At 37.8% G+C, this 144,179-nt stretch overlaps 1 protein-coding gene and 1 long non-coding RNA gene across 4 annotated transcripts; both read right to left on the reverse strand.

The window, feature by feature from the left end:
* Nucleotides 1-1,828: 1,828 nt before the first annotated feature.
* On the reverse strand, nt 1,829-110,926 carry LOC18428679 (ketose-bisphosphate aldolase class-II family protein). Of its 2 annotated transcripts, XM_020663864.2 has the most exons (42): nt 110,273-110,926; nt 108,757-108,832; nt 106,796-106,876; nt 106,621-106,701; nt 104,089-104,162; nt 103,867-103,921; nt 103,695-103,743; nt 101,261-101,398; nt 96,710-96,791; nt 96,275-96,353; nt 96,093-96,139; nt 95,808-95,996; nt 88,249-88,324; nt 71,226-71,306; nt 71,062-71,142; nt 68,648-68,724; nt 68,401-68,455; nt 68,247-68,295; nt 67,922-68,059; nt 61,481-61,562; nt 61,287-61,365; nt 49,468-49,514; nt 47,595-47,809; nt 40,146-40,233; nt 39,801-39,920; nt 38,963-39,081; nt 38,807-38,879; nt 38,595-38,714; nt 37,695-37,763; nt 37,411-37,581; nt 37,250-37,297; nt 36,995-37,136; nt 27,892-27,989; nt 23,554-23,698; nt 23,378-23,466; nt 23,178-23,288; nt 9,995-10,069; nt 9,097-9,162; nt 6,878-7,066; nt 6,676-6,786; nt 3,234-3,314; nt 1,829-2,207 (listed from the first exon to the last, which is right to left on the reverse strand). In XM_020663864.2, exons 1-42 carry the CDS (start codon nt 110,375-110,377, stop codon nt 2,028-2,030), a joined length of 4,131 nt encoding a protein of 1,376 aa, XP_020519523.1. In that variant the 5' UTR covers nt 110,378-110,926; the 3' UTR covers nt 1,829-2,027. The 2 variants fall into 2 exon arrangements, with proteins under 2 accessions (XP_020519523.1, XP_088721250.1); XM_088865124.1 differs by lacking the exon at nt 103,695-103,743 and having other exon boundaries at nt 110,273-110,763.
* On the reverse strand, nt 105,687-106,156 carry LOC148782423 (uncharacterized). 2 transcript variants are annotated; one of them, XR_016054417.1, is made up of 2 exons: nt 106,025-106,156; nt 105,687-105,858 (listed from the first exon to the last, which is right to left on the reverse strand). It is a non-coding gene; the product is annotated as an uncharacterized LOC148782423 (long non-coding RNA). The 2 variants fall into 2 exon arrangements; XR_016054416.1 differs by having other exon boundaries at nt 105,970-106,105.
* Nucleotides 110,927-144,179: the final 33,253 nt, after the last annotated feature.

Genomic DNA, 144,179 nt, shown 5'->3' on the forward strand with positions numbered 1-144,179 from the left:
CTTCGTAAGGAAATTTATGGTATTAAACAAACTCCATGTGCCTGGTTTGAATATTTTCGGGCTGTCATTCTTGCAATTTCTTTCATTCAAAATAAACATGATCACTCTATGGTTATTCGTACCACAATGCGTGTCATTTGTATTATTTTACTATATGTTAATATTTTCATCTCTGGAGATGATTCCCCCCTCCTCCCCCCTTTTTGTTTTTGACAAGAGCACATTTACTTCATTAATAACTCAAAAGTATTACAATTGCGAATAGAAATCAAATAAAAAGTTCTTTACTAATCAATAATGCATCCATCTCAACTCCTTTGTTTGAAAGACCATCTGCCATCGCATTTGCCTCTTTGTACACATGCTAGAAAGTTATAATCAATTGGTTACTAATATCCATAACTTCCATCCATTTACTCCTTAACTTCCATGGTGAACTCGTTTCCATTTTGCACCAATTAATAATATTCAAAGACTCACCTTCAACAATACACGGATAGTTCCTAAATCGTTGTAGTAGTATGCACATGCCTTAAAGTGCAACCTCCATCCCAACAACATTTGTAGTTGCTATCCCACATGGTCCACCATAGCACGATAAAACTTAACTACTAGAATTCCTAATCACCCCACCATAACTTGCTGCCCCTAGGTGTCCATGTGAGCTTCCATCGAAGTTAAGTTTGCTTGTCCCATGAATTGGCAAGTACCATACACTTCTTTGTCGAGCTTTAAGCATCTCTGGAGATGGTTTCACTTCCATCAAATATGTGATGCTACAATTGCAAGAAGACTATCAAATGAAGGACCTTGAATAAGTATCTTACTTCCTTGGCCTTGTGATCACTCGTTCTAAGCATAGTATTTATATCTATCAACAAAAGTATGCACTTGCTTTTATTTCTAGTGCCCGATTAAATGATGTGAAGGTTGTTGATACACCCATGAAACTCAATGTTAAACTTTCTACACATGTTGGAGACCATCTTCCTAAGCCTACAATGTATCACAAACTCATAGGCTCCTTCATCTATCTCATATGACACTCCTATATATTGCATATGTTGTCTACGTTGTGAGCTAATTTGTTTCATGTCCTCAACAACCACATCCATCAGCAATTCACCAAATTTTGTGTTATATTCGAGGTACTTCCAATCATGGATTATTCTTTGTCTCCACATCCTCTTTAGATCTCAATGCACATGTAGATACCAATTGGACAGGTGATCTAGACACTTAACGTCCTACTACAATATATTATGTTTTAATATCATGGAAGAGCAAAAAACAAGACGCACACTCCAAGTCAAGCACAAAAACTGAGTATCGTGCTATGGCCTTTGTTGTAAGTGAAATTATATAGGTTCGTGCTCTTCTTAATCTTTAATATCTCTATTTCAAATCCCACACATTTATATACATATAACCAAAGTGCGATTAAAATTACTTTTAATCCCGTCTTTCATGAGAGAACACAACATATTACTATGGATTGCATTATATTCACGATCGCTAACTTATCTCACCATTATGTTGATATTTTCACCAAATCAATTTCTCAAAAACTCCATGATTTTCTCGTGGACAAGCTAATGCTTTACTTACGTCCGCATCAGCTTAAAGGGTAGGGTGGTAATAATGTGTATATAAATATATATTGTACATGGATAGTTTGGTCTAAAATAAATATGTATTGTATATAAACCCTTTTAGGGTTTCATTATTGTTAATGCAAATGGGTCACAGATTTCATTCCTCTGTTTCTCTCTACCATCTATAATTCCTCAAAATCTATCAAAAACTTAGAACAATATGTAAAATTCAATAGCAGTAAAAAATCATACATTTAAAAAAGTAATAATCAGAATTTGTAGGGCATATCTATCAACTTTATAGCCAATGGTTTGGAAACCGCATAAACTATTTCGGTGATGTCCAATGAATGTTGTGAGATCGTATGAACAAAGATTGCAGAAAAAAAAAAAAATCGATGCCCACTTAATAGAGTTCAAGAGGGGTGCTCATTAAGCTTTTCCTGCAGAACCAAATAACCGCATTTTCTCTGCAACTACTGCTTTCATGGCTTCCTTGGCTGATAACATGACATGAATGAGATCCTTTTGTGGATTTCTTAGGGATTCCATATATGCATTCCGTACTTCAGTGTTAACATTGAACTTTCGCACGCCATTTTCTATGCATGCCTGTCAAACATCAAATAATTGCTGATATAAAATGAGAACTTTTCCCCAGAAGAGAATGCCACCGGGTAATAGACAACAAAAGTGTCCAAAAATTCTATGCTAAACTAAATTTCCTAGAGCTTAATTGTTCTATGGGTAGTTTGGCATTTGGATTCAAAACTTCTTAGATCTTTATTTCCAGTGAATTGAGATACAATGCTATGTTGGATGTAAAGGAACTTCATTAAAGTGAAGATCTAGATAGCGCAAGCAGTAAAAGTTACTATAATTTTGGAGAACAGTGCAAGGCTTGAGCAACAAGTATGGGCAAATATTTTATGGCTGCGGAAAAGTTTATATCAGTGTCATAATCAATGCCTCTGGAATTTCATCAAAGTAAAGCACAGCCAGCCACTGTGACTTGTAAATGCAAGCTGCAGCTTATATCTGGTCCTGTGCATGCCTTATCGGAAATGGAAATATTCATCACCCAACCATTATCGGGTGTTCTTAACCAAACTATTAATTACCTAAACACTATGGAGAACAGTGCAAGGCGAGAATAACAAGTATGGGAAGATATTTTATGGCTGACGAATAATTCATATCAGTATCATAATCAATGCCTCTGGAATTTCATAAAAGTAAAGCACAGCCAGCCACTGTAACTTGTAAATGCAAGGTTCAGATTATATCTGTTCCTGTGCATGCCTTTTCGAAAATGGAAATTATGCATTACCTAAGCATTATCAAGTGTTTCTTCTTGTGGCTATCATAATTTTATGAAGGCCTGGACTTTGTTACGGACCTCAGCCTAGTTTTAAGCAGGCATTGATGAAATACAGTTTTCAATTTACCTCCTTCAGGTGACAGGTAATCATATCCTGTATGCTCTACATGTCCAGTCAGTTCTTTTAGGCTATCCAACTCTCTCATTCATCTAAGAATAACAATTAGATTTCTTTGACATGTCTTCTTGAACTTAGAAAGAATGTGATAAGGATTTTGTTTTGTTGATTCTGCAGCAAATGAAAGAATTTGGGTTACCTTTATAACTTCTGAAGGCAAACCTGATGCACCGTGCAAAACCAGAAAAACCCCTTCCATTGATGTGACAGCATGCAAATCCTGGATGGTATATAGTAGGTCAGCAACACAAAGGAACATAGAATTACATAATATTACATGTTAGAATCGACCGCCCTAACCTATTGGTTTGAATACTTTTTCTTATAACTGTTACAAGCCACATTGCCAATAATACATAGAAAGCAATTTTTGCATAGATATACACCAAAATTTTGGCTCTTTTTTTCCTTAAAATTTACTTGAAAGTTATGACATCTAGCCAAGAAATAATTTACTACTTACCAAATCATTTAGAGGTTTTAAGAAGTAAGAAATGTCAAATAACAGTGAAGGCAGCTTGCACTCGATCATTCAACATTACTGCTTATGGATTTTATTGAGGCTAGGGTTGCTCCACGTGGCCAATTTTATATTTCTGGCAGAACTTAGTGGTCTAGAAAGGCAGCTCCAGACCGATCTCCAATAGCATACTAGGTCAGCTTAAAAAAGTTGATTACAAAATTTGAGAGGTTATCAGTTCTGCATAAGGGAACCCATATGATGGAAATACTTATTTGCCAGATTTGAGAGGATATCTGCTTTGAGTCTTTGGCATGATCGTTTTGAGAGGTACTACTGTATGATAATATTAATTGGATACCAGACAGAAAGTTATGGACTTTGACAGTGGAGATACCCAAAACACCACCAGGAGTGCAGCCCGACAAAATATTTCGTTTTACTCTGTTAGTATATTCTCAATGTCCAAAGATTGATTGGCTGTTTTTTCTTAAGAATAAAATATCACAAGTTGCTGATTCAAATTCTTTAGAGGACATGCAGCAAAAGTAGCCCAAAAGATTACTTGTATGATGGTCTTGTCCAAGAAGAGAGGGATTTTGCAATGGAAATAGCTTTCTTGGTGTCCTTCCACAAAAAATTGTGGGCCCAGGATAACAAGCAGTAGAACTAGGGTAGTAATAGGGTAGAGAAAGGTAGAGAAAGAACACAATCTGATCTCACAAATAATTTCTTTGATTGCACATGAACTTGAACAGAAACACTAGCATGATGAGGCACGCTAACCAATTGCCAAACATGGACTTTCATGGACCTGAATTAAAGAAAGGGATAAAAAGCTATGATTCAAACCCAACAATATATATAGCAAATTTCTACTCTACAAGCCCCATTGGGGCTGAAACTTGGATGGCAATTCAAGCACATTAGAAGCACCTACAGGTCTCATTTGTGATGTGTGGATTCCCCACACATGGGGGGAGGATTGACTGTGCAGCTGAATCAGCCCTACTTTTTTCCTTTTCTCGTCTTCAGAGGATGTCCAACTGCTTCATTCTTTCATGCAGCCTCATTAAACTAAAGAGTATCGTTGCGTTAGTTGGACAGGGGTAGAACTTGTATGATCTAGGAAAGGAACTTGAAGATGTTTGAATGGACTCCAAATTTCACATGAGGCGCTTTATCAATCATAAGCTCTAGATTTTTAGTTTCATGATGGTTGACACCATTTATCAAAAACATGGATGAGAGTTAATGGTTCTTGTGAATGAATACTGAAGCCTAGGGGTGGGAACGGGTTAGGTAGAGTCTGGGTCCGTCTGGACCAAGACCTGGACCCAGACCTAAAATCCATACATGGGACCCGGACTTGGACCCAGACCCGACTGGGTCCAAAATATCTAGGCCAATGTTGTCAGATTCGCTTCGGCGCCTTCTTCGGTTTGGTCAGAAAAATGAAGCAATTCGGTGCTTTGGCCAATTTAGCGGAGGACTAATATAAATAAAATATACATTTATATATACAGATAACATTAAAATAATAAACAAAATAAAATACTAAAAATAAAGAAAAGAAATACATTCATTTTATTTTATGCTTGTGAGGATGTAACCGTTTTCATATGACAAAGAGGTAGCTTGGTAAAAAATTATTTTCTTTTAATAAAAGTAAAAGAGGACAGTACAGTAGTGGAATTTTATAAAGACGAAAGATGAGGTAAGGTGCTACTTGGAATGACGAATTGAGAGGGATGGGGCTACGTGGGACAAGGTCGTACTTGGTGAGTTGGTGTACGTTGTAACATGCGCCTCATGTAGTTGGATTAGAGGAGACAGACGCTGCAATTTCATTTTGAATATGGCGAAATATCATATGAAACATTGAAAACGGAGTTGCTATTCGCTTCACTTCGGTGGTTGGGGGAAATCTGAAGACTTTGGGTGCTTCGCCCGAAGTGAGGTGAATATAACAATACTGATCTAGACCCAAACCCAGACTCGAATATTATTTGGAGGACCCTTACACGGACCCAGACCCGACGAATTATATATAAAACAATAAAAAATTAGCTAAAAATTTACAAATAACCTAAAAATGATTAGCCAAAAATTATTAAAAATTACCAAAAACATGCAAGTATCTAATAAGAAGATTTGGGCAATAATTCATAAATTTTCTCATTTTAAGACTAATAAGAAGATCTGCAAAGAAAAATGAAAAAAATATAAAATAATATATACTAATATATATAACCTTTATACATAACAAAAGAGTGCCGAAAGAAGATAAAAGAGTATGTAATAATTACTATGTTGGGTCTGGGGCGGGTCCACCTAGACCTGGACCCGACACGATTTACCATTCGGGTCAAAAATATGGACCCGGATCCAACCCAGCGAGTCAAAATCTTGCACCCATACCTGGACCCAGATCGGGTCGGGTAGTCGGGTCTCGGGTTGGGTCTGGGTAAATTTCCAGCCCTAATGAAGCCCTTAGGACTTGGATGCACTTAAAAGTTCAAAATACTATGATGATAAATAATGTTTGATGAGACAAAATCTCCATACTATACAATAAGAGAATGACAACTCTACAATGCACATGGTTGAGAATGTACGTGCATCCTTGTAGTTTAAATTTTTAATGTTAAGAGGGATCTAGATCTATGTTTCAAGGAGTCATCCTCACATATGTGGAGGAGGCCAGTTGAAGCATCTTTCCAGAATTTTATCTTAAGTATGAGAGAGCTCACAAATCCCTCCCAATCAGTAGACTGACTACGACAGTAGGACTCATCCAGCACAAACGGTAGCCTTTTAAGGTGTATTCAACATTCCCAAAGGAGCAAATGTAAATTGAAAGAATTTCAAATAGTCCTTGAAATGATTGGGCAATGCAAGCTGATATAGCAAATACTAACTTTAAATCAAAACAGGCGGAGATGAAGACAGCAACGTGCTACAGATTTTAGTTTAGTTACGTTTTCATAAGTAAGAACATCTCATGCAATATACCAATTTAAATAGATGCCCAACAGTTGCGATGAAAAGAACACTTCCATTACTTAATATCTATTTGAAATCGGATAAACAACTATTAAAAGCTAATCAAATACCTAACCTTTAGCAAATCAAGTTTGAGCTTTGGGCCACCAGCAGGGTATTTTCCATGAACATTTCCAATGCAAATAGCCAAAGCGTCAACACCAGTTTTGTGTATGAAGTCTTGAGACTGGAATAGGCTGACAACCATTCATATGCTGAAAAAAATATAAAAAAGAACTCATATGGTTTAAGAAGTTTGAATTGTAGTTCGCAGTGACCTGAGCAACATCAGTCAACATTGCTTCGTAATCTTCAATTGTCAAGTCATCCTCAGTTCCTGATAATCGTCCAAGTTCAGCTTCCACTGTCATGTCTTTTGAGTGTGCAATGGCCGATATGTACTTTGTGAATGAGACATTTTCCTCGAAAGCAAAATGTGAACCATCAACCATAATAGAGTGGAATCCCTAGTAAAATTTAAAATAGAACTCCCAATTCAGTGGAACATAAGAAAGGCGCTAGACGGAAAGACAAAAATTTGAATGATCCAAAAGAAGCAACTATAAGTAACAACTATTAGAAATGATTCTTATCTGGAAAAATGCTGATTCATTAGACTAAAGACACTTGCACAGAACAAGAAAAATGTTCAAGTATATGCAATAGGTCAAAATCGATAACATTATAACAAGCATGCTATAGTTCCATTGAAAAGAGCCTCGTGGCGTTCCATGAGACCAAATTAACTATTTTGCATTAATTTACTCACTTAGTGCAAAAAAGAAAATAAGATTTATTTAATGATGCAGTTAGGGCTTTGAGATTTTATTTTATTATGCTTTGGGGAGAGTGAGAAGAAGGAAAATTTGATAAAACAATAAAATCAAGAAGAAACAAAGCCAAACACAAGCACAATTCAAAGAAACTTAGGGCTTCTTCTCTCCACCCAAGCTAGGGTTGCAAAAGCCTGAGCTTTTCTTTTTTTCTCAATTCTGGAAAATCACGACTGCCTTCTCCTAAGCCCCTATGCACCTCTTTATCTTATTATTTAATGTTTTAAGTACAAAAAGTGTCCAAATAAATAATACAATGGCCCATATATCGTAACTTAAACTTAAAATTCGCAATGTCAATTTTACCCCTATGAACAGTACCCATGAATAGTACTCATGAACAATAGCATGAAAGTAACTATGAATTGTAACTAGTGAATAATAAATAAAAAGTATAAGAAAACCCTAGAACACCTAAAAAACTTAAAACCTTAAAAATCAACCCCCAAAACAAAAATCAAATATACATTCTTTGAAATTGAATAAAAACAAAAAATAAGTATAATTTTGCACTCCAACAGAGTGAAACTAGGTTGTTTGGTCTTTTAATTTTTCTATACCTTAAGGCATTCATCTTTTGTTGTTATAGAGAATAGAGGGGTAGTTTCATCCTTTCCTATTTCCTTTTAGTGAAGGGTATTTGGGTTTTCTTTATGTCACAAACATAAAAAGGGAGACTGGGACACATCCAGCCCCCCGGTTACTATTTTTTAAGATACTTTTTTAGTACAAAAAAAAAATCATAGAAAGGGTTCCTTGATTCCTTTGATTGAAGACTGCCAAGAAGGCTTTGGTAGCACTTCCCAAGGTCCCTCTAATCTAAGGTATCCTTCATTTTAACTCCTCTTTTTAGCCATTCATCTCTTTTTTGTCCTTTTTCTTTATTTTTCCTTCCCTTTTCTTCTCCTCTTTTCCTCTCCTTATTTTCTTCATCATTCCTTTTTCCCTTCTTAGTTTTTTCTCTCTTTTCCCATTATTTACTATTATTATTATTATTTTTTTCATTCTTTATATTTTTGCCTTACCATAACCCTCGAAAAAGCAAACAGCCCCATTCATAACCCCATGTAAAACCCTGAAAAGTAACTCATAGGTCCCCTTTAGAATCAACCAAACTAAAAACCCTTGAAATCCTAAACCTTAATTCTGACTCTAAAGTCAAACACCTAATTTTACACACCATTGACCTCAAAACCATAGAAATAGTTGCAAGATACCTGCTGGAATTAGTTTTAAGTTATTCTCTACCCATTCTTTTCTCCAGGCCGAAGGCTAACCTTAAATTTTGATTAAAATCAATTTTATTTTAGTTGATTTTCTTGAGGACAGATTTCATTCCATTCTAGATTCGAAATCTCATCTCCAGAGCATTAAAGCCAATTCCTTAGTTTTGTGGATAATTACATGCTGAAATTGTAGATATTTAACCTTATTCAAACTTAAATTGTTCTCTTCATTTGTTTGAGGGTCTTGTAATCAGAGTAATTAAGTTGGTGATCTTAGCCAACAACTTCCCAATCTTTTGAAAGATAAATATCAGTTACGTCTTTGCATATCTAATCAAGTGCACCATCAAGCAGTTTAATGGACCTATCAAGCTAGAAATAGATCCATTGATTCAATGATTGAAGAAATGCACACATCATGAGGATTTTGAAACATACCATTTCAAGAGCTTCCAACAACTCATGCTTAGAATTTCCGTGATCAAAGTGAACTGTGATTGGAACCTGTATAGGCATTGATTCCGTTAAGTAATCCAAGTTAGTATGAAGGCAGATGCAAATTCTATTTTTTTGATATTGGTAAGACAGTTCACATGCCATATCATGAAAAAGGTTATGACAAACTGGAATTCCAACCAAAAATATATATCGGAACAATCCTTTGGAAAACAATGACAATAGTAAACAATTTCACATACCACAAGGTGTATGGATCTAATACAGTAATAACAAATATTTTTTGTTGACTGTTTTTATAATGCTATCATACAATAAAAAGGTAGATTCATAATACTCACAATTGTTGCAATCAAACCAATTTCTAAAAATAAATTGATAGAAACCAATTTGTAAATATAAATTGATAGTTGTATAGTCATTATACTTCGAATGTATGGAAAGGGCAATCTTGTGGAACCAAGCCATAGTTCACATCCATCATAGTGAACCAAAGAAAATATAATGAAATCAGCACAATGACAACAGAAACTAGGATATCTTGACAGAAGATCCTACCATCTGCATCTGTATATAGCCAATTCAAACTAAAATCACTATTATGGAATAGTTACTACTTTTTTGATGGACAAAAATAAGTGAAGATCACATATATCGTTTTAGCAGGATACAAATTTCTCAAAAAACAGTTACTTCTTTCGTTAGCTTTAAATTCCTGATTGTTTACCAACAAAAAGGATATTTCAAAATTCTAACAATAATCTATTAAATTCATTGGTTAGAATGTCCTAGTAACTAATTTTCAAAAGAAGTCAAAAATATATCATATGAAGGCCTCATGTAATGCAACATACACACTGTAAATATAATTGCTACTCACATTTGCCTGCTCTGCGGCTGAGATACAAGCGGCAACCAGAGCTGGTCCTCCATGTTTCAGTGCACTTGGATGAATCTGAATAGTATGCGACATTGAGAGCCATATCAGGAAAAAGCATACAAATAAATAAAGCACAACAGAGGGACCTTTTAAGAAACTGAAAACATACAGTCAACTTTCATGACTAATTTTAGTTATCTATTTCACTAAATAAATTTGTGCCTGAGACCCGAATGTGTTATAAATTTATTGTTTTATAGAGAAATAACTCTGTGTATATTTTCAGGCTTACACTTTAAAGATCTTAATTGATATGCATGTTTGGATGCCCTTTTGGCCTAAGACATGCAGGTGTTAAAAGTAGGGTGAAGCTATGATGTAGGGAACAGAGAGAGAGAGCATTCAGAACCAGGTAGAAATGAAAGGAACTTAACTGTGATTCAAAGACAATGGCTTGAAGCAAACAAAGCCTAGCTTCATTGACTTGCATAAGGGTCCAAAGACAATCCAAATGGGAATTGAGTTCCTGATTTTCTAAGATTTATAGCAAAAACATAAATTTCCAGAAGGATAAGGTCACCCTTTTTAATAGAGCTGGCTTGGCTTCAAAGTCAAAGCTCTCTTAACTTTCCTAGGAACATTAAATGGACTCTACCCCTCCCCAAGTCATGCAAAATACACTTTCCCAAGCCATGCACAATATCACTTCCCAAGCAAAATTTCAATTTCAAATTCAAATTTCCCTCATAATTTCTCCCAACCCAAAATTTAAAAGAACAAACCTGATTTTTTTGTAAATTCCAGAAAAATCCATTAAAGAGAAAAATCCCCAAAATACCCCTGCAAAACAAAAATGGAAAATGCAGTCTAAAAGAAATCAAAACTTATCTTTTATTTTCTTCATCAATCTCCCTGGATTAAAGAGAACTAGTCTTCAAGTTCGAACCAGCAATGAACTCCTTAAGGGCTTTTGGATCAACCTTCATCAATTTTTCTTTAGAAATCCACGAAGTCTCCGCATCAGGCTGGCCCTTCCACTGTATTAAATACTGACTGTAATTTCCTTGGTGGGTAGAGATGATGCGGCTGTCCAAGATCCTTTTTACCTTGTACTAGCGCTGCCTTCCAGATCAACCTTCCCATGATACTCATAGAGATTAAAAATATTGAAAACAGGAGAAATTTCATATCCATTGGGAAGCTCGATCTTGTAGGCATTCTTCCCCACCTTTTAAAGCACTCGACAAGGCCAACCTTCTTATATTTAAGCTTATGGTAAGTGCTCCTTGGGAAGCTCACGCCTAAGGTACACCATTACCAAGTCTCCTATTTCAAAGGTCTTTCCATGTCAATGCAAGTCGACATCAGCTTTGTACTTGTCATAGCACTTTGTAGTCTTTTCCGAATTTGTTGATGGAGGTCTTGAATGTGCTCAGCCAAAGCTTACGCATCCTTCGGGCAAAGGGACTAGGTCAAGCACCTTGCTTGGTGGATGACCATACACCATCTCAAATGGAGATTTCCCTGTGGACCAATTAAGTGAACTGTTGTAGGCCATTGAGAAGGCTTGTCCTTGGCAAGGCTTCTCAACAAATCTCCAAGGCTCCGGTTCACGACCTCGGTTTGGCCATCAGTTTGAGGGTGATAGGCACTATTATATTGCAGTTTAGTGCCTAACTTTTTCCTCGAGGTTTTCCAAAAATGGCTCACAAACCTTGTGTCTTGGTCTGAAGTGCTTGTCTTTGGTACACCATGAAGGCGGATCACCCAACTGGTGTGGCTATGTGGAAGTCAAGGTATTAAATTAAAAAAAAATTTCTTTTACTTTTATTCCAAATGCTTGAATTCCACCTAAATGTGCCACAATATATTGCTGGAAAATTAGAACAACGCCCTAAATACAACCTAGGATCTTTATTTTCACTACCAAAAGAAATAAAAATTATCCAGAACCTTTATTCTATCATTTGTTACAATTCTTCGCACAAAATAAGTTCCTGAAAATTTACAAAAAATAGAAAATAATACAAAAAATAAACAAAAACTAATGGGAAGATGCCTAGAGTTACCCTACTAGGACTTAGTACACCCCACACTTGATTTCCTGACCAATGACACACTTTTACTCTTTAATATGTTGCAGGAAATACTAAGATAGCGAAGCTTTATAAGCAAAACTTCTTTCTCTAGGGTTTTAGAGAGCTGAAAAAATAAACTAGTGTTTATAGAAACCCTATGGAAACAATCTTAGGAGTTGATCTCCCTAGGCTAGGCTTCTATCTTCATTCTACAAGGAAAATACAGCAAACCTACTTTTAATTCCTCCTCTTCTTCTTCTTCAAAAATAAATTACTTCAAATACAACAAGAGAGAGAGAGAGTACGTGACTCTCTAGGCTGGAGAGAAGGTGGCTTGACGGTCAAAAATAGGAGAGAGAGATGTGAGAGAGAAGGTGGAAAGACAAGTGGCGTGATGGAGAAAGATTTTGGGCATGAGAGGGAGAGAGACTTTTTGGGGTGTGAGAGAGAGAGAGGATCTCTAATCATATTTAAAAGATGTTCATAACAGATCCTTTTATAAAAGAAAATCTAGCAGAAATTCATCTTCTAATTTGAATAAGATTTTTTCACCTAGTTTGAATAGGATTCCTTCTCACTAAATGCTTTATCTAATTTGCAGCTAAACCTTTTAGGATTATTAAGAAATCTGTGGGGTGGGAGATTAATTAGAACCATCCACCCTAAACATCAACCATCATGATTTTGGGTGGAAAAATTAAGGACCTTATCCCCTTACACTTTGAATCAATCCAACTTCTATTTAAAATATAAATCCAACTTCTATTTAAAATATAAATCCAATTAAATTTAAACTTTATTAGATCTCTCATTTCAGTTTGAAATAAAAAATTTAAATATTGTCTAGATCTCCCACAAGAGATAGGAAACTGAATCTCGTTAAATTTCCCATCTTAATTTAAAATTTAAACCATATAATCAAAATAATGGGGAGTGCACCTTTCTCCTAATTTCAAAAATATTTTTTAAAAAAAAAATGATATAATACCAAAATAAAATATACTAAGAGTGGATTGATACCAATGAGTCAAAATAAGTGACAATAAGGGCACTCCACTCGCTCTAGAAACTATGATCCACAACTGTCCTCTTATCCAACCCAACAAATTTCTATGACCCACAATCTTTTTGCATAGGCTCATGATTGGCTTGTCAAAGTTGGATAATAAACTGTGGGACAGTGATCCTGAAATGTGGATTTCAGCTCCCCCTTTAAGAGCAAGTCTTACACTTGTTACTATAGTGCAAAGGGGATTCTCTCAATGCACATGTACACGTGGTCCTCTAAATGGTTGTTTTTCATGCGGTTGTTATGTGTACATGCCGTGTGAAAGTTTGTTGAGGATTTGGCCATTGCTTTTACAGACCTATAACCGCACACAGGAGACCACACAGTTCTCTTGACCTACAAACATGATCCCTCGGTATCTCTCCGACCTCAACAAAGATGGCCCACTTCAAACTCTTCTCAGTTGTGCCTGCCAAGGGTTTTGGACATGATTAGAGCCATAAACTGCCCAACCTTTGGTCAGCCAGCACACGCACTCCCATTAAAGTGCATATTCTAATAGACACCATTTTTTACAAGTTCTTTAGGCTTTTAAAGGCCACAAAAAACCTACATCTCCCACTTGGCCTTTGAAGACCATACAATCACTCCCTCTCAATTTCTCTCAAGCCCATTCCATGTACACGTTTGGCAAAAAAATTTTCCACCAATACTTTTTCAAAAGATCCGCTAACATGGTCTTAATCGGGAGATATACAATCTGAATCTCTCCTGCTCGGATCTCATTGCGAATGAGATAGTAGCACAACTTTAAATGCCTCGATTTCTAAATCTCAGCTTTTTTGATACGCTTATAGCTCTTTGGTTGTCGCAGAGGATTCTAACACATGGGCACTTCACTGGATCAAATCTGAGTTGATTCAGGAACTTATTCAACAAGACTGCTTCTTTAGTCGTGAAACAACATGTCACATGCTTTGACTCCATAGTCGAGAGTGCAACTATATCCTGTTTCTTTGAGCACAAAAAACCTGTTCCACTTACAAGCGTGAAGATATATCTGGATGTGGACTTACTTTCATCTGGATCTTTCTGATAGTTCGCATCTGAATATCCATATCTATTTTCCTCTATAAGTGAGTGCGTAATTAACGATTCCCAATTGTCGCAGTACAATTTTGATGGCCTTCCAGTATTCTATGCCTGGATTACTCTAGAACCTGCTAATCAAAACTCATGGCAAAAGATAAACCTAGTCTTACCCCTGACATAGCATACATTAGTGACCTAACTGCACTTCTGTATGAAATTCTCTGCATGCCTTCCTTTTCTTCTAAAGTAGTTGGACACATGGGTGGGCTAAAATTGGTTTTCTTTTTAATAGGGGTTAATACGGGTCAGCAATTTTTCATTTGAAATCCTTCAAGAATTTTCTTAATCAGCTTTCCTTAAACACTTTATTCACAAACTTTGGTTAAGTCTTCATTTAGATTACTCAATAATTCCTCTCTCTTTAATCTCTCCATACTTTTTTTTATTTATATGTGCCCTAGTCTCATGTGCCATATATATATATATATATATATATATATATATATATGAGTAAACCTTACAATAGCTAGGCAGCTATAATGCATAGTAATATAGGTTGAATGGGAGCGATCAAATCTTCATCATGTAGTTTAGAATGCATATCACTATATTTTAATATTTTTTCTAGAAATCGGATCATATTGAAATTTTAGACGTGTCTACTAAAAAATAGGGCGCACAATTAAAAAATATATAAAAAATATTTTCCAAAATATAAAATGACCTAAATACCTCTGAAAAATGATTAGGGTAATTTGGTCATTTTAAATTATTGAAAATAAGTTTTTTATATTTTTATATGGTGTGCAATAATGTTAGGTATTTACACCCAAAATTTCATATTAATCAGATTTATAGAAAAAAATTAAAATTAAAATAGTTATATATATTTTGAACCACTTGCTGAAAATCTGATAGCTGAGATTCCACCTAAATTACTATTCATTATATCTGCCCAGCTATTGTTAGCTTTTTCCTATATATATATATATATATATATATATTATTGTTATGAATATAACACGAGACTTGAGAAATGGAATTCTTTATTACAACTGAAAAGAAGCCTTCTACAAGATGACCATTCATGACTAATTCATCTTCATATTTTACGTCCGCCTTACCAATAAATATGGTGGAGTAGCTTTTCTTAGCCAATTTAGCGACCGAAACCAAACTCTTCCTCATCTTGGGAGCATAAAGAGTTTGGCTTTAAGACCATGCTTTTGCCATTCTCAAGTTGAAGGATGAAATCTCCAATACCCAAGATTTCAGTCTTTTGATTCCCACACATATAAATATACTGATCCCCATGGGCAACAGGCTGCAAATTTCTATGTTTGTCCTAGGTGTTTGACACATGGGCAGTGGACCCTGAGTCAAAACATCATGACCCTACTTTAGGGTCTGCTAGCATAGTGTTTAGGGCAACACAAGCATGCTTCCTATCACCATAGGGATTCACATTCTTGAGTGCTTGCAATACTTAGCAATGTGCCCAAATTTCTTGCAATTATAGCACTGGGTATTCTTAAAATCCTTCTTTATCTTGGGCCCATTATTCCCTTCTTGATTCTCATTTGTTTTGTTCTTATTCTTTCCCTTGCCTTTCTTGTTCTTGGATGAACCAGAGTTGGGTCTAAGGTTTCCCATATTTACGGAGTCATTCAAAGCTGAAGTATCGCAAGAAAATCTCCATTCTTCTTCGGCTTTAAGTTTAGTGAAGATCTCGTCCAACTTCGTAAGGCTCTCCCTTGTCGTAAGGCCTGGAATAAAGTTTTCCCATGAGCTCGGCATAGAATTAAGCAACTGCTAGATTTGCATATTTTCATCTGGCTTAACTTGTGCAGCCTTGAGTTCACAAACTAAGGCTCTGAACTGTTGTATATGCTCCGTTAACTTGCCTCCTTCCTTCATCTTCAAATTTGAATATTTCTATATAGCCATTGTATTTCTTGTGAGGGAAGATGAGGCATAAACAATCTCGAGGCGTTCATGAATTTCATTGGCAGTCTTTAGGTGCGCATACTCGAGAGCGTGAGAGTCATCCATGGCCATAAGTAGCACATGTTTTGTTAAAGTGTTTTTGTGCTCCCACTGAGCATGAGTTTCTCTTACGGCTTGCCTCTCATGAGCACTACCTCTGGGGAAAGGTGGGGGTTCATCAACAGGTATTTGGCTAAGTCCTTCTTCAAAGAGGACATAACTTACTTTTCTCTTCCAACAATGATAGTTTTTCCCATTAAATTTTTCAGTTTTAATGAATTCAGCTAAGAAACCTTTTAAAGTCATGTTTCTTAGACCAAATAAAAATAAAAAATCCTAAACTATTGCAGTAAAAAATAGAAGCGCTAACAACAATGATCGATGTGGTTATGTGGAACTCAAGGTATTAAATTCAATTTTTTTTCTTTTGCTTTTATTTAAAATACTTGAATTCCGCTTACATGTGCCACAATAACCTAGATACAACCTAGGATATTTATTTTCATTGCCGAGAGAAATAAAAATTATCTAGGAACTTTATTCTAACTTTTATTACAATTCTTAGAAAAAATTAAGTTCCTGAAAATTTACAGAAAACAAAAAATAATATTAAAAATAAATAAAAACTAAGGGAAGACTCACTGGAAGATGTCTGAAGTTACCCTACTAGGACTTGGTACACCCCATACTTGAGTCCCTGACTAATGACACACTTTTACTCCTTAAGTTGTTGCCGAAAATTCTAAAATAGGGAAGCTTTATAGGGCAATACTTCTTTCTCAAGGGTTTTAGAGAGTTCAAAAATAAACTAGGGTTTATAGAAACCCTATGGGCATAAAATAGGCCGATCTTGGAGTTGATCTCTCTAGGCTAGGCTTCTTTCTTCATTCTTCAAAAAAACTTCAGCAAACCTATTTTTAATTCCTCTTCTTCTAGTTCAAAAATAAACTACTCAAAATAAAACGAGAGGAGAGAGGGAGTACGTGACTCTTAAGGCTAGAGAGAGGGTGGTGTGATGGCCAAAAATAGTAGAGAGAGGCGTGAGAGAGAAGGTGGAGAGAAAAGTGGCATGATGGAGAAAGATCTTGGGCGTGAGAGGGACATAGACTTTTTGGGGCATGAGAGAGGAGAATCATGCTTGAAAGAGGTTCAAACTAGATCCTTTTAGAGAAGGAATCTAGCAAAAATCTATCTTATAGTTTTAATATGAATCTTTCTCCTAGTTTGAATAGGATTGCCTTATCTAATTTCCAGCTAAACCTTATAGGATAATTAGCAAATCTGAGGGGTAAAAGATTAATTAGAGCCATCCATCCCAATAATCAACCATCATAATTTTGGGTAAAAAGATTAGGAACCTTATGCCTTTACACTTTGCTCCAATCCAACTCTTATTTAAAATATAGATCCAATCAAATTTAAACTTTATTAGATCTCTCATTTAAGTTTGAAATCAAACTTAAATATTATCTAGATCTCTAGATCTCCCATAAGATATAGGAAACCAAATTTCATTAGATTTTCCATCTTAGTTTAAATTTAAACCATATAGTCCAAAAAATGGGACGTGCCCCTTTCTCCATAAAAAGTGGCACGTCCCCCTTGTAAAATTTTAAAAAATATTTTATAATGTCAAAAAAAATGGGGTGTGACCCCTTCCCCCCTCCCCCCGCCCCTCCTCTTTTGATTAAAAGGTGGCGTGGCCACTAGGGTGTAGTCCGTAAGGTGCACGAGGTCCCACATGTGGAGCTGAATCCTTCATCCTATATGTGTTATTTAAAATTATGACATTTTAAAAAAATAACTTTTTATGAAAATATATACCAGAAATAATATTTTAATATTAAAAAATATTTAAAAATCAAATAACACATATAAAATATCAAAATAAAATATACTAAGAGTGGATTGGTACCAATGGGTCAAAAATAAGTGACAATAAAGGCACTCCACTCGCTCTAGAAATCATGATCTACAACTTTTCTCTTATCCAACCCAACAAATTCCTATGACCTACAGTTTTTTTGCATGGGCTCATTATTGGCTTGTCAAATTTGGATAATAAATAGTGGGAGCATGATCCTGGAATGTGGATTTCAGTTCCCCCCTTTAAGAGCAAGTCTAGTACTTTTCACTACAGTGCAAAGGGGATTGTCTCAATGCATATGTACACGCGTCCTTCTAAAGGGCTGCTTCCAATGCGGCTGTCATGTGTACATGCTCTGTGGAAGTTTGTTGGAGATTTGGCCCTTGCTCGTACAAGCTTACAACCGCACACAGGAGACCATACAATTTTCCTGGCCTACAAACATGATCCCTAGGCATTTCTCCGACCTCAACAAGGGATGACCCACTTCAAACCCTTCTCGGTTGTGCCACATGCCCATGGCCAAGGGTTTTGACTAGGGCCATAAACCGCCCAACCCTTGGTCAGTCAACACACACACTCCAACTGAAGTGCATATTCTACTATATATCATTTTTACAAGCTCTCTAGGCCTTTAACGGCCACAAAAAACCCTACACCACCTCTTTAAAGAAGAGATCTACCGCTTGAGTCGCATCTAAAGAATTTTGGCATGGGATGAAGTGGGCCATGTTAGAGAAACTATCTACCACCACAAAGATAGAGTCACATCCCTCTTGACGTGCAGGGTAGTCCTATCGCAAAGTCCATACTTACATTTGTCCATGGTCGATCGGGGATAGGTAAGGGAATATAAAAAGTGGTGTTTTGGGATCGACCTTCAGTAATTGGCACACTCGACAACACTCAATGAATTGATTGGCACCTCTCTTGAGTTTGGTCTAAAAGTACTTTGCTTCTACAAGGTTCATGGTCTTATCCCACTCATAGTGACTATTAAGGTTGTCATCATGCATCTCACCCATGATTTTGATGAAAAGTGGCCCCTCAGGAATGCAAAGCCCACTCCCTTTGAAGAGAAAGCCATCCTGCAAAACAAAAACAACACATGTTTCCCTTTTTCCTTGTGCAAGTTGCTCAAGGATCTTAGAGAAGGGTCAATAGTATAAGCTTGAGGTAGGGACTCAAAACGCACAACTAAGGCGGCAAAAATACAAAGGAGGTGACAGCTCTAGCTAAGGGCATCAGCAACTTTGTTTTGGCTGTTTGATTTGTGGCGGATGACGAAAGTAAACTCTTGTAAGTAACAGGTCCACTTAGCATGCCTACGAATTAGTTCCTTTTGAGCACTCAGATACTTCAAAGCTTCATTTTCTGAAAATAAGATAAATTCTCTTTGAATGAGGTAGTGCCTCCAATGTCTCAAGGCTTGACCAACCACATAAAACTCCACATCATAAGTAGAACAATTAATCTTTACCCCACTTTGCTTCTCGATAATGAAGGTGACAAGTCTGCCCTCTTGACTTTGGACACCTCCAATTCCCACCTTTGAGGCATCACACTCTACTTGGAAGACCTTTTCAAAGTCTGAAAGTGCAAGGACCTGAGGACTTGCAATCCTTTTTTTTCACCAATTTCAAGATAATTTCAGCAGCTATAGTCCACTCCACTCAAACACCCCTTTCTTTGTAAAATCAGTTATGGATGCTATTACACTGCTGAACTTCCTAATAGACCTCCTGTAAAATGTTGCTAAACCATGGAAACTTCTCATCTCAGTCACTGCTTTGGATGTCTAGTCTACAATGTTGTACTTTGGTAGTATCCATCTTGACCCCTCAACATGACACCACAAAACCCCAAAATACCAATTTATTAGCAAAAAAGGAACACTTTTTGAGGTTTACAAATAATTTTTCTTGAGAGAGAGAGAAAGAGAGAGGCATGGTCTAAGCATTTGTTGAGAGAGCCGACTGGGTTTTCAATTCAATTCAAATTGAATTGAGTTGCCTTCTATTTACAGTGTGAGGTAAGGGGAACTCCAAGACTCTAGAACATTCTTGTTCACATGCTTGCAGGAAGCAAGCAGGAAGCAATTTGGGACATTATTAGTATGATCCCTGGTGTAAAGAGATGGGCCAAATCTTGGCCATCCAATCTCTAGTCATCCAACCATGAGAACAGATTGATATACATCCTAACCCCTTATTTTCTTTAAATTTGACTTATTACATCATCCACCACTATGACATCATGAAATGACATAATACTTGACAGCTCACCTTATCCCATCTAATCTTGAAACCTTTTCGATGCCTCAAGATGAGCCAACACACTTCAACCTGCCTTATATAAGAGAGAGAGAGAGAGAGAGAGAGAGAGAGAGATCATCATGACATCACTCCTTAGAAGAGGTTGGAGGCAGTGGACCCCAATCATTTGGGCCCACATGGAGGCCCATGACTAGCGGCGTCCTGTACATTTTGGTCCAATTGGGCTCAACAACTGAAGGTCATTTCCGGAATTGTTCTGCATAAGCAATTCACACCAATTCTTCCACAGAAAAATAGTTTTCTAAAAATTGCAATATTTTCCAAATTCATTTCTAAATGTTTCTTCATATTTCAATTAAGATCTGCCAAGGAAAAGTTACAAATAAAGAAAATATAGTGCCTAAGGTTAAAATCTTATTGTAAGTACGACACTCTATTCATTTAGTATGCGAAGCAATCACACCATATTCAAACCAACCAACAGAACCCATGACCGACAATCTGTACCGCAAGGTCTATCAAAGTTGGCCAATAGATGGTGGGACTCAACACCTAACCATGGATTTCAGGTATCGCCCTAGAGGACAAGTCTTGCCCAATTAAGGATGACTATCACACTCACAAGGGCAAGGTATTATGTCTTCAAGGAACAAGTACATGTTTCATCAATTGGGAAGCTTCCCATATGTGACTATCATTTGCACGACATGGGATCGATTGTCGAGTTTTTGGCCCTCGTCCTCACAAGCCTCATCGATCCTCACACAGTAGTAAAACCCCAGCATCCTGGCCAAAACCAATGGGCATATTACTGAGGTTGTTTATAGCGCTCTTTGGTAATAACTCAAGCCAAATGCCTCATGCCATGGCTACCTAAGGGTTTTATGACTCTATGTATTAGCACACTTTCGTGGAGCATCCCGAGCCTCAGCTGCAAAGCCTCAAGGTGACTCGTATAAGTGCTACAAAGCACTAGAGGTCAAAAGAAGGAATGACCATATCCTAGTTTAATCCCTCCGGACTATTGCACTACTTTTGGGCACTAAGCCTGATGAACATTCCGAGCTACATCCTTTTCCCCATCATGTGCTCCCACTTAAATCAAGATAAAAAAGAAGTTAAATATGATGGGCATATCACTGAGCGTGTTTATAACCCTTTTTGGAATAACTCAGGACAAATGCCTCATGCCACGACAACCTAAGGGTTTTATGACTCCATGTATTAACACACTTACGTGGAGCATCCTGAGCCTCGGCTGCAAATCCTGAAGGTGACTCACGTAAGTGCTACAAAGCACTAGAGGTCACAAGAAAGAATGGCCATATCCCAGTCTAATCCCTCCGGACTATTGCTCCACTTTTGGGCACTAAGCCTGATGAGCATCCCGAGCTATATCCTTTTCCCCATCATGTGCTCCCACTTAAATCAAGATACAAAAGAAGTGGAATATGATGGTCTTATCACAGAGAAGGTATATGAATAGCAATCCGAACATATCTACAATCACCCAGGTAAAGCACTCATCCATTCTGCATGCTTATCTCTCCAAAATACTTACTTTTTCCCCCCACATTAAGTGTAACCTTTTGTCAGTTTCTCAGTTAATTGATAGTTGTAATTCTTACGTCTTTCTCTCCCTCCTGTGTATATGGTGAATTTATACATGAAGGGATGTTTGTTGGTGAATTTATATATGGTGAATTTCTCTCCCTCCTGTGTATATGGTGAATTTATACATGGGGACCTCTACCATCTAAAAGAAGTTTAAACTTTAAAGTCCACCCCAGATGTAGTTTCTGCAGTTGGCTTGTCTAAGTCAAATAAAAGCATCGACTGGCACCATTGTCTTGGCATTGTAATCATAGTTTTATTGAGAGGCTTGCTGTAGGGGCCCTGAAGCCCAGGTCCAACAACGTTTTATGTTCCAATTGTCTTCTATGCAAGAGATAAGCGCTTCCATTTATTTTTCATAATAAACAAGCTATTTATCCTTTCGAGTTGTTTCATTCTGAAGTATGGGGACCTTCTAACGATTCAAAAATTCCATTGCTCATACCAAATACTATGTTAAATTTTTATGATTACGGATGACACATTTGGATCTTCTTTCTTGATAAAAAGAAGTTTCACTGTTTTTCATCAATTTAAATCTTTTTTTTGGAACAAATTTTCCCGTGACATCATTGATTTCCGAAGTGCTGATTGGGGTGAATTCACTTCCAAAGAGTTCACTAAGAAGAAGAAGATCCAGTCATGCGGAAAAGAAGATGTAATAAAAAAGGGATGCCGCTGGTTTGTTTCCAATATCATGAGATCACATGAATGTACTCCAAGGGAGATTGGATATCATACTTTTATTTTTAAGACAAAATAAAAATTTAGGAAGGAAAAAACCTATATATTTCTTGAGAGATAACAGTGAAGAGCTTTCCTCTTTATGAGATTCATGTGGAAAGGGATACGATTTGATCTCTCCTGTCTTTTAGGTAGGTGGATGGATGAATGGAAGGGAAGAATGGAAAGGAGAGAAAAAGGATGGAGAAATGGGATTTGCGAGATGCTTATTAAGAGTAGGATTGGGTAGACCATGACATTTGGATGCACTGCTCTGATCCTATGTGAAATGTTATCAAAGCGAAGAAAAGGAAGATGCTAAAGTAGTGTTGGGAATTAAGAAGCTTCTTAAGTGTGACAATAGGTACACCTAGCTATTAGTATGAAGGCTTCACTATTATCAGCATATTATATATAAGTAAATAAAAAATCAAACTCGCGCAACATGTGAACTTTTGTTAGAAATTTCAAAGTTCACTTCAATCTAAAGAAAATAATAATAGCACAGTTAATATTCATGAAAGGCAGAGCATATCACCTGGAGAATAGCAGGGCTTCTTTCTGCCTCAGCAGCAGCCACAACAGCTTCAATTCCTTCCAGATTATAAACATTAAATGCGCCAACAGCATATCCAGCACTTTCAGCAGCCTTCATAAAGATAGTATCGTTAATGCAAGAATTGACAAATTACAAATATCTTTGGGTAAATACTGCTGAAAATAATATACAGCCCTTACAAGGAGGATTTCCTTTGTTGAGAAAGATTGGAAAGGACTTGCCCAATTCTTCACAACTTCTGCCAATGCATTACAATCACCAACATTACCTAGGAAATGATGACATCTTAGAGTTAATGGATATTCATCTGTTACTGGGCATTTTGGAGATAGTCAGTTCTTAACAGTGCGTTCACCTGGAAATACAATATATGGAACACCAGGGTGCCTGCACCCAGAACCTAGCTGCCACAAGGGAACACCAGCCATTGCTTGTCCAACCACAACAGCAAGTCGTGCTTCTAAAGCTTTTGTAGCTATATCTGATGAGGTGATGCCTCCCTGGAGAACATAAGGATTCAAAACAATATGGGTGCATCATTGTTTTCTTTTTTATGCTCGTTAATAATGTAGCATTCTAAGATACATGAATATTTCTCATCATTGTTATCTCTCTCTCTCTCTCTCCCCTCAAAAGAGCCTCAAGCCACTCTCTCTCTCCCTCTGATCTCTCTCATCTCTCTGGCCTCTCTGTAACACTAAGAAAAATTTTGATAAAGAAAAGAGGGCCATGCCCCAACCATTGAGGCCAAAGGGGCACACCCCATAGACACAATTTATAGCTTGATCTTGTTCCACATTGCTCTCACCATTGACGGGTTTCTAGCCTAGGCTTCCCATAATTGTAAAATTTGAGAAAGGCCTTGATCCCGTGCCCCATCAGAGGAGACCCCAGTGGGGTGCATCGAGTCCAATTGTGTGTTTCGCCCCATACAACACAATTTGTGGCCTGATCTTTTGGCACTTTAATCTTTGTTTATGCAGTTTGTGTTTCTTGTTCCCAAGTCAATCTTATGTTTTTTTTCTCTTGAAATAAAAGAGTTGTATTAAGTGGTAGCAAGTGAGAATCCATTTTGTGTTTCTATTTTATTTTGTATTATTTCAACATCTGTAAGTGTTCTAGTCAGATGAAAAAAGAAAAATTTTAAACTACATATACCGTGCTAGTTCACCATGTCCAACTTTCATGTGGGACCGCCCCATAAGCTGTCCTTGAAATTACCACCAAGCAATTTTAAAAACTACATTTTTTGCTCTGAAAAATTCCAAAAATTTCTCAAAAATTCCCAAAAATACTGCAATTGATTCTCCACCATATGTACACATTTTCTCGTCATAATAAAATGGGACAATTAGTAAATGAGACCTCTAGGCTTAGATCTAGGTATCAGAGTACTCTATTGGGCTAGTTCGGAATAATGGCCACTTATCTCGGAATGACCCAACAAGCCCATGCTCCACAGTGTATGGTAGGGATGCATAATCCAGCTTCATCAAAGTCATCCCAATCAAGCTTTCCATCACCTGTTTCACAATGGATTACAGGTGCACCTTTGAAGATATAAAAGTACTCACACACAGGGGCCCTCTCAAGGCACATGAGCACTAACTCTTCTTAATCGTATCATACACCAGAAGAGTGGCTTCAGACTGTGAGTGCACATGCCATAGGGTGGTCTCATGTCAGGGGTATGGACTCATGTCCTGTGAGCCATTACCATCCTACACAAGGTTGTTACTTTGAAGATACTTGGGTTCTATATTCTCCTTTTTGTTCTCCTAGTCTTAGCCAAACACACCAACCATGAGGCACACTCACAAATATAGCCTTGCCTTGGAGGTGACCCTCACACCTCCACAAGTAATCTCTCTCTCCCATTGAAGTCACTCATTGCCTCATGTACTTGGGGTATATAATTTTGTGCCCCAGTGCGCCAAGCACCCACAATCATCTTTTCACGCTCAGTCCTACTGAGGGAGAGATTCTTAGCTCTAAGGCCTTGAAAGACCATAAATCCAACAATGGAGATAAAAGATCAAATAACAGAGGTATTTATAAAAGGATTATAACATAAACAACATCAATATTTGACGGGCAAGTTGTACATGTCAAAAACATGATGTACAAATTGCGGGGGGAGTGTTAGTCATTAGCATCACTAGAAGAGGCCTCCTATATTTTGGACACCTTGCATGGGAGATTGCATAGACCTCGTGCTTGAGGCTATTAGGGAGATTCCAAGTGTAAAAGGGACAATTTCTAAGGCTAAGGATGTCATAGTTTTCATATATAACCACTCATCACTTTTAGCATGATCACAAGTTCACAAAAAGGAGGGATCTAGTGAGGCCCAAGGTCACTAGTTTTGCAACCACTTCCTTGAGTCAAAAGCATATATGACAAAAGGACCCCATTGAGATCAATGTTCACTTTAGAGGATTGGGGTAAATGCAAGTCGTCTAAAGATCCCATTGGAAAGAGGGCCTGTGATATTATTTTCACTAAGGTTTTTTGAGGTAGGGTAAGGTACTACTGTGAGTATTTTTGCCTATAGTCAAGGTCTTGCACTTGGCTGATAGTCACAAGTCCTCAATGAGCTTTACATGTGATGCATTAGATGGAGCTAAGAAGGAATAGCACAGGCTTTCAGCAATTATGAGGACAAGTGGCTCAATTTGGGAGATAAAAGATGGAAAGTGGGATAGGCAGGTTCATAGACCATTACATGCAGTAGGGTACTATTGAACCTTAAGTTTTTTAATGCTGACCTCGAAGATGAGAGCACGGATAAAATCATGGATGGATATAACGAGTGCCTTGAGACTTGTTCCTGAGCCAAAGATCCCAAATAAGATATCTCCCAAGGAATTGATCTAGTACAAAAGTGCATTTAAATCGAAATGGCAGTGAGGCAAAAGACCAAATTTGATCTAGGTACTGTATTTTATTTGAAATTTTCTTTGAAGGTACAAGTTAATGTAACCTTAAAAGTTTTTAGCTTTCATAAATTTATATCTAATTTCTCTAATGCATAATTTCAAATATTCTAATAAGTACAGAAATAAGTATGGAAATGACTTATGATAAAACTAAATTAATTATAGAGATTGTACGCAATTTGTAGCCCAATAGTGGACCCAGCATCAGCATGAGAGTGGTACTCCATACTTCCAAAGGATAGGTATTCGGATCTTGAGTTTAACAACTAGCTCTTCTAATTGTGAGCGAAATTGGACTTAATTTTAAATGGTATATTTAGTTGTCTTCTTGTTTACAAGTTACATTATTATTCTATTATAGAAGATACAATATTAATTGTACTTTTATGTTGTTATTTCTCTCTAGGTCTAAATTTAAAATTTTAGATGGCTCATTTAGTATTGATGCATTTTTTTTTCTTTTAGGTGCATATAAATATAAGGAATAGGCTTGAGCAAAGAAGGCTCAATGATTTAACATTTATCAAATATAATTAAAGGCTTCAAGGAAATTTAATTAGAATGAGAAGAGGGATCTCATCACTATAAGGATATGGAGAATGCTAGTGAGTGGTAGGTGTTGACCTTGAGACAGAAGAGGTTTTCCTTGAGGAGGGTTTGAAAGAGGATGTGGTTAAGGAGGCATTATGTCCAGCTTCTAACGTCAGGAGGGCCACTAGATCAACCAACTACTGCAAGTACTTCACAGAGGGGGGCAACATGGAGGCAAACTTAGAAGAAACTGAAGATGAACGACTATAAATTCAAGTACAAGAGATAGAATGCTCAAAAGGCTTCGTGCACACTTTGCTGCTGAAAATGATACCCATTGGCCTACTCTTCCAGCTTTGAGAATTGTTATTCCCCCGATTAGTTCAAATCAAGCTAATAATGTGGGGTAACTACCTCAAGATTCATGCAACAAACGTTCCTAGCTGCTTGAGGGGCGATGAGAGGACAGGATAGATTTAGTCAAGACATGTAGCTGATCCCATGCTCACCCCATGCTCACTCTTTCCATCTCTCCATCTCTCCATCTCAGTGTCTTTCACACCTATGGTAAAAGCTACTTTCTCTCTTGTGTTTTTGGAGGGTTCTAAACGTAAAGTGAAAATTTATTTAGTTAATGAAAAAGAAGTTTCTTGCAATGTTTTGTTATTCTAAGTCCTTTGACTTGTAAATATGTTGAATGTTTTTAAATTCTTTTTTGCCTTTTTTTGTTACATAAAGTTGGTTCAATATGTAAATAATAATATAACGTCCAACAAGGTTTTCTCAAACCTTTTTTTAAAGACTTCATAAAATTAAACAAAATTTTTTTAATTATTAATAATGTAATCTCCCCTTGGTACTCTGACCCAAGGAGCTTCTAGCATGTGGCAAACCTACCCCTGCTCCCGTGCCCAACAATTATGGTACCAACAATGGCCTATCTGTTTATATGAAAATCAAGGGATTCTTGAAGCCCAATTAATTTGATCAAAGTAAGCTCTATCAATAGGTCGTCCTTTATGGATTTTTTTAACATTAAAGAGTACTTGTGTTGCATTTCCACAAAAAAAGCTACATATGAAAAAATAATTCTAATGAATGGGTGTGTGAAACATAAACAATCATTCTTTGATTATGATAATGACAAATAAGAAACATGTTCACTCTTTACTATAAGTGATTTGAAAGTCAATAATGATGATAATTACAAAATAACTTCATACCTTTGCGAGGATATAACGTGGCCTTGTTTGGATATGCCGAACAATTTCCACTAAAGCAGAACTGACTTTGAAGTTTATATCTAAACTCTCAAAAGGAGCTGAAAAATTCGAAAACTTTACAATGGTGAATTTCCTAATATAAAAGCATTTATAAACTACAGTTACAAGTACTATTATGAATTGTCAATTGTGATATGATATTGGTAGTAAAATTTGCAAGGATAATATTTGAGAATTGTCATGAATTTCCTAATAAATGCAAGACCAACAAAAAGACTGCTCATGACCTTCAAGGATTACGATATTTAATGGGACAAGAAAGTCCTTGGCTAACACCGAGATTTGTATTCACAAAAATATCAAAACAACCACAAATCTCCCTTTTAATGTGGGATCAATATTTTTGACATCAAGAATCTTTTAATAATAACAATTATTAAAAAAAAAAAAAAACTCAAAACCACTAATACAGCATGCAACTCATCACAAAGGAAACATGAGGAAACTTGTAAGAAGTATAAGATAGAAAAAATGATACGTAAGCACTTGGGCGGATTGACCTCTTTATATGCAAGCACTTAGAAAACTAAAGAACATATAGTAAAAAAATTATGAGATGAACCAAAAATTCATTATGAAATGGTGATGGCCTATAACTAAAATTACATGACACAAAGTGTCTAAAATATCATTCAAGGAAGGGATTAAAGACAATCATATAATGCACAACAGAAGATTTCAGTATAGTAGAATAGAATAGAGTAATTTAGTGCAGAAAAAGCAAGAATAAACCACAGTCCAGTGTTATTAAGACTGAAGCAGCTGGCAGGACACTGGGAATTGGTGCCCAAACCCTTTAGAACCGGTGCTCTGTACGGATCAAGATTAAAATTTTAAAAAAAAACTAAAATGAAAATATCATCATCATCACCATCATCATAGCTTTTTTTCAATTAATTGGGGTCGGCTAAAATCAAAATATATATCTTTTAAAATTGAATAGAAATTAAATATAAGTATAACTTTGCCCTCTATCAAATAGTCATCAACTCTTCTTGAGGTTCAAAGGAAATGGTATCTTGCTGCACTTGAGTAACTGAGGCAGTACTTTTACTGATTGTTACTGAATTTGCCCGTGGAAGGGTTCACCTTGGGTGTCCAACTAGATCCCAACATGTTTCTCTTGTGTGTCAAGTCTTCCCACAATGGGTGCACTGTAATTAGTCCTCCTCATCAGATGTGGGGATGTCCACCACCTCAACCTCCACCACAACTTCGAAAACATCCTCCGCCTCGATTACTAGTAAAACTTGTGAATAGGGCGAATATTTCAATTTCACCCATAGACACTGCCATTATCTTTCTTCACACTAAAGAAGGGAAAAAACAATACCAAGTGATGGCAAAATCCTGCCACCGAGAACCTTAGCCCTAATTATTTCATACTCGCCATTAACTCCCCCCAAAAGATAAAAAATCTTCCTTTGTTACAATCCCTTTGTTCCTTTGCACAAGAACATCATATGGGCTGATACCGGCCTAATTCATTCCAAAGACCACATAGATGAGCATAATAGTCTCCCAATGACAAGCCTCCCTATTTAAAATCATTGATTTTTTGCTCCAATTTATAAACCCTAGCAATATTTTTCATTTGGAAATAGGACTTAGACTGCCTTCCATAATTCCTTAGAGGCAATGTCGTTCATAAAGGATTGACGCATATTAGGCTGCCTAGAAAAAGGTATCCAAATTCATAATAGGCATATCCTCAGCTCCTAGTCTGCATATTTAACATCATTCAGGTCAGGTTTTTCCACATGGCTGTTAATGTATCCCAGTTTTTTCTTTCCACGAAAAAATATTCTAACCGACATTCTAAATTGTTGGTTCCATCAAATCTGGCTTTCTTGATTTGGGGTCCAGATTAACTCCATATTTGATGTCTGCATAGGCATTCTCTACTGTAATTAATATTCGGTTACATTCTCAGATCTTAATCAACAATTGAGATCAAATTACACCCTTTCATCTCTTCAAATAAAAGGTTTTACAGATCTGGTTACACCCTCAGATCTAATCATACTTCCTTTCTAGAAAAAATAAAAAAACAGCACTAAAAGCACTTTTTTGATTAGGGCATACAAACCCTAATCCATTCAGCAACTAGATTTTCAAATAAATACTTGATCGCCATCCAGAATCATAAAAAAAAAAAAAACAAAACTCACCTCCATTGCCCTAAAAATGTTTTTGGAACTGAAAAATAATAATAATAATAATAATAATAATAATAATAATAATAAAAATAATAATAATAATAATAATAATAATAATAATAATAAACAACAAAACAATAAATAAAAGTAATATAAAACACTTAAATAGTGATAGTTCATTGTAATATGAATGCACCTTGGGACCACCCTAAAATTTCCTTTTCACTTTTATTTTAATTAAATTAAGATAATTAAATACAAAGTGATTTGTCATTATGAGGTGATAATGTGTCATTATAAAGTGATAATTGTCATGAGGTGGCATATATATGAGGAAAAAGGCGACATGTTTGACATGTGTCAAATGAAGATTGACCTTCTCACTTATAAATACCCCTCATTGACCCATAATTAATCTATCATAAATGGGTCTTCTCTCTCCTCTCAAATGTAAGCTTCTTCTCTTCTCTCTATCTTAAATGATTTTCTTACAATTAAGTTTCTCTCTCTTGCATGATTATTCTCATAATATCTTTATAATGATAGCCTCATTAGGCTTTCATTATTTTTATCTTTCTCTCTCATAATAATAGTATGATCGTAAAATAATTGGTCATTATTAGTATGATAGTACCATAATATTAATATAATAGTAAAATATATATTAATTTCTCTCTCTTTCCAATGAATTTTATTCTCTCGCTCTCATAATATTAGTATTATAATAATAAGTAAAATAATAAGTTCATTATTAGTATGATAATAAAATAATATTAGTATGAAAGTAAAATATGTTCATTATTTTCTCTCTCTTCAACAAATTTCATTCTCTCTCACTCTCTCTTATAATATTAGTATTATAATGATAAGTAAAATTATATGTTCATTATTAGTATGATAGTAAAATATGTTCATTATTTTCTCTCTCTTCAACGAATTCCATCCTCTCTATCATAAGCATAGAATATTTCTCTCTTATAATATGAACATTTTTTTTATAGTCCCTTTCTCTATATAAACTCATTTGGTCTCTCTTCCCATACCTCTAGCTGAACATCATTAATCCCAGTCTTAATCTGACAGCAGTAACAACATATCCATCCCAGAGTGACGTATAGGTAAGTGATCGTCTATCATTATGAATTTTAGACATTATAAGTTTTATGTGTAAGTGACCTCATTTTCCTGTGAAATAGTTATTTGAAAATTGGCATTTCTGCTTTTAATAAAATTGTGATATTTCCATCGATTGTTATGAATTTTAGACACTATAAGTTTTATGTGTAAGTGATCTCATTTTCCTATAAAATAGTTATTTGAAAACTGATATTTCCACTTTTAATAAATTTGTGACATTTCCGTCAATTGTTATGAATTTTAGACACTGTAAGTTTTATGTGTAAGTGATCTCATTTTCCTATAAAATAGTTATTTGAAAACTGGTATTTCTGCTTTTAATAAAATTGTGATATTTCTATCTATTATTAAGGATTTTAGACAGTTGAAAATTTAGTATTCAACTCTGGATTTCCATAAGATTCTTCTACTGTCTACAAACTGTTTATTGTATAAGATATCAATTTTTAAAAAACGACTCTCATAATTGTTACCTTTCTGAAACTGTACTTAAGAAATTGAGCTCAAAATGTTTTAAGAAACATTAGTGAAAGTGTTTTCATGTGAATTCGTGCTATGATTTCAAGGATATATTGAGTATATGATATTATTGTTTCCTGATATTTAAGAGTTTTCAAAGATACTTTAAGTATACAAGTGGACTCATCCGGTATGCCGGTGAGGTAACAGTGGACCTATCCAGGATGCCAGTAAGAATTAAATGGACCTATCCGAGCCGTCGGTAGGGATTAAGTGGACCTATCCGGGATACTGGTAGGAATTAAGTGAACCTATTCGGTACACAGGTAGGGATTGAGTGGACTTATCCGGTATGCCGGTGAGGTATAAGTGGACCTATCCGGTACGCTGGTAGGGATTAAGTGAACCCATCCAGGATGCTGGTGGGGTATATAAGTGACCTACTTGAGATGCTGGTAGGGTATTTGTAAAATCTTTTGAATTATGATAAACTATGTATTTCTTTTTTTCCTCATATTGTTAAATATCTTTTGAATTATGTTAAAACTGTGTATTTCTGTCTAAAAATTTGAACAGTTCTCCATTTTTCTCAATATGCACTCATTTAGAAAATAACTACATTTTCCAACCATGATTCTTAATGATTATGATGACTGAATAGCCAAACTCATCAAACTATTGTGGATTCATTTCAAAATAATTGCAGCCTTATTGTTCGTATGTACAGCAGGAGTAACTTGGAAGAAGTTTGTAGTCATGGTTAAATTCACCTTTGTAACTTTTGTTCAAGTTCACCTCTGTAACTTTTGTCCTATCAAAAGATGTACATATCTAAGACCTTCATGTCAATATAAGTTGTGAGTAGACTTTGTATAATTTTGAAAATTTTAACAAATGGAAAAATCAATTTTGATAAAATATATAGTAGAAATTCTGAATTTGTTCTATAGTTTAAGAATAGACTGTCACATCTCAAGAATATTAGTGTTATAAAACTTGGGATGTGACATATACTGCTGGAAAAGAGTTGGGGGGCATGATGATATTATCTAACCCAAACGATGATGTCGGCCCCAAACACCGTTCTTGCGTACCTTTTTGAAGATCGACCCCCTACCACAGTAATGTGCTATAGGAAGTGCTACAGGAAGTGCTACATCAACATGCTACAACAATCTGCTACAGTACCATGCTACAATACCATCTATACCGATCGTATGGCTCTGATACCAAGTTGAAACTAAAGTATAGAGGAAAACAGTTTGGTAGGATTTAGAGAGAGAAAGGGAGAATAGAAAATAAGGACGAAAAAGAAGAAGGGAGAGAGAGAGAGAGAGAGAGAGAGAGAGAGAAAGATAGAAAGGGTAATTGAGTGGCTTACCCCTCTTATAATAGTAAGTAATAACCCTAATTATAACTTATAGACAATACTTCCTTTATTTCGAGACATAAAACAAATAAAGGCTAAACAATATAAAGGGTGAGGTTTGTATAGAGCCGAGGCTCCAAACAATCAAAGTAAAGCGCACCTTCAAATAGTGTCAAGAAATGTGGTTTCAGTACTGGAAATCTTTGTGATAACCTTAAATATATTTTTATCTCTAATTATAAAATTTCAAGCTTAAAAAATTGGGTAGATCGATCAGATCTATGAAACTTCAAAATCTTGAAAATTGACGGTCAAAAAATGCATTACAAGATACACTATTTCCAAAACTTGAAATCCATATTTTTCTCATGTCCATGCATCTTGATGTCGAGATGATCAATTTGAGGATATTTGGGCATCATATTGATCAATAGTCCTGCTCATCATATTGACAAATATTGACCTTTGGGTCCACTGTTATCCTCAAATCTACCCAAACATGTTATACCGCAGCAAACCCCTATTGACCTATCCCAACACCAAATCTAATATTGGAATTGAAATCTCAGTGAGCACTAATTATCAATGATTTGTAAAGCAAACTCAAACAAGGCACTAATTGTAGAGCCTGAGTTGACTCAAACGTGCCTAATCATGACCGAGCCAAGGAAAGGGCCAAAAAAGACCCCCCAAAAAATTGAATCAAAATAATATCGAAAAATCTATAAAAATAGAAAATTAGTTGAAATGAAAAAAATGGTTAAAAACTGACTTATTTGCCCAAAAACTGATGAAACAACAAATGCTATTGTGGCTAACATCATTTTACTATTCTAGTGCTAATTCAGATGAGGCCTATCAGTTTTTAAGTCAAGGATTCAAATTGAGGACAATGAAGAGTGAAGCATAACATAATATAATGCGCTGCACTCTACAATGCCTTATAGACACATACCATAGTCTCACAAAGAGGACTCCACAACAAAAATATATCACTTTATATTCTAGCACAAAAGCGAGCGTTGACGATATACATGGGATCCTAGGTGTCAGGGTGGGGTTCCTGTTTGATCAAGAGAGGTCTTTATCCTAGCAAAGGGTTTGAGCAGCACCCCACCCTTGTATTATTATTTTTTTTATTTCAAGGTGCAATTACAAAATAAAGGGGAAAACAAAGAGCTCTCAAGATCCTCACTATCTATAAAGGTCCACCCTACAAACACTCCAAATATTATACTCCTTAGGAGCTCAATTTTTCATCTTCTATAAATGGTTCTTTCCCTTCCATCCTTAGGTGAGACGGACATACTTTCAGGAACGTATTATTGATTTTTCAAATTACTTCCCTTAGAACCCTATGGAATGACAACTTGCGGTCTTCTTTTGCTCTTCGGTTTCTTTCTTGCCAATTCACCCATATGGTGGTGGGGAGTGAGACTTCCAAAATCTTGGCAAGGTATTTTTTTGTCAGTTACTTTTTGAACCAATTCGTTAGGAGAGTAAGGATACTTGAACCGGCAATAGTGGCCCTATGGAACCTCCACAAGATTGCTTTGTATGTGTCGCTTACAAATTTGTATGAAATAAAAAGGCGGTTATGACTTTCATTATCATCCGTACATATGTGGTAGATATTAGCTAATCAGAGTCCACATCTATGCACACTATTGGTTGTGATTATCCTCTTTACCACGAGGACCTAGGGTGAATTGGTTTTCTCCATATGGCCATTCAGGTATTGTTAGCATTTCATGAGCACTTTGAGATGCGAAGTTTCCATTATTATTCAGAACAAAAGTAGGTATTTCATTACCTAACGTCCGGTGGATGTCTTATTATAAGTGGGGAGGGTTTCATGTATGCCTTTCCAGGCCCAAGAACCTTTTCTAGTGACTTTTGGGGGCCTATTGGATATCTGCCAAGGAACATTTTCCTTATCAGATCTGACCACAGGGAGTGTTTTCTAGTTGTCAATTCTCGTCCAAGTTAGCTGGTAAAGACGTGTTTATGTATTTAATTCTTTTGATGCCAAGCCCACATTCGTTTTTAGGTTTACAAATATTACTCCATTTAACAACATTTGGATGTCTTTGGTTTTTTTGGTTTCCCCAATGGAGGTTCCTTTGTAGCTTCTTTAGGATATTTATGGTGATTGAGGGTAGTTTTAAAGTAGAACACCAATGATTCGGGATTGAAGTGAGACATGAGTTGATGAGGTAAGTCTTTCAAGGAGGTATAGATTATTTTGGTTCAAACCTCTAAGTTTGGACATGGTTTTAAGGACAGGAAAAGATTAGGGGTGAGATTCCCTTGGAATAATGGAAGTTCCGTTATGTTGCAGTTTAGGAATTGGCTAATTTGGGTTTTGTGAAAATTGGAGTTAATGAAGAATATGCTTCTTTAAATGAGTTTTTTTTCAGCCCGGTAATGGACTGGAAGATGTATGGAGTGTGTTCAAGGGCATGGTAGGATTGATTATTAGTGTTCCCAAAAACGAGGTGGTCATCGGCGTACAATAGATCACCATTTAATAGATGGGAAAAACCCTATAATTGGTATCAAAACAAGTTTTAAAAAGTCAGTCAGTGTAAAAGAAAATCAAATAAAAATATAATCTTTACTCATTTGTTATTGATAAAATGCAATAATAACAAAAATATTACTAGATTGAGTGATACTAGTAAAAATAGATCAAATACATGAATTTAAATTGAAAAATTGAAATTTACTGTAATATTTGGGGTCGATCCCCCAGTCTTCGCATTAGGTGCGAATTGATGCCTCTAATCCTTGTCAAAGCTTTCCTTAGACAACCCTAATCAGAACCACTTAACCAGTTCTGGGTTTCGAGTTTGGACTTAGGATATTCAGGCTCTTTAAAATTTTGGATGAATATTACATACAAATTGCAAAAATCTCAAGTACTTTCTTTTTGGTAATATAACTGCATAAAGAACCCAAAAATAGGCATTGGGATAAAATATCATCAAAGATTGAGTAAAGCTAGTGAATAAATCGCATTTTTTGAAATCAAGCAAACCCTTACCCAAAATCTTTGATCTCAAAATTCTATCCAATCGGATTGTTTTGCCGCGAATCTAATGGTACTAGCAGATAGAACATGCTAAAATATTTTTAAGGACTCAAGTTGGGCTCAAATCTCTAACCCTAGGGGTCAAAATAGAAAACAATTGAAAAACGGAGACCCTTGAAACTGTGCTATGAACAGTACGCAGACAAGTACTTAAAGACTCACCTGAATATTGTACAAGGTACACTTGGGTATTCCAGGCTGCTAAGGCTGAGCGACTCGCTGGAGTCTGAGCTAACCATAAAAATCTTTCTCTAAGCCGCTAAGACTCTAGCTGAAGGTGTGACAATAATGGCACCACGCCTCAGAGTACAGAATTTCCCCTTGATCATTGCAGCCAGCAATCTGCCCTCTTTTTCACCCATCCTCCACAATTTGTTCAGTAGTGCTTTATTCATGGCATTGACATTCCTAATCCCTTGACCCCCTTCATGCTCTGGTTTGAACAGCTATTCCCATCACATCAAAGGGAAACTCTGTCCTTTATGATAGAAAATCTCCATTGCCTTTCCACTCCCCCAGCCAATTGATATACCGATAGAACCCTTCTCATGCTAAGAGTGGGATTCCACAACTTCTCAAAATGTTTCCATGTGATCTCCAGATAATGACAGTTCAAATTCATCCTTACCCAATAAATGGAAATCATCAACAATAGAAGTCGCAAACATCTTAATGTCCAAATCATTAGCAAGAAGCAACAAATTTTCATATGGTTAACTAGTTATAAATTGCAAATAAAATAAAACAAATTATTTCGCTTCAATGGTTATTGAAATAGACCATGCCACTAATCAGAAATACAATAAATGAAACGAAGGGACTCACAGTTGCCCGTAATGAGATCCCGGCTGGTCACCAATAGAGTGTCTTTTTTGGCTTTAAGGCAAACTTCTGCCAATTCAGCCACACGATTAATCTCATCTTCTCTATCTTTTGATGATTTCATTGCCAGTTTATCAACAGAAATCTGTCTCAAAGCAACATCTAGATTTCAGATTGTAAAGATAACAAGGAGATGTGAATTATAAAAAGAAACTGACAAATGGTCATATTTCATAAGAAGGTAGGTTACGATATCACCTCTAAGCATTTCAGTAAATGGCTGCATTGTGTTTTCAGTTCTTCTACCTGCAAAAGGGACATTATCACAAGTGAAACTACATAGCGTACAGCTATCACAAGTCACAATAAAATAATGTAGCAAGAACAGAAACACTGAATTTTGAAAAATGGATGCAAACCTGTTTTGTGGTTTTTGGGACATAAGAACCTACAACTATGAGGCCTCCATTTCTTTCAGATTGGATCCCAAGATCTTTTGGACCAATGGGAGCCCTGGGCCTTATCCCAATACGAGCAGATACAAAGCTAGCAGCAGAACGGCATAAGAAGCGCAATCCCTTTGTTTCCGCCTATCAAGGATTGGATGGGAGAGTTTTATTTCATATAAGGTAATTGAAATCCATGATTAAGTCTACAGCACAAAAAGCAGAAATATACAAAGAGAAATAGAGCAGTGCTTTGCCTGGATCATTCCTGCTGCAAATACAGCAATGTCACGGTCACTAGCTGCATTGACAATGCATACTGATCCCTGTCAACAACAAGATAAGATTGACAGTGTAAGTGCGAATATTTAATACTGTGATTATGCCTCCATTTGTCATTAGAGTTACTGAACAAAAAGGTTTCTGAAAAGTTGGATTGGAAAAGAAGATAAATCTATCTGAAGAAAGAGGCATATCTGAGAAGATAACTTTATGTACCCCCATTTAAACAAGAAGGATGACTTTCAACCCTTGCCAAAAGAGGTATCACATCAGAAAGAGTTAATGCCTAAAGGCATATAAGATCGCTCTTTAAGGAAGTGGAGTTAGAGCGTAAACAGAATATCTTCAGAGAGCAGAATTATATAAAAGAGTTGTAGACTGATTCTAAGGGGTTCAGCCTCATGTCATATTGATGAGGTCATAATGACTGCAGCACATACAATACAGAGCACTAGGACCACCATAGAGCAGTAAAGCAATTAAACCATGCCAAAGAAAACTCACAAAGAAGGAAAACCAATAAGATGAAATCCAATTGATTTACAGACTAAAAAATCCTAGCAAAACTCATGGAATACTCTCTTATCATCAAGAAGGTAAAGCCTCGGAAACCTAAACCACCAGATTATCTTGAATATGCAGGCTTTGATGGACATATTAGGATTTAGAACCTTCAAGGTACGAGACATATCTCATTTTCCAAATGATAAGAGTGGTGACACTGTTATATGCACTCTACACTAAGGTGTCTAAATGAATGGAACTGGCTATGCTTGGATGTGGTTATGAGCATGTGTGTACATGTATCTTTACATAAATTATACAAGCATTCATTCAAATCAAGAAAAGGATAAAGCATAAGTTTATAGCAATACCTTGTGCAAGTTGCAAAGAAACTTGCAAACTGCAGCTGGACCTTCTCTGCGTAAAAGATCAATGGATATAGATGCAACAGTATTGGCAGGTATGCGTCCCTTCGTTTTCTCCTCAATCCACTAAACATTGATATTAAACAGAATTAAAAAGAATGATTTATCATCCTAAGATGTAGAAAACCCACCATCCAAGGAGTGCAGTCAAAATATACCACACGAAGATTTGATGCTTTATATCCAAAAGCAGCATCTTTTGAAAACTCTGTCTCTCCAGCAGGAACAAGCCTGGCACATAGAACAGTCCGAATGAAAAAAATAGTCAGCTAATATTTGACCAAAAATCTACTAGCGTAGACGACATATGATACCTATCTCCATCTGATACATAATGTATGTCTCCAATAGTGTAACGGCCTCCTTGGAGAAAGAAAGGACAAATGATCCATGAATCTACCTCTCCTATTACAGAAGCAGCAGCATCCACCTCCTAGAAAGATAGTAATAGCCATGTGTTCTTATAAATATGCAGTCTTTAATGCAAATGCAAATGAGATGTGCATCCAAAGTATGAGGAAGATGTTGCACATAGAGGCGAAGTGGAGATGTGCATGTGCATCCGGAGTTTTATGTGATCCGTCGCATACCATTGGGATTGGAGGAAAAGTTTTATAGGACGGTTGTAAGACCAGCCATGCTTTATGGGATGGAATGTTGAACGGTTAATAAACATCATATCTATAGGAAGAGCATGACTGAAATGAGGATATTGAGATAGATCAGTGGCAAGATAAAAAAAAATAGAATTCAAAATGAATATATACGAGGGAACTTAGGTGTGTCTTCAATAGCGATAAGAGAGCGAAATGAGACTTAGGTGGTTGGCCATGTGCAATATAGACTTAATACAACACCCCGTTAGAAGGTGCTATTTAGTTCAAGTAGAAGGCTCTAAAAGGACAAAAGGGAGGCCTAAAAGCACATGGATAGAAGTACTGAGAAAAGATATGGTGATTTTTGGTCTTAGTGAAGGTATGACTTTTGATAGAGAAGAATAGAGGAACATTATTCATGTAGCTAACCCCAATTAATTGGGATAAGATTTGGATGATGATGATGATGATGATGATAATGCAAATGCAAAGTTAATCATTAACCTAATGGAAGTAACTCAAATGGAATACAAAGTGACAAAGAGAAAAATCATACCTCTGGGAAATGGCCACGAAGTGTTGAATCACCTCTCAGAACTATAGTGTAATCAATGTTTCCTACTGATCTAGCTGAAATGTCGATGTTTTTACATATTTCTTTTGTCAACAGTGCAGCCTATAAAAGATAAAAACAATTGAAACTCAAACAATAAATTTCCATGAGAGGCCATCAACAAAGGAATTTACTTTCTTTAACTTCTTGAATTCACAAGGGGATCAGTACTAAGTGAGAAAATAGCATCATTACACAATATTATGTAACTTTAATAATGGCTTGAAAAATGTTCATAAAAATGTGTTAGCAGCATATGGTATAGGCAACATCTCATGGCCCACTTACCTTCTCAGAAGCCAGTGACCGGGAATTAGTTAAAATAAAAAAGCAAGAAGGCCTTCTGTGGAACTGTTCAGAAATTGATGCTGTGCTCCTGCATAAAAATCAGAAAGTCAAACAATATCAGCACAAATGGAATCAAACTGTTGGAGAATGCAAGGAAATCCAAAAAGGTATTCCTCTTGAAAGATGAACATACATATTCATTTCCAATATACAAAATTTAACACCTCATTTTTTCTCAGCCATAGTGATAATCATTTTGTCAACCTATTGCTTTTAAGGTCAAGGTTAATGCCACAGTCACCTTTCCACTGGAGGGAAGGACAAAATCTTGCAGCCATCGTATAAAGATCCCTTGAATGCCGGTAGGTTTCTATGTGGGACACATATTCATAATACATTTGTGTGTTTGTGTCTTGAATCAAGCTTAACACGCATAATGAGATCCAGACCTTTCCAAATATTGGAATCTTCTAGCTTTGAAAGGCCTATAGTCAATTGGAATCACTCATAATTTAAAAGTAAATGCAACTAAGGGCATGGCCAATAAGTTCAAATACCATGAAAGAAGAAGTATGTTATACACCTCATATATTTAATACTCCAAATGTATTCCACAAGCAATCTTGAGTATTATATGCTAAGAAAAAAGTCACGTAATGTGTTACTTCGCATTTGCGAAAGTACAAATTCTAAGTCATTTGTTCCTATTTATCTTTCTTATTCAACCATGCACATCCAAAGATTAAACTCTCATTAAAAATTGAGACTCAGTTCTTTGATGTTAATAACAAATTAGAACTAGGTACGTGAGTTTAAAAGCCTAAACCTCAAATTCGGAAAATTTCAGGGCACTTTAAGGTCATTTTATGGAAAATTTCTAAACTTAGAATATGCAATACAGTTCTTATTGTCTATCGCAATAAATTCCCAAATTTACAGGGTTGCATGCGACCATAAGTCACAATGGTGCATATGTATAGCTACTTTGCAATTGCTTAACAAGTAAGGATGTATCCTTTAGAGACGATCTTGCTCTTTTCTAAGTAGCTGCAATGAAAATATCTCACATTTTAATTTTCAGATAAATTCAAATTTCTATAAATTTTCAAGCGTGGTGCCTAAAGGAAGAATAAACGGCAAAAAAAAAGGTAGATCTGGCGGTGCATTGCAACAACTTAGAAAGAACTTGACAGAATGAACTAGAAGAGCTTCGTGGTCTCCTGTATGCGAATGTAGGCCTATAAGAGCAAGGGCTCGATCCTCAACAAAACTTCCGCATAGCATGTACGTATGGATAGCTGCATTTTTGGGAAGCAACCCCTTAGAGAGTTATGTATACATGTGCATAGAGAGAGTCCCAATTGCAATAAAGTAATATGAGTCCTAGACCAAGTAGGAATAAAGTTTATGCTCAAAATGAATTATTAATTTTATTCCTACTTGGTCTAGGACTTGTATCACTATATTGCAAAAGAGACTGTCTCCATGCACATATACAGATAACTCTCTAAAGGGTTGCTTTTCTAAAAATGTTGTGCGTAAGTTTTGTTGAGGATTTGACCCTTCATCTCATAGGCCTACATCCACGCACAGGAGACCATGAAGCTCTCCTAGCCTACAAACCATCATTAGGCATCTCTCTGACCTCAATAAGGGATGACCCTCCAAAAACCCTCAACAGTAGTGCCTATGCCGAGAAAGGGTTTTGGACATGACCCAAGCCATAGGCCGCCTAACCCTTCAACTAATCATACACTCCCAATGAAGTGTACAATTTACCATCGTTTATTATATATGTACATGTTCTCACGGGCTCTAAAGGCTATGAAGCCTACAAAATTTTCCCATGCCACGCTTCTTAATTTCTTGCCAAATTGACGTGATTTTCATGTCAATTTCTTCTCCCACGATTTTCCCATTTTTGGATCCAAGTTATATTGGGGCTCTCTTTATTAAAGTGCTACACAAATTGTAGATTATAAGATGCTAATTGCTTCCCATTGAGATGATGATGTGAAATTAGCTTAGTTGTGATTTACAATCTGGATAGTCACTCTATGTATGTCATAAAGACCTTGGCTGTAAACCAGGCATATTGAGCTCCAATTGGCTTCCCATGATCATGATCCATTGAGCACTTGAACATGTTTGAACATGTAATTTGGAGATTGACTCTTGTGGTGTTTATATTTGGAAATCATGTATAATTTTGCGTTGTATACTGCTGAATTTTAGGGCACTTAACTTTAAGGGGTGTATGTTCGATTTCCATGCACATTTTGGTTGGACTTTTATTAAGTGACCCTAACTGAGTTGTAATCCTTGGTTTAAAGAGTGTACGGATGTACTAAATGTTGCAATTGAAGTTTAAGTAGCTGTAATTGAGGCATAGTAGCCTTATGTAATTCTAGTTGATTTTAAAGTTATGTATGTTGGGTTTTTGTGGTCATTTAAAGGACTTACAAGAGCATATAAAACTATGACTATAGTGATATGATCCAGTAGGAGTATGGTCCATAAGGACTAAAGGATTATGGTCAAGAGGGACCAAAGGATTACTGTCCAGAGGGACTGAAGTTGGCAATTATGATGCCGAGACTCAAACAAGGCTTGACGAGCTACGCCAATTGAGTTATAAGCCCCTAAGATACCTGGGCATAGAGAAAAACAAAGAAGGGTTGGCATGGTTACCCCTTGATAAGGTCGGAGATGCCCAGTGTAGTTTGCCAAGAGACTGTATGACCCTTGTATGTGATTTGGTAGGCCTGAAGGGACAAGAGTCAAATCCTCATCATAAACCATCACATCGCATCTACACATAATAGCCGTATTGGAAAGCCCACACGGTCTGAACCAGACCATGGATCTTACAATGGTGGCTATAGTGAATGACCTCATGGGCAAGAAATATGCTGCTTAGAATCTGACAATTGAAATTGAGCCATTCTAGTTAGGAGTGACAATGTTGTTTAAGACGGACTTGAGTCTAGTGTCCACGCCATAGAAAGGATTTTGTATGAAGAATTTAGAAGGCTAATTCGACAAAAGTCTTTAATTTAGCACCCATTTTCCACCTTGGGGATATGCGCGATGAAGGTCGAGTTCACCTCTTTGCAAATGATACCTTTTTAAAAGAATTCGTGATAGAAGGCCCTGAAATCCAGGGTGATCTTTCCTAGAAATGAGCAAAGATAATGACTGTGAAACCATCAAACCCAGGAGTTATGACCTTCCCAGGGACAAAGATAGCCGATGACAACCCTTCAACTCGGAAGGACCTTCCAAGTCAACAGGCTTGCTCAGGAGAAATCAAGGGTAAGGAAAGTTGTGACATGTAGGGGCATGGACTAGAGGCACTGGAGAAGAGGTTTTGGAAGAAGGAGATGAAAGCTGAGACTATGTCTGAGACATTGGAGAGAGATCACCTAGAGAGATTTGGCTAATGAAGTTGCCCCTACACTGTGAGCTAAACATTTTACAGAAGAAAGTTTGACACTATCACCAAAGGAGAGCCATCTAATTCTAAACAGCAGATACAAATATATCACCTCGTTCTTGAGGAGGTCCAAAAGTTTTAAGTGAAGGTCCCTACGCAAGGAACCCTTTGGGATGGACAGAGACCTGGATTCTCTCATTCTTTGAGAGAATCTAGGTCTTGAATGTTAGAGAGGATAGGGTTCTTTACTGAAATAAAATTATATGGGAAACTACGAATGATATTTGAGAAGCCGCAACTTCTTATGCAATTTGAAACCAGCCTCGCCATCTAGTCGAAACCCTAAGTGACTGTCAGGAAGAGGTAAAAGGCCTTTGCGATTTAGCTCCTATAAACAAGCGAGTCCAAGTCTAAAAGGTCGAGGCTAGAGAGAGGAGTGTCAGTTTTTAGGAAAATTGGTTTATGGTCCATGGTAGGGTTGGGAAGACTTCAGGAGTCGTTCTAGAGACAAAATGTAAACAAAGTAGCTATGTAGAATTTCAGGCTATAAATTCAAAATATTTTTTTTTGTATTAATAACAGAAAATTCTACTTACGGATGCCACAAATATAATAAAATAAGCCTATTCAGTAATCCAAAAATCACCGGGCAACCGGGGAGGAGGGGGGGCAGTCTAAGCCACCCAACGCCTAAGCAGCCTCCCAAGTTCAAAGGGGGTCAAAGGGTGTCAAATAATCAAGTTTTAGGTCTAGATCTTGCATTAAAAATGCATATTCATGTATTCTTATAATTCAAAAAAAAAACACCAAAAGTACCCCACTTGATAGGTACTTTTGCACCTAGGCGGATGCAGTCCTTTGGGTGCCTACCTAGGTACCATGGGCGGCCCTCCTAGGTGGGGTATTAGGCAGGCGCACAGGAACAGTACCATGGGCACCTGCCTAGGTGGGGTACTAGGCGCCCAGGAACAGTACCATGGGCACCTGCCTAGGTGGGGTACTAGGTGCTCGCCTAGAGTTTTTAAGTGGGCGCCTAAGCCTGGGCGTTGCGCCTAGGCCCCCTAGCCCACCTAGGTGCTAGGCGGACTGCTTTTTTAATCAATAAGCCTACTACAATCTAGGATCTAGGATCATAATAACTTACTGCCAAAAATAAACTTTATTCAAATTGAATATCAACTAAACTTTACTCAAGGTTTTTTAATCCGATCTGACTGTATCATGGGAGTGAGACCGCTAGTACCGAATTACATCTTAGAATTTTTCCAAGTTGGGGGGCGTCTATCACTTTAAAGAAAGTGAGTTTCTCTCGTCCCTCCAGATCTCAGTTCTAGATTGGATTCCATGATTGAAGTGGATTGCAGTTGCACCCTCATGAGCTGTTCAAGGGCTTTCCTTTTGCGATATAGGGCTTTGAGACGTTGTGCTCCAAACCTGCAGCTAACATGGCCTTTAAGAATCACTTAGACATCTCTGCTTGTGAGGTTTAAGACGTATGGCTATGCCTTTGAGACAATTTGCTCCAAACCTGCAGTTGACATGACCTTTAAGAATCACTTAGACATCTCTGCTTGTGAGGTTTAAGATGTATGGCTATGATGAGGGCCTTGTGGACCTGAGCAGGGATAGCAAGGCCCTATTTCGTTATCATCACAGGGAGGTGGACTCAAGTAGAGATTTGCCTATCTTGGATAAGAGGTTAGTTCCCAGCAAGTTCTTTTAATAGTAAGATTATGGCTTGAGATCACACGAGAAGCATCAGTATCTCCACGGGCACTACTCATGGTTAGCCGATGATTTGGGGTGAATTAAAGATACATTAAGGAAGACCTTCTTGATCGTAGCATGCCAATGCTTCACGTGGTTCTATGGTCGTTGCTCCAACATGATCACAGCTTTCTTGGAGACTTGGAGTCGAACAACTTCCAAATGGATCATGGCAAGGCCTATATCTCTCTATTGGATATGCACTTCATTAGGGGACTCTTCATTTTTAGGGAAAATATATGATGAATTTATCCCCTCGAATACCACCATCTATGATAATGAGCCTGTTGATGGCTGGCGCCACCTGAAAGTCATAGGAACTCTTTCAAGGGTATTGAGAGATGACTGAGATAATTGCGAAGTATATACTGCATGCAGCCTACTAGGGTATTCTTTGGCTCGGAGATTCACTCAGACGAGCCAGTGTAACCCCGGTTAGGGGGCCTCATTCCATGCAAAGGGGACGCTCATAGTTCTTTAGTGCAAATAAGCAGTTTCTGCCCATAGGTCACCCAAGGCTACCCAACTTTCTATGAGGGCTGCAAGTTTACCTTATCGGCTAAATGATTAAGCGGGCTTTTGAAGATAGGTTAGGGGTGGTACCAGATGGTGCTCTAGCCAGGGATGCAGGAATGATGTATCTTTTGAGCATCAAGGGAGACATTCTCTCTTTGCAAATTGGGAGCGACAAGAACCTTGATGGTTATTGGGTGTAGAGGCTCGACAAAAGCTGCTCAAATCGCTTACTCTTCAAGAGACACCCATCATGGGACGACAACTATATCTGCATAATTTACTATTATAGAAGGGATGAGAGGGGCATGTGGGCTAATAATAAACCACCATGACTGCCTCGCCCTCTATCTCATTTCAACGTAACAATCTCTCATTCTCGCCATCTCTCTCTTCTATCTCTTCTTTCTCAAAGCCTCACCCTTTCTCTAAACCTTCAACTTTTTTCTTCTTTTTTCATCCTTTATTTTCTGTCTCTGTATTTTTAACTCACAATGGGTAAACTCCAAATAGATATTAGGCAAATGGATCTATCCCCCACTGCCAAAAACTGGAGCTATTATATGGGGATTTACAATGATTGCAATTTTATGGTCACGGTACCAGTTGGTATGCTGGATAAATAACAGAATAATATCAAACAATATCTTGTTGGCAAGAACGATGAAGAATTCTTAACACATTCAATAGCTGATTATTACAACCATTGGATTTCTTTAGTTATGGAGAAACTACTGAAGTTAACAAGATGTAGTGAAATTAAATTTTAATGGGAGTGCTCGGGGTAGCCAAGGTCTGACTGGTGATGGAGGGATCATTAAGGATCAAAGATGGCACGTTTTGTTAAACTTATCAGGTCCTATACCCAATTGTGAATCATACTAGGATGAGGTTTTAGCATAGTTGACTGTTTTGAAAAGCTTGGATGCTAAACGGAGGAAAATGGCAATCAAAGGAGATTCAAAGAATGTGAAGGAGCAAGAAAAGTGAATGCCAAAAACCATGGCATTTGTACAAATTTTTTAAGGAAATTTTACAGGATCATAAACAACCTTACTGCTAGAATGGAAAATGGAGAGGATGATGATTTAGGAAAAGAGAGAATTTCTCGCTGTCACAAATTTGTAGTGTTTGTCAGGCCAATTGTGTATATCTAATGGAAGATTTAGGTTAAGTGGGTGCATTTTATATGCCAGACCTGATGCTACAGACCTGTTTAGCATGCTCACATTGCAAATCTATCCAAGCTAAATTACTCTGGTGAATCCGTCCCAATTCTGCTGGAAAAAACATGATGAACATCAAATGAAGCTCCTTGATGAATTTTCTGAGTTGAGTTCTAAGCGAGCATGCCTAGTATTCAGTGCCTTGATTGTAAGGAAAGAATTGGGAAAAATAAAAAACATAGACTATGGTGGTATGAGGAACCCATGCACAATGCACCCTTGATAAAGTCAAGAGGCAAGGCTTTCTAAATAAGGTAGGATGTCCCCATTGTGGGAAAATCAACAGATTGCTTGCAATACTGAGCTGTTTTCTCCTAAAGTCAGGATAATGAGCAAGTCAAATGCATAATGATTTCCAATAAAAAATTAATTTAGAACCAAATCAGCTCGATTACTCATTTGTAGATCAATGCTAAAACCTTACAAATTTATAGATATCGAAGTCATAACAGAAAGATCTATACATGAAATGCATGAATCTTAACAAGCACAGATTGCAGCGTGTACCACTCAGTTAAAACTGTAATGTCATGAACCGTTTGAGTGCCAGTTGGGTCATCATCCAGCACTACGAGGACTTTCGAAGAAGTTTGACGTTTCAAATTCTGAATTTCTTCAATGGGATCATCTGGCCACTTTGTAGGAAGATATCTAAGGACCTCATCTTTCTTAAGAATAGGAGGTCTTCCTTCGACACTAACTCCAGTGAATTTCTCATAGACCTATATAGGCACCAAAATTGTGAAAGCAACAAAATATTTACTTCTTTACATGCCAGATCACCATTTAGATGCATTTAAATAGTATAATTAAAACAATAAATAGTAACGTGGTACGAAATTTATATACATAATCCTCATAACGAAAAAAAAGGCTTGTACTGCATTTGTACAACTGGAAAAAAAAAATGACAAATAACTAACTTTGTCTTTAATTTATGGCTACAAAATCTCTTCAGTGAAAATAAAAGTGTGTGATTGCATCTTCTTGCTAGGCCACAAGGGATGGCAATTATTCCATAGAAATGATTCCTTCATAGATCATTACATCAGGGAGTTTATATAAATCACTCACCTGGTTTCCAAATAAGCATCACTCAAACAAAGTTTTGGGATAAGACAGTAATCCTAATGTAGCATAGTGAATCTCGAACAAAATTAGATAAATGAGACAAATTTTCAAATAGTGAGTCACAGGACTAATTGGGGATGCATAAGGATTGCATAATGTATTGGTCAGAAAAGGGCAGAAAGGCCATGTTTGTAGAACCCTGAACATGAGGGCTAAGAATGAATCCAACACTATTCCCAGCATTTTAGAAGTTGGCAATTCAAGTTTCTCAAACCATCCAATATAAGAAAGTAATGTAATTACTATTTTGGCTGATAAGTATATGGAAAACAAGTGAAAGTATGGCATGACAAAGGAATATTGAAAAACTTGCAACCGAAAATTATGTTTAATGAAATCACTTAAACCTTTGAATGAAATGGGAAGCTCTTATTAGATATCAAATATTTACAAGTGTTTCCCTAAAGACTAGTAGCATGGATTATTTTTTTCTTTCCCAGATTGAGGGGTCATGCTTGTTCAGTGAAAAAGAAAGGAATACAAATATAAAATTTTTTGTTTTCCAGTCTAATATTTTGATGTCCATTACATTGTCAATCTCTCACTAAGTTGAAGAAAAAAACCGTTCAAGATAACACAATGATGGAGGTATACGGCATCACATTTCTCTTCTCATAATTCAAAGAGAGCCAGAGACCAGCAGAAATGTTGTAAAACTTCCAGAAATATTGAATACTTTTATCCACACAAAGGCATTTCCATGCACATTGGCAAAGCAGAGGGTGCATCTAGCCAAGTACCATTTAAGGGCACAACTCACTCAATGCATAGCTGTACGGCAGTTTAATTACCTGTCCTGAAGTTAACATTGGGAGAAAGGTAAAGTAAGTGCTTCAAAATCCATCACTCATTGATCATTTAAGTGGCATTGGATATTAGAAAGTTTTATCCAGATGAAAGAGCCCCAGTTTAAATTCAACCACGAATGTATACAATTTGCAAGTCTAGTCCCTCGAAATGATAGGCATGTCCTGTTTTTCTTGAAAAGGGAAGATCTGATATCTAAACATATTTCATTATATGAACAAATCAATAAGATTTAGCTGAAGAACTAGGCATTTCATAATTCACGTCTTATCAGAAACTGGAGGTCTTGAGCTATTATGACAAACATCTATATAATTTCAATGCATAGGACTCCCAAAGAAGTAAAATGAAGTTTGTGAAACACCAAATAAGGTCCACATAGCTTGCTGCAATAAGATCATGCTATTACAATTGAAATGTATACTCGAATAAACCGTCATACCTTAACTACAGCTGCATCATCATATCGACCCCATCCAGCAGCAGATCCTGTTTACCAACATGAACGAATATATATCATACACCAACAGCTATAGGTAGCAGGCCTCAGTTTATGCTGTTACTCTGTAAAGCCGTAATGAGCGACAACCTATGTTACAAAGACACGGATGTGTATGTTAGAGCTGGATACGAGTATCTTAAACACCGACACCAAACGTTGCCTTCCATATATGACACATTTGATCATATTTAGATAAAGGGGAAGGAGGCATTTCATTTCATATTTAAGTACTTCTATAATGACAGTTAAAACCAAAAGAGCTTTACCAAGAAGAGTGTAAGTTTCTAAAATGTTAGATATGGGTACCTGGTCTGTTGGCACACACCAAAAACCATAGACGTGTGTGTATCCATGTCAATAGTCTGCCTAAGACCTCCTAGAGCCTAAGGAACATTAAGCAAATACATCGTAACTTTCAGAATCTACATAGACAAAAATCATTGAGACGATAATGCCAAAGTTACAATGATGACCAACCTTCTTATCAAGTTTGAAGCAAGATTTAAAACTGCCATAATATAAAGAAATGAGGCAGATCGGTTCGACTTTACACCATTAACAGGTTATATAAAGGAAATGATAGTGTTCAACCAAAAATTGATGAAAACAGAAAATATAAGTACCTAGAGAAAAAATTTTAAACTTGAAAAACTAAAGTACTCCTTTAATTTTTGTGATATTTAAAAATGTCCCGCATTTTTTCAAATTTTAAGCACATGTTCCTTTGTTTTTTTCTTTATCTAATTTCTCCCAATACCCCCATTTCAGAACTCCAAGGTCTAAATCGGTGTCTTTTCTTTCTTGAGTGACATATTGGTTCAGAAATTGAAGTCCCAAACCAATATTTTAGAAAATTAAACGGTTAAAAACGTCAAATTCCGAACTGATGTCATTCAAAATAAAAAGACATTAGTTCAGAACTCCAACTTCCGAACCAGATTGTTTTGGAAAGAAATAAGAAAAGATAAACAAGGAACATGAGTGTAAAATATGAAAAATAGGGGATATTTTTTAAAGGGGGCGGTTTGAATAAAGCCAAGGCTCTAAACAATCAAAGTTAAGTGCACCTTCAAATACTGTCGAGAAATGTAGTTACCGTACTGGAAATCTTTGTGATAGCCATAAAATATATTTTCATCTCTAACTATAAATTTTAAAGCTTAAAAAATAGTGTAGATCGATGAAAACTTGAAGAAAATTGACGATCCAAACATGCATTACCAAATGCAGTATTTCCAAAACTTGAAATCTATTTTTTTCTCCTGTCCATGCATCTTGAGGTCGAGATAATCAATCTGAGAATATTTGAGCATCAAAACAACCTCTTCAAATGAAATTTTTGAGGTGCACCCTAATTTTATTGTTTAGAGCCTTGCACTTATATGAACTTTTTCCTTTTTTAAATGCCACAAAAATTAAAGGATATTTACCTCAATTTCCCTTAAAAATATATCACTACAGTGAAAAAAATGTCAAGAACCACCAGCTGACAAAGTAGATGTAATAGGGGTCACTCTTGACTTTAGGTGTCCATGTGTCCCACCTTGAGGGAACGTCATATTTACTAAATCGCCTTTTCCAATAATGCATATACTGGACATTTTACCAAATTGCCAATTTAGTGTTAATAAAATAATTAAAACGTATTCAAATTTATAAAACTATTTTAAAAATAATACCTGCTTCAGATAACAATAAAAAATATTTTTGAATTCATTACTAGGAGTTTTAATTTTAAGAAATATCTTATAATCTCAGTAAAATAATTTTAAGCAATAATTTTTATTTTCTAAAAGGTTCATTGTGGTTTATAATCCCATATTTGAAATCTATACTTCTAGAATTGGAAAATAGTGTCATAGTTGTCATAGCTGGAGCTAAAAGAAGTTAAAGGGGACTTATAAAGTTTTTTTCAAAAGATTTCTCGATTATATTTTTGTCAAAGAAGGGTCTATGTTTTAAAAATAAGAGGCATTTTTTTGTTAATTTGCAAAATAGTGTGATGCAAGACAAGATGCCTCTCTTTCTTTTTGAATTTGACTTGTTAAACTTTACGGATGTATTTTCGAATTTTCTAGCGTTATTCTTTTAGGGTTTTAAGTTTTTTTGGGACTACATAGTTTTATACACTTGTTAGGATTTTAGGAGATGATTAGAAAATGGTTAGGCTTGTGCCTGGGTGGAGAGAAAACCTTAGGGTTCCTCAAAAGTGCATGCGTTTCGCTGAGATTTCTAGCTGGTTTCTTGCTGATTTTACTGTTTCTCAAGTTCTCTACATCAAAAGCCCTAGGAGGGCTTCAAAGAACAAGAAGAGCAAGAATAGCTTGAATGTTCTATTTTTGGTAGTCTTCCAAGAAATATCTTGGAAGAGCAAGATATCACAGTTTTGATATCTTGAGTCGATAATCCAAGAAAATAGAGAGATTGAGGAAGATGTCCCACATAGAATTAGAGTTGGGTAGGCGATGTGGAGATGTGCAACTGGAGTTTTATGCAACCGCCGCATACCAATGAAGTTGAAGTGAAAAAATTTATAAGACAACTGCAAGACCAACTTTGCATTGTGGGGTGGAATATTGGGCAGTCAAGAACCAACATACTCATATAATGAGTGTAGCTGAGATGAGGATGATGAGATGGATGAGTGACAAAACAAGAAGAGATAGAATTTGAAATGAATACATTGAAGAGAATTAGTTGTGGCACCAATACGGGATAAGAGGAGTGAAAGTAAATTTAGTTGGGTCGGTGGTGTATGGCATAGACCAAGTACAACACTTGTCATGAGGTACGAGTTAGATCAAGTGGAAGGCTAAAGAAAGGCAAGGGGCAGGCCCAAAAGGACATGGTTGGAAGTAGTGAGAAAGATATGAAAACTTATGGCTTCACAGAGGGTATGGTCCTTAAAAGAGCAGAATGACGGACCGGGATTCATGTAGCTGACCTCAGATAGTTGGAAAAAAGCTCTGATGATGATAATGGCAGCTTTTGAGGCTATTTCAAATTTTTGTTTTTTTTTATTTCATTGCTGGACCACTTAGGGACTTTTTTCCACGTTTTAATTAAAGAGAGGAGTTTAATTTCAAGTTATACTTAAGTTACGACTTTCTGATCAAAAGTTAATTATATGGATAAATATTATCCAAAACAATAAATTTTTATTATAAAATAGGGGCGTGGATGGGCTAGAGAGGCACTCACATATTCCTCTTTTCAAAAAAAAAGACTGTCTAGGAAAGCCTAAGGCTTGAGCCTAAGTGGGGAGAAACCCTTAGAGTATCCTCAAAATTTCAAAAAATTGCATGCGTTTGGCTGAGATTTCTAGCTGATTTTATTGTTTCTCAAGTTTTCTACATCAATGAGTTACGGAGGAGACGGGAGGTTTTTTCAGCATTACATGGAGGAATACTCGACAAAGTCGAGTTCTTCCCCACCCAAAGGGAACTGATGAGGGCATCATGACCTTCTTTGGACAATTTACTTTATTAAGGGTTTTAGCTTATTTTATTTTATTTTTTAAGAGTGAAAAGCCAATGATATTTGCACTTATAGTTACTTTAGTTATATCTTTTGGTTGTGTAGAGAATTTAGGAGCAATTTGGTCATTTAGTTACTTTATTTTGATAAGCATATTTCAAGTCATTTAAAAAATATATATATGTATATAAGGTGAGAGTGGCACATCCAGCCCGTAAATGCATTATTTTGGAGAACTTATTTTGTGAAGAAAGAAAACCCTAGCAAGGGCTTCTTGGAAACTTGATTGAAAGCTATAGAGAAGGCTTGGTAGCACCTCCTACGGTCCATCCTTTCCAATGTACCCTTCAATTTCCTCCTCTCCATTCTTAATTCTTTCTCTCGTTTATAATTTCCTTGTACTTTTTTTTTTCCTTCCCTTTCCCCCTTCTTCTTCGTTCTTTTCTTTTTTTCACGTTTCGCTTCTTTCTTTCCTTCGATCATCTTTTCTTTCCCTTCTTTCTTTTTTTTGCTTTCCACTAATTGTGCATATAAAAACAAAACCCTAATTTTATATAAATATCTGAAACTGTCGAAATAGTTGCAAATGCATTCCAGCTTAAATTTAAAATTACCCGTTACTTATCTCTGAGTTGTGGATTAGTTCTAAATTTTGATTACGATCAATTTTTACTTAGCTGATTTTAATGATAGTCCTTTACGGATGCAAAATCTCATATGACACTACCAAGCTGTAAATAAATTCCAAAATTGCATGTTGATTTTTTTTTTCAAGTTTGTTTACTCAACTTTGTGGATGACACTCAGCTGAATTTGTAGATGATTAATATTAGTTTAATTTAAAGTGTTCTTCAAAACATGTCCTAATTGTAATCGAAGATTAGCTAGTCGTTGATCTTAGGTTGCAAAAAAATGACTCAAGAATCTAGTATCTTGATCAGAGGTCATCAACTTAGGCACAACAAGAAGACAAACAACTTGTCTAAAGAAAAGATTTGTGACATGAGTCGCATCATAGGTGTTTCGACAAGGAATAAAATGGGCCATTTCCAAAAATGGTCCACCACTACAAACATGGAATCATACCTCCTAGCCATTCAAGGCAAACCTAACACAAAGTCCATGTTGACTTCTTAAGGAGCATCTGGGATGGGCAATGGAGTATAGGGACCAGTATTTTGAGACTGAACTTTGAAAACTTGATGAATGCGACAACGTTCCACATATCGCTTCACATCACACCTCAACGTAGGCCAAAAATACCTCTCCTCTACCAACACCATAGTCTTAGCTTGACCAAATATCCATCATGAAGAACAGGCCTAGAAGTACTTGGAAATAGAATCTATGCCATTAGAGTGACAAGACCCCATATATGACCAAAGTATGGATCATTAGCATATTGTTCCTTAAGGGACTCAAAACCCACTACTGCATGTGTCAATGTTCCGAGAAGGAACGACCGACGACTCAAGGCATTTACTACTTTATTGTGAACTCTAGATTTGTGCTTAAGGGTAAATGAATATTTATGTAAGAATGTGATCCATTTGAAATGTCAATTATTTAAGGTATGCTAAGTGTTAAGATATCTCAATGCCTCATGATTTGTATACAACACGAACACCCTCTTAACAAAGTTTGAACAGTTGCATAAAATTCGACATCGTACGTCGAAAAATGAAAACGAGAATCATTCAATAACTAAAAAGGGCCAAAGGGTGCCCCTCCTGGCTCAAAACAGCCCCTATCCCAACATGGGATGTATCACAATCTACCTTAAAGACCTTCTCAAAATCAAGAAGCACTAACACCGGTGCACTTGTCATCTCAGCTTTACTAGTTCGAACTCTCTTCTGCCACTTTCTTCATGCAATTAATAATTGGGGCAATCACAATGCTAAAATTTTTGATAAATCTCCAATAAAATGAAGAAAGACCATGAAAACTGAGCACATCATCAATGGAATTCAAGGTCCGCCAACTCTTGATGGCTTCCACCTTAGCCGGATCAACCTTGATACCTTCAGCAAAAAGCAGTGTTTTAAAATACGACCGCATCGCTGCATATGCAACTGCATCAGGTGCCATGCGACACCTAGCGCATCGCACCTTACTGCGTATGCAGTTTGGAGAGATGCGTCAGTATCAGAGCCGCATCCCGCATTGATCGCATCAGTCCGCATAATCAGTCTGCAATTCTTTTCAAAATTGTGCCCCTCGTGCAAGGGCAATAAGGTCATTTTGACCTTTGAGAATGGGGGAGAAAGGATTTGGGACGGGTATTAAACCACCCAAACAACTTTTTTCAGCGATATCTGTGGCTTTTATTGGATTGATTGAATAAAAAAAAACATTGTGTGGAAATTTTATTTGTTAAAGTTCTTCGATTTGTAATATAAGATACTACAAACTAAAAGTCCAAGAAGATGAAAAGTTACAAATCGAAGAACTTTTCCCAATACTTTTCAAATAAAATTTGTAACTTTAAAGAGTTTCATGGACTAATACAATAAAGTTACAAATTAATGAGTTTATAAAATTTATTGATCTTCAACATGCTCTGATATCGTAAAGTTACAACATTTTGATAAATTTATAAAGTTTATAAAAAGTATACAAATCGAGTCGAAGAACTTCATGAACTTCATGGACTCTTTTCAAAATTAAAGAGTTTATAAAATTTGTAACTTTAAAGTTTTTGATTGCAAATTTATGCTTATGGTTATCGATTGTTGAATGTTTTACGAAGCTAGTTTCAAGTTTCTATCAGGGGATAGTGGATACAGAATCTCCGACAGCTAATACTTTTGGAGTTAATGAATAATCTAAATACCTACTATTACATATATCACCTCCATATTTTTTTCTATGCATTAACCTATTTTTTTAGATTTTTTAGAATTTTTTTATATTTATTGACTGCAACACCGCGATGCACCCACATCTGAACCGCATCAAGCCGCATCGCCACATCGACGCCCCAACGCTTTTGGCTGCATCCTACATTTTAAAACACTGGCCGAAACAACATAAATCCAGAAAAATCTCACTCCCGATCAAGACTTTGTACTTCTTGAGGTTGAAATACAGCTTGTTCTCCCTCAGTATCTCTAGTACTCACGACAAGTGTACTAAATGACCATCTCGGCTAATAATATATCTCAAAATATCATCAAAGTATACTACCACAAATCTTCCAATGAATGGTTGCAAAACTTGGTTCATCGTATGCATAAATGCACTCGGTGCTTTGGAAAAATCAAAGGGCATGACTAGCCACTCGTAAAAACCCTCATGAGTCATGAAGGTTATCTTCCAATCCATCTTCAGGTCAAATACGAATCTGATGGTATCCACTCTTGAGGTCAATCTTGGAGAAAATTTGGGCGCCATTCAACTTATACAGCATGTCATCAAGCCTCGGTATGGGAAACCTATACTTGATGGTAATTTTGTTGATTGCGTGACTATTAACACAAATTCTCCAGGTACCATCCTTTTTCAAAGTTAAAAGTATGGGGACTGTGCATGGGCTCAAACTTTCTCATATATGTCCTTTTCTTAACAGCTTGGTGACCTGCCTATGCAACTCTTTATGCTCTGTTGGACTCGTCCAATAATGGGCTAAATGTGGGAGGCTGCCTTCAGGAATGAGATCTATACGCTGTATTTCCCTCATAAGAGGAAGACCATCCGGAAGCTCTTTTGGAGTGAGCTCACTAAATTCTGCCAAGAGGGCGTGAACCTCTTGTGGATTTGGTGCACTCTCGACCACTTCCTTCACCACAAGAGCGTATACTATCTGCATCTCCTTACTTTTGTCCTCAAACTGCACTCTATTCGAAACGATTGGTGCTTTCCTCTCTTCCTCCTGAGGAATTTAAGATTTCACTACCCTATCCTAGGTTGTAACACATCATTTTGGTGAAGGAGTGTTATCTTTTTATTATCCTTAGTGAAGGAGTAGGTATTCTTCTCACCATCATGGTGTGTTTCCCTATCAAATTACCATGGGTGGCCGAGCAAAATGTGACACTTCGAGAGGAGCTAAATCGCAACAGACAACATCCCTATAGGTTGTCCCAATCGAGAAACCCACAAGACATCGCGAAATTTCATTTTCTATTTTAAACATTGCGATGTTATATGGCCGTTCTAACTTCACAGTCTTCAAGCGAAGCTTTTCGACCATCTCTTGAGAAACTAGGTTCTCAGTACTTCCACTAGCAATGACAATTATGCACAACTTCCTCCTGATGTACAAGTAGTATGGAAAATACTATGCCATAACCACCCGTCAACTTCGAGGACTTTGGAGTTATCACAACCTATGGATAACAAGTGTCTACCCTCGGGTATCTATGGAAATTATCAACTCAGGATCATCCTCATGTATGTCACTAACTACACCCTCACCTTGATCAACTCCATCCTCCAAGCCACCTTCATCTTCTACTTGTTCTTCCAAATTACTCTGTTTGTATGATCTATGAGGGCATTCAGCTATCCATGGCCCACCTCTCCACACTTAAAGCATTTAAGAGTGTTATCTGGTGGCTTGGGGCCAAGAATACCTTGTCTTGTCCCAGCACCAACCGTAGGGGTCTTGGTTGTGGGTGCTATAGAGGTTGTGCTAGCTTTAGCATATCCAACTGTTTGAGCTTTTCTAGAGGAACTCGATGACCCTCGTTCAGGATTCTCCTTTCTATCCATAGGTCATTCACGATGTGTATCAACTTCCAAAGCAAGTCGATAGGCATCATCAACACTTGATAAGGTAAGAAGCTAAACCTGATCATGGATCTACTAACACAGCGTGATAGCGTATTGAGCCATGGCTCATACTCCTGGAGACTATTGCGCACGACCAACAAGTGAAACTCTTTTGTGTATTCTCTCATAGCTTTCGTGCTCTGCTTCAAAGCGAATAGCTTGTTAACCTTCTCCTTGGCCAGCCTCACTCTACTCTCTTAAAGTCACTTCCACCATTTAAGTGCAGAGCCGTTCAGCTTCAAGGTAGCAAACTTCACATTCCAATCCTCATGAAGAGCATTCCATTCAAAGAAGTGATAGAAACTCTCTAATCACTCGAGGAACTCATCGAGATCCAAGTGTCCACGATAGTTCTCCACATCAACTTTAATCTCATACTCTCGGGATCCTTCTAACGCCCTAGCATCTATCTTCTATCCTCCATGGTACCGCCTAGGTGCCTCATAAGAGTCATCCTCATATTTTTCATCTTTCTCCTCATCTAGTGCTTGGCTCCTCTTAGAACCACGTATACTAGCATCTTCATGAGGTCCTTGAGGAGGTTAGGGCGATATGCAACCTTAACACCTACAGCCTATGCAATCTAGGCCAACTGCTCCCTAATCTGCAGTAGGGCGTCATAATGTTGATCAATCCATTGTTGGGTAGTTTGTTTCTATACACCCCATACTTCAACACGTCCTAAGCCTTGGTCGCGACCACTGTCTCGATCATGACCGTTGTTCACATGTCTCAGTCAGCCATAGAATATGAATTAGCCTAAACCCGATGTAAAGTTCCAAGACCTATAGAATGACACTCCCTACACCCTGGATAGCCACTTGAACAAATTTCCTAACTTGGAAGCTCTAGGATAGCAACACAGAGCCCTTACAAACTCTATTAACCCTAGGACAACACCTAAAACTAAGTACTTTGCAATGAAGGACAGCAACTAAGGGACAAAGCAACGAAGGGACAGCACATTAAAGCCTAACGGACCCCTAAAAACTGTGGGACAGACCCTAACCATTTAAAAATAGACCTCAAACCCTAGCACAACTTGCTCTGAGATAAAACTAATGTAAAATAAGATCACCCCCTAGCTAATCTTCGATTACAATACTCTAGAACACATTTTGGAGAACATTTCAAATTAAACTAATATTAATTATCTATAAATTTACAAGAGTGTCATCCACAAAGTTGAGTAAACAAACTTGAAAAAAATATCAACATGCAATTTTGGAATATATTTTAATGCCTATCTGATAAGATTTCACATCCGTAAAAGATTGAAATCCATCCTTAAACAAAATAAGCAAAATAAAAATTGATCCCGATCAAAATTTAAAACTAATCCACAACCAGAGAAGCAAGGGGTAAGAATTATTTTAAATTGAATACAGAAAGTTTCTGCAACTATTTCGACAGTTTCGAAAATTCATGGGCATAGAAAATCAGGGTTTTGTTTTTATTAGCGAAATTAGGGAAAGACAAAAAAGAAGGGAAAGAAAATATGGCCAAGGAAAGAAAGAAGTGGTAAGGGAATGCAAGGAAAGAATGAAGAAGGCGAGGGAGGGGGGGGATGGAAGAAAAAAAAAAAGTGGAAGGACACTGGAAAGGGAAGAAAGAATTAAGAATGGAGAGAAGAGAACAGGAAATTGAAGGATAACTTGGAAGGAAGGGACCGTTGGAGGTGCTATGAAACCTTCTCTATGGCTTTCAATCAAGTTTTTAGGAAACTTTTGAAAGGGTTTTCTTTATTCACAAAATAAGTTTTCAAAAATAATGTCTATGGGTTAGACGTCCCACTCTCCCCTTATGTATATAATTGTTTTTATTTTTTAAAAAACTTAAAATACCCAACTAAATTAAAGTAACTAAATGACCAAATTGCCGCTAAATTCTCTACAACCCTCCATATAACTAAAGTAACTAGAAGTCCAAATAACCATGGCTTTTCACTCTAAAACAATAAATAAACCAAAACCCTAAATAAATTAAAGTAAATTTTCCAAAGAAGGCCATGATACTCATCATAATTAAATTGAACTGAGTTTACATACCACAGTTATTGCCTTGAAATATAATAACCCTTTATTCGAAAGGTTCTCAAAATTATTTATGGAAATGTCAACTGATTGCAAAGGCTTAGTTCCAATGCGTAATCGTTGTGCTTTGATTGATCCAATAACCCATAAGTCCCAAGATCGTGTTCTGAATATTCAGGTTGAAGAAGGTTGCGAAACTAACACAATATTCATCATAGCCTAATTTCAAAACTAAAAGACGAGTTTTTTTCAACAAAGGGAGAATGATGCACAACAAGAGGCCTCTAATTTTTAAATTTCTCTTATTAATTTTTAATGATGTGGAACTTTCTAGCGTTATTTTTTTTAGGGTTTTAAGTTTTTTTAGGGATTCTAGGGGTTTTTTATGTTTTTTAAGGATTTTAAGATAAGTGGTTAGAATACTTATGGAATTACTTGTTTTATTAAGGGAAAAGTGTCATTACAAATTTTCTTTTAAGTTATGACTTTTGGGGTCATTTTAATTAGGGAAAAGTTTATATAGAGCCTAGGCTCTGAACAATCAAATTAGACCCTACCTCAAAAATTTCACTAGATGAGGTTGTTTTGATACCCAAATAACATCAAATTGATCATCTCGACATCAAGATGCATGGACATGAGAACAAAATGGATGTCAAGTTTTGAAGCTTAGGCTCACGCATTTTTTGACCGTCAATTTTCAAGATTTTCAACTTTTCATAGATCTACTCAATCTACACTATTTTTGAAGGTTTAAATTTTATAATTAAAGATCAAAATATATTTTAAGGCTATTACAAAAATTTCTAATATCTTGATACTATTTGAAGGTGGGCTCAAATTTGATTGTTTAGAGCCTTGGCTCTATACAAACTGCACCCTTTTAATTATTACATGAACAATGTCCTTAAACATTAAATATTATTATTTAAGAGGTGCATGGGGCCTCGAGGCGTCATTCCACATGACTTTGTTTTCCGAAAAGAGAGGAAAAGCTCCAGACCTTTGAACCCTAGCTTGGGTGTGAGAAAGAAACCATAGGGTTTCTCCAAATTTTGCATGTGTTTGGCAGAAAAGTCTTGCTATTTTATGTTGTTCTTCAAATTTTCCTACATCACAGTGCCATTATTTTCTTTTCCAAGAGTTACCTTATTATTTGGATTGGAAATCGCTTAACCATATAACAGTGTCATTAAAGTAAAATAATGGGCACTCTTTACAGTGCAAACCATTTCTGACCTCCCACCATCTAACCTTATACAACATAACTCAAAAGGAACCTTCAGCATTATAAAAGCTGCTATCCCCTATATAATGGCCATCTTTTAAACCTTGTCTAAAGAGAGTAAAATCACATCTGACAAAAGAAAATAAAACAGTAATTGGTGCCATAGCAAACATCAGAAAATAGTTTTGGTATGCTTTTGGAAACATCCAAATACCAAATAAGATACCCATCCTCATCAATCTAACCTGACAGAAATTGTTGATGAGCAGCACTTGAAACATTAAGAGGGATATTGAGGGTTCTGCTTTCATGCAGCACAATGCCCTGAAAACAATATGCACCAATCACAATTCAATTATGTATCAATCATGCATTCATACTTCAATTATTGGAGTAACTCAAGCAGAATAATTTGCATATAAACAGATACTATGTGTACCAGATCCTTCACAAAGATGTCGAGTGCAGAGCAAGGTGTGTAATTATTATCAAGCATGTGGGGAACGCGATTTCCAAACATCCTGTCATATGCCATTGAATTAGCAGAATGTCATTCACCTTTCACATTAATCTATGAGAATCTCCAACATTCCTCAATGTATCTCTTTCTAGAGACGCACTACAGTTTTTACACAATTGACATTAATCTATGAGAATCTCCAACATTCCTCGATGTATCTCTTTCTAGAGATGTACTACAGTTTTTACACAATTTTCTATCTGGAGGTGCACTCATTGGTAGAACAAGGTTAGTCCATAAGTTAAATGGCAAGAGAAACACGTAAAGGCCTTGTTGTGCCCTTAAATTTAACTCATTGAAAACAAAATCACAGCATTCATTTGAAACAACAATGCATATGAGAATACATCTGAGAGACAAATAAAATATCGTCAATGAAAATAACCTTTCAGAAACACAACAGAGACAAAAAGTTTAAGATGATACGTAAGAGAATCAAATACATAGAGTGTATACGGCAAAACAATCTGAATATCATGCGGAGTAACTTGTCCTACATGATAGTACGAAGAATCAAGAAGCATTTTGATGCACCAGACAATCCTTCAACTAGTCAAGATAGTTCTCATGGGTTTTTTCACCCAATCAATCCATCATTTGACAACCGACTTTATGATTATCCGCATCCAAGGTCACAAGGCAATCCGGGAGGGGAAGGCTGACTTTTTGAAGGAGTTTATTTTGAGTTTGTTATTATTTTTACAGTCTCTTAATGATTTAGTATTTTAATTGAAGCTAGGGGCAATTTAGGGACTTTTTTTATCTCAATTTAACGGATTTATAGGGTATTTTTATCATTTTTTAATTGGCGGTAGTTTTGGTATTTTTTTCATTATAATTTAATTAGAAGGGCCTGGAGTGTAAGGATTTTGGGGACTTTTCGGGCGTGAACAGTAAAAACTGAGTATGAATAGTAAAACTAGGCCTTATCTGGGGTTTTGAGGTCTCTTCTTTGTATAAGGAAAGCTAGGTCTCCTCTTCTTGATATCTTGAATTATGGATTTTATAAGAAGAGACTATGCCAAATTTTTGTGTGCCGGATTGTGAACTCAATTTAACAGGTTTTGTGTTTTAAGAGCATGGTTTTCTCCCACTCTTTCCCCACTTGATTTGTTCTTTAGAGCTTTACAAATCCTTCCATGATTAAGTGTGAATCAGTAAATGATTGGCTTCTCACTTGATTAGACGATGAATAGGCCCGATTTTGTGTCATGCCACCGCATGCCATACAATGGCACATAGCTAAGGCCCAAGGCCGTATATCGGACACCGGAGAGCTCTGATTGGCTTCCCATAGTTGCACACTTGAGCATATGTATATTGATATAATGGAGATCATGTTGTGATGAACTTCTATGAATTCATTGATGTATAATTTTGCTTTGCAACTTTGAATGGTGCTGAATTTTCAAATGGACATTATACATGTGTAGCTTGATGATCTCCTTTTGTAAATTGTTTTGTTCATACGCAAGGGACCCCAATTTGAGTTGTATCCTCTCAGTGAGTTGAAAGTCAATAGATCACTATAACTACAATGATCTTGCTAAAATTTGTTTTTATTAGTTGTAATTTCAAAGTGTATTGAAAAATTCAAGGCGTATTGGCTTGTTTTTGTTTACTTTGTAGTTCAAGTCAAGAGAATTGGTCAGTGTACGAAAAATCAAACCGGAACGGTTAACCAGGCATAGGCGTGGAAGCGGTTCAACGGGCCTAACCAATAAACCGGTCAGTTCAACCGTTCTAACCAAGCAAGTCCTGGGCAGTCAAAAAGTGTAAAAAAAATAAAACAAAATACAAAAAAAAAATCTAATAAAATATGAAAATTATATTTAAAGGACGATTAAACAAAGCACATCCAAATGAAGCTGAAAATTAATATAATATATAAATATGTAATAGATATTTACAATATTAAAATAAATATCAAATATACAATTTTTTGTTTATATTTTGATTATAAATATACATTTGTATTATATATAATATATTTATGTAATATAATATTATATAATATATTTTATTTATGTAGTACATATTTACAATATTAAAGAATCGATTTGTGCCCAAGGGTATTTTTGAATGTTTTCAAAAAAGATGGGAAAATTAAAAAATAAGTATTAATGGCCAAAACAATTTCCAATCTTTTCCATAATGATGAAAACATTAAAAAGTGCATTACAAGTAAAATCTCTTATTTTTTAGGATTTTAGAAAAAAACTTATTTTTTTTGTTAAAATACTTGGCCAGTGACCAACACCGGAACCGGCCAGTGGCTGGTTACGATCTAACCAGGTGGTTACCGATTAGACCGCCCAATTTTTCCTTCAATGGAATTGGTTTCTATACACTCACATATTTCATACCCTCTTGCACATGGGAAAGTGTGGGATCTAATTATTGATAGAGGGAATTGCGAAAACATGGTTCCTCCGGAGATGGTTGATAAGCTTAAGCTCAAGACAGAAAACCATCCAAAGACTTATAAAATTGAGTGGTTCAAGAAGGCGTTGAGGTAACTATTTCTAAACGATGTCTTGGTCCTTTATCTATTGGAGAAACATAAAAAGACAAAATATGGGGAGATGGAGTGCTGATGGATGCCTGTCATTTGTTGTTAGGTAGACCATGGTAGTATGATAGGCATAGCACTCATGATGGTTTCAGAAAAACATACTCCTTTATCAAGGATGGAATTAAAGATTTTGGGACCCTGTAAGATGGAAAGTGCTTCAAAATAAGAAAAGTGCAGCACTAATCTCTTATCTTTGACGGATTTCATGAGGGATTTGGGTGAGTTGGATGTGTTGTATTGTGCGATGCCGCTTGAAGAAAAGGATTCCTTCCTCCTAAGCTAAAGCCATTGAAAAGGGAGTTCAATGATGTCATACCAGATGATCATCCAATGGGTTTACCGCCAAAGTGAACATCACATCAACCTCCTCCCAGGTTCTAGCCTCCCAAATAAGTCGGCCGATAGAATTAGTCCTAAGGAGCATAAGGAGTTACAGAGGCCAGTTTCAGAGTTGCTGCATAAGGGGTTTATCAGGGAGAGTATGAGCCCATGTGCAGTGTCAACATGGTTGCCACCCAAGAATGATGGTTCCTAATGCAAGTATGTCGACAACAGAACAGTTAATAAAATTACTGTAAAATACCGCTTTCTGATCCTACTCCTTGATGGTATGTTAGATAAGTTGGAGGGGGCTACGATTTTCTCTAAAATAGTCTTCATAAGTAGTTACATCAAATCAGAATCAGGTCTGGTGATAAATGGAAGATAGTGTTTTAATAAACTAGAGAGATTGTTTGAGCGGCTGGTTATGCCATTGGGTTATCAAATGTACCTAGCACATTTATGAGGGCCATGAGCAAAATCTTTAAGCCATCTATAAGGAAAGTTTGTGGTGGTACACTTTGATGATAGCCTTAGGGAAGAGCAGCATGTGGACCATCTAAGGCTCGTGTTGGAGCTGTTACAAGAGGAGCAACTACATACAAATTTGAAGAAGTGTGTATTCATGTGCAATAGTTTGATTTCCTGGGATTTTGTCATTTTTGCTGATGTAATCAAGGTGGCTGAAGGAGATGGCAGCAATGAGAAATGGGGCAACCACTTTTTATCGACGAATCATTAGAGGATTTAGCACATCATAGCACCACTCACTGATTGTTTGAAGAAGGGTTTCTTCAAATGGACCACTGAAGTACGAAAGAGCCTTGAGAGGATTAATTAGGCTATGACTGAGCTGCTGGTGTTAGCATTTTTAGACTTTAATAAAATATTAGAGCTAGGGATGATGCCTCGCATATACGTATTGGGGCTGGTTTGAGCTAGAAGGGTAGACTAATAACATACTTTACAGAGAAGCTGAATGACACGTGCCAAAGGTACTCCACATACGACGTGGAATTTTATGTGATCCTTCAGCCTTTATGACATCATCATCATTATCTTATTCATCAGGAGTTTATTTTATTTTCAAATCATGAGGCGTTAAAGTATATTAATGGGCAGCAAAAGGTTAATAGCCAAAACGCTAGGTGGGTAGCTTCTTTTTTTTTTATTAATGTAGGTGGGTAGCTTCTTTTTTTTTTATTAATGTAGGTGGGTGGCATATTTCCAAGAGTTTACGTTTGTATTTCTCATAAGGTTGTGAGTCAGAATAAAGTCGTTGATGCCTTGAGTTGGAGAGCGTCTTGCGTGACTTTTATATTGATGATGATAATTTTGGAGAGATTTGGGTGCATTGCCAAGGTAGCAGTGTAGGAGTTATGTGGTACAAGATGGGTTTCTCTTCAAAGGGAATCAACTATGCACTTCGCTCGGTTCTCTTAGAGAGGTCCTTATTTCATAGCTAAAATTTGTATTTGGGGGGGGGGACACTTTGGGCGAGACAAAACCATTGCATTGGTTGAGTCCAAGTATTATTGGCCCAAATTTAGATGAGATGTGGCTAGGCATGTGGAGAGGTGCAAAGTAGGTCAAGTTGCAAAGGCGCAGTGTCATAACACATGTTTATATTCTCCACTTCCCATTCCCAGTGCACCTCGTGTTGGGTCTTTATCGGACTCAACAAGGTTCGGACTCTATATTTGTTGTGGTTGACAAGTTTTCAAGATGGCCACTTCATTGCTTGCAAGAAGGCTCTAGATGCAACTCATGTGGTGAACTTATATTTCCGTGAGGTGGTGAGACTTCATCGGATTCCCAAAACGATTACATCGATTAGGGATACCAAGTTTCTCAGCCACATTTGGGAACTTTATGGCACAAGAAGGGTACCAAGCTCCAGTTCAACAGAGCTTATCACTCACAGACTAATGGTTAAACGAGGTGGTTAACCAAATCCTTGGTAATCTTCTTCAGAGCATAGTGCGTGACAAGGTGATACAACAGGACTTGGCTTTGCCACAAATACAACAGTTCCTGCAATAGGTCAATTGGTGAGAGCCCATTTGAGGCTGTGTACGAGCAGAATCCTACCCACACGCTAAACTTAACTCCTCTACTAGTTGATGGGGAAGGACACTTAGATGCTGACAATATGTGATACATCACATGAAGGATGTCCATAACCAAGATCGAGCTAATTTGGAGACTACCATTAGCAAGTACAAGGAAGCTGCCGATAAATATAAGTGATTCAAAGAGTTTCAGGTGGGCGATTTGGTGGTGATTTATCTACGCAAAAATAGACATCCTATGGGAAAATACAATAGGTTGAATAACAGGAAGTTTGGACTGTTTCAAGTGCTCAAGAAGATGGGATACAATGTAGATAAGATCGACCTTCCAGTAGAGATTGAGACCTCGAATGTGTTCAATATTGGTGATCTTTTGAGTACCACATACCCAATGCAGCAATACAAGAAGAGCCGAACTCAAGGTTGAGTTATTCCCAACAGGGGGAGAATGATGCACAAGACAATCCTTCGACTGGTCAAGACAATTCACATAGTCAAGACAGTTCACATGGAGTATATCATCAATGATGTTTGACCAACCATATAGTATTTATTTTTTTGTTTACAAGTACGCATCTAACATATAGGAAGAGGAAAAATCATGAAACGAATAAAAAAACACTTTGACCAGCCCGAAGAGCAGTAAAATATAAAAAACAACAGTTGACACATTATAACCATCCCTATATACATCACATATAAATAAAAATAAGGGAAAATATCAATGAAATGACCAACCATCTAAAAACATCAAATCAACTAATTCACAGATACATTGGCTACTCTAAAGAAATCATTTCACATACGTACCTGCACAGCTATTTCATTAAAAAATGCCCAAAATGGCCCCCTGTTTGGGTTTGCAACCAGAAACAATTGAGGGCATTTCAGTAACTTGGCAACATAAGTTACTCGAGCCAAATGATATTAACACCCCTGCTTGTCTTAGATTCCCAATCTAGAACATGTTTTCCCATTGTCTTGTTCCTAGTTTGAGACCCAGAACAATCAAGTAAATTAGCATCTTTTGGCTCAAGTGACTTAAGTAGGAAAAAATTAACAAAATGCTTCCTGGGTTTCATTTAATGAAAAAAATACATTATGTGTTTGGAATCCAGAACAAAAAAAGGTATTTCAGTCATTTGACTTGAGAGAATTACCAAATTCCCCTACTTGTTTAGGATTACAAACCTAGAACAAGGGCAGTTGAGTACTTATAACAAAATTCTTGAGGAGGTACCTAAATAAAAAGCTTTTTAAAAGGTAATCACTTTGTTCAGAATATTTTGTTCATTTAACCATCCCATTGATTTTTCTAGGTAGTTTGAGTCTTAATATTATTTTTCCTAGAAAACCATGCCAAAGTCTTTCAAACTTCTCAACAGATTTTACCAGGAATTTCCTTCACTGCTCATTATGACCTCAAATAAAACTCTAGTGCTTAGTGCCAGCCGCGCACCAAATGCCATGGCCTCAGCTGCTGCTGCAATATGAACTCCAGCAAGGAGTTGATTTGCCATCTTCACCGAACTGCAAACCACATGAAAGTATATTAAGTTTAAGGAACAAGAACGTTCAGTGTACGCACACAAAAGTTCCATGAGATTGAGCATCATTGTTATTATTTATGGGCAAATATCCAATGCTCACTAATTCTTCACCAATATGAACTTCAGTCTCCTCTACGTTAACCGTATAAAACATGTGGTTTCTGTACCTTGCTGCTCCAACACCACCCCTGATAATGTAAAGCTTCTCACTCATTGCTGTTCAATAATAAAAATTAATATTAGAAAGAAATACATAGGAGAATTTGAATATCCATGAGAAACAACATTTTTTGATAAGCCATGTATATCATATGTGTCTACCTGAAAGGACAGAACCCGTACACTTCAGAGCTTCATCAGTACCAGCAGCCATTACCTTTTAATAACATAATATCAGTATTCAAATCTAGGGTTAACTCCACTATCACTATGTACTGAAGAAACAAAAAAATTTGTTTCTTACTCACTATGCCGAGTAAGAATCCTTCTATTAATAAATTTGTTGCAGAAACAAAAAATGTACTGAAGAAAGAAAGGAATGGAAGAAAAACCAAATTAAAGTTCATACTGTGAGTGTTCCATTTGACGCCCTCAAAACACCACCAGAGACAGGTGCATCAACCAACTTTAGATCCTGCCGTTCCTCTGAGATATATCAGAAAGCCAACTTTGAGTAAAGTTTTCGACATGGAAGGATATGTATGTAGGGAGAATCATACAAAGAAATATACTCCATGAAAAAGATTTTCAATGACTATTGATCTCAACTATCCAAAGCCACAGTTTTGTACTGACAAGTTATTATATTGACCAATTTATAGAAAGAACAAAGATCAAATGAATCCAAACAATTTACAGCTGTTATCTTGAATTTTCGCTGCATATTGTTGATCCAAAAATGACAATAAAAGAGATATAAAGCAGCATAGGTCATAAAATTGTTGGCCAACTAATAAAAATGCACATCATGTAAGTTGTAGGTATAGTTTACAACATGTAGTCAACCTATCCTCATCCTGAGATTAAGGTAGTGGGCTCAATAGTTAAGGAGTTAATGGAAGACATCACAACATCCATTTTCCAAATTCCACTACTTAAGTATCCAAAAAAAAAGACGAAATAAACAAATAATAAAATAAAAAACCTCCTTTCTATAATTGTATCTAGCATAAAAAATTGAAATGGAATCACAAAATAGAGTTAGAAGCTGTTAAAAATTTTGAAGATATGTCCCTGATGAGACCTGTTCCCTTTCGTAGACTGCCTCCATCTAGTTGATAGATACGTATGACATCATCCCTACGTACATAACAACTTACTGTGCTCCAGATTCTTTTCTGTTGTTTAAATGAAAACCCATTACTCACATTTTTCTCCATCGACTTTAGGAACCATAACATTTATGTACCACAGTGAATTTCAGAGATTATGAAGCAATTCCTTGGTTGTACCATTGACATAACACAATTTATATTTGGCTTTCACAAAAATGGCTATGTCATGCAACCAAGTTAAGTAATTATTATTTTGTATTTAATCCGCTGGTGTAAAATGTACTCATCCATTTAACTAGCAATTATAATCCAACTATACATGAAGGACTTAGCAATTGATTTTATCACCATCTATATGAGGCACCTACAAATGATTTGCAGGATGCTCATCAAATCATCAGTTATTTACCAATGAAAAAAGTAAACTCACCATTTTTGGGAGTTTTTCACCCACTAACCTTAATTCTAAAACATGCATCAATCATATCATGAGGCTTTTTCTCCTACTATCTGCAAACATGCTATGTACCAGAAGGAACCAAGACAATCTCAATTAGATCCATTTAACAACTATTCTGGTAGGATACCAAAAATGCAACAGCCCTCAAATTCAAGATATTTCCAAGTTACCTCTCCTATACCACAAGAAGAATAATTTACTAAAACAAACCTTTGGGTTCCTTAAAGAACTCCCCGGGCTAATGTACGAATTTTTCCCAAAGAACTTATCACAAAATTTTGGATGATTCACGTCAGTATTTCTTTCCATAATCCAATGGCAACCATACTCATTTATAAGCTTAGAATTTACATATACAATAATATAACCATAAACATAACCACGAAAGCAAGCCCTCAAATCATAACTAGGACACAATCCAATAACCCACACCATGAAGCACTACTTTGCCTTCAGATGCATTAAAAACAAAACCTTTGGAAAATAAATGAACTTGGGGATTGATTTCTGGTAGTATAATCTCAGATCTACAAAACAAAACTAATTGAATAATTATCCAATGAAGACAAAAATTAAAATAAAAATTTTAATAAACTATATGCATAAGTGGATCAAGTTCAAAATGAAGACAGGAAAATCCTTTGTGTTCTTGGTAAAGAATATCACATCATAAACATCAGAATACAAATGAAAGAATAAGGAAGCACCACTTTGCCTTCAGAAGCATTAAAAAAAAATTGAAAAATAAATGAACATGGGGCATTGATTTCTCGCAGTATAATATTGGAGCATTGATTTCTCGCAGTATAATCTTAATTCTACAAAACAAAACTAATTGATTAATTATCTGGTCAAATTGGCTCGATGTGGGTTTGGTGTGGTTCAGGGTTCGGGAGAAGTTGGCTCGACATGGGTTCGGTGTATAATCTCAATGATACAAAACAAAAGTAATTGAATAATTATCCAATGAAGAGAAAAATAATAAATAATAAATAATAAACTATATGACAAAGTGTATCAAATTCAAAATGAAGACGGGAAAAACCTATGTTCTTAATACAAAACATCACAATACAAATGAAAGAATAAGGGTGTTGAATGCATATTACAAGAACATAAAGAAATGTGAAAAAACATTGACGGCAATAAGAATAAAAAGTTTTAAAGAATGGCTCAACAGAGGCCACTATTCAATAAATATATCCATCTTGAACTGACAAACAGAATTTTCAGGGACAAAAGACTAACCACATAAGCGTGCTTCCAGTTTCTTCAAAAATCCAGGGGAAACAGTGGATGACACAATAATAGATGCTCCCACGGGTAGAGCTGCAAGAACAAGAAATAAAAGAACAATAAGAACATAAGCAACAGAAAAGGATAGTATACTCTAAGGAAGGCGATTGACATGCCTGATATTGATCCATTTTCCCCAAATAAAACGCTCTCCACCTGAACCTCATTTGTGACCATGACAATGAGAACCTCAGCATCTAAAAGAAATCACATATTAGAACAATAAGTTAAAATTCAAATATCTCCAGTATTAATCCTTACAATGAAAACAGAATTTGACAATATCAGGCCTCATGCAACCAAAGGTAAATTGGAAAGATTGTTCTCAAAGTGCTGGAATTCTGATAAGAATACATTCATTCCAATACATGGTTAGATGTGACATCAAAAGCAAAGAAATGTTGGAATTTATAATCATAGAAAAATTGTCTCAACATATTCCATAATATGGTGTATCAAACACTATATCAACTAACAAAAAATATGAAAGCAGGACTACGTAACCAGGGCAAATGTATACCAATTAAAATTTTTCTTCTTTTCTTTTATTTTCAACACTCGGATTATTTACAAGAGTCCAAATACATTATAAGAAACAATAAAAACTCAAAAGAAACCCAAGGACTCTCTCTTGCTGCCATTTTAACAATTTTTTAATACACAAACGAAATTGCATAAACTTGATTTTGGGATCATGAAATACATAATATTCATGGGAACAAGAAAAGATAAGATTGCAACCCATAAATAAGACTGCCAGAAGATTACCTAAACTGCACTTTGTACACCCCAATCCAGATCTTCTCCTTCAATGGCGCATGGGATCAATGGTCTATCTCAAATCTTTGAAGCATGGGAAATCATAGGCTACAACCTTAATCAATATGAGAACAAAGGTGGAACATGCAACATGAATTAGGCTTCGGAATGCCGCTCTTTTGGACTAGGTGGGGCATGCCGCTCTCTTGGACTAGGTGGGGCATGCCCCCTATTTTCTACTCAATATTTTTTATGAGAGAGAGAGATGGGCTAGAGACATCAAGAGGGAGAGATGAGAGGTGTAAAGATTTTGAAGAGAAAGAGTCCCTATTTATAGACTTTCTCTGAGGTTAGGGTTTCTTACGATTAGCCATCCTTACGGGGATTAGATCCAAATCATTGATCAAAGAAGACCTGTGGGATGAGAGATCTTAGCCATACAATCCTTAGATCAGCCATCATAATTAAAGGAATGTGCTAGAACCTTATCCTTCAACTTTCTTAACCTACTCCTCACAAATCAAAGTAATATAAAAAATATATTATACATGCCTTTCTTTTCCATAATCTTCTTACACATACTTTAACTTGAAAATCCTTTAATTTTCAAAACTTTCCTTTCTTGTTTCAATCAAAATCTCTGCACTTCCATAAATTTCAATCAAAAGTGCATGGCTTCTTTCACAAGCCACTAGAATATGAAAGTTCTCTCTTTTATGGGACAAGCTCCTTATATTGCCGAAAAATAAAAACAATGCCCTCAATATAATCTAAGATCTTTATTTTGCTGCCAAAAGAAGTAGAAACCATCCAGGAACTTTAAACTAGCTTTTATAATAATTTTTTAACAAACTATAAGTTCCTGAAAACTTATAGAAAAATAAAAAATAAAACTGAAAAATAAAAAAAAATTAATGGGAAGACTTACTGAAAGATGCCTGGAGTTACTCAACCAGGACATGATACAGCCCATACCCCATTCCCAGACCAATGGCATACTTTTCCTCCTTAAGGTGTTGCTGGAAACTCTTAGACAGGGAAGCTTTGTCTGCTATCCTTCTTTCCCTAGGGTTTAAGAGAGCTCAAAAATAACCTAGGATTTATAAAAACCCTATGGGAACAAAATAGGGCTGATCTCGGAGATGATATCTCTCTAAGTTATGCTTCTCTCTTCGTCCTTTGAAAAATACAGAAAACCCTAGTTTAGGGTTTCACTTCAAATAGGCCACCTCTAATTTTTCGTAAAATAGGCCACCTTTAATTTTCTTTCAAGACAAAAATATAGAGGACAGAGAAAGAGAGGTGGTATGTCTTAGAGAGAGGGCGTGCCTCTCTTTAGGTGAAGAGAGAGAGATGGTATGCCTTTCTTTAGGTCAAGAGAGAGATGGCGTGGTAAAACAAAAGAGAGACAGATGAACTTCTTATTGACATGGAGAGGAGAGAGAGATCCCCAAATTTGAGGAAGAGAGAGAGGTCTCCCCCAAATTTGGTGCGTGAGGAGAAGAGAGATCCCAATAATTGCTACGTGAGGGAGAAAAATCTCTAAGAAGCAATACAAAATCCTGTTATTGGATCTCAAATAGGCTCGTCTTTAAATAGAAAGCGATCTAGAGAAAACTTATCTTCTAGTTTGAATAGGATTTGTCTTATCCAATTTCCAGCTACACCATATAAGATAAATAGAAAATCTGTGGGGTGAGAGATTTAATCAAAGCCATCCATCCCAAAAATCAGCCATTATGATTTTGGGAGGAAAAATTAGAAACCTTATCCCCTTACACTTTGACCCAATCCATTGCTATTTAAAATCAAACCAATCAAAGTTAAACTTTATCCTTTTAAATTTGAAATCAAACTTAAAATATTTTCTAGATAAATCTAATTTAGATTTTCCACAATATTTGAGAAACCATATCTCATTAGATCTCAAATCTTTGGATTTATCAAATTTAAATTTGATTTTAAAATAAGGGGGGTGTGCCCCTCTCTTCCTAACAAAAAAAGCATGGGGGGATTGTACCACAAAAAGTGGCTTAACCCCCCTTTTCTCTCAATAAAAAAAATGTGGCCCCCTGTTTGTTAAAAAAAGTGGCGTGACACCCCTTCGGTAATAAAATAGGGTGCATCAAATATTGCTGAACAAAATAGGTGTGATCCCTAGGGTGCACAAAGTGCCACATGGGTTGGATCCTTGGTCCCAGATGTGTTATTTTTAAGTTCTCAAAATTTTCAAAAATGACCTTTTATGAAAATTTACTGCAGAAATAATATTTTAAGATTCTGAAGAAATATTAAAAAATCAAAAAAACATTTATAATACCAAAATAAAATATACTAGGAGTGGACTAATACCATTGGATCAAAATATGCGACACTAAAGGTACTCCACTGGCCCCAGAAACCATGATCCACAAATGTTCTCTTATCCAACCCAACAAAAGTCTCATGACTTGGAATGTGGATTACAATTCCAGTCTCTTTGCAGGGGCTCATGATTGGCTTGTCAAAGTTAGATAATAAAACAGTGGGACTATGATCCTGGAATGTAGATTACAATTCTCCTTTTAGGAGTAAGTCTAGCACATGTCACTATAGTGCAAAGCGGACTCTCTCAATGCATATGTACACGTGTCCCTATAAAAAAGGTTGCATCCCATGCAACTATCATATATACACGATGTGCTGAAGTCAGTTCAGGATTTGACCCTTGCTCTCACAGGCCTACAACCACACACATGAGACCACACAGTTCTCCCGGCCTACAAACATGATCCCTGGGCATCTCTTCGACCTCAACAAGGGATGACCCACTTCAAACCCTTTTTGGATGTGTCACATACCCCGCGCCAAGGGTTTTAGATAAGATCAAGGCCATAAACCGCCTAACCCTTGGTCAGTCAACACACGCCCCTACTGAAGTGCATATTCCACTATATATCATTTTTTTACAAGCTCTTTAGGCCTTTAAAGGCCACAAAAACCCAACAAGTGGGCCCCACATGCTCTATTTTAGTGGGGCCCAAGGAATAAAATGGACGAGCCCCCAACATGAATTTTCAAATAAAGAAAATGATTTTTCGAAAAAGTTTACTATTTAATTTTCTCTTTGAATATTTAAAATACTGAAAATTCAGTTTTTCTCTATTTATAAATCCATTTTGAGAAACTAAAATATCTAGAGACTTCTAAAAATTCAAACTATCAATCTAAAAATCACGTAAGATCAAAATAATTAACTCTAAATAATTTTGATGGGATTCGGATCCAACTAGGTCAAGGAATTATTAATTTGCTGAAGCACTCCATCTTCTACTAAGGACTAGAGTCCACACTCACTTTCTCAAATGGACTCAACATTTCTCATGACTCACAGACCATCGCAGGGGTTCATGATTGGGCTACCAAAGCCAGCCAATAGGTGAGGAGACACAATCCTAATCTATGAATTATAGGTTCTCCCCTAGAGACAAGTCCAAGGTTGCTCAGTCCTGGTGTGATAATAGCTCTATGATGTATAGGAATAATCTCTCGCACATATACATGCATAACCCTCAATGGTGATTCGCTTTCCAATACGGCTATCATATGCTCATGCTGTGTGAAGGTTTAATGATGAGGCTTTGGCCCTCGTCTCTACAGGCTTACGAGCACAAATAAAGGTCACACAGTCCCTTGGCTTTCTACCCTGGGCAACTCCGACCACATCAAGGGATGACCCTGCTAACTCTTATCGGTTGTGCTCTATGCCCAGCAAATTAAGAGTTTTCCAACTCAACTGGCCTAGAACGTTAAGTCAAGTCTGAGTATTGACAAATAACATTTGCATATCTCCATCACTCTATACCATAATCTCTTCGTCTCTCTAATCTCTTGGTCCCTCTGGACCACATTCCCACTGGAGTGCATTATTCCACTATATCAAGTATTGATTACATGCTCTCATAAGATCTTCAATGGCCGCAGAAACCCAACAAAATAAGCATATTACTGAAGCAATGTGAAAACACTAACTAGCCAAAAAAGAAGAACAAGATGAAGAAATGCAATCATCAAGTAGCATACACTGACTAGGAAAAGTCCAGATTTAGATTTAAGAAGGCATAAAAAATTCTAGTACTAGTACAATGATGTTGTTATCCAAATGCCCTTCTTCTTCTTTTTCTTCGTTTTTTTGGTAGTTCAATGATAAAGACGTTGCATTGCCCAACTTCAACTGCTAACCAATCAAGTCCGAGCGAAATTGCTAAATTCACGTTTTGTCAAATAATGAAGTACAAAAAATGTAAGAAAATAAACAGTTTTTAAGAGAAAAGTTCAGTAAACAAAATGACATAAAGCATTCAGGTGCATATGTAACACATCGTAATGTAAGATATATATATATATATATATATATATATATATGCAAGGGTAAAGGCAAGAGGGTGAAATTGTCTACTCCTTGTACAAAACCCCTAAAAAGGTGATTTCAACAAATGAATCTCCACCACGTCAATAAGACAGTAAGAGCTTTAGATATTACACCCAAAACTTAAAAGACAAGACAGAGATTGAAAACTTAGGGATCTGACTACTGCGAGAAATCACATAATTGCTAATACCATTTCATGGAGAACTGGTCAAGATTTATTGCCAATTACTTGAAATTATGTAAGGAAATTCCTCATTTAATTGTTAAAGCATCCATCTTCTTTGCAGTCATCTATTATGAGGCGTAGAGTCCATCTAATGTCTTCTCTAGATTTTGAGATACCATGCCTTCAAAGTTATAGTGTGCTTCATGTTTCAAGGAATTTCATGCCACATTAACATCAAGACCTAATTCAAAACATGGAAATTTAAGCTTTGAACCAAGGGAAACTAAGATGGCCATATATATGTACAGTACAGAGATATAGAGAAAAGCAATATGACTAGGCATTCATTGAAATCCATGATAAGAATACAGATAAAACTACCCTATCAAATACATTTATAACTACATATTATTGCCTGTATAGTACATAATTATATACATCCCAGACATTGATACGTATAATACATATTATAATGCAGAATATAATATTTTGGTTCCTAGAATGTTTTTGGGAAATTCACATCAATATCCCTACATTTTAGTGGTATTTAAAAAATGTCCTCAAATTGTCCAATTTCACGTGCATGTCCCTTTTCTTCCCATTTTTTATTTTCCCCCAAAAATGCCCTTAGTTCATAACTTGCCTACTTTTTTCATATTTTACCATTATTTCCAGTTCAGAACTCTTAACTTCTAAACCATTTTCAATGTTAAAAAACTGATGTTTGCAACTTTGAGTTCGAAAATTTCAACAATAATAGATGGATCATGTGTTGCAATGCTTGATATCATAAGGTCCTCTTGGTAAACGCTTCATGTGAAAATACTCTTAATACTTAAATTAATGGAATGAATAATTACGTAAATAAAGAAAGTGTATGTATACGTAAATAAAGAAAGTGTATGTATAATTTAAAATCTTTCAGAGACTGTGAGCTCATTCATGAACTTGGGCATGCATGTCCACACATGCATATGAAGTTTCTAATGCTCCCTACATGAAATGAACAATCAAAACACTTTTGCGTCGTTTTTTTAATTGAATCAGTTTGGAACTTCAAGTCGAAGCATATTTTTTCTTGTGAAAGGACAGTCTGGGACTTGGAGTTTCGAAATGCATTCTAATTTAATTTTTTAGTTAATAAGAACAAGGAGTTAAAAACGGCCTTTATTTTTCGTTAAAATTTTGGTTTGGAACTCCAAGTTCCAAACATCAGCTTTTAGCAAAAAATTGATTTGGAAGTTGGAGTTCTGAACCAACAAGAAAGGCAAATTGAAAAAGTAGGTTTGGAACTTGGACTTCCAAACCTAAGGAATTTAAGTGAAAAAAAAAAGGAAAAAAAAGGCAGATGATCATAAAATTGGAAAATTTGGGGACATTTTCTAAGTGATGCTAAGATAATGGATATATCTGATAATTTCCCTTTATTGTTTATAGTTATGCCCTTTTATACTCACAAGTATTCCCAGCAGCATTCAGTATCAGTATCAATGTCAACATGGCATGATACCACAAACTGAGTGTACACAAGTCTCCATGCATCATCGAGAAGGAAGACTATATGTCTAGTGCCTTTCAAGAAAACTTTCAAGATACCCTCAGAAATGGCATTATTCTTCACCAAAGGGCGCGAACATACTCAACAAAATGGATTAGATGAGCATGAAGTAATCATAAGGTAGACAACACTTCCACTTCTCCTTTCTAAGAAAAAGACATAGTTTGAAATCAAATAAATAAATCCAGAAGTTTAAGAGGAAGAAATATTGGGACTCACAAATTCCACTCTATACGAGCTAGGTTCTTATAGAGCCCAGAACTTTCCTTTACTAGCTTCTACTATTTAACAATGTGTTGAAGAGTCAAATTAGCTTCACCATTAGATTTCATTAAATTGAGACAAGCAACTCATGAATAATCACTGACCACTGAAACAAAGTAATATTATCAATCGTAAGAGAATAATATCAACAGTAAGGGACAATTGGAATGTGCTACAACGTCTTTTCAAAGTGTTAACAGTTTTCATTAATCCAGAACTGATTTACAAGTCTACTAGCACGAATAAAACTGAGTCTACTCACATCAGACTCTCCAAGCATCCCTAACTAATAGTAAACCTCGTAACTACCAAAACTGGTTTGGAAATTCCTTCGTTTGTGAGAGCATTCACAACTCAATAAAAATGGTGCTACACAAATAGTATCACCTCTTCTATACAATTTATGACTGACATGCATTCTTAAGAAACTGAATGAACACACTCAGGAAAAAAAGAAGACAGTGGACATATTCCCCAGTTGTGTACGTCATAGAGACTTTTCTCATTCTCCCTTGAATCCACTGAATAATATACTGTTCTAAACCCTATGCCAAGACAAGAAGGTCAAAATTCTCATGAATCGCATTGAAAAAAAAATATCATTGTACTATTTAGGCTTTTGTTATTGTCGCTTATTGACTAGAGAAGAGTTGGGAAGTATCAAGTCAGCAACGATGAAAAATTAGATAGATAAAGGTCCATATGCCCAAAAAAAGAACAAATCAAGAAATGTTCTGCCAAATATACGAGTAAACGGTGTTTATGTTGTCATTTTGGATAAGCTCATAATCCATATTTTGGGCATTGACATCAGACCTATATATATTGAATTAGAGCATACTTGTCTTTTCTCCTCTAATCCTCACTTGTATATAAAACCCATATTAGGATTACATTACTTTTAGTGAAAGATTTTTATATGATGTGACATGAACATTTATCATGATATCAGTGGGAGTTTGCTAAAAACCTGAAGTTGTATCTTTTGAAATGATAGTAGAACCAGGATCCAGGACAACAAATTCTCAACTCCAAAATGAATGCCAAGATGCCTAAAAACTTTAGAAAGGAATGTAAATTTTTCCTTATCTGGTAAATCTTGATTACCTAGTCTGTGTTAGAATATCTTTAATAGCAAACATTTACATGGTCTTTGATGTTGTTGTGCATCTCAGTTTAAGGAGCAAAATAGTGACACGATAGATTAAGATTGGCCCAGGCAAACCAAATGTCCCTTAAGTTTAGACTGCCTTCGGATGTAAGGAAATCAGGAAAGAACAGAAAAATACCAGTAATTCAGGCCAAATACAATCAATAATTAGAACAAAGCTTGGGTTTCTTCCCTAACCCAGCGAGGGTTTCAAAAGCATGAGGCTTTTCCTTCCTTTCTTTGAAATAGTCACATGAATGAGCCTCCAGCCCCCATGAACCACTTTTATATCCTTTTTAATGTTTAAAAGATAATAATTGTCGATACAAATAATAAATTGACCCATATGTCCTAACATAAGTGACCTTTAGAATAAATGGTGCTAACTATAAATAAAATGACTAAAAAAGTCCTAACTAGACCAACAAATATAAATGATTGAAAATAATCTTAAAATAACTAGAAAATCATCCCAAACAATGCTAGCTCTTCTTGTTCTTCTTGGCAGCCCTCCTAGAACATATCCTCTAAATATGCATGAGAATTAAGAAGATTTTACTGCTCCCAAAGAAGATACTCATCGCCCTGACCACTTAAGGCACTTTGTGCAACATCAGTTTCTCGGGTTGAAGAGAACTCGCCCTCGACCTAGAACATCCATCTTCATCCATCTCTGGCCCACGATACTTGGAAAACAACAATGCTGAAGATATCTAAAGTCTCCATATACGAAGGCAAAGCGACCTTGTAAGTGTTGCTACCCATCTTCTTCAAAATCTTAAAAGGTCCTGCCTTGCAATCATTCAACTTGTTGTATTTACTTGCTATGTGCCATTCCCTTCTGAGATAGACCATCACCGAATCTCTCACATCAAACTCCTTGAAACAATGATGCTTGTCTTCTGCTTCTTCATATTTTATGGTATTGGCTTCTAAATTAGCATGCTCTTTCTCATGCACTCCTTTCATCTGCTCAACCAACTCCTCAACAGTAGCATGACCCTCCCCATTAGCCTAGACAGAAACCAAGTCAAGCCAATAGGTAGGCTCTTCCCATATGCCACCTTGATTGGACACTTACCAATAGACCTACCGCGAACATTGTTATTGGAAAAATCGGCTTGAGGCAGTGATAGAACCCACTATTTCTTCTTTTCCCTTACAATACTCCTGAGAAGAGTACGAATTCCCATTTCATTGTGCCCAACTGTTCGTAGATGATAGGCACTACTAAACTAAATCAAGTACTCAATTTCTTCCACAAAGTTCGTTAAATATGGCTGAGAAATTTAGTATCCCAATCTAAAGTTATTGCCTTTGGAACACCTTGCTACCTTGAAGTGCAGATTAGCAACATATTTGGCACCCAAAGACTTCTTACATGCCATAAAATGAGTCATCTTCTAGAACCTATCCACCATCACAAATATAGAATCCATACCTCTTTGAGTCCACGAAGACCCAACATGAAGTCCGTGCTAACATCCTCCTTGGGGCATATTAGGAATAGGAAGTGGAGAATAATGTCGAATACTTTATCGCTACCCCTTAGCCAACTGACACTTAAGATATCTCTTAAAAACCCATATAACATCCCTCTTCAATTTTGGCTAATAGTACTTAGACTCCATCATTACTATGGTTTTGTCGCGACCAAATTGTCTATCGAGACCTCCCCCTGAAGCTTTGCTATAAGGGTCTTTCTATGAGAACTTACAGGTATACAAAGACAGTTTTCTTTAAAGAGAAATCCATTTTAAATAAGAGAATCCCCATTGATTCCATTGCAATATTGATCCGTTATCTCCTTGAAGGAGACATATCCACATAAATATCAATAGTAGCTGCTATGGTATTCAACAAAGCCAATCTACTACTTAGAGCATCTACCACTCTATTTTGATTGTCTGCCTTATTGATGTAAATCGCACCAAGGGGCTGGCTGAAACAAGTTTAATTTTTAGATTTGGGTTCAAGACGTGTTTGCCATTTTCGGCATCTTTTGGCCCTGGGACGTGCTTGTCATTTCTGAGAGCTTTGTGGTCCCGAGATGTGTTCGTCATTTTCAGGAACTTTTAGCCCCATGATGTGTTTGTTATTTTGGGATTTGTTAAAGAGTATTTTGTAATTTGTTATTAAGGGACTTTCTGAGGTTTAGTTTAAGTAGAATAGAGTGTTGTAGTTGGGTAACCCACCTTTGACAAAAAGAAAGAAATTCCTATCTTCAATGAAGAACATTGTATTTGGTGATTACGCTGGGCTATTGCTTTGTTTTGAGTCAAGACTCGAGAGGCCCAACAACTCACCATGCTCTAATTAAAAGATCTCATGGTGGCAATGCACGTTTCATCTTAACCCATTTCACAGTTTGTAAGTGAGTTATCTCAGGTATGCTCATGAACAATAAGATTATGCAAATGTGCTACAAATGTAACAATTTGTTATGTGGACAAAACATGATGGATGAAGTTTTTATAAGAGATGCAGTAATTTGGAACACATTTCTCTCCTGTTTTCTTGAATTGAGTCTTGTCAAAATTAGGGAAAAGCACATATTCCTCATCATGACAGACATATGAATCTAGTACTATTGTTGATGGCAGTTAAGTACTGCCCATATTGTTGGCATGCAAATCAGAATGCTTATACATTCCTGTCATACATGCCCTTGTACCTTAGGGATTAGGACCAGTGGCAATCTGTGGACATGAGTAATGGGTTTAATTATTCAATGTTCTATGAGTTTCAAAGTAGAATTTGGTCTTCCAATTCATGGGGACCAGGTAAGGGGTCATTAGAAGCATTTAAAGTTGGGTTTGAGTCTTTAAAAGGTCTGCTATGTGTAACGAGAATAGGATAACGAATTTTGAATGGGAAAAGAAATATTTGCAAGGATTTCTTGCTGCCTTTTGGAGTTGAGTGATTCCTCCTTCCCAGCGTGAGTGATTCTGCCATACCTAGCTGATTGAGTAATTCCTGACAATATCTCGCACGCCCTGCCCTTCGTCACTTATGCCAAATAACAAATGCAAACTCCTCCAAACAGGCTACCCACCAAGCATGTCGTTGGCTTAGTTTATGTTGCCCATTAATATACTTCAGTGCCTCATGATCTAAGAACAAAATAAACTCCCTCTGGATTAACAAATGTTGTCAATGTCTTAAGGCTTAAATAATAGCATAAGGCTCCACATCATATGTACAATATCGCTACCGGATATTATTTTAACTTCTCATTGAAGAAGGCAATAGGATGCCGCTGTTAGGTCAACACTGCACCAATCCCAACATGTCTAAGGACACAAGTGCATATCATCTTTTGCTTCACCAACTGGGAACTCTTCTTGGCCTCATTAGTCTATACAAACACCCCCCTCTTTAAGGAATCTGTGACAGGCGCTATGACAAAACTGAAGCCCCTAATAAATCTCCTATAGAAAGTAACCAACCCATGAAAACTGCAAACATTATGCCTTGGAATAAGAGTGGGACAATACTTGATAGTTGCTACCATCTTGTGTCAACTTTAATGCCCTCAGTCGAGACATCATAACAAAGAAAGATTAAGTTGCTTGTCATTACCACACATCTTAATATTCACAGACAACTGATGTTCCCATAACAAGTCAAACACCAACTGCAAATGCTCCATATGCGTCTGGTCACGAATGCGGCATACTAGTATACCATTGAAGTAGATCACCGCAAACTACCAATAAAGGTTTAAACACCTGATTGATCACCCTCATAAAAGCACTAGGCAAATATGACAGGCTAAATGGCATCACCAACCACTCATAGAAGCCCTCTCGTACTTTGAATGCAGTCTTCCAGACATCTCCCAGCTGAATAAGGATAAAATGGTGCCCACTTTTCAAATGTCTCTCCGAAAATGCACTAGAAATACAATAGCAGCAGCCAGCATATCCAACATGTCATCAAGGTGCAAATTGGGAAGCAGCACTAGATAATGATCTTGTTAATAGCCCTATTGTCCCCACACATGCACCAAGTGCCATCTTTTTTAGGCATTAATAAGGCCGAGACAGCACATGGACTCATATTCTCTCGAATGGATACCTTTTGTAGAAGCTTTGTGACTTGTTCATTCTCCATGCTCCTTCAGACTGATTCCATATGCAGCATTGTTCGGTAGGAAAGACCTAGGAAAAAGGTCTATGATGTTAGATGTCCCACATGGGCGGTAACCCTTCGAGTAACTCATCTGGAATGACATCATTATAATCCTTCACTAAGGGCTCCAACTGTGGTGGAACTAAACTAATAGGCTGCTCCTCCACTCAAACCACTTGCAAACAACATCCAAGACTCCTCTAACCTCTCCATAAACTCTGCCGAAGAAAGAAAACTAGCACATTCCTCATTGGATTTGGATGCACTTCCCTTCTTAGATGGACTTAAAACCACTTTTACTCCATCTTCGACAAAGACGTGTTTTAAAACCCTCAATGAATGGTATGCCTAGTATAATACCATGGTCTACCTAATAGTAAATGACACACATCCATGGGCACAACATCGCCCCATACCTTATCCTTGTAGTTCTTTCCAATAGAAAAAGAAACTAGACAATGTTTAGAAACTGTTACCTCATTTCCTTTCTCCAACCAAGCTATCTTGTAGGGCTTTGGATGGTTATATGTCTTCAACTTCAGCTGTCTACCATCTCTTGAGAAACAATCTTTTCACAGCAGCCACTGTCTGTGATAATATTGTAAACCTTCCCTGTTGGGGTTTTGTCGCCATCTAAAGGCCCTATGTGAGAATGTAAAAATCTTTTATATAGTGATGTGTTAACTACAATGGAAGTAGGGTCCGGTAGGACCAAAGGTGCCATTTTAGATGCTATGACTCATTCGGGTTTGACAGGCTAGCCTAGGAATGAAGTCTAATATCATTTAGCTCTTTGGGCATAGTGCATTAGCATGGAGGGTTCGTAAGCTTATCCCTAAATGAGGTCGAAGTGATGCCCATGGTGGTTTGTTGGCCACGGGCTTCGTAACCCTTGTGTCTGGTAGGCAGGCCTGAGGGGACAAGGGCCAAATCCTTATCACTCTCATTGCACAACATGTACACATGATAGCCATGTTGGTAAGTGACCCATGGGGGTATAATGTGTACAAGTAACAAAAGATTTGACCCTTGCACCATTGCAATCATGTGCATAGGTCCTATGAGATGTGGGGTGTCTTCAAGGGGGGACCACTGATTGTATGATCCCACCAAGGTGAGGAGCTATACTATTACTTGAACTACTACTCTCCTTGGTATTATAGCTTTATTACTTCAGAATATGTTAAACTTTGGAGCATATCACAGCATGGTATTCTAGAATTATGGTATTAAAAATACTACATTTTATAGTACACCAATTTATGATTATTAAATTGTATTATACTAGTAAATTGTAGTACCATAATTATGTCCTTGATATAAGCTAAGGTGTATGATAATGGATCCAATGGCCATTGGCTCTATCCTAATTTATCATATATTATTAATTGATCTCCTTTTATACATAGTGGAGTTTTGGTCCTCCACATCAAAACCTCGATCCCAGTGAAATGGGATCTTGCTTCCAAGTATTCTAGGATCTAGCTCCTTAACTTGTTGAATGTATGTTGATCTTAAACACAAGGAGCTTCAACCCTATGGCGGTGTAGCATTCCCCAACCCGATCCCGCTTCTGAATCCACTCCCGCCTTCAACAACTATGATTGAGATTTTATGACACATTCCTTATTTTCAAAAAATCTAATATTTTATGGGAATGGGTCAAGGAAATTGAGGGATAATAGGCCCATAACATTTCATTTAATCATGATGGCTGATTTAGGGAATGGGCGGCTAAGATCTTTTCATCCCACATATCTTCTTAAATTGACAGTCAAGATTAAATCTCAATAAGATGGCAAACAAATACCCTCCTTGGGTGTTGCCTCAAATAATATTTAGACCTCTCTCTCTCTCTCTCTCTCTCTCTCTCTCTCTCTCTCTCTCTCTCTCTCTCTCTCTCTCGTAGGGTTCCTCTCTCTTCTCCCTCTTTCACTCCCTTCCCATCTCTCTCTGGCCTAGGGTTAAGGGGTGTCACGCCTAAGGTAAGACATAAGAGTATGCCCAAGGTAGTAAGGCCTAGGTAGAGGGTGCCCTATCACATAGACCTAAAAGGTGCTCATGCTCTCATATTGTACTTAGGGGCCTCCGCATGGTCACAAAATGTCACTTCATGGTCCTCTTCCTCAGGTTCCTCTTTATATACTGGGATCCATAAAAAGATGGCTTGTTGTCCTCTTCAAGAAACTCCTCAACAAGGTTAAATAGTTTTCTCACTGAGCATTGACAAGAGACGTGTCCGATTCCCAAACACTTAAATCACTTAAGATGTAATTTGGACAAATTTGCGCAAGTACAATTGGCCCCAACACCCATTATGTCTTGCTGTTTGGACCGGCCAGCAGGTCGTGAGGACTGTCGAGCTAACCAAATACCAGCTTATTCTCCTTGAATTCGCTTCCATGGCCACTTGTACTATCTTGGGCTATGCCACACTTTGATGATGGACGCCTCATATTGAGCCTTGACCTTAAATGCTAGGTTGTAAGTTTCATCTAAGGTCCAATAACGTTGTAAAAGCACCACATCTTGAATAGATTTCCACGTCACTACGAGTCATCAATAGACAAAGTTCATTGGTATAATCCTCTACACTACTTTTACCCTGTCAAAGATCATTAATCTTAAGATAAAGGGATTACAGATAATCTTCATGTTGGTATTTTTTCCTTCATTTCTTTTCATCTTCTCCAAGATTAATTTTGGTTTTTCCATTTTCGGGAACCTCCTTATAATTGAAAACCCTTTCTACAACATTTTAACCAATCTATAAACTCCTCTAGTGGAGGCTTATCATCAAAATCAGATATATCCACCTTTAAATCAACATCCCTAGGGTGATGCACCCCATGTCTAGGCCTTCTATCACTATCCGCATCACCCAACTTCACACGTGGAACACTCAGGTTAAAAGGGTTGTACTCGAGATCATCTTACGAAAAGAAGATCACTATCTTGCCCATGATTGACACTCAAGAAATGTTGCGTCAACTGCTGAATGTTCCAATGACAATAAATGTCCATATGAATTATTAATTCACCCATATATGTCCTCAATTAAGTAAATCCTAAAATAAATGACACTAGCTACAAATAAAATGCCTAAAAACTTCTAATTACTCAAACAATTAAAAATGAATGAAAATAACCTTAAAATAACAAGAAAATCATCCCAAACAATGCATGTTCTTCTTGGTAGCCCACCTAGGATTTACATCCTCCAAATATGAGCGAGAATTAGGAGGAATATGTTGCTTCCAGAGAAGATGCCCATAGCCCCACTTGAGGCACTTTGTGCATCACCTTTTATGTGTTACAGATCTTTTTTTTTTTTTGGTTTGAAGCTGGTTAACTTGTTAAATAGAGAGAAAATGTACAAATCCACAAAGTGTGGTAAAAATGGCAGCCCACAAAATTGGTGCTCAGAGTACAAGGGTGAGAGGGTGAGAGAATAAACTCAAAAAGAACAAAAGAAATTGAGATTAAAAGAGAGCCAAAATGGGTTTGAGAAACGTAAACATAGGTGCAGAGCTTAAAACTAAAAGAGGTGGGGAGAGTCCTGAAAAAAGGTTGTGCCCGAGGCAAAAAGAGGGTGATGTGATCCTATCTTGTTATTTGAAATCCATAGTCGAGGTAGCGACCATGAAGCTCCAGGATAAGGTTGAGCATGAAATCTTGTTTGACCTTCTGAGCAAGAAAAATCCCTTGGAGACTAGCTACTAGTTGTAGGAAGACTAATGGAGGAGGGAAAAAGAGCGAAGAATTAGCGAAGGTCGGTATCTAGGAGATGGGGCAAAAAGAGAAGGGAAATTTAAGGAGAGGTAGAGGAGGGGAAGGGGTAGAGTGGGGGTTTCAAGGGGGATTGAGAAAAGATCTGTGACAGGATAAGGAAAGGTGCAAAAAGAAAAGATGTGACAGTGAAGCATGGGGCTGGGAGAATAGTGAAAGAGAAGAGAAAGAGAACAAAATAAGTGGTGGAGAAGAGAAAAATATAAACAAGAAACCCGAGATAAGGGAGAGTGAGGGAGAGATAGAGTAATGTGCGGGGAGATGAAGAAATGCTTAGGGCCCTTTTTTTCTCTTTTTCCTTCTCTCTTTTTTTTTCTCTTTTTCTTTCTCTGTTTTTTTCCTTCCTTTTATTGCAATTATTCTTCATCTTTTTTTTTGTCTTTTTTCTCCTTTTTTTTCCTTTTCTTTTACAAACTAGGGGGGAAAGCAGAGAGTTAAGAGGCAAAGAGAGAGAGAGGATGGGAAGAGGAAAGGTGTCGTAGAAGACGGGGGGGAATGTGTTACATAACTTTCAAATAAAAAAATGACTAGAGTATTGTTTTTTATGCACAATTAGCCCAAAGAACTCATATAACAATGTTAATTACATGGTACTACCAAGAAATTATTGTATAAATAAATAAGACAGGAAAAAAGAGGAAAGCTTCAATTTAATAGCAAATAATAAAATTGCGTCACCACATCACGTGGATTTTTGTAAAACATAATTTACTACTTTACATATCACCACATATTCTTCAAGAAAACAAAAAGTAGTAATGAAGTTACATTAGCGTTAAGCAATCTAAAAATTGATGTAATACCAAATTACCAATACAAGTCACTATTAGTATTTTAATTAAAAATAAAATTATCAGCTATTTAGTTATAGAAAGAGAACTAATTATGCATGCAAAGAGATGAAGAACCTTTTGAAGCATCTTGAGGAGTATTTCGTGCTAAACCACCAGCATCAACAAACCTTGCCAAACTTGGCCCATATACCTGCGAAACATAAAGCAAAGAAAAAACTCACTTCCTCCCAAAAAAATGGTTTCTGAATCATAAATTGAAGCCTGTATCTACAATAGTCATGAAGATTCTATGCTTCTTCAATACCAAATGTGTCTATACTTAACCATTTTCTTCTTCTATGATAATGCAAACTATAAGTTAGGCAGTTAAGGTGACAAGAAAAATTAGGATTTATGAAAATTATACATGTATCAAACACTAATATTATTAGCACATGTTACAATTTAATGGCACAGATGGTTCGATGAGTAGATGATTGCATAGAGGCACCCAATACAACTATGAGGTTCTATGAGTAGTTGAACCACTAATTCTTTGGGTCTTAATGTTGTTCTATTGGAAATTGTGGCCTTCAAATGCATTTGATTTACTTTATCCATCTACTTTATACTCATTTTTATTGTTTTTTGGCATTGATATGTTTGGGTGGTGTTTTAATCAATATAAAGTTCAAAAAAAAAAAAGGGGCTCAAAAGAGCCTTACCACATTAAAAATGTGGAAATGGACCTAAAACAACAATTGCACATCCAAAACCCTTAAACAAGCCTATATTTGATCTAAATAGATCAAAATTATAGTTTCTATAACAAATTTTATAAGTCCAATAGGACATAGAGTCACTAACCAAGGCCAAAACTAGGCTGCAAAACCCCTAATCACGGTCAAAATGAGAAAAGGACTTCAATCCAATATTTCTCAAATCCAAATGCTTGCAAAACAATCCAAAAAGGATCAAACTGACAAAAATGGTCAAGACAAACTAAATTGAACAATTTAGATATCATTCAAACACCAAATCCCGTTTGAAACACATAAGGGGTCTAATTCTGACATATCATTCAGCAATAAGCTCTAAAACGGATCCAATATGGCTCTAAAATTGATTCAATATGTATCAAATAGATCAAAAAGATTAAATTATACAAAATCGAATGTCCTATATATGTTGAAAGTACAGTAATAAATACGGGCATAAATGAAACGATTGATTCTATAGGTTATGTGTGAATTATAAACTTACACAAGGTTATTTTATTATAATTTTCCATAGAAGTAGTAATATAAACATATGACTAATCCCAAGAACAGGTCTCTTCATTCACTTCTCTTCTCTTCATACTATGTGTATCTATCTCTTTTTTTTGGGTAAATAACTATATCCCTCTCATGCACCTCTCTTTCTTTCTTCCCTTCACTCCCTTTCCTCCATTAATACTATCTAATTAACGTAGATCTAGATTGTATTTTTCAACTTGGTATTAGAACAAGTTCTAGATTAGAAGAAGTGAGAGTCAAGTGCTGAAACATCGGCCATGTAACTGCTGGTTTCAACAGTATGGCTAGACAATGAAAGAATGTTTGGCAATAAACCCTAACAGAGCTTTTTTTTAAGATCATGGTGAGAAGAAACATTGGCCATGTGTATCGAATAGCTCTACAACCATGTCACATCTGAAATTTGCAACCACAACTTATAATCAACTAGTCAATGCATTGTATGGTGCTTTTGGTGTTTATAAATAGTGTTCAAATAGAAATCTGGGGGTATTTCCGATTCATCAGCATTGTGATTTGTTTTTTGCCTTGAAAAAGTAACAATGCCACAGCAAACATCAAGTACAGATGCTCTGATCTCCGAATCGCTACGGTCAAATGTTGAAGGTACTAACAATCTGGAATCGGCTAGATCTGTTAAGTTATCCCCTGGAGGGTTAAAAATGCTGGGTTATATTAATGCTTGTATAGTGAAACGAAATGTAAAGGAGCTTTCTTATGCCTACTAGGCAGATGAAATGATTATCATGAACTGAATTTTAAGCTTTCTACAACTAAACTTGAGTTGCACAGTTATGAATTGTAATACTTCAAAGGTGTTATGAGATGTAGTGGTTGAAGCCTACATAGCAAAATCTATGAGATGGAGCAATAAATAGACAAATTTAAACAAAGAGATTTATCATTTGGTGAAAATTATATTGCTTTATGGGGTTTTTGAGATGAGCTGAATCACTATAACCCATAAACTGCTCCCATTGTGCAAAGGAGCCTAGAGAAAGGTTGGAACAAAATAAGATATTTGAACTTTTTTAAAGGGTCTTATTCCCGAATATCAATATATTAGATTGAATAGTTTGGGTGGTGAAACTTTCCCATCACTTGGTACAGTTTTTTCCCTCCTCGAACGTAATAAAAGTTTCCAAAAAATTATGGCTGTTTATATAGGTGAACTTAAAAGATCTGCCTAGAGGCTTCATCTTAAGGTGAAGCAATGTCAGCAATTAATCTTGAAAATCTATAGGGTGAGAGAGGTTTCATCCAAGCTACCCATCCCTTGATGAGCTATCATCAATCAAGGTTGGGATTAACATCTTATCCCCCAGATTTCCAAACCCTAATTGCCTTTGATTCCAAACTATGCATTAAACTATGTTTAATATCACATGAGCCCATAAAATACCAACATATTTCCATTAATTATATAATGTAATTTGGAAAAAGGCAGAGAGAAAAATAAGAGGGCATGCCACCCATAGGGATTATCTCTCTCCTTTCTCATGAAAGGAGAGAATAGATATTCCAAGACATCTCTCTTTTAGCTTTAACCAACTCATACATGTGATCAATCAAAACAAAACAAATGGATAAGACCACTTTACACATGGGATGGTTCCTTAACTGACATTTGTCCAGCCCTTAATCAACATCCAAAATGCCCTTTGACCTTAAGTACAAATGACCAAGAGCTGCCCCCTTAATATAATAAATTGGTGCAATCAATAAACACGAGTATGAGAAGCGAATCCTTAGCCGCATGTCATCATGATGTCACCACATGGTGGCACACCAAGTGGCCCACGTGTGGGCCCCAATTGTTCATGTAGTGTCCATTCACCTCTTGGACCCCACGTGTGGCATTCTTGCATTTGTTGTTTAGGCCCCTTTTATCAGATTGAAAAATTTATAAAAAAATTTTAAATATCCACAACAATCATTTTTGAGCTCATAGAAAATCATCAAAGGGAATTAGGCACCTTGGGTTTGGAATCACTGAACTAGGGCACTTGATGCAAATAAAAATTGGGGTTATAAAAATCTTGTTTTATTTTATTTTAATGCATTAATTTTTGTTTTAGTAAATAGCGTAGTGTGTGAGTTGTTTAGTGGAGGGTAGTGCATGAGTTGTTTTGGGGATATGGTTGGTTTTAATATTAGGCAAAGAATTAAGTTGGTTTTTAATAGATAAATATTATTAAGTTTAGTTAGGATAAGGCTTACTTGAGATGGTTTGATAAGGGAGATATGAGTTTTAAGGAGAGTAGTTTGATCTAGAAGACGTGAGTTTTAGGGGGAGGAAGCGATAGCGAGAGAGAGAGAGAGAGAGAGAGAGAGAGAGAGAGAGAGAGAGAGAAGTTAATTTTTGTGGATTCTTTTTAATTTATTTCTTTATTCTAAGCGTATTTAAAGGGAAGAAGTCCCCCTTTGTAAACGGAGAGATTGGAATTGAGTAAAGAGTTGATCTTGTGAAAAGATCTTTGGGGTGGACTCCCTTGCAGACCCAGAGATAGGGTATATTCTCTCATCCTTTATGTTATTATTATTTTAATTATTTATTCCTTTCATCTTCCCTGTATCAATTGGTATCAGAACAAGTAAGATCCATCAATCACAATGTTGTTGAAACTTGCTCTTATACTCGAGGATATATTGTCGCAAATCTTGAAATTTGTGCGTCAACAAATTAAAGAGAGCATGAACACAGCCATGGAGGGTATCCGAAGAGACATAGGCAAAATTAAACAGCGAGTGCAACAGTTGGAGAATACTATTATTTGAGAAGAGGGTGCTTGCAGCCGTGAAGATCCGACACCAAATCTCACTGTAGAGACAAATTGAGTTCCCCGACCGACTTGAGGTGCTGATCCAGAATGTCAAGAAAATATTTGCAGAGAAGATTCACGTCCTACAGAGCGTCTACGAGATCTCATTCATAGATTGCAATCGGAGGAAGAAGAACACGAAAAGGTAGAAGATCAAGAATCAACTACTAATCCAAGCATAATCACACATCACAACATGCTTTGAGACTCATGAATTACAAGTGGTGGAAGGTGCAAGAGATTTTGGCATCACAATTGATTTTTTAAGCATATCACGACTTTGTTTGTTTAGAATCACCAATCAAAAGTTTGACAAGACAAGAGTGAAAATTTCAGTTGAAACAAAGAAAATAAGATAATGAAGGAAAATTTTTGAATTCTATAAGCTCTAGGTTGAGCTTCTCCCAACCCGAGAGGATGATGCAAATAAAATTTGGGGTTATCAAAATTTTATTTTATTTTATTTTAATGGATTAATTGTTGTTTTAGTGAATAGGGTAGTGCGTGAGTTGTTTAGTAGATAGGGTAGTGCGTGAGTTGTTTTGGGGATAGGGTTGGTTTTAATATTAGGCAAAGAATTAAGTTGGTTTTAAAGAGATAAATGTTTATTAGGTTTAGTTAAGATAAGGCTTACTTGAGATGGTTTGATAAGGGAGACGTGAGTTTTAGGGAGAGTGATTTGATAAGAAGACGCGACATTTAGGGAGAGAGAGAGAGAGAGAGAGAGAGAGAGAGAGAGAGAGAGAGTTTATTTTGTGGGTTCATTTTTATTTATTTATTTGTTCTTCTAAGTGCATTTAAAGGGAAGAAGTCCCTCTTTGTAAACAGAGAGATTGGAATTGAGTAAAGAGTTGATCTTGTGAATGATCTTTGGGGTGGACTCCCTTGCACACCCAGAGAGGGGGCATATTCTCTCACCTTTTATTATTATTTTTATTTTAATTATTTCTTCCCTCCATCTTCCCTACATCAGCACTCCACTCGGCTCACCTTGATACGCTCTACAACTTTCTCAAATCAACCCAACGAGACCCATGACCCACTATCTCTAACTGGGGCTCACAACTAGCCCATTAAAGCCAAAAATAGGTAGTAGGATTCAAGATTTAGTAGAATACAAGTACAACCCCAAGGACAAGTACACTAAACGTCACACACAAGGGTTCGGGGTTTCCTCTCTATACACATGTGCATGCCCTTCGTTGGGTACTCTCTCGGGAAGGTAGGCTTCACATATAAAGCAGTTGTCACATGCACATGGGGCGCATGAAGTTGTGTCGGGGATTTATCCCTCATGCTAACAGACTGCTTCATCCCTGCTGGAACACTATGTCCTGGATCCGACCACGAGCACACATCAACCTTGATTAAGGGATTACCCTTAAACCTTCACAATAATAATACGGGCCATTGCCAAAACCCTATGGTCAAAGGTTTTTGTGACTCGAGATATACCTCCCAAGCCCCAAACTGTGTTGGCCCAGTGAGACACAAAGGTAGACAACCACCCAACCGTCACTTCCCCGAGCTTGAGCTCTCACTAGAGACAACAAATCAATTAAGGGTATGAATTACACAATATTAAGGCCTTGAAATCCACACCAACCCAAAATAGTGGACTATAGGTTCAACCCCAAGGAGAAGTACTAGTACGACACTTATGTTGGCGTTCCTCTCTTCGTAGATGTACACACTGTTCCAAAAACTACTAGGCGGACCCTAAGTGTGCCCAGAACCTCAAGGACCCTTAGGCAAAAACGTTTTAGAAATATGCATATATGTGTTATCTAAATGCACATATATGAAAATATTTGTGTTAGTTTTTGATTTTTTTGGCATTTATATGAATAACAACTAAAGTTTTTTCATGCAAACATATATGCATAAATGTTGAAACATGTTCAAAACTTCAAATCATTGAAAAATTAATGAAAAAACATACATAAGTCCATGGTGTATTAGTCTCCTATTTCTCCAATCCACATTCCATGGTGATACACGATCATGATACCCAGTTACACACACATAGACATAGTCACATGAAGTCTAGGTTTCAAATGAAAGTACAAATACTAATAGTCTAAATGTCCAAATGTTTGTACGGTTTAGATTTGATTTATTTTATCATTTTCCCTCTTTGGGGGTTTATAATACCCCCCAATACTTTTAAGTCTAATTCGTGGATCAAAATGACGGCCTCTTTTAATAAACAAAAAAGGACCCAAGCCTTGGGCGCCCACCGTGGACTGGGCATAGATACCAACCTAGGCGCCCACCTAGGCAATGCCTAGGTACTGGCACCCGAGGGAGGGTCGCGCCAGCTAGGTGTGTGGCATAGGCCCCTTTGGACACCTAGGCCCTGGGCAGACCATTTTTTTCTTAAACAATGCATGTGCACATCCTTCACCGGGATCTCTCCCTGGAAGGCAGCTTCCTATCAAATGTAATTGTCATATGCACATGTTGTGGATGAGGCTATGTCAAGGATTTGCCTCTTGTCCTCACAAGCCATCTCTTCCATGTGGGAACATGTTTTCACGACACCTACCATAGGAACACTTCGACCTCGACCGAGGGTTACCCTTAAACCCTCATAGGAACTGGGCCATTGCCCAAATCCCGTGGTCAAGTACTTCTGTGACTCAAAGAAATATCTTCCAAGTCCCAGACTACCTAAGCCCAATGAGTCACAATGGGCCAGCAAGCCACCCAAATGGCCCCTCTCAAGTCCTGAGCTCTCGCTAGAGCCAACAAAACAATAAAAAAATATGAATTACTTGGTGTCAAGGCCTTGAAAGGCCACAATAAACCAACATATAACAAGTTGAAGACCAAAATTTTTACGACCATACAAAACGACCTATTAAGGTAACAAAAGGATACCACTTTAATTAAGTACAGATGAGAAAAACCATCGTCATAGCAATGGTCAACTCAAAATGCATGCATGTACAACTTACAAATTAGGAGTGTATAGAATAACAAAAATCTCAGAGTAAAGAAAGAGAGAAGAATCCATTTGGACTATACCTCACTTAAATTTACAAATGAAATGCTTGCTTCTACATTTATCCAAAAAGAGACAAAATTAATCCGCAATCAAATGTACCTTTTCTATTATTGACCCCAAATCTAAAATACCCACAATATGAACTCATAGACCACCAAAAAAATTATGAATCACTCTTACTCTTGGCAGTACAGGAAATTAAATCATAATTTTTTTTGTTAATCTAAGACATTAGACTTCGAAAGACTACAAAAAGATGAATTCATAATTTTGATAGAAACTAAGTTCGCATAAAATCCAGGCTATGTTTAGAACATGCATCTATACATTCATCATACATATACAGAATATATAACTGAATGAGTTGCATGCATGTTGACACATCTGCATGCATGCAAAAAGTACCATTCCAAAGACATCATCATCATATATAAACTTACATTTTTCTCTAATTACTATATAATTTCATGCAATACAATCATCCAATCACTGATTACGTTACACAGAAATTAAAAATAAAATCTTTAAGTAGAAAAGTATTAGAAGTTAATGAGGACGACGTACATCAAAACCATAAACACAAAACTTAGATTTCACTAGTTGTGTTGCCATGCCAAAGCCCATAGCTCCAAGCCCCACAAAACCAATTATTTTTACTGGTTTTGATTCTGCCACGCTTTGTTCTGCCAGTTGCAAAGGGTTATATATATCATCACTAGCAGCAACACTCACGCCAATTGTTCTTTCCCAAATCTGTAGGTATACATAAGTCAAATACTAGAAGTTTTGCACAGTCAACTCCAAAAGCCACAAATATTTCAAAAATAAATATGTTTCACAGTGAAAAACCTTGACAAGTGAAGCATCAGAGTATTCCCCATAGCCACATGAAGATCCTGGGACAAAAAATAAACAACAAATGACAGCTTCAATGCATGTGTCTCACAAAAGCAGTGCAATTATAAAGCAGCACATGATTTGTTTTAAATATTATATTGGAAGTAAATAGTTTTAAAATTAAAGAACCAAACCATAAACAAATTGTTGATGGGTAACTGCTAAAAGTGGAAGAGGAAATGTAAGCGACTTGGCCAGATCCAGAATATGCCCCTGATGGTCAGATATAAATTTCCCATGAGCTATGGAACCTACTCATAGGACAACTAACAATATCCATATAAAAAATATTTCACTGTTCAGGATATCAAATTGTCTACAAATTCTCAAATGAATTCATTCCTAACATGAAATATCTGCTGAAGAACATCAAGAAACAAAAGATTATAAACTGAAAAAAAAACAATTATAGCAACCACAGTCAAACATATTCTTTTGCGTTTTTTACCCCTTATTAGTAAAGCATATTGCTTATCACAAAGAAAAGGACAAAACATCATCACCACATTAGCTTTATCAGTATCAGTGAAGATAGGTGAGACAGAAAGCACAACAAGTGATAACCTCACCAGATCCTTTACAGAAGCATTCAAAGAGCAGTCCTTCACATAATTTCCCTCTATCATTTGAGGAACACGATTAGCAAACATCCTGCATAAATCACGTGGAAGTATCAGATTTTTCGTTGAATGTCCATAGCATGAATATTAATCAAATGCAATTTTTCGGGTCAAAGAACCACAGAAATGCATGGAATGTCCAAATGCAATAATGTAAACCTCTAGATTCCTCTACCCGCTCTATCAAGATTGTTTTAAAGTTCACGGAACATTCTAAATAAGCTATTCAAACATTAACTGAGTGTTTAAAAAACTCGATCACCGGCCGAACAGGTCAACCACCGGTTCCCAATCAACCCGGTGAAACAGCCAACTCATTCCGGTTTGCCCAATTCAGGCATCTCAAGCTAATAAAAAAATTTATACAATTTTCCAAAAAAAAATGAAAAATAAAAATAAAATTGATTTACGAATAAAAAATTGACATCTATGACACACATTATGATGAAATTGAAAAAGGGAAATGAATACCAAGAGTTTGATTCTAGTTTGAGTGGGACACAATTATTTCAAAAATATGGAAATGTAATAAATTTTAAAATTTTATATGTCTAGCAAATGCATAACATTTATGATTAAAAACTAAAAATATAAAATATTTGATTGTTGATTAACCATAAAACAGAAATTAAAAAAATTCGATTGAGCAAAATTCTTTAAGAATAAAAAATCCAAAGAAATAGCGAAAAAATGAAAAGCAGAAATAAAAAATAAAAAATAAAAACACAAAAAAATCTAAAAAAATATAAAATACATACATCAAGATTTAAAATTTAAAAAATAAAAAACACTGTGGAAAGAAATTGGTGGAAAATGGCCGAAAATTAAAAAATATCAATTTTTCATAGTTTTCATTTTTTATTGAAAATAATTGGTTAGGACTTTTATAGATCGGTGTTATAGAAGCATTTTGGGACAAAATCGAATTATTTTCATGAAAGAATTATAGAGAAATCAAAGATTTTCTCTTTTGGGTTCAAAAAAACTCTACAAATTTGATATCCCGATTTCTCTAGTTTTCATTTTCCATCCAACAAACTCTTGGGGTTTCGATAGAGGATTAAACATGACTAATTTGGAAGAAGTTTAAGTTTTTTGGTTAACAATCCAGAGAGAAATCGAAATAATGACAGCTTTGAAGTTTAGGTTCAAGAAACACACTTTTTTTATGAGAAACCATAGTTAAAATCTCAATCAATCCAATGCAATAGATTTGGATAAAAAATAGGAGTGAAAAGATTGATTATGGAGGAAAACTAGTATTCGATCAATTATTAATTAAAAAATCTGAGAAAAAAAATAACCCCTTTTTTAGTTTTTTGCGTAAGTAAAATAGTACCGGATGACTCCCCCAAGTCTTGGCAGGAGCACCGGTTCTGAGTCAATTAAAGTGGTTCAAGTCGAGTGGCCAGTTTGTTCAAGACAAGTGGCCAGTTTGTTCAAGACAAGTGGCCAGTTTTTTGAACATTAGTTTAACTTATCAATAGTGGAAAAGAGAAAAACTTCAAAAATAAGCAAATAAATAAAGAGGTGAATAGAGTGAAGTTGGCTCAAAACACATATTATTAGGACAATCTGATGATATTTTACGTTTTACGTTGTAGTGCCCCCCCCACCCCCAACCCCACCCCCACCCCGAATTTAAGGCTCAATTTAACGCTCATGTGAAGTATTAACATATGAGCGTTTTTAAGCATTTTTCTATTTAAATGTTCGCATCTAATACTTGCTTAAGTGATGGTATCCATTAAAATCGCTTCAAGATAGATCACTATTTTTATTAATTATATTTTGGGAAGAATAATACCCATTCATGGGGATAGTGTCATTCAGAGGGTATGATATGCAAAAATGTTGTAAAATAAACTGACATTGGGAGGGTATGAGCCCATAACCTTTTCAATAAAGTTTAACATTCTACCACTATGCTATCAATGATACTTGTGGACAATATGCAAAACTTTATAAATAGTAGAAATCAAAATCGTTTTAAGAAAAATAAATAGTAAGGATAGTATTAAATTATTTTGCGTTAAATAAACTTTGTTTATGTTTTTCTTATTTTATAATTTCTTTTACATTTTTTAAATTTTACACAATATTATTTATAAAATAATAATATAAACAAATTGAGGAAAAGGTTAACGTAATATAAAATAATTGAACAGACATGTCTTTACCATATTGCCTTTTTGGCTCGAAGTATAAGAGACCTAAGATATGTAATATAGATACAACACTGGTGTCAGCGTCCATGTAAAACTAGAGTGGATAACAAAAAGAAAAAGTACGCACCACCAAAGGTTTGTTAGGAAGTAACATTGAATGGCACTAGTGTAAATTTAGCTTCAATTTAATGCATTTAATGTAAAGAGATGTTGGTGTAATATTTTGTATTTGTAAAGAGTGTTAGTGTAAAATGTACCTTAAATTGTATTATACATAAGATAAAATGAATAGGTTATCCATCTAATTATAGAGGGTGAAAAGAATTGTAGAAACTCGCAGCCCCATCCTCACTATCTCTCTCTCTCTCTCTCCCTCCCCAACTCTTATTTTCTCACACAGTATTAGAGCAGGAGAAAGAATTTGTCCAAATTCAAATGGTAACATAGCAGGAGAAAAATCTGTCAAGTAACCCCAATCCCATGAGTTATCTCCTTCCTCTTTAATCTAATTTCACTTCTTTTCTCCTTCTCTAATCAGATTATTCCCTATTTAGTTTCCTTTTTTCTTAATCATTTCTCTACCATAAAACGTAGTTCCATCTCCTTCTTCCCTTTCTCAAATCTGATTTTGATCTTTTTCCCAATCTTCTTTTGATCCTCTACCTTAAATTCTTCCTTCCCAATCATTTGATACAATCAAAGTCTCTATCCAAACTCCTTTGGATCTAATTTTTAGATCTAAATTCTCAATCTAAATCATTTATTCCTTCTAATTATCCCATTTTGTGGCTTCAACTCTTCCTTTCTTCCCCAACTTGTTTCGAAAAAGCTAACCTAGACAAATTTCCTTACATGGATCCACCAAATCTTGTCTTTCATTCATAGTGTTGATCTTATGGGTCACTTGGATGGATCTGATTTATGACAAGAAAGGTCAAGCACTAATTGACAATAAAGGTCAAGCACTGAATCACGAAAGCTAACATGGATGAATTTCCTTACATGGAATCGCCAAATCTTGTCTTTCATTCATTGTATTGATATATGGGTCACTTGGATGGATCTGATATATGATCAAATCAAAATCCAGTATATAATGCTTGGATGAAGCAAGGTCAAGCACTGATTGCCTCCATTACATTCATGTTATCTCTTGCTACTTGGTATTACAGATGACGGTAATGGGATAGAACTGGGGGATTGCCTGCATGATACTTATTCCCAAGTCTTGGAAGCAAGGTCTATGTAGCTGGAAAAGAAATTTCAAAACCTAAAAAGAAACACATCCACTATCATGGGGTATTTGGACAAAATGAAGATGATCATTGATCAACGTGCAACTATGATGTCGGCTAACATCTGCTCAACGTAAAGGCAGTTGGGCAACGTGCCTGCCCTTGCTGCACTAACAGCACAACTAGGTCAGCCTGTCACATAATGTCGAAGGTACTCCTCCTAGATTGCATTCACCCTTTCTGTCTAGACATCTGTCTAAAGGTGGTTGTTCGTCCCCATTAACTTGAACAAGTGCCCCAATAACTTCCAAGGTGATAGATTTATTATGTTAACCTTTTCTTCCATAATCATATTTCATCTTGTATATGCTTCTCACATCCAAGATGTACAAATTGGCTAATTGATCCCATTCCTGGAAAGGTGAAAGTTCTCATGTTCCCTCTACTCTTTCATTTCTTTGCATATGGTAACATATCCATCAAAACAAATTGTAACCCTAACCCAAATATATTTAAGGAGTTACAATCGATGTTTTTGAGGTATTTCATTAATGCGTATATATTAAATGTACAAATCAGAGCCTTACTTTCATGGAAAACATGCACTACAGGATTCATGATACGATTTAGCAAAGTTTTACACTGTCTACCTACCTAATGCTACCTACCTCCTTTACCCAAGCCTGCGAAGGGTTAAGGGAATGTTTAAGGTCCTCACCCTTATTAGACCAGAAAACATGCACTATAATTGTTAACAAATAGGTAAAACAGAATTCTAGGGAGACATTTCCTAAGATGGAACATGAGAAAGCCGTAGGGAGACATCTCTGAACTAGCCTAGGGTATTTTTGAAACTCAAATTTCCTTTAAAAATAGGTGACAGGTTGCTAGCCTGGCATATTTTTGAAACTCAACTTTCCTTCAAAATAGGTGAAATGTTGACACACAAGGAACTTACTTTTGTTTGCACATACCCTGGACAAAAAAACCAAAAGCGTTCTATCAATCACACACTCATGTACAGCATGAAAGCACGAGATAGAACTGAAGACAAGCTATGGTTATACGTGTCGACTACAAATGGAAACTACAATCACCATGAGCATCCAGCAGCATTCGATAGTATGTCATAGAGAATCCGAGAATGAATTCCAGCCCGAACGCCTAGACACATGGCCTCCACAGCAGATACTAGGTGAATACCCTCCAGCATTTGAATGACCAACTTCATATTACTGCATTTTGAATCAAAAAGATAATAACGCATTAAATATAGCCCAAAATAAAATCTTGCCAGCTAACAAGACAATTGATATACAGTTAACATTGTCAAAAAAAAGAAAAAAGACAATTGATATAGCCAGCAAGGATCAACATGTAGCATAGTAATAATGTAAAAGTTTGAGTCATTGAAAATTTGTGAAAACAAAACTTAATATAATTTAAGATATTTCCATAACAAATAAAATTATTTGTAACCAACAATTTCATTAAAGTATGAGATAAGAGGTGGATTTCTAATAATACGATAAAGGGCCAATTGAAAGATAATGAGGACTGTGACTTGTAATTGACATGGTGAGAAAGTTGGCAGTCACTGGATTGCTCATGGAAGTGGTAAGATAAAAGGCCGATTTCTAATAATACCATAAAGGGCCAATTGAAAGATAATGAGGAGTGACTTGTAACTGAAATGGTGAGAAAGGTGGCAGTCACTGGATTGCTCATGGAAGTGGTAAGATAAAAGACTGATTTCTAATAATAACATGACGGGCCAATTGAAAGATAATGAGTAAATTGTAACCGAAATGGTGAGAAAGCTGGCAGTTGTTGGAGTGCTCATGGAAGTGGTGGAAACATGCAGTGAAGAGCAAGCCAGCTGTGATGGCAGTCACTCGATGGATTATTAGAGACTGTGTTGAATGAGGCCTGAGAAGGAGGCAGCCAAAAGGAATGAGAAAGGAATCTGGGAGAACATCGGACCAATGACGAATCTGGGAGAACAGTGGAATACCATGATGACCAACAAATCTACAATGGACTTTGAATTTGTGTAAAATGAGCTTCTAGTAATTTGGGGTTCCAGGTCTCTACCAACAACTCAAAATTGGATATGGACCTAACCATCTCTGAAAGGAATACACAAAATAAAACTATTTTCTCATAGACATGCCTATCTGAACAACAAAAAATATAAACTTCAACATAAAGACTCAAAAAATAATTTCTATAAAAAAGAGACATGGCAAGAAGTTGACAAGAGTCACTACACCTATTGTTCATAGCTTTGACCATAACTAAGAAAGATCTCAAGTGAAAGATCCTGGAAACAAATCTATATATATATAAGAAGAACCTTAAAAATGCCTATAGGCGAAATGCTACAGTATTTCGCCACCGCCACGAACTTGCTATGTCTGTGGCAGTTTATTGAACAGACCCACCCATTACAGTTCCGCATGAGTTTTTGACCGTCATGGACCTAGTATGTCCGTGACGATACCGCCATTAGGCCATGACGGTACTGCCACGGACATGCTAGGGATGTGGCAGTCGAAAAAAGCACGTCGCCCGATTTTTTTGGATGGTGATGAGCCTATGGGTAAAAATATTGTTCATTTTCGTCCATAGGCATTGCGTAGTGTCTTCCATATATATATATATATATATATATATATATATATATATATATATATATATATATAAATCTCAAGTTAATTATGTCCTGGAAGGTACAAAAGAGAGAAAGGGGCGGCTATCTAGCGGGAGTCGCGGCGGTAGTATGCCACGAGGTCCCTATGGACAAGGGGACAAATCATCGCTTTTGGGCGCAGGCAGCCCACTACCATCTATCCCATTGCATTCCATGTAACTCACATGGACTTGAATATATATACCTCATGGAAACCAAACCAATCCAGCCTCTCAAAAATAGAAGAGATAGAAAGTTAAATATATCAAATCAGAATGGGACTTAGAGGAACCATGCCAGAAAAATTATTATGATTTCCACGACCTGCCAACCTCACCAGAGCTTCTAAAAAAAAAAAAGCAATGTTATATTAAGAAAGATAAGGAGCAACATTGTGCTCATGTATCCCTTTCTTTAGGAATCCTCTATGATGATTAGAAGGTAACTCAGGAGAGACTCAGAATACCAGGTATTCAGCTCCTCTTTTTTCTTATAACTCATTGCTCCCATTCAAGATTTTATTCCTGTTTTGATCCAAGAAGCTATATTCTAATATATTGTGCATGAAGATAGTGAGTGAATAACTCTTTATGTAAAATGCTGCTTCATGGATATGAATGAAATTCTATGAAGCGAGATGTCAAGAAATGAGATACTTAAATCAACCTACATGCACCCACATGAAAAGCATATAACCATGTGGTTCACAGACAAAAAACAATGTAAGACATGAAAGGACTTCGCAAGTGATCAAATATTCAAAAGACCTTAGATGCAGGAAAAATGGAATACAGGAAAGTTCATTTTATACATCTTCTAAAGAAAAGAAGATACGGCACCTGCTAGCACCAATTCTTCCCTCCAAAACGTACAGCCTTTCACTCATTGCTGTTCAGATGGCCCATATTTTTATCAATAAAATGGAAGAAATCCCTATCTTTAAAAACCATTTCAAACATCTTTCATACCTCACTTCAAAGTAATGCATCAAGAGCGAATTTTGAGACTTACCACAAAGGACAGGTCGTGCTTTTTCAATTGCATTGGATTTTCCAGAAGCAGTAACCTGAAAAGATCAAACAGAAGTATATAGGAATGTAATCAATCTGGAACTGTAGATTACTAAATTAGTTAATTTAAAATGATTCCATCCAGCAATCAGAGTTGTAATCAAGCCAAATGTGCAGCACTCAATAGGGTATCCACATTAGTGAAATAGAAAATTTATCTCACAATAATTTTTCCGGTCGAATCTTCAGAAACGCTCTGAAGAACATGCACATCTACAAGGAACAAGCTCCCTGCCTCTGCGAGAATAAAAGAAATACATCACATTTGGAGAAGGAAACACATGTCACTGCACATTAACACAAATTTGTTGATAAAATAAATTATCTGAAACATTATTTCAGTAAAAAAGCAAGCAGAAACCTTCACCTTAAAGAAGTATCTAATTTATGGTAAGTACACCAGAAATAAAAATTCTGACAGCAGTCTTATCCAACAAAATTCAATACAGGGTGATTAACAGCCTCATCATAGAAGACCAGGATAAAATGCTCATATTTCCTTTCCAAGTTTTAATATACATAAGATAATGGAAATACCATCTTATAACAAACAAACCAAATATTCCCAGCTCGGGCAAATAGCACTTAAGCAACAGAAAGGGATAGATAAAGACAGTGCTCCACGAGTCCCCCAATTTCCCTATTGTGTACTTGAAGATACATCCCGACATAATAGACAACATGACCATACATGATACATGTTGGGGATTTCATTGCTCCTTAATATGTGTCCAACACATATTATAGAACTGCCATGTTTGTCAACATGAAGTATCCCGGCATTTTAAATTAGAAAATAGAGCTCAATAAGGTTTGCCCCCCTCAGGGTTCAAACCCAATACCTCACTACATAAGTAGTCCACTCTAGCACGCAGGTTATGCACCTTAGATGATAGTGAAATACATATGTTTATATAAAGGTTAAAAACCTCATGGTGGGTGCACACATGGGTATCGAACCCTCAACCTCTCTTATCTTTGCTTTAAACCGCCAAACACTCTAAACACCTGGGACACTAGGAGTTGATGTACGAAACTTGAAAAATAAAAATATAAGGAACTTAAGGAGAAAATAATCTTCTAAAAGATAATTGCACTCTGATTTTTAATATTTTATATAAAATACATAATTCATAAAAAACGAAGAACCATACAGCATGCCAGGAAGCACAGGGTCTTTGGTCTGCCATACTAGACACTCCCCGAGAAATACTAAACACCACACTCACATCAATGTCCCTGTAACATTCGTTAAAAAAAGAATATGAACCAGGAATCCTATTTCATATTTGTGAATTCACATATGAACATATAAACCTAAGAACAGTTCATTTTCGAACAGTTCATTTACTCAAAAAAAAAAACTTAGGATGCTCATTTTAAAGAATAAGTAGAGTAATGACAAGAAACACAACCCATGTTAGATTTCATACCGCGAATGTCATGATCCATAATCATTCACACCAATTCCAAGAAATCAAGATCGTGTTCATAGTTCGGGGTAAACACAACTAATTTATCTATGTCCCAACTCAACCACCATATAGTATGCAACACAAAGCAAAACCTCCCCATGTAAAATTTTAAGTAATTTGTCTCATACGATCAAACCGCTTTTTTTTTTTTTCTTTTTTTTAGAATGTTAACCTTTAATTGATGAATGAAAGAGTACAACGAACCACAAAGTATAGGCTATCCACAGGGCGGAAGCTCTAAGTACAAAAAACCGTTCCGAGAAAAGGGGGTGAGAGAGAAGAATCAAAAAGTCATCTTTTTATAAGTTACATTAACAACGAGGCAAAGAAACCAACAAAAAGATGCCAATCCAAAACATCAATCCTATAAATCACCCAACGTAGCAGCCTCTTTAGCTAGAGTGTCTGCTGCCTGGTTTGCTTCCTTCCAAGTATGCCTCCATAAAACATGTATATCCCTGCAAAGGTAGTTAATCTCATCAAAAATATGAGCCAAAACCAATGGGGGAGGAATTGGTAACCCAAGTAATAACATTCTTGGAATCTCCCTCTATTATAATGAATTCTACCCGATGTGGTCCAGGAAGCTTGAGCCCTTCCAATAGTGCTATCGCCTCCACTTACATAGAGTCAGTGTGACCGATATTTTTTGAGATGGAGGCAACCGTTGAGCCAGAATGGTCTCTGAGGATCACACCTATACCCGAAGGCCCGGGGTTTCCAAAGGAGCACCCATCGAAGTTAAGCTTTAATTGGCCCTGGAGAGGAGGTCTCCAATTCGACGCTTGATGTAGGAGCTTTCGACTACCAAACCTCATTCAAATCATTCAAAAAAATATCCATCAAAATACAGCCCTAATAAACCTCTCCACAGTTTCACGATTTGTGTATCGTATCACAGGATAAGTACAAGTGTCACAAAATAAAGAAAAATAATATCCCTTTCTCCTAGAACATACTTTGAGAACCAACCAAAATGTCCTAGAAACCCCCAGATTTGACCTAATCATGTGCATGGCACTGTTGAACCACAGAAAAGGAGCTTCACCAAGGAAACTTCAGAGTTGCATCAAGCAATTAAGATACATTGGACCAAGTATAAGATGGCATTATGGAGAAGCACCATATCATTCTACACAGTGTATGACTTGAATAATCATAATAAACACCCACCACATTGAAAACCTAAGAAAATGATAATGAGATAAAGTTGTAATTGCCTGTTATTCGCTTCTCTAACTCTTGAATATAGGTTGCTGATACTGTAGAACGAAGTATAACACCGGCATCACGAGGCATAACTGCATAACACCACTCGCATGTTACAGAAAAGAAGGAATGTATGCCCATGCAGCTGACATGGCTATCCTACTAATTCAAATAACATATACAGACCCTGCAGGGATCCCAGTGTTCCAAACAGGACATCATTTATTTGTTCCTCACTAGGCATCAGGACCACAATCACAGCAGCACCTGCACAAATACAATTTGAACTTACTCAAGAAACCATAGAAAATAAAAGCTGACAAACGAAAGAGATTCCTTACTCAATGGGAGGAAATACAGAAGCAAAGCTTCAGACCATGACAAGATGATAACTTAGGGTGTATGGTTACAACAACCTTAACATTTCAGAAAACTTGACTACAATAAAATAGCTCTCGGTAAACTTCATATACTGGGCAACATGAATATGTGTACTTGTACACCTTGAAGCCGCATGGCAAAACTACACAACAATATTAAGACAATTATCAAATGATAAAAAGACAATATGCCCTTTCAAGAACACTAGAGCCAAGCATTTCCCCTTGAGAGAAACTTTACGGTCAATAAGTAACAGTTTGTTGATCAAAAGGAATATATGAGTCAATCTCTCACCAACCCTTTCATGAGGAGATGCTAAAATCTAATGCTAGAATGATCCGTCTGGAAAAATAGCTTTTCATTGGAAAATGAAAATCTGCATCAATGAGGACCATAAACAAGTGAAATATGATTAAAGTATATATAACATTAGAGATAGCCAAGCAAAATCTCCATAAAAGGTAAACGTTCATACTGAGCTTGGACACTAGATTTAGAAAGAATAGAGCATTTCATATTGTTCATAGAGATTAGAAACTCTGACTGGGATAGGGACTTGGCCTGGCCCCAAGCCCAATCTTAACAAGTCATCTCATACTGAGTTTCAACAAGACTCAGCTAAGCCTAGCTAGAAAATGGGATGCTAAGTGCTCAAATTTGGCACCAAGTTTTTTAAACCTAACCGTGATTTTGCCAGATGCCCAAACCAAATTGACTCGAGTGAGTCAAAACGTAGACAAGTTTTTAAACACTGATAGAAAGTACTGGTGCATTCATAAAATACAGAAACTTGAGGTAAGTTGTAAACCAAAACAAGCACTGCCACCTTTCATAATGATGTGATCAACAAATGAATGACTGTTCATCATGGAATTATTAAACAACTTGTTTGATCCTATGAGCAGAGTGAGAAGATGCCACCTCAAACCAATCTCAATCAGATGGATCCTATGAACTACATGAGCTACTTCAGATTTAGTGATAATGAGATACAAAATTTCCTTAACTACCCAGCTAATTAATGCTGGATTAGAAAAGGGATTCGCTCACATGTTCAAAAACTTTTCACTCATAACAAAGGGAGTGCCCAATTTTCTTCCATTCACGCTATGTGGCCTTTTAGGGAGCCCACATGTGAATATATCCATAACGCATAGTGCTCACCTGAAACTGAAAATAGATTCGATTATTTTGTATGTGAAATGATCATAGAATCATAATAGGCAAATTATATAACAGCCAACATAACTTTCAAGAGAGTTACGTCTATAGAGAGAAAATGGAGCTTAGAACAATAAGTAGCACTTTATCTGGAAATGCCACTCTAATCAGGCTTGACATGAATCGCATGATGAACAGACTAGCATATGCTAACATAATAACTACTTGCAACTCGATTGCATTTAGTGCAATTACTGGTCATCGATATATAGTTCAAAAGACTATTAGATCACTAACAATCATTATCATATAGTCCACATCATGATGCTTATCTTAGAGTGAATACAGTAGTCCTTGGAGTACATAGAAACTATGGGTCATCATAACATAGTCAAATTCCACTACAAAAGTCAGGGCTAAAGGGGTACTTAGTTTGGCATATTTTTTTAAGCCTTTACATCAAAAGTTTCAAAATGATTCATTGGGACGATTACAAAAGACCGTCTCCGCAGCATCCATCCAATGAATAATGATAAACTTACTTAACCGAACACAAATAGATGCCAAAATAGCAGCTGGGGAAGATTAGACAAGTAGAAAATTACCTCTTCCTGCCTCCATAGGACAAGCAAAGCCAACTCCTCCTAACATCGAAAACTCCTCCATGATGCGCTTAGAAACCTGTAGGCAGTGTATCATCATATAGAAGCCCAGGAAGACTTTAAAGAAGCTCAATTAACAACCATAAGAAACAAAAAATTGCATAAACAGGCGCATCTGAAATCATAGCTTTGGGATATAATTGATTTTAGATGCAGAAAAAAATTAACTTCCCCATTATTTGAAAACTAATATATAACAAGAGTTCTATAAGAGATAGTAAATAACTCTTTTTACAAAGGAGAAGCAGATTACTCTTTGGCATTTGTTACTTTGAATATTCCATCCCCCATCCATCTCTTAACCATACACAAAAGGGTTCATCTTGTAATATTTTATTTATCATTAAGAAGTTAACTTCTTGCCAATACTAGCTAAAAGTGCACATATAAATGAAATCAAAGAACTTTTGCAATCCCACCGAATGAGTACTGTCTGCCTAAGTGGATTATTCTTTTCAAAAATCACCCTGATCAAATTGTGAGCCTTATCACTAAAAAACTACACATCCACTTTATCTTCATTATATTTGCTATTACCACTACTAGGGAACGAAACCATTCATGTTTTTTCTAACATATAGCATCTTGAGATTCATGGCAGGCCATTCCATGCAAAAAAATAATATAAAATCATGATTCGATTTCGTCTGGTTATAAGTTGCCCATATAATCCAATCTTTATTTATCGATTTTTTTTTTTCATTTTGCATAAATATCATTAGTTATCCATCATAATACGCTTAATATCGGATCCTGAAATAAATTGAAAGCAAAACAAGATAAAAAAAAATGGCACGAAATTTACTGAGAATATGACAATAACAAGACTTTCACCATTTCTTTTTGAATTTTTTGTTAGTTAACCTGATTCCTACAAATTTATGACACAAATGCATCACTAGGCTTTCTGTTCACCCTTCTTCATTACTCTAGATTTTTTTAGATGAATTCTCCTGAATTTCCTTATTTTTCTACTTTTGGATTTTCCGTTCAATGTTGTCATTAAGTCAGGAATAATCTTTCCAACAACCATCAAAAGTAATGTGGCAACAATGACAACTATTACTAACTCCCAGATTATTATTTTTTTGAGGAAATATTTGACTGCATTAAAAATAAAGTAGTTACATCCAAACAACTAACCCACAGATTGTGCTTCTGAAAACAAAGTGCATTTTCAGATATTGTTTTTATTTTGAAAGGGCGAGTACAAGTGAGTTTCCTCTTGCGCTCTCCTCCAATGCACAGAGAAAGAGAACAGAGAGAGAGAAGTACATACAGCATCCGATCCACACAGGACACATTAATAACCAAAACAAAGATCAATCTCTTTCATCCAAAAAGGTTTAAACGATCCAAAACTACATTGCAATTTCACATAACAGAAATCAGCCCAAAAAAAAACACTTACTTCATAATATTCAGAAAAAGCAAAAAGAAAGCAAGAACTTTGACCTACTTCATATCCCTGGACTAGGAATCCTGAGCGTACAAGCAGAGAAGCCATATCCAGGCTCAACTGGTCCAATCCAATGAAACTCACAATCCTTGAAGCCATGTCCATGATGTCTCTCTCTCTGCCACTCAAATGAATAGAATCTGCAAAATTGACAAGCTCAATACTTCCAATCAGAGGAATAATCTACTGATTATAAGTTGCAGAAAACGTGCAAAATGCCGCTCTTTTTTACGCGGACTCAAGGGATAATGACGAAAAGCCACGTCAGAGGACCCTCTGTCCAGCAGTGACCTAGTACGACGTGCCCCATTCGATGAACAAGTATGACAAACAAAGTAGGGAAATTTTCCCCGTCAGCATCCCTAAAGAATCCCCTGATTTCTGCTGCTTCCATTAGTGCTGCTGGATTGGCCGTAGGACTTGCTTCCATTTGACCCGGGATCGGTAAAGGTACAGCTGCGGGTCACGCCGTAGAGGGTATCGCGAGACAACCGGAAGCTGTGGAACCATAAATTCGGCATAACAAGTTCAAAAAAAAATTAGGGAAATTTTCACCAAAATGCAATTAGATTTTTGAGAAAATAATGCATACATCCGGTTATTATGGAATTAGTATGAAGTTCTTGTTATTACATATCATAAGTTTTTTTAAAACAAAAGATGGAACTAGCTTGTCGGTTTTTTGAAAACCAGAAAATTAGCTTTTTTGGTTTTTGAAAAAATCAAAGAGTATTAACTTTTCAGATTTTGAAAATCTACAAAATACCGAAAATTTGTCTCTTTCAAATAAATTTTTCAGTAAGTTACGGGAAAATAAAAGATGGTCATTAGTTTTTAAAAAACCAAAAATATCTAATTTTCAATTTTTGAAAAATTGAAAACACGATAACCTTTGTTTTTCAAAAACCGAAAATATGTCTCTTTCCAATAATCTTTTTAGTAAATTACTGGAATATGAAAAATACTTTTCGGTTTTTGAAAAACTAAAAACACGACAATTTCGGTTTTTTAAAAACCAAAAATCAGTCTCTGTACAATAAATTTTACAGTAAGTTAGTCGAAAATGACAGATAGTTTTTATTTTTGAAAAACTAAAAACATGACAATTTTGGTTCTTCACAAACCAAAAAATCTATCTCTTTCTGGTATATTTTCCAATAAGTTACTAGAAAATGAAAGATAGTTTTCGATTTTTTGAAAAACCAAAAATATTCCATTTTCAGTTTTTGAAAAATTAAAAACACAACAATTTTTGTTTTTCAAAAACCAAAAATATGTCTCTTTTTCCAGTAAGTCAGTTTTCCAAAAAAACATAAAGATAGTTTTCTGTTTTTTAAAACTAGAAAAGTCAAAGTTCTATCTTTTTTAAAAAATATTATGAAGTTGAAAAAACGGGTATACATATAATAATAGAAACTTCATGGTAATTCCATAATAACGCTAAATATAAAGGATGTATATATTATTTTCTCTAGTTTTTTTAAATTGAAAAAAATTTCATATAGTTTTTCTAATTTTATGCTCAAGTCAATTTTTGTATATTTTATTTTCATTTTATCTTTTGTTCAGACATCTCTGAGTTAAAGTTTTTTATTTTTGAATGGAAGAACAACTAAAGCACTAGATTTTTTTGAGTGAAAGATCGGTTTAGACATCCGAACCGCCCTTTTACTAATAACAAACACAATTCAGTTTGGACATTAGAAATTCAAACCCAAGCACTTTTTTTGTTTTCGTTTTTTCTTTGAGTGAGAGACTAATAGGGATATCCAATGCATGGCCTTTCACTCAAGAATAAGCATCGAAACCAAATAATGAAATATGATTTCAAGTGTTTCAAAAAACAACTACTATACTTAAAACGTAATCTTGAAAGTAATCTTGAAAGTGATTGAGTCTAAGAAACTTTTTTTACAACTCTTGAACTTGGTAATCAACTTGAACTTTTACAAGCAACACTTGCAAATACAAGTCACACAACTCTTACTCATTGTTGCAGCCACAAAATTGAACTTACAAATACTCAAATATCCCGAAAATAAAAGATTTACAACTTTATAGAGTCCCAAGTCACAAAATCAAGCACAGTACTCATAGAAAAGCAAAAATACACGTCTTTGCACATTAACTTGTGCATAGATTGCACACCATACTTTGCTCATCAATATAAATCAACTCCAGACATTATATAAGCAACTCTTGATGACACTAAACATTAATCTATACTACATTATTAAGCCAGAGTTCAGTGGTGAACACACAAAAATAAGAAAGGTCTCTAATTCTAAAGAGATTGTAGGACATTCCTATCTTTAGAGGAAGAGAGATAGAATAGGTATTTATTTTAGGATAACTAAATTTGAGAGAGAGAGAGAGAGTACGAGTACACACAAGAAAGAAATCTCAACATTATTTCCATATCTAAATTATAGAGAGAGAGAGAGAGATTGTTCCCATATCTTAAGAGATATTTTGAGAAGGAGAGAGAGAGAGAATGGGAGATTTTAAGAGATATTTTGAGAAAGAGAGAGAGAGTATGGATGAGAGAATGAGATAATTTAAGAGAGATGAAAGATTTTTATAGAAACTTTTGAAGACTAGATAAAGTTTTTGGGAAAATATCCTATTATTCCCTATTTTTAACTTCCATATCTCATCAGACCCAAGAATTGAAAATATTACTTGTAAGCAAAAGGGCTCCATCTTTTCTATCTTCCAACCCCCTAAACCCTTTTGATCACGTATTATTGACTTCAACAACTTATGAAATGTCTCTATCGCTCTCTCTCTCTAAAACTCCATCTCTCTCTCACATCATCGTCTCTCTAAACTCCATCTCTCTCTAAAATCCAAACTCTATCTCTCTCTCACATCATCATCTCTCTCTCTCTCTCAAATTCCATCTCTTTCCCTAAAACTCAATCTCCATCTCTTTCTCTCTCTAAAACTCCATATCTCTCTCTCACACATAAGAAGGTGTACTCGTGTTCGAGCTCAAGCTAAACCCCTTAGCCGGTAAACTCACCTAGAAGTGAAGAGAGAGAGATGGAGTTTGAGAGAGAGAGATGGAGTTTGAATAGGGTGTCATTTTAGTGTTTGTTTGGGTAAAAAATTTATAATCAAAGGGTCCAGGGGGTTGTAAGATAGAAAAGATAGAGACATTTTGCTTACAAGTAATATTTTCAATTCTTGGGTTTCAAGAGATTTGGAAGTTAAAAATAGGGGATAAAGAGATATTTTCCCGAAGTTTTTTATGGAAACTTTTGAAAAGCATAAAAAGTATTTTATGGAAACTTTTGAAGAGTAGAGAAATAGAGAATCTCCTTATACAAGATTTTAAGAAACCAATATCTTAGTAGGACTTTATTTTATAAAAATGATAAAAGAAAAATAGAAGAACATATCTTATTATAGTAAGCATATATATGGGAGAATGGTTTTATGGGAAAATTCCGTATAGAACCCTAATTCCTTGTATTATTTCATGGTGGACATTCTTTTCGTTTTTTTTTCAAACGGCATAAAGAAATCTTTAAGGATTTCACCGTACCCCCTCATCTCTTATCTCTCTCTTTTATTGACTTTTGAGCATAAAAATTAGCCCCAACGTTTTTATACCATTTCATCCTAAAAACAAGTTTAACCCTCTTTTTCCCTTTCCACCTATTAAAACATTTTTGGGTTAAAATGGTATAAAAAGATTTATTGTGACTAATTTTTATGATCAAAGTCAACAAAAGATGGAGATAAGAGATGAGGGGTATGGTGAAATCTTTAGGGATTTTCTTGCGCCGCTTGAAAGAAAAACGGAAGGAGTGTCTACCATGAAATAATACAAGGAATTAGGGTTCTATACAAAATTTTTCCTTTATATATATATATATATATATATATATATATATATATATATATATTAAGAAAGAGATTTGGAAAAGATATTGAGAGAGAGGGGGAGAGAGACATTGATAGAGATTATCCTAATGAGAGAGATAATGTTTTTAGAAAGTTTAGTTTGTGGTATTTATGTCTCTCGTTTAGGTAGTGGATAGAGATTATCATAATGAATGAGGGAGAGAGAATGTTTTTAGGAAATTTAGTTTGTGATATTTATCTCTTTTTTAAGAAATATAGATAGACATGTAGAAATCCCATTTAAACCAAGTTTTAGTAAGAAACGTAAACCACTTAGGGGATACAATCAAACTTATGAAAGACCAGGAAAAGGCTTATAAATAAGTTTAGGGGTGCATCAGTTAAGCATTCTTTCTCTTTTCTCTCTCTTGCTTACGTATTATTTTCTCTAATTTTTCTCAAGAACTAAGTATCTCAATTTTTTCTCTCTTTGTTGCATAATTTTTCCTCTTTTTTTGGTATAGAATTTCAATTAGTTCTGTAATATGAAACCATCTTTGGTCTTCTATATCGAATTATTTTATTCAAATCTGAAATTATTTGATGGTACATATTTTGAGGTGTGGTTTCTATAAGGTTGCAACCCTAAACAATCCAATTAAAACGCACCCCCAAATTTAATTATAACACGTGATTTTGGTGTAAAACATTCCTAGAATTATCTGAAAATTTACTTTCCTATCTAATTATAAAATTTTAAACTCTAAAAATGGTTAAAATCAAGTAGATCTATAAACATATGGAAATCTTGAAAATGGATAGTTTAGATAATGTGTTGCAAGCGCACTATTTATGAGACTCAAAATATTTTCCTTTTTTCATATTCGTCATCTCGATGTTGAGATGATCAATTAGAGAATTTTCATCATTAAAACAACATTTTTTAATAGATTTTTGAGATGCAACCTTAATTCTACATTTTAAGGTTGCAACCTTATATAAACTTTTCCCTTATATGAATTATTTGGGTGTTTATATTTTGGTTAATGTTCTACTAATCTCTTTCTAAATTCATTGCGTGTTCCCTAATATGAAACCATCTATGGTCTTCTATATCGAATTATTTTGTTCAAAACTGAAATTATTTGATGGTACATATTTATATGAATTACTTAGGTGTTAGTATTTTGATTAGTATTTTGCATGTAATTGTTGTATCTTGCAAACGAAGAGAGAGAGATAGAGAGAGAGAAATAGAGAATCTCCATGAGTGTCCATTCAAGGTTGAAGATGATAAGGAAATGTTTGTACGTAGGTTGAATGTGAATTGGGGTAACTGATTATGAGGGGGCTAAGCAATGATTATATATGTCCCTCTAATTTATTTTATATATAATATTTAATTATATTTAAAAAATAAATAATAATATAATAATATAATAATATTTTAATATAATATATTGATATATATATTTTATGATTATATATTATTATTTATTTGTTAATAATATTGTATTCTATTATAATATATTATTATCATCAGAATATTATTTTATATTATGCTTTATTTTTTATATTACTAATATGTAGTATTATTATAGTATTAATTAATTATTAATAATTACAGTTTTATAATTATATATCATTAGTAGTTTTAGTAAAAAATAATGAAAAAAAAAAAAAAAAAACTTCAATATAGATATTTCTTTACTTGGGCCAATGAGGCCAAAGTCAGCCAAATCTGCACGAAGCAGAGTTGAATATGTCTGAAGCGGCCCGAAGCGACAGCATCAGGCTTCGCTTTGCTTTGGTCTAGGCCTAAAATCTGAAGGTTTCGACCGAAGTGAATCAAATTCGACAACACTGCATGAGACTACCATTAAATTTATGGTATTTGCCCCATGCTTGCATACTATGTTTTTCTTTTTTATCATGCATGCTAGACCTTTTGAAATCAAATAAATTAGGGCTCGAGAGATATGTACTTGTCATATATATTACCTAAATAATTCTCAGCATTTGTTTAGACATAAAGTGACATCTTTTTTACATATTCCTATGTTAAAATGATAATCTACATTCCTACGTGCAACACATCTATTCCAACAAGTAAACTTAAAATTACATCAAATAAGTACAAAGGATCAACAGAAAGCCAATATTCAAACCCTTTATGCCCAAATCATATAAACGAATCTTTTATGGGCTTAATCTTATCTCATGAATGATAGCACAGATGGCTATGATACACAAGGGTTGGTCTACTGATGAAGTAGGAAGCTTATATATGCATAATGACCACTTGATTGCAGTGAGCAAGAATTATATATGGATAGCTTGTGTTAGATGATGCATATTTTTACAAGGTAATTAAAATTCATGAATCTCAAACTTCAAAGGATAAAGATGTTACTGTAATCAAAAGTTTTACATGGGCTTTAACTAATAAGATGATGACATAAAAAAATGTGATTTATAGTATCGTTTCCATCCAAGACGTAGGATTCAATCCATAATTTCATGGCATAACCTCAACCCTAGACACATGTAAGGCCATATAAGTGCCAATTTAAACATGTTACTAAATTTCTCACGTAATTTATAAAATTAGGTATTTTTTAAGACATTATAAGTCATTATTAATAAATAACAAAATTCTAAATGATCACCCATGGGCCCTTGATGTCATGATGACATCATCTACGCGGGGGTGACTGTGGGGCTGCCACATGCCACTTGGGGTGCACATGGGCTCCCCACTACTTGCTTAGAATTTGCCCCAAAATGTTTCTTTGAAAATTCCCAAAAATTCTCAAACAATATCTAAATCATTTTCATCAAAAATACTCATCGTGCATCAAAATACAATTAGACAATAGGTTAATGAGATCTCAATGTTGAAATCTAAGGGGTCGTTTGGATACCTGAAAATTCATTACAAGGAAACAGATTACAAGAAAATCTACCATTTTCAGTGTTTGAGTACACCTAAAGAGTAAGGAAATGAAAATAGATTACTCGTCATTTCCCCATATATCGTGAAAACTATTACGCGTAGGAAAGCTAAGAAACCAATTACGGGGCATGACGGGTAATTGTTTACGCGTCATTTCACCAAATTCCTTCGCTGCTAATTAAACCTCTTTTCTCTGTCCCTCTTTGAGCCTCCTTTCTCTGTGCTCTCTCTCTCTACAAGCAAGCCATGCAGGTAACTTATGCGAGCAACAAACTTAGAGCAACCTCGAGCAAAACTGTTGTCTTTCTCTCTCTTGAAGCAACCTCTCTCACGCTATTCGAAGTTAGCATCTGTATCTCTCACCGTGTCTAAGTAAGAGTAATTCTCTCTCTCTCTCTCTCTCTCTCTCTCTCTCTCTCTCTCTTTCTTACAAAATTAGGGTTTTACCTATTTTTTATAACATAAACCTGCCTCAAAAAATTTAGGGCTTTCATTTTTTCTAGGACTTGGTGGGTAAAAGATTCTTGCAACAACAAAAATTTTACAGGGAAAAGGGATTGATTTGAGCAAGAAAGATTAGGTTGATTTAGAGATTTTTTTTTGAATTAGTAAAGTTATAGGTTGATTTGATTGGTTCTTGTTAATTTAGTTAACATAACATCAATAATTATGGGAGGTTTCAGAAATCTTGATCATGGGGTTATCACAAAGTAGTTACTAATATTTATTTCATAAGGTCAATTGTTAGTCTCTTTGGGTTTTAGTTATATGATAATTGTTTTTTGCATGTGAGCATCTCTCTGTGGAATTTCTTTTGAGATTTTTGTATGATTCATCATTTGGGAATCTCTCTCTTGAGTTTTTCGAGCTCTTTTTCTTAATCCTGATATGAGCTCTCTCTCTACAATTTAGGAAATTTCTTTGGAGTTTAGGTTATAGCTGATATGAACAACAGTGAATTATTTTGATACTCTCTGATATGAATTTCGGTGCGTTCTTTTTATAATCAAGGTGAGCTACCTGCTACTGAAATTATTAGATTATGATACATGATGTTGTTTGAGGGTATTTTCCATCACTTGTATCCTTGGAGTGAAAAAGGAGAGAGCAGTTCGCGACTTAAGCCCGCAGGTACCAAAATGCCTATGGACTACGGAAGGCGTAGGATAATAAGCCTTGATCCAGAAGTAAAATTTTCGATAGTCTTAGAATGACCCAAGAACGTGCATGAATGTGGCTAAGGTCTTCTAAGAACACCTATCAATTTTCGTCGCAATTCAACGAGTTTAAGGCAGTGCAGATGACAAAACAGTTTTGAGAAATTCTGCCTCTTTCATGTTGAAAATGGACTCTGAACTACAACACTATCAGAGCGTCAAATGGTCTCCAGACCATTGCCGTTGGATTTAGAATGTTCGAAAACCCCTGGGTACAAATTTTCGGTGCATTTGGATGCTTCTAGAGCAAGTTATGGCTAAATTGCCTAAAATAGTAGGTTGTACACTATTACGATGTACCCTTGGTGAACCACTTTCCATTAATGGAAACTGTGCTTCACCATTTCAGGGGCAATCTTTTCATGATTGTATCTTCCTCTTCCCTGGTCGGATCAAACCTAAATTTTGGGAGCATGTTTGACTCGTTGACCGGATCGATTTGATATGCAGCATGCACGATGACACGGCCCGAGTCGAGAGAAATCAAAGAGAGAAGTTCATCGGAAAGTTTCAAAAGTAGCCTGAAATTTCCAACAAACCTGAAATTTTCGGCAACACGTCCCCTCAATCGAAGGCTCGAATCACCTAGCTCGCGCGTCTAATCGAGCGCAATCAGACCCATTACGACCACAAGGTTGGGAGCTTTCTCTGGTTCGAACCTCGCACGTGATGGACGGTTGGATTCGTCAAAAATCAGGGATGATTAATGGAAAATTTCTGCCACCAGAATCCAAATTCTGGCCAAAGTTTCCCAATATGGACAACAGTAGTCCGGGCATCAAACAGAGCCATTTTTTTTGCCAAACGATCATGACGACTTGCTCATCACGCTACAACGAAGAAATCGGTGAAATACACTGAGAAGCGAGTTGAATCCTAAATCTAAAGTTGCATGTTTTCCCGTGTTTTTGTCGTGTCATGATCATAGTCCAAAACTTCGATCCATGGTTTGAAATGGACACCAAACGACCGTCTTCTTGAGCTCGTCAATAATATAGTATTATTTTTACCTTATGGTAACCGAAAAGGCCTCGAATCAGTCACGGAAAGCTTGCATGATTGAACGACCATTACAAGGACCGATTTAGAATTTAACAGATTGTTGGTACAGGGGCAAAATCATCAATTTTCCCCATTATTTAGAATTTATTTAATTCATTTAATTGTTAATTTTCAACAATTAGGTCAAAAATTGATTTTACACTCATGTTGCCCCACCTCTATATAAGCATGTACTCTCTTCATGTAATGGATCCATCCTCAATCAATAAAATTTTGACTTTTTTGCTTGAGTATTGGGTCACGGTTTGGAGAGAGAGAGATGAGAGAGAAAATATAAATGGGTACTCCTAAGCCTCAAAGGTAACTTTCTCTCTCCTCTCCTCTTTCTCTCTTCCTTCTTTCTTCCTTTTTCTCTCTTCTTCTTTCCTTTCTCTCTTCTTCTTTCCTCTCTCTCTCTTCTTTTTCCCTTTCTCTCTCTTCTTCTTTTATTTCCCTCTCTTCTTCTTTCCTTTCTCTCTCTTCTTCTTTCCTTCCCTCTTTGTCTCTTTCCTTTTCTCTCTCTGTTTCTTTCTTTTCTCATGCTTCCTCCATCTGTCTTGCATGGCAGCACATGCTGTCGAGCACGATGTTTCTCTCTCTGTTTATTATGCACGGGAGTACACACTATCGAGCATGACATTTCTCTCTCTTTTCTCTCTATCTGTTGTACACGGCAGCATACACTACTGAGCATGACATTTCTCTCTCTTCTTTTTCTATTTATCAGGCACAACAGTACACACTGTCGAGCATGATGTTTCTCTCTCTTCTCTCGTTATTTATCATACACGGTAGTGCACACTACTGAGCATGACGTTTCTCTCTCATCTCTTCATTTGTCTCACACAGAAGCGCACACTGCCGAGTGCGATCTTCTCTCTCTCTTTCTTTTGTCCCGCATGATAGGGCACATTGCCGAGCGCGACCTTCTCTCACTTCTCTCTTCTCTTTGTCGCGCACAGCAGTGAGCACTACCGAGCGTGACCCTTCTTCTCTCTCTTACCTCTCTTCTCTTCCCTTTCTTATCCTGCACGGCAGCACACACTGCCGGACGTGACACTACTTTCTATCTCTTCCCACGTAGTCTTGCATGGTAGTGCATACTCTCGAGCACGACCTCTCTCTCCTCTCTCCTCTCTCTTCTTTGCTTGCTTGACCTGAGGGTGGGCTGAGCCTTGTGCTGCTGTGCTAATCTTGTCGTCGAGCAACCTATCCGTCGTGCTAGTCCAGTTACCAAGTCCGTTTGGCTACCATGTCAGCTCAGCCGCTGCACCAGACCAGCCGCCTTGCCAGTCTTGTCGACGTGTCAGTCGTGTCGCTTAGTAGCCTAACCATCGTGCCAGTTCAGTTACCGTGCCCGTCTAGCTACCGCGCTAGACCAGCCGTCGCACTAGACCAAGTATCGTGTCAGTCTAGCAACCATGTCAAACCTCTATTCTCTTCTTCTCTCATTCTTTTCATCTCTTCTATCCTTTGAAAGGTTTAGTGATAACTAAGCTAACCTTCACCTTCTCATTCTTTTTCTCCCTACTCTCTCTAAATCAAATACTCTTCTTTCTTTATATCTGAAAGATCTATGTGAAAGCCAAAGCACTCTTCGTTCCTCTTTTTTCTCTTTCTTCACGAAAATACATTTTATATCTGAAGGATCTAGGTGAAAAATAAACCAGCCTTCGTCTCTCTTTTCCCACTCACTCAGAAGAGCTGAGTGAAAAAGAAACCTATCTTCGTTTCCCTTTTCTTTTTATACTTTTCTTCTTCTTTCACTGAAGAGCTGGGTGAAAGCCAAACCAGCCTTCGTCCCTTTTTCTCTCTCCATCATCTTCTCTTTCCTTCTCTCCTCCAAACATTCTCTTTTCTTCTTCTAACCCCTTTTTCTTATTCTCTCTATTGTAAAATATGTACTAAGAGTCCCTCGCCAAGGAGACGCCGTAAGGTTGTCGAATTGACACGGACTCCATTATGTTAGCTCTTCAATTTTCCTTTGAGTACACACGTACGTGTGCACTCACCTTATGATAAGGTGGGGTCCTCAGACCCACTTGTCTGTACTCTAATATGTGTGTGGTCGTAGGTAAGAAGAAACAGGTCAAGGGAGGTGATTCCGAACCGGCCACAGGTCAGGGGGACATTCCACGTGATCTAAGAGGGCGCCCATGCGAGCTAGCCCAAGTGTGTCACTGACCCACGTGAGGTAAGTCCCGCCTCACGACCCAAATTCCTTTCTCATTGGTTGGTATTCTTGCTCGCGTCTCCTTTACGCAGTTCCCGAGAGAGCGGTCTCAGGTCCCGGGTCCACCCAGAGCCACACCACCTAGTCATCTCGACCGTAAGGACAAGATCGATAGATCTAACCATCTTGACGACTCCACTGGGGACACGCTACCCCATATTCGGATCATCTTTGTTTGGCTTTCCTTTCTTCTGTTTCCTGTTTTATCACATACGCACATGTCTTCGGGGTTCTTTATCCCTTTCACCCGAGTCGAGGACTTTTTTATCTTCGCACTTGTGAGTTCACTTGGGGAACAAGTTCCGCAAACCTCGTTCTTTACCTTCCTTTTGAGTGTAGACCCCATGTCGCGCTCCTAGGTCCTAACCTGAATTGTTGCGAGGAGGGACCTAAAGGTCCCTCACTCCCCATCTCCTAGCCTTTGTGGACCCTCCACCAATGCACCAATCATGGGTGGCGCACTAGCCACCACACACAACATGCACCCTGCTACTGGCAAATCATTTGCCGGTCCCACTGCTAAGGGCAGCCGAAAGGCCACCCCTTCCCTTCCTGCACATGGCAGTCCAGCTGCCAATGCTCCCGTGGGTTGCCGTAAGGCCACCCCTGACTTTCTATCGTATCGGGCCCCTGTAGACAGAGGCTTGACATGTCAAGAAGGAGGCCCTAAGCCTACTACCTCCCACACATGCACCAGATCTCGTGGTCCATCCACTCGAGCCACACCTCGAGGCAACCCTTAGGCTGCCTCGAATCATTGTCCAGGTTTGGGACTTCTTCGACCCGGCCCTATATATCTTCTGCATATGTGTTTACGATGAAAATCTGACAGATCTTCCAATGAAGATCTCTCGAATTTTAACACCTTAAACTAATTTAAAAGATGTAAATAAAGTGGTAGAGAACGTGGGACAGATTGAATTCAGATCTGAGGTCAGATTTGCTCGAAAACGAGCAGATCTACTCTCAGATCTGTGACAGAGCCAAGATGATCCAGAGCATTAAAATACTATTTTTAAGACAAGTTAACAGATGAAAAATAAATAAAAGAAGAAGAAAGAGATAGGAAGAAATAATACCAAACCTCGGGCTTGCCTCTCTGATTTGGATGTTGATCAGTAGATCTCTGGCGTAAAAGGTTAGATCAAGGGTTGTTGTGCCCTAATTCCAATTTTGATCTAGGGTTTTTGTGCCTTAGGTCTAAGTTTTCTCAGTCTCGGGGGTTAGGACTTCAGGAAGCTAGGATTTCTATCTTCTCTAACGTTTTCAATCTAGAGATTTTTCTAAAGCTGTCGGTCTTTCTAGGATTCTGGAAGACAGTTTCCTTAGTTTTCTAAGGGTTTTGTGATCTTTAGAGGTTGAATATGAGTTCTGAGATTTTTTCTAATTTTTTTGGGATTTTTCTTAACTTTTTAGGAATTTTCTAAGGTTTTTTCTTATTTTTGGTATTTTTGCATAAGTTCCTAATTTTGGGAATTTCAAATATATTTTTTTTTGTTTCTTTTTCTCTCTCCTTTTGGGTTAAGGAGAGGGGGTATTTTTAAGATTCAATTGGTGATTTTTCCTAATTTGTTTGGAGTTTTTCAAATTTTTTTGGATTTATCTTGAAGTTTTAGCCTTATCTAATTAAAGAAAACGCATTTACTGCATTATCAGATGCGTTGACTGTGTCATCAACCCGCTTCTGGGCCTATCGGGTCCGTTATAGCCCGGCCCGAGGTCCGACAGTTGGGTCTCATAGGGACTAAATTGTTATTTGTTTTTTCTTTTTATCCATAGGTCCGATTTAGGCGATTCTTGGACTATTGGAAAGCTCTTATGTTCTACTTCAAATTGGGATAGGATTTGGGTAGTTTTGGGGTATTTAAATTGGGTGTACTAGGATAATGTAGTCCGAAGGGTTCAAAAAACCATAGAATTTTTCAGATTTAAATTGGGGTGTCTACAGTTGCCCCTCTTTGAGAACGAGGCCAAATCGACTAACAGCTTAAAAGGGTTTTAGAAATGGATGGTTTTAACAATCAGATTGAAAAAGCACTTTTAAAAGGGACAGGCCTTACAGTTTTGCCACCTGTGGCCCCTTTGGTGGTCATTTTCTTTATTTTCTTTTACCCAAAGATGATGAAATGATTTCCTTGTGGGATCGTGAGAACTCAAAAGTCTCGAAGTTATCTTTTTACCTTTGGAGCTTTCATCCTGTGCTTCGCGGGTCCATGACGAGTTCTCTGGATTCTTGCTGAGCTTCCATCTTGGAGAGGTCTCGTAGTTCTTCCAGGATTCGTCAAAGTCACTTTGGTTTTCCATTCATATCACGCTCCCGCATCTTTCTGAGTTAGTTTTGTTGGGAACCTACATGGTTTAAGAGGAGTCCTCGTCCTCAGGGTCTGCTTGTGCCGTATTGTTGGATCTGGCAAGTATTTGTTTGTACTTGCGTGTTTTTTAATTAGAAGCTCCTTCTTGGAGATTTTTTTTTTTTTTGTGCTGCCTTTTCAGGTTTTCACCACTCCTTTGAGCCCATTACGGGTAGTATTTTATGAGATATATCGCATTAATGGGTTCCTTGAGCTTGCACCCCTCCTGATTCTTGATCTTGTAAGAATTGCCTACGTGCACTCGGGTGACCACAAATGGCCCCTCCCAATTAGGTTTGAACTTGCCTAAATGGTGTGGGTTTGCAGAAGTGTGGAATATTTTCTTGAGTACCATGTTCCCTTCATTGAACTGCCGAGGAACAACTTTACTTTAGTATGCCCTCTTGATTCTACGCTGGTAAGCAACAATATTTTGTGTTGCTTATAGTCGTCTTTCATCCAAATTAACGAGGGCAACGATTTGTGCTTCGATATTTTGTTTCTCATCTGAATCTTTATGAATAAGCACTAAGTGAGACGATATCTCAACTTCAATGGGTAACACTACTTTCATACTATACACCAATGAGTACGGGGTCATGCCAATAGGAGTCTTCTCAGTTGTCTGGTAGGCCCATAGCACATCATTTAGCTTTTCATGCCAATCTTTGCCACCTTCTATTATTCTGTCTATAATTCTGAGAAGTCCTTTATTTGTAGCCTCTGCTTGTCCATTTCCTTAAGGGTAGTAAGGTATGGAGAATTTATGCGTTATCCCAAACTTTTTGCACACCTTAGAGACCTTTTCATTTTTGAGATTGGATCAATTGTCAGTAATGATTGATTCAAAAACACTGAACCTGAATACAATATTGTTCTTTATGAAACGGACAACATGTTGTCCCTCAATTTTGACAAATGATGTGGCCTCTACCCACTTGGTGAAGTACTCTATAGTCGTTAATATAAAACGATGGTCGTTTGAGGCTTTCGAAGAGATCATTCTAATGATATCAAGACCCCACATGGCAAAGGGCCATACAGGCGGTGTTGAGTTGAGTGATATGGACGGTGCATGGATGAGGTCTCCATAAAGCTGACATTTGGGACTTCTCTTTACGAAGTTCCAACAATCTTCAGCCATGGTGGTCCAGTAATAGCCTCGGCACCTGATTTTATGAGCTAAGGCAGATGCTCTAGAATGACCTCCTTCATTGTGTAACTCTGTCAGTACTTGGTCGATTTCTGGCTGATCAAGACACCGTAGAATGATGCCATCAAAGGAATTTTTGAACAGGAGATCACCTCTTACTAAGAATCCCATTGAAAACCTTCAAATGACTTCTTTATCCCTTTTGGTGGCTTCTTCAGGGTATAACCCATCTTGCAACAAGGACAGAACATCGTGGAACCATGGTTTTGCCTTAATTAGCGCATATGTAGCCACAAGAGACACTTCCCCATCGTTCTGATTCTTGCTCTTATTCGATCCTTGGTGGGGCTGGATCATGTTTGTTCTTGATATAGAATGGCAGCGTGGTGATTTCTGGAGGAATATCAACCATTGAAGCAACACAAGGGCGTCAATGAACTGATTATTTTCCTTAGTTACATGTTGAAAGGTGATTTTCTTGAAATATAGGATCATCTTTTCCACCTTTTCTTGATAGGGCTTGAGTTTTACTTCTTTCACCTTTCAAATCCCTTGAACTTGGTTTATGATGAGTTAGGAGTCACCAATCACTAGTATTTTTTGGAATTTCATTCCCATGGCGTTCTCGAGCCCGGCTATCAAGGCTTCATATTCAGCAACGTTATTGGTACATGGGAAATTCAATATGATGGCTGTTGGCATTAAAATCTTCTCGGGTGAGTATAGTATGACTCTTATACTTGACCCGTATTCATTCCTTGCACCATCGAAGTATAGCTCCCAAATTGATTCATCAATTGTGAAGAGATTCTCATCAGGGAGATCCGTGTTGATGAGAGTGTTACCTGGCAGTGCGTGTTCAGCTAAGTGGTCAACAATGGCTTGTCCTTTGATTGATTTTTGAGTAACATATTCGATCTCGAACGCTCAATAGCATTCTCCACTTCGCTAAACGTCCAGTCAGAACTAGTTTCTCCAATAGGTGCTTGAGTGGGTGTATTTTTTAGATGAAATTGACTGAATGAGATAAGACATAGTGTCTTAACTTTTGCATGGCCCACACAAGTGTTGGAAGATATTTTTCATCATCGTGGGGCCCCTGCTCAATAAAAGCCTTGCAAGTAGTGGAAATGTCGACAGTCTCATAATAGCCCAGGAACTGGGCAAGACCTTCATGAGATCTCTCAAAATTCTCCCGCCAAGTTTCAGTGCATTCTGACTTGTCTAAGGTAGTGCAGACTAAGAAACAGATCCGACAAAATCGACCTCTAGTACCCTAAAACAAACCCTATAACTAGAGTTACATTCTTGGTGTCTAAATTTGTTTTGGGATCACCGCCATTGGATCCGACACTATTCAAAACCCCTTGGGGTCAAATTTCAACTCGAACGGACACTCTAAGAAGAAGTTTTTGGCAAAAGAGGGAAATAGGAGGAGTTGCACGCTATTCCCGTACGGCCACCTTGCAACTCTACACCATTGAAGGGACATTGTACGCACAAAAGGACTCAACCTTTCACAAAAGAGAGAGTTTTTACTTAATACAGTTTCTCCTGGGTCTCGACCTCCTCATCCCTCACAAATACAAGCTCGTGGGTCTCGACCTCCCAAGGTGAAACCAATTGACCGAGCTCGGGTTGACCCCAAGTCACCCAGAAGACTAACCCCAAAGGTGCACATGCACCTCTTTCCCAAGTTCCTCCCCGATCTAGACTCAGGCGGAGTTATAAACCAGCTACTTCCTCTGTCGCTCGCCTGACACCAGTCAAGCACCTCGAGCACTGGTACTCAAAGGTCTTCCCTAAGAGTACCATCTTGAGCTAGCCTCAAGTTAGCCATGCACATGGTCCCCATAAAGGAACTCAGGGCAACGTCTTGATGTCAGACAAAGGTCTCCAACCTCTAAGGCAGAAACCCAGGCTGCCTTCTATCCTTGGATCCCACTCCTTACTCCAAGTCATAGATACAACCCTTGCATGTTCAAAGAAGGCAGGGCAGAACAGGTCTCAGGCTCGGTTCTGGAATGAAGTCCACAACTGTCTCAGGGTTAAGCAGAAGAGAGGTCTTCAGATCCTGACCAAGGAAGCCTCCAAGGAAGCCGAGGTCGCCACCCTTGATGACATCTTGCCTCGTAATCCCTTTTTCCCTCTTCAAACTCCAGAACCTGAGTGAGTCCAAGAGTATTGTTGGGTCGTCACTGCCCAGAAGCCATGGTCCTAAGACTGTCGAGAACCGGTCCTCACAAGATCGACATACAAGACTCGAGTTCAATGGGGGAAAACTGAGCCCCTACAAACAGACTTGCCATCCATGACTCATTGACCCCGGTGTTCCACTACTCCTCTAGAGGAGGCGATCAGTGTCATGGTAATCAATGACCCCAACGAAGCTCAGGAGGATAGAATGACCAAGTTCGAGGTAATGATGCAATCCATCCTTGAAATGATGGAACGCCTAAAAGCCTCTAGGCTCACTTCTTCTCACCATGAGACCGATTCCCCGATCGGTGAGGACACGGCTCCTAGGCAAACACCCCCACCGGTCTCCCAATATAGTTTTGCCTCCCACGGGGTCTCCCAAACCGACATAGATGCTATGGTGGCCCATAGCCTCAAGAACAAGGTCCTAGGAATGCAAGAGGCGTCGCTCTACCGGAAGCCATACCCTTAGTAAATTGACCAAGTACCCTTCCCTCCGAACTATCAAAAGGGGAAGCTTCCCCTGTTCAATGGTACTACGTCTCCGCACTAGCATACTGCTCACTTCCAGGTGGCCTGTCGAGAGATGGCAACTGACAGTCGACTCCTCCTTCGCCAATTCGTCGAAACTCTTGAAAGGCCAGCCTTCCAGTGGTATGCTCGGCTGCCTCCCAACTCGTTATACACATGGAAAGAGATGGAGCAATTGTTTTACTAAAGCTTCTACGAAGTCCAAAGGAATGTGGAGACCATCGAACTCTTCATCTTGATGCAAGATCCTGGTGAACCAGTTGACAAGTTCATCACCCAATGGCGAGAGTTAGCAATTCCAGGCCACTCCCATGACTGAGAAGGAAGCGGTCCAGACCTGCATGTGGAACATGTTTTCTGAGATCGCCCTGCATGTCGAGGCATCCAATCCACCCTCCATGTCAGAGCTCATCTCTAACACAATTCGTATTGAGGAGTTGTTCAAGCACCACGGTAGCCTTTGTCAGCAACCCTCCAGTTCAAACTCTCGCTCCAACAGTCGAGGCAACCAAAAAGTAGTGATCAACGAAGCCATCACCGTGACTGACACTAAGAGCCCGGCTCCTCTTAGAACTCTCCAAGGCACAGACGCCTCAAACTAGAGGCAAGCAACAGTCATATAATAGCGTCCCGCCCCTTAAAAGTACTAAGCGAAATGACTTCTGGATCCAGCACCAGAATAAACTTTACCCCTTCGACAAGGTGTGGACGCTTACATTTCTTAGACTACTTTTTAGAACAAAACATGATCCAGCTGCAGGAGGCCAACATTGTAGAGTCAGCTAGGCAGGAGACGAATGAGAAGTAGTGCACGTATCATAGGAAAGTAGGACACCCTACTCACGACTGCTATAAGCTCAACGACACTATCGAAGCCCTTATCAACAAGGGTCAGATAAGGCTCGAAGAGTTGAAGAAAGCGTTCGGAACAGCTGAGGCTTCTCACATAGTCACGATCCAAGAGGGTGATGAGGCACCTGCTATTCTCTGTATATTTTTCTCCATAATTCTCGAAAAAGGACTCATCACTCGCAAGCCGACGAGGCAGCCCAAGTTCTTACCTCTGGGAACCGAGAACCTCTGGTGCGCATATCACCAGATACGAGGAGATGACGTCAGTGAGTGCACCAACTTCCATAAGCTTATAGCAGAGAAGATGCAGCAGAAGTTCAAGGAAACATAGGAGGATGCCCTCAAGTCCCTCTTCTGCCTGTGCAAGAAGACCTCCCGGTGCCTTCCCAAGGAAACGTGGGATCAGATCCTCTACAGACCCTCTTCGAGGCGATGCTCCAATGGGGCCTAGTCACTCTCAAACCCGCCAGGCAGCTTAAGCGGCTTGCTTAGGGCACGAAAAAACTCTGGTGCCCTTATCACCAAGTATAGGGACACGAACTCAACGAGTGCTCTCGGTTCGAAGCTATAGTCGTGGAGAAATTCCAGCAAGGCCACATCGTTTGTGCGGTTCTCCAAGAACGTGTCTAGGCCGTCGCGCCCGTTCAAGAGGAAGTCACACTACAAGCCCCTCACGAGCATACACTAGACTCTTCAGAGCCCTCGACCTCTCAGCCCTGGGAAGTCTACTATGGGAGAAGTGGGCTCAAGTCCTTGAAGCTTGAAGCGTGAAGCGATCCATCAAGCTAGGACTACTCACCAACTAGAGAGAGCGGTCCAAACACCCCCTCAGGGATCCAGAAGGAGACAACAGACACCAAGGTCAGCCCACCAAAGGAATCCCATCCCTCAGCCACCAATAGAGGAAGAGTTCCTCAGGCCCCTTCCTCCACTACCGACCTTGCAAGGCTTCATCCCAGGCGCAACTCACCTTATCCTCTCGTCCAATCAGGCAGACATCCCTGAGCCACCAGCCGCTCGGGATTCCTCCAATATGGGTGACGACACTAAAAGTACCCCACAACAGTCAAAGCCAGGGCAAGACCTAAAATACCCCCTGTACACGTCCAGTTTCGGTGACGACGTAAAAAGCTACCCGAAACGATCTAACTCTTCTTCTACTCTCTCCTCCTCTATTTTCTCCACAAGTGTAGCTCGACGTTGCTCAGACTTCGACACTTTAAACAGAGAGTTAACGAACCTCACCTGGCCACAGCAAGAGCGCCTCAAAGAGATGTTGACCTAGGCAGCTGAATTCTCGACAGTCGCCAACGCCCTGTCAACTCGAGCCAAAACCAAGTCATCTTCAGGCTTCTATTCCAAAGAGGCCTCCACATGGTGCAAATCTTGGAAGTACCAGCAACCATGGGGCAAATGGGTCTAAGATTGAGAAAGAAACTACAGCCCATACCTCAAAAGCTCAAGGCCGTCAAGTTTCCTGATCCTTCACTTTCCCCTGAACCTTAAACCTAAATATCTACATCCTTAATACATGCCCATATTACTTCCCCATCAACCCATACCGCATCAGCTGAGCAACAAAGTCAGCCAGTGCCACAAACCAAAACCCAACCAAAGCTTGTTCCTAAACCTACCCTACCACCTACCCCAATGATTGGATCAAGAACACATAAGACTAATGAGGATAAAGAGAAATATAATGTAATTAGGCACTTGAGAAATCTTCCAGCCCTTCTAAGTATCTATGATGCCCTCCTGCTGTCTAGAGATTATCATATGGCCCTGGTGCAAGCTCTTTCTAACCCAGAGGTATATGAGATCAAAGTGGAGCCCTTTGAGGTTGACCCAGCCATCCTAAGTGGGTGCTTGGCAATCTCTTTTTCTGAAGACGACCTTCAGTTGGGAGGCAATTTCCGCAACCGCCCCCTCTTCGTGAACGGTGAATTACATGCCTACCCTAACAATAGAATCATGCTAGATGGAGGGTCAAGAGTCAACCTGATCCCAAGAAGGATCCTCACCCAATTGGGATTAGGGTTTGACAACCTCACTCTTACCCACATCACCATGCAAGGTTTCAACCAATCAAGAGAGAAGCCAGTTGGCACAGTGCGCCTTCAACTCAAGATTGGTGACCTCAACGATTACACTCAGTTCCATGTAATCAACATCAATACCTCTTACAACGTCCTGCTTGGTCATCCTTGGCTTCACAATCAGGCCGTGGTTCCTTCCATGCTTCACCAATGCTTCAAACACAGCCGAGATGAGAGACAGCACATGGTCTATGCTGATAAAAGACCGTTCTTTATAGTTGAGACTCACTATATCGACGCCAAGTACTATTTCACAAACCTTCCAGCACCAGAAAGTCAAAGGACGATGATTGGAGGCCTGTGAGAGAGACAGGACCCTCGTCCCATGATGACGTTGAAGGTCTAGGCAAATGATCACGGACATGTTCAAAGAGGAGAAAAGATAGGGCAAGATCCTCCCTTTGACTCCGATCTACTCGTGTATACCTTGTCACCTCTCTGAGGTCATGGTATCCTCTGTCAAAGATGAACCTCACCCCCTCTACTTCTAATTTTTCAGAGTAAAACGGCGAGCTAGAAGCAACTCCTGAGCTTGAGGAAGCCCTAGAGGTAGACCTTCCAGTACCGAGGGTCACTTATACATCGAACCAGCAAAAGGTCCTACATGTCCTCTTCGCTCTTCTAGAAGCATAACTGGCATACCAACCACTAAGGAAGGTGCTCCAAGTTTCATCCTCCTTGACCAAGGGGATCATCAGTAGGCAAAAGAAGGTCTTACACTTCTCAGGGGTTGTCGAAGAAATACAGGTAGACGAGAGTCATCCCTTTGGCTCTCAGGAACAAGACCCCATGGCAGTGCTGCAAAGCGAGGTTCGTAACCTCCAAAGTCAATTGGAGGTTATGCGTGTCGCTTCAAAGTACTTAAAGGGGTTTGTCCTTGAGACTAAGACTTATGACGAGCTCAAAACCAATGTATCTCGAATCGAAGCCAAGGCTCACCCAGACTGGAGCATTTACAGTAAGCAGGCTCATCAAATCATGAGAACAATGAATTATGAGCCCCTGTCCAATCAAATACTAAGGGGCAAGGAAACAACTACTCCCCCATTCGAGGTCATTGAAGCCATGGTAGGCTGCCACAAGACGAAGCAAGGAGTGGGCTATTCTTTTTTTTCTCAAACTATGAAAGGGTGAAAGCAATGAAATAGAAAAGAAAGAAAAATAAGAGACATGCATTGCATAAACAAGAAAAAGAACTATTTCATTCATCAAAAATGTCGTTTCTTTATAATAAAGAGGAAAATAGAAAGGAGATGCCATAAAAAATGGTCAATGATCTCATTGACCCTTCCCTTGCACTCATCAGCCAAGGCTCTCGCTTGCTCGATGCCCACTCTCAAGTCAACCATTAGCCCCGCCTCGTGCTCCACTAAGGCTAGCTGCTCTCCCAAGGAGTACTCTAGTTCCAACACCTTTTGGCCCTGTTCCTTATCCTCGACCTCTTAAACTGTCGTTTCCTCCTCCAACCTAACGTGCTCCTATGTCCATTTGACAATTTTCATCTTCAAGGCTTGCACCTTGTTCTTACGTGTTACAGCCTTCTCAGTAAGGGCAGACTTCTAAGAGACAGTAGCCTCCATTTCCCCTACTTGGACCTTTACTAGCTCTCGGTTCTGTACTAGGGAAGCCTCCAATGACTCTAGCCGTGAGCCCTCTATATGTCGTACGGTCTTTTCTGCTTGCAGGGCCTTCACCCTCCATCCCTCCAGCTCATTAGGAACACTGTCAAAGTAAGGAAGGACTTCGGGCGCATTCTCTACCAGGGTTCCCCTTTTCTCGGTAGGCACGGCAACCGACAGAGTTCTAGAGGCCTCTCTGCCTCCGCCGCCTCGTCAGCACCAGTCTCATCAAGGCCAGCCTCATCATTCTCATTTACCACCATCGAGACTGAGCCCTCCCCTTCGGCCGCAGATGTCGTTACCCGATCCAAACAGATTTCGATTGGGGTAGTGGGCCTCAGATGCTGGCTTGAGCCTTCGAAGGGCTAGGAGAAAGTTCAGGAGATGGAGAAGGCGAAGCCTCAAGAGCAGACGACGACGTAGAAATAGCAGGAGACATGTAGCCCTCCAAAGTAGACGAAGGCGAGGAGCCTCCTTCTAACTCACGAACCACTGGAGCCTTACGCCCTTTATGCCCAGAAGTCTTGGTCACCTTCCTGGCCGAAGTACGAGGAATCACTGGGGCAGCCCGCTTCCTCTTCTTTCCTTTTGTTTGCTTGATCACAGCAGCCTTCGAGGTGCCAGACTTAGAAGAACTGGGGACTAACTTGTTATGAGTGTCGCTCCATATCAACTCATTCAAATCTTGGACGGACGCCCATCGTGCCTCGGGACTTTGCGGCTTTCCTTCCATTTGAAGATGGAATAGAGGTTGTCAAAAACACTCTCTGTCCCTTTCTCTATATTGAGGAACCGCGGCAAAGACTCATCCACGGCAGTCTGGCGAGGCCGCCCGAGCATGCGCCAATCATGAGGGAAGCCTAGTGTAAACAGTTCGCCTAGGGGAGGGGTCATAGCCATTTTCCACTGTCTTGTATCTTGGCTTCAATAGTTACCCTCCCCTTTCCAAGGGTGCTCCATGTCCTAGTACCCCTTGTTTGTGATCCTCCGCCAGTGCTCGTGGGCCTCGGTTGCCCGTACCATTTACATACTTATTGACCTTGGTGGTCTCAAAGCATGTGGCCCAGGTGGTGCGAATGTGCCTCGAGAGTCAAATCTCCATGAGGGCTCCCAACTCGTCCTTCTTCGGACGGGCTTCCTTGCTATGCCGCTTCTCAAAGAATATGGAGAACGGGCAGCCCTGATCCAGCCCATGCTGCTGGGCAAACCGATAAGGAAAGTAGCCTTAAGCTTCGCGTCATGGATAGTGTGATAGGTAAGATCTCCGCCTCTCACACTCAACATAAACATCAATTCTTTTGGGCTGGTGAAGTCACCATCTAGGTGGTGGCCCAGCTCATCCACATACGCACGATCTATGAGACCTCCATCTGGGAACGCCACCCGCGTCATGTGGAGGTGATCATTGAAGATCAAGCTACACGCGTGGCCTAGGGGATGAAAAATTGCCCTCTGCCCAGCAATCTTTAGCAAAAATGGGCACACAATGTCCTCTAATTCTTTGGTTCTAAGGTATGTGTCTGAGAAGTAAGCTCTAAGCCATCCATACACATAATAGACTAGGAAAGGAGTCTTGAAATCTCTTGGGAAGGCCTCGCCATCTACGATGCCATTCCCTACTTCATCCCCTTGATACTTCCTTCCCCTGGAAATGGCTCCCAAGCCATGATAAATACTGTACAGAACGAGCTGTGTGAGTGTGTACTCCTTCCCTCACGCCATGTCGCAGGCCACATAAAAAGTGCCGGGACGAATGACGTCTGCCCCTCTTGACAAGGCAAATTTACATAAGAAGAGCACCAAGTAAGCTGCCAAGTACATGTGCTCATTCTTATGTCGTAGCTCGAAAACTGGGGGGTTTCCTTCCCCTCTTTTATTAGCAACGGACCAACTTCATCTGTATAGTCACCGAAGAAGAACGTTACCCATTTGGCGAAGGTGACTCGCCCACTTTTGGGCTCATCAAAAGGCCGTTGGTAGATCTCAAATAATTCTCGAAGCTCAGTCGGTGGGGCTTCTTTACCTACTTTCTCCCCTCAAAAAATGACTGTGTTTGGGGGAATAAACTCATCGTACATAACACCAAAGAGTGGCAGCCCACTAACAAAGTGCAGGTTCATCAACGACATCCTTGCCTCCCCATGACCGAGCAGCCATGTGTTGCTAGCATGGCTTCATGTCTCCAACAACACTTTGACCATGTTTGAACAACGATCTTAATAGCCCACCGAGCACTGAAGGGTAGCCACCAAGGAAGCTCGTCTCAAGGTATTTCTGAAACACCTCAACACCTTCATGGTCCACGAGGAGTACTCCCTCAGGTACTGGTGCTCTCCTTGTACCCGCAAGCTGGAAGGAGACCATTTCATGCCCTGGGTTTCTACAATCCGCTTGCCCAAAGTTGGCAAGCTCGAGATAGAGGTTATGTTTCGATGCAGGCAATGAAGAAGGATGACCCCTTCTTCTATACTCACATTCCCATTATTATCTTCCCTCGTCACCAACTGGACAGGGGCGCTCACAAAGGTGACGCTCAAGGGCCACATTGGTTCACATAAGGCCTCGGTGAGCCAGATTGGCTCACCTCTTACCAAGCTTTCGCCGGCGAATGCAGCAGTACCAAGCTCCCCTTCTCGTGGGAGATTCGTCACATTTGGAATGGCACCTAAAGACTCATCCATTAGACCAGAAGCTTCATTGGCAAAAAATGCTAGGCGGCCGTGAAGAGACTGCGCTCACAAAGGCGTATCGTCGATTGGGCACTCAGGGTGTAATACTGTCTGGGTATCGCTATCCCACAACCAAGGGGAAGACTATCGTCTTCTGCCCATTGAGACGGTATCGTTGTCTCGCGACTAAGATATGTTAATGCTTGTGGTCCAGTTGTCAAGCACGCGAAACACATGTGTTCCTCAAAATACGGACACGTCGCCTGACACTTGCGGCATGCCCTGTCACTACGCGTGCGGAGGGCGACCGTTCGCCATCCCACGACCCTTCGTCTCTCAACCGTTATGGCCATGCAACCCTTCAGGTTTCCATCGGCATTGCCCCTCTTCACCGAGAACTCGCTCTTATGCATTGGAAAGCCCTTCCCCACGTTCCACTCATCACCATAATTAGTGGAAAACCACCGGATCCCCATAAATCTTCCCTGTTGCCCTACGGATCTCCCTTCTCCTTGTTTTCCCACTTCAGCAAGTACACCACAAACTCACCGAAATTCTGCTGAGTTCCCGGTGAGCCCACTGCTGTTCCTCTTCCTTCTCCTCGAATAACCAGAGAACCGACAAAGTCCTTTGAATTCTCTGCAACCTTTGTCAAGGGGCATCGTCATGTACCTTCGTTAAGAGCCATCGATGCATGCCTTCGCCCAGAGGTCATCGCCGTGCACCTCGTCAAGACTATCGCTGCGTTCTTTGTCAAAAAGTCATTGCCGCAGGCCTCGTCAAGGGCTACTGCCCCACGCTTCACCAAGGGGCCTAACACCGTGTGCACATCACCTAGTTCTAATGCCACATGCACCTGCCAACACTTAGTGCCACACGCATGCCGTGGAACTCCCATCTAGACCTTCGTTCTGCATCCTCAGGAAGTTCATTCCTTGCACCACATTCTTGCTCCTCAAGGAGTCCAATCTTTGGTGACGGTGTTGATCCCCATCTAGACGGATTCCCTCATTGCACAATGGTCTAGATGCATGACCCTAAACTACATGGTCCAAACTATAAGACCTTATGTTGTAGCGGACGTCTAGTTGCACGACCTTAAACTTCTAAGTCCTCATCACATGACTCAAAACTGTATGACTAGGGTCCAAACTACATGATCTTGAACTGTAGCGAAGGTCTAGTTGCACGGCCTTAAACCGCATGGTCCTAATTGCATGACTTTAACCATGGTCCATGCTCCATGACCTTAAACTACACAGCCAGGGTCAAGACTACATGACTTTAAACTGTAGCAAAGGTCCAGTTGCACGACCTTAAACTGCATGGTCCTAATTGCATGACTTTAAACTACATAACCATGGTCCATGTTGCATGACCTTAAACTGTACAGCCATAGTCCAAACTATATGACCTTAAACTGTAGCAGAAGGTCTAGTTGCAAGACTTTAAACTGCATGGTCCATGCTTCATGACCTTAAACTGCACAGCCATGGTCCAAACTATATGACCCTAAACTGTAGTGGAAGTTCTAGTTGCACGACCTTAAAATGCATGATCTTAGTTGCGTGAATTTAAAATGCATAACTGCGGTCGAAGCTATATGCCCTTAAACCATAGACAGGCCATCTCGCCACTCGGACTCGATATTAGCTAGTGGGTCACCATTATTCACTCACCATTCTTTTATCATCAACTCTTCATAGGCAACCTCGTGTCATCTCCTCAAAAGTGAGTCAAATCCATGACCATACTCACTCATCATCACTACGGTCCAGTTGTATGACCCTAAATTATAGTGCACGTCCTGACCACATGATGTTAAAAGGCTTCGCACAAGTCTCAAAGGCACGACCCTAAAACCATGCCCTCACAAAAAACGGGCATGGTGTACACCTGGACAAGGGAACACCATGAGTAAAAATGATGAACGGGCATGGTCACAAAACCATGAGTAAGAGAGTTACGTGGAAAACAAAATCCAGGCGCATAAAGGGCATCATGAGAAAAAACGGATGAAAAGGGTGGATATGACTGCAAGGTCATGGGTAAAAGAGCTCAGAAATAATAGAAGTTGATGAAAACCCACCGTAAACCATCTTTACGGCACCACTTCGCTGGTTCAAGTGAAAACTCGCAAAGGGCACTTAGAACAACAAGACAGATTGCCGCACGACCGTCACCTCAGCCGACACTCAATCACAATCCTAATGAGGTCTTCTTAAAGTCCTTAAATGCCAAGCATCAACCAACAAAAAATGGCTCGTCGGGAGTGAGAGCCGCATAAGATCTCCCACACTTCAAAACATCAACAACATGGCTCGTTCGGGAGTGAGAGCTGCATAAGATCTCCCAAAAACAACAAGAGTCCTCGAGGATGAGTTCGATGATTAAAAGATCCCTCTGAAATGCTAAAGACCATCACGAAGGCAAGAAACTGACGAAGCCAAGGTCTAACCTGCCACAGGCTTAAGGGTATTCCTTGTCAAATCCCCTAGCCCACATGGGGCCTGACTTTCGGGATAGGTCAGAAGCCCTCGACTGGACCCCGCTAGATGGGACCTAAAGAGATACCCTGAGCATCAAAAGAAAACCTGGTGTAGCAGCAAACGCAAAGCCGACCAAAAGGTTCTTAGCACTTGGCCTCCACATAGGCCTGATTCTGGCTGAGGAAGTCCCTACAAAGGCTTGACACTTCAGAATAAGAAAAATTCCTTTGAGGGTGAGGACTTCGACAAGATTCCTAAGGTCTGATTCTGTCTGAGGAGGTCCCTACAAAGGCCTTACGCTTCAGAATCATAAAACTTCCCTTGAGGCTGAGGACTTCGACAAGATCCCTCAGGTCTGATTCTGTTTGAGGAGGCCCCTACAAAGGCCTCACGCTTCAGAATCATGAATAGTCCCTTGAGGGTGAAGAATTTGATAAGATCCCTCAAACTTCCCGAATGGTTGCACTTCTCGATTCTCTCAAAGCACAACATTCAGCAGGGCATGCTGTTGGAAGATATTGTCATCATCATGGGGCCCCCACTCAATAAAAGCCTAGAAAATAGTGGAATTGGCCAAGATCTTCATAAGGTCTCTCAAAGTCTCCCGTCAAGTTTCGTCGCAGTCTGACATGTCTAAGGTAGTGCAGACTAAGAAACATATCCGGTAAAATCGGCCTCTAGCACCTTGAAACGGACCCTATAACTAGAGCTACATTCTTGATGTCTCAATTTGGTGTGGGACCACTGGCATTAGATTCGGCACGATTCAAAACCCCCAGGCGTCAAATTTCAACTCGAACATAAACTCCAGGAAGAAGTTATAAGCAAAAGAGGGAAATAGGAGGAGCTGCACGCTATTCCCGTGCGGCCACCCTGCAACTCTACATCATTGAAGGGACAGTCACGAGCAGTAACTTTCAATGCTCATACCTCACCCATCTCAAGTCAGATCATGTTCAAATTTGGTGAGCATGTTCTTCGCATCAAGACGTACGATTCGATATGTGGCATGCCCCGTGACGATACCCGAGCGCAAAGAAAAGCTAGAGAGAAGTTGCTGATCCGTGAAGAAATTTCAGGAAATTCAATAGTGTCGTGCCTCGCTCAAGCGTCCAAATCACGCCGCTCGCAAGCCCGATCGACGCAAGACCTATTCCATCGCATGCATAAGGTCTCGAGCCATCTATGACCTGAACTTCGTACATGAGACGAATGGTCAGATTCCGTACACGAAGCTAATGAAGTCACTGCAAATTCTATCATCGAAATTCTAGAGTTTGGTCAAAATTTCAAAGTTGCAAAATCTTCATTCGAGCACAAAATCAAGCTGCGTTTGTTGCCTCATGGTCGTAACGTCATGCACAGTGTGATCTAGAGATGAAATCATCAAAAAATATCGAGGAACGAGCACACTATTGATCGGAAGTTTTAAGATCCATTCAAATTTTAAGTCACATGATCGTGCACTAAAAACACGATCCATGACTCAAAGTTGGTATCAAATCGATCGTCATGCTAAGCCCTACAAGAAAACAATCATCTTTCGATGAAACGGGCATAAGAATAACCCCAAATCATCCATGCAAGATCATGCAAGTTCTAGGGTAGGGAGTGTTTTGAAATTCCAAGAATTGTTAAGAAGGGGCAAATATGTTATTTTACACCCTATTTTTTATTTTCTTTTAAATCATTTTAATCTTAATTTTCAGCAATTAGGGTTACTTTTGATCATCCACCCATGTTTGGGGCAAATTCTATATATACGTACCATCATTGTCTGCACAAAAGGACTCAAGCTTTCACAAAAGAGAGAGATTTTACTTTATACAGTTTCTTTTTCTTACCATTGTTGAGTCACATTTGGAGAGAGAGTAAGGTGAGAGAAACTTTTGATCGATACCCCTAGGCTTGAGCTAGATCTTCTCTCTTCTTTTTTATTTTCTTCTCTGTCTTCTTCTCCTTTCTCTTCCACTCTCCCTTCTTCCTCCCCTTCGCCCAAGTTTTCCTCCGAGGCCATGCACGACAGTGGTAGTATCGTGTATGCCTCTGCGGTGACGCGCATGGCGATGACTGCGCCATGCTCGAGCTCTCCTCCCCCTTCTGCTCGTCTGTCTCCCTCTCCTAGTGAGGCCTGCTGACGTCGCTGCTCATCACTGTCCGCAGACCTAGCTTTGATGTCTTAGTGAAGAGCCCAAATGTCAAAGTTCGTTGTTGGGTCTTCCCCTGTTGTGCACCTAGCACAGATGTCGATACCTATCGCCGCCCGCTTGAGGCCTCGGCAACACCTATCACTGTTCGTGAGCTTCCTTCACGGACTCGGCGCCCATCGCCGTCCATGAGCTTCCTTCGTGCATTCGAGGCTCATCACCATTCTTCTTGTGTCCCACACCTGTCACCGTGCACCTCGTGAGGATTGTCGTCATGTTTTTTGCAAATGGTTATCATCGTGCGCTCCATGAGAGGCTATCACCGCCCACGCAGGGGCACGTTACCTTCTTATGTTGTCAACGACGATGTCTAGCGCCGTCTGTGGTCCTCTACTCACCCTCTAGCCATAAGCAGCAGTGTCTAGTGCCGTAAGCAGCAGTGTCTAGCGCCGTTCCAGGGCCGTGGCAATGCTACTCCACTGTCATGGGTGGCAACGTCTAGCATCGTCAGGACCCTCTTCCCTCCGCCTTCTCGCTCTCTTTCTTTTCGCTCTCTTTTCTTCTCTTCACTCTTTTCTCCCCTTACTTGATTGAGGGTAGACTTAGCCTAGCGCCACCGTATCAATCTCGATTTAGAGTAGTATTGACGCCGTGCTGCTGTTTAGAACTATGCCCATCTTACTACCACTCCGTGTTGATAGCTTTCCGGCTGTCATGCTAGTCTCGCCCCTTTGTCAAGTTTTCTTTTCTTTTCCCTCTTTATTGGAAGCCTTCTGATTCATCGCTCCCTCATATGAGCATGTGATTCCCTAAGACAAGGGTGGGTCTCTTCGACCCACTTGTCTCACCAATTAGCCATAGAAGTGTTGTGAAAAAACAAGAGAATTGCAGGTTAAGGGAGGCGATTCCAAACCAGCTAAAGCAGCTGAGGGACTTTATTCGTGATTTAAGAGGGCACCCACATGAGCTAGCCTGAGTAAGTCTCGAACCCACCTTAAATTCTTCTCTCATCAGTTGGTATACATGCGCTTGCTCTTGAGCTAGGTTCCGAGAGAGCAATCTCAAATCCCGGATTCACTAGAAACATGAGATATGTGACTCTAGATTACCTAGATTCGAAATGTGAGATCGAGGCACCTAAACAACAAGCGTCCAGTAATGCTTCTCCACATCCATGTATCTTGTCTCATAGTCCACCATAGTCTTGCTAATGTAGCATATCGTTTGTTCTTTTCCATGGTCATCGTATTATCCTACATTATACCCATGTTCCTGTCTCTCATTGACATGTATAGGAACAGGGGTTTGTCTGAACTAAGAGGATTAAGGATGGGAGGTTTGATGAGGTACTCATTGATTTGATCAAATGCTTCTCGGCACTTATTATCCCATATGAATGGGGTATAATTCTTGAGTAGTCTATTAAACGACGTACACTTGTCTGCTAGTTGTGAGATGAAATGCCTTATGGCTTGTATGTGACCTTGCTGCCCACGAATTTCTCTAATGTTCTGGGGAGAGGGCATTTCAACTATGGCTCGTATTTTGGATGGGTCCACCTCAATGCCTCTTTGGCTTACTATAAAGCCTAATAATTCGCCGAATTCAACCCTAAAGGCACATTTTTACGAATTGAGTTTGAGTTGATGTTTTCGAAGCCTTTCAAAAATGGTTCTCAGGTTGGTGAGATGATCAGGCTTGGTCTTTGACTTGACCAGAATGTTGTCGACATAGTCTTCCATGATGGTGTGCATTAAGTCACGGAAGATTCTAGTCATTGCCCACTAATAAGTTGCTTCTGCATTTTTTAGGCCGAAGGGCACGACTTTGTAGCAGTAAGTTCCCCATGGCGTTATGAACGAAGTCTTGGTTTGGTCTTCTTCTACCATGAAGATCTGGTTGTAACCTGAGAAGCCATCCATGAATGACAACATCTCGTGCCCCGCAGTGTTGTCGACCAAGGCATCTATATTTGGTAATGGAAAATTGTCCTTTGGGAATGCCTTGTTGAGGCCTTTACAGTCAACACACACTCGGATCCTCACGTCTTTTTTGGGTATGACCATTATGTTGGCCAACCATTCTGATTAATTGACGGGGGTAATGAACTTTGCTTTGAGCAACTTGTCAATTTTTTCTTTAATTTTGAGCTCATGGTGGGTCTTCTGACGTCGAAGTTTTTGCCTTACAGGCTTGGCCCCTTCATTGAATATTAGGTGATGTTGCACCAATGTGGGATCTAGCCCTGACATATCATCATATGACCAGGCGAATACATCGTGATATTCCTTGAAAAAGGAAATCATATTTTCCCGCTCTTCAAGAGATAGGGAGGTTTCAATCTTGGTTAACCTTGGGTCCTTCTCAGTTCCTAGGTTTATGTCGATCATCTCTTCGATGATAGCCGTTGGGTCCCCATCGAACCACTTCTTGAATTACTCAACATGGGAAGTGAGTTCCTCAGGTTGAGAGATATCTTCAGACTCTTGGCTCTCTTGAGCTTCGTCTTAATCATCCAATTCGTCATCTTGGGTATTGTGCACCGTTATCGGGCTATCTTGAGTGTTCACCATTTTTGAAAATTCTTGATTATTATTATTATTAATTTTATCATGTTTTGATTTTTCAATGGTTTTTGAAATAGAACAAGAGGTGTCCCTTATGGGACTCGCGAGAGAAATGTTGGGGACTGGATGCGCAGGGTGGTTAGATGGCCACCTTGCGTCTATTCATTTTTTGGCATCGGGACTTGAAGGTGCCGCAGGTATGATTCCAGCGATTCTTGAGATAGGGGAGTGATTGACCAATTCCGTTCCTGGGTTTGAATAAGTGGATGAGCATGCTTGGATGTGTTAGAGCCGATTGTGCATACCTTCAAATCCAAGTTAGCAAAAAGGTCTTTAATTCCCAGTTCTTGTGTGTGCTGAGATGTGGAAGAAGATTTATTCCCCGTTGGGGATTCAAAGATCACCTTAGGTCGTTTTGAAAGATGGGCATCAAGAGGATCGAGGCTTTGAATGCCTCCAGATATAAAGCCCGGATAGCTTGAAGGTTTCATCTCGCTTTACAATAAGGTGAGAGAACACCCGAGACCTGATCTCCGTTTTCAATTTTGGCTTCGAATGATTTAGAAATTACCTCTGTTACACCTTGGACTGGTTGGTAAAGGGACCCGAAATCGTATCTATGTTGACATTGGTTAATGTCATCCATCGATGTAGAAGTTTGCAAAATTTGAGGAATAGGGTCGCCGGCCTCTAGGTGTAAGGTGGCACTATCTGCTTGCTCGAAGGAAGCGAGCAGGATTTCTTCGAGCTCGACCCCTACGGGTAGCTTCCTGTTATGTATACTAGGATTGATAAAGGCAGGGTTCAACACATATGTTTTGCGATACCGTTTTAAGTTGGAAATTTGAGGCATTGATGGAGTGTAGAGACGACCACGAGGCTTTCATGCAGCCATGGTCTTCCTAACAGCATGTTGGAAGAAGGTTTTATGTCCAAGACATAAAACTTTATCACTTAGACGGTGAGGCCGATCTTGAGTGTGAGAGGCAGTATGCCTTTAGCTTGTTTTTTGATTCCGTCGTATGCAGCGATAGTTAGTTGACATGGCTCGAAGTCATCCAGGCTTTTGCCTATCTGCTTCACTGTTTTCATAGGGCATATGTTTAAGGATGCCCTATTATCAACAAGCACTCTTCGTATCTCATATCCTTAACGGTGATGTGCAGAGGTTGGACGTGAAATTGGTTGAAGCTGACTGGGATGTCATTGTCTATGAACACGATTAGTGCTGGTGGCATCAGCTGGTTGATCATTCCGCACTACTCAATCGGCTGTGTGCTTCTCGGGATGTGTATCTTGGCAAGTACCTCATCGATCTAGACTCTATGTGCTGATGAATTGGCGAGTAGCTCCAAGATGGAGATTTGAGCCTGGATCTTCCCAAGATGAGCTGGTAGATCGTAAATGGTTGCAGATCTTTGAATTTCCTTATTCGGCTTGTGATCTACGACCCCCGCTGGTTGTTTGGTTTTTGAGATATTTCTCATTCTTTCATCGAGAGTATCAGCCATCAATTGAATGGGTTTGAGCACTCGGCCTCTTTGGGTTAAAGAGTCGACCTTGCCAGCCTGAAGCTCAATAGGGCCAGCCCTAGCAAGAGTAATGGAAGATTTTGGGGTGTTGGCCCCTTGTTTGGAAGATGATGCCTTTTCATTGGTCCTGACCATATCAATCTATAGTGTGCCATCTTCATCATATCGATCCCATTTGGGAAGGTTATCGAGGTTTGGAGATGAAGGGCTTCCTCTTAGGAGGCTCAAAAGATCTTCTTCGGGTTCTTAAAAGTGATGATCACAAGCCAATATGAACTGACTGGGATCCTCTTTTTCGTCTCCACACTCAATCATGTGAATGACAATGTTCTCTATCGAGTTGCCTTGAGCTCTCGGCTTTTCAGTCGTTGTGACCATATTTTTAGGGAGAGGATTTGTGAAG

This window comes from Amborella trichopoda, chromosome 4 (assembly GCF_054954075.1).
Source record: "Amborella trichopoda isolate Santa Cruz 75 chromosome 4, AtrichopodaSantaCruz75HAP2 v2.0, whole genome shotgun sequence".
Taxonomy (NCBI): domain Eukaryota; kingdom Viridiplantae; phylum Streptophyta; class Magnoliopsida; order Amborellales; family Amborellaceae; genus Amborella; species Amborella trichopoda.

What these genes read in the sequence shown, in the direction of transcription:
- LOC18428679 (XM_020663864.2), bottom strand. Translation starts at nt 110,377, where the DNA reads ATGGACATGGCTTCAAGGATTGTGAGTTTCATTGGATTGGACCAGTTG. An exon ending in AATGCTGCTGGATGCTCATG is followed by an intron (nt 96,792 to 101,260) that starts GTGATTGTAGTT and finishes TGATTTATGCAG; the next exon opens with GATGTTTGCTAATCGTGTTC. An exon ending in TCCCAAAAACCACAAAACAG is followed by an intron (nt 37,298 to 37,410) that starts GTTTGCATCCAT and finishes TCCCTTTTGCAG; the next exon opens with GTAGAAGAACTGAAAACACA.